General features: G+C 32.0%; 2 protein-coding genes across 8 annotated transcripts in view; both read right to left on the minus strand.

Annotated features, from left to right (window-relative positions):
• Window positions 1-1712: 1712 nt before the first annotated feature.
• On the minus strand, window positions 1713-64186 carry Dip-B (Dipeptidase B). Its single transcript, XM_035372911.2, has 15 exons — window positions 63869-64186; window positions 59031-59193; window positions 58860-58934; window positions 57524-57606; window positions 55089-55218; window positions 54120-54247; window positions 49973-50148; window positions 49337-49422; window positions 42716-42820; window positions 38524-38599; window positions 35245-35363; window positions 29016-29099; window positions 14568-14675; window positions 6072-6203; window positions 1713-1987 (listed from the first exon to the last, which is right to left on the minus strand). The coding sequence occupies exons 1-15, from the start codon at window positions 63901-63903 to the stop codon at window positions 1856-1858; spliced, it is 1632 nt and encodes a 543-aa protein (XP_035228802.1). The 5' UTR covers window positions 63904-64186; the 3' UTR covers window positions 1713-1855.
• Window positions 64187-94221: 30035 nt separating this feature from the next.
• Window positions 94222-144179, minus strand: part of LOC118181914 (voltage-gated potassium channel subunit beta-2-like) — a 262942-nt gene continuing 212984 nt past the window's right edge. For 4 of the 7 annotated variants that reach the window (XM_085818411.1, XM_085818409.1, XM_085818410.1 and 1 more), the window contains exons 10-16: window positions 144033-144119; window positions 127431-127516; window positions 118161-118281; window positions 115031-115131; window positions 106648-106786; window positions 98733-98821; window positions 94222-94956 (exon numbers count right to left, since the gene is read on the minus strand). In XM_085818411.1, coding sequence (XP_085674537.1) covers window positions 94870-94956; window positions 98733-98821; window positions 106648-106786; window positions 115031-115131; window positions 118161-118281; window positions 127431-127516; window positions 144033-144119 — 710 coding nt within the window. In that variant the 3' untranslated portion in view covers window positions 94222-94869. Of the gene's footprint in view, window positions 94957-98732; window positions 98822-99052; window positions 102615-106647; window positions 106787-115030; window positions 115132-118160; window positions 118282-127430; window positions 127517-144032; window positions 144120-144179 lie in introns of those variants that run through there. The other 3 variants (XR_015041653.1, XM_085818413.1, XM_085818414.1) reach the window with 3 other exon arrangements.

The raw sequence follows: 144179 nt of genomic DNA on the forward strand, positions 1-144179 counted from the left end.
AAATGTTTTATTTTAATGTCATTTTTTAAATATAATTTCATATATTACCATTACTTTAATGAAATGAATCAGTGTTTTAAAAAAATCGTTGAAAAATCTCCACATCTTGGAATTAAAAATTTTCTATATAGACTGATCTTAAAATCGCCAAAATATTGCTAAATTTAGAGCTGTTTAATAAAAGAATCCACATCCTCAAAAGTGAAAAGCTATTTAAGAGTTCTTCATTAGAAAAAATTAAATAGTTTTGATATGCTTTATGTTGCCTTCTTTCACTCTGAAACTCGATTATCCCACCATTTATATTAGAAATAGGAACAAATTATAACTCATGAACCCATTCAAAAGATAAGCATATTTATCAGTGAATTGCCAAAAATATTTCTCCAAAATGCTAATTCTAAAATGGCAGACTTAAAAACGGATATAAATTTCAGATGATTAAAATTAAGGACCTTCTGTGGATTTTGGCCAAAATTAAAGACTTAAGGATCAAAAATCGATTCTGAAAAATCTAAAAACTTGTAAGGACCGTACGAACCCTGTCCTGCACATGTGATACGTTATTTTCAATTAGTCTTACATGAGTCACTGACACAAGAATTTGAGCAGATTTTTAACATTTTCCAAGTAAATAAGCTATAAATAAATAAATAAATAAATAAATAAAAAGGTTTCACAATCTGAATGTTTATTATTAGTTATTTGAGTATACCAGGTGTATTATTTAGCTCCTTTCTGTATGCCATACACCTAAACACTGCATACATTTGCTATGGCAATAGTTGATTTAGGTAAAAGGTGATCTGTAAGGAGTTATCTCGTAGCTGGCAAATAAATTCAGTTTGCCAAATACAAATATTCATTCTCATAGTTGGCAGCAAAAGTGCTAACCACATTTTTAAAGCTATGTAATGAACATACATTACTATTTAATTTCAATTAAATTAAATGTAAAGCAATTAACAGAAGACTTGTGTTGTTGTAAGAAGTGAGTGTTGTAAGAAACAGTTTTGTATTAACATTAAATAAATAAATTTTCAAAACAGTGATGAATAGTTTTAAACATCTTGATAGTTGGTTTAATTTGCAATCACTTGAAAACTATCTGCTTAAACATCTTGATGAAGAATTATTTGAGGTGTTGCAATTGCAGATATTGCATCCTGGCAAAATAGAAATATTGCCAGAGAGAAATATCTGTTACAAGAAAATTGAAATAAATGCACAGCCCATGTCCTGAATAATTAATTCTCTATATAATGTTAAAATAACACAACAATTTTTTTTTCCTATCTTTTTGCCATTTTTAACTTACTAAGATTTTATAATTTATATCTTTAATTTCTGAGTGACTAATTTTTAAATTAAAAGGTCTACTGTAACTGTTAGCTTAAAAACTGCTTAAATGTTAAAACTAAAATAGCAAGAGCATATCACAATTTTATCTTTCATTTTTTTAAACCATCACAATTTTTTTTTTATTTTTTTTTTTATTTTTATTTTTATTTTTTTTTTTAAGAAAAGACATACTTTTCAATAGGATTTTGGTTTAATGGTGAAGGCAGCAATTCAAAGTACATTTTCATTTACAATTGTTTTACTGCCTCATACAGAAATAGAAGTATATTTTTTTACTCATCTAAACAGACAATGCAGTATGTGCAAAATAATCATTCAATAAATATAATTTTTAAAAAACTGAAACTAACTGCACTCATAAAATTTTTATTACTTATAAAGTACAGAGCAATAACAAAATACTCATTAAAAATTTAGAGCATTTTCATATATCATAGTTTTATTGACTTGTTACTTTCTGTCAATGAAAAGTTAAAAATACTTTTTTTTTTTTTCAAATTTCAGACAGAAAATGATGAGCTAGAGCTGGAATGGGAGCACCAGAAGGAATACCAGGAAAGGGTCCTGATGAAGCAGCAATATCAATGTGGCAGTATTTCAGAGGCTTCTCAGAATTTACATCATGCTAATAAAAAAATTTAAAAAAAAAATTTTAATAAGATTATGTAATTTTTTATATACATAATATCTAGTGCTTAAGCTGTAAATTCTTTATTAGATAGTAAGCTAATTAATAATATTAGATAATAATCTTGTAAGTCAACTTATTAAATAATACCAAGACTGAAAACCAAGACTGAAAGTCAAAAAATCCCATCTAAAATTTCTACAATTTTAATTTGTAAACTGAAGCAATAAATTGTAAAATGGCTCTTTACTGAGTCACAGCAAAATTACTGACGAATTTGATCTGTTTCACGTTTATAAAATTCGACTGAGCAATACAAAATAGTAAATTCTATCAATATGACATCCATAAGACCATATTTTCAAAATAAAAATATTTGTTCATTTTCAAAAAGATCAACAGTTAACCATTAAGATTTAAATTTATCAATAATCAAAGATGATATGTATTACTCATGTTGATAAAAACTCTTTTTATATGTATGCTTTTAATTTTCTTTTTGCAGTAAACATTTTAATAAAATTAAAATACATTTCCATCCATTTTCCACGAATATAAAATAACAACATAAACTGAGTACACAAAACCTTTCATCCAGTACCTCTACATATACTGCTAGTCATTAAAATTGCAGAATCATATTTATTTTACACCATAAAGGAGTGATGAAATGATAAAAATTTCACATCACTTTAAGATACAGAGCTTATCGAAAATAGCATCCACTTCTAGCAACAACAGCAGCTGTTATTAACTGGACACGAAATCAAAAACAGACATGAAGAAAACTGACACTAATACTGCAGTTCATGCAGCTTAAATTCTGTATCAAATTTCATCTATCATACTGCTTGGGAATGCTCTCATGCCAGTCTCTCTGCAACCACTGACCATATGTTTCCAGATGATAAGAGATCTGGAGAATGTATGTACCAAGGCAGAAGTCAACCACCTTGAGCATTAATGAAATCTAGGATGAAGCAATAGGCAGTCCTGCAATGTCCTGTTGAAAACGGCATGACGAAGACACCAAAGATGGCCACAAGTTTTAAATCCTCAGTAGCCTGATGGTATCTGTTCAAAGCATTACATATACGAACTAAATATTAATGTGATATGTACCTAATGGCACTTCATACCACTGATCTAGGTGCTGGACTAATATGATGATGAAGAATGTAAGCTTTTAATAAACTTATGCATTCACACATAGATATGACCATCAAGATGCTGTGGAGAGGAAACAGGGATTCATTAGAATAAACAATGTCACACTGCTGATGCATTCATATGTGACATTAAATGCACCACTGTAAGCACTGATTGCTGAGCTGTAGCATCAAAAGAAAGTGAAAAAATGGTTCACAATCCATAGCACAACAGACACTGTCATGCTGTACATGTAGTTCTAGTTGTCACGCAATCCACAGTTTCTTAATCCAAAGTATCTGATGTGATTATATGATTCTTAATTAAGATGCAGATAAGATGTATGTTGTCTTGGGTACTGTGATATCATACATCATTCTGCGTGACCATCCTAAACATAGCAACAGCAATCATTGGATCTTGAAAATAGTTACAGCAACTGTGCAGTATGATAATCTGCAGTCATAATTGGTTACAATTCTTTTGCAATCAACTTTGAAGACCTAGTATGATTCCCTTCTTCTTTCACAAGACAAAACACAACCTCTCCCCCTCCCCAAGAAAGCAATTTCTGAATAAAAAATCAGTATTTTAATCTGCCTTTTTGTTATTGTTTCTAGGTAACATTTCTCTTGCATACCACGGTAAGTTTACCAAGCACTTCCCTAATGGTATAGCAATTTTAATGACCATCATTATAAGATAACACACGTCTATATATACAGAGAGGCTTGGTGGTTTAATGGCTAGTGCTTCACGCAGCAGCACCACAGGTCCTGGGTTCGATACCCAAGCTGGACAAGGTTGACTCAGCATTTCATTCCTTGAATGGGTCCATAAAATGAATACCAAGTTCACTTGGGGACTAAGCACCAGGGGTCCTGCAACAAGCTGACCAGGTCATATTTCTTTCACATGACAACCTGTCCAGAGCCCTGAGGTGTATGAGCACCTCAAAGCCCACATTCAGGAAGCAGATATCAGGGTACTGCAGATCATGGCCTATCACAGGCTGTTGTGCCATTGAGTTTTATATGTAAGAAAAATAAAGAATATGTGAAAGATCAAATTAGCAACTTAAATTACCTTCTGTATTATATTATAAAAATAGTAACCTCTACTTGCATTGTGTCATTTCGAGATTAATCCACGTCATGTGATTCTTACGTAATTCTGATGATGTAAATGGAACTAAAATTCGAACAGCCAATAGCAATATTAACTATCTAATCAAAATGCATTGAGCACCAAAACTAACTCAGTCTGAATTAAGTTTTCGCCATGTTTCGCTTAGCTTGACTGCAGTCTGTTTGCTCCTTCTATCTTACATAAAATGTAAATTTTTTTGAATAGGCACAATTAATGTGCCAACTTGATTGTGGCCGCAACATGTTTGCTGAAACAGAAAAAGAAGATTTAATCAGCCTTCACCTCTAATTTCCTATTCATTATGGATCAACACTTCTACGCCATCAAAATTCCTGCTGGTCATTGCTTCCGAGTTTGATTTTATCACATACACTCACATATATAATATATAAATATGTAAGATATAAACTATGAAAGAAAATTAACAACTTTAATTTGGCAATAGGCCTTTTTATTCCCCACTTTAATTTGGCTGCCTACTTTTTCTGTCCTACAAGTAGAAATTGTCTTTTCAAAATTAATCTGTTTCATGCTTGCTGCTAATGTAATCCTGCTACTATGCCGGCAGTTCTTATCCAGTCAGATATCTCATGCTTCACTGATGCATGACCTTTTACTCTGCTTTCCTTCCTTGCGGCTAACACATATTACTGCTGTTTTCTGTGTATCATCCATTGTCTTAAGAGTTGCTAAGTTTTAAAAAACTATGGGATACATATTGCACCTATAAAGATCTGTTAATCAAATATTGTGTTTCTAGAATTTCTTTATCCAATAATGAAATTATATTTAATTTGGCTACTCTATCATTCCATCTATGTATAAAAATCTCTCCATTATTTCCAAGTAACATTTCATCTTTAACAGCTACCTCTCTAATAATACCATTACAATTTAAAAGTTGGACAGGATTCCTCAAGTACATGGGCACTTCCAATGGAAAGTTTAATGGAATTCATAAAAAAAATACAGTAATAAGAAGTGAAAAACAAAATTCTTCTCATCATACTGCTGCAGCTTTTAATAGTGCATCATGTAACCTACCAGTGTTGATTTAATGATTACCACTGCCTTGAAAGTCGTTAATTTTTGTTTAAAAAATGTGCTTCAGGTTTGTGTGTAATAAATTAATTTTCACGTTTGTCAATTAAAAAAAAAAAAAAAAAAACCTCAAAACTACAATTCCTAATTAAACTATTATGTATACATATTATTATGAAATGTCCAGCTGGGTTAAGATAGCTTCTCTACAAAGCGAGTTTGTGGTTGCCAGAAAATGGCAAGGAAAGACAGGGTTGCCACATCTGGCATGAAATCGCTCATTTGGCGACAAATTTGGTGATGTGCCATACACAAAGCGAGAATATTCTAGAACAAATTCTTAAAGGTTTACCCCAGAATGTTCTTGAAGGCAGGTCAAAAGCTATATAAATCCTGCTTGTATGTGGAGTAGGAGTGTATCGTGAAGAGTGTCTTGAGGATATTGAGTTCCAAGGGCGACTGACCAAGTCAAGAGCAGTATTTAGTGCTTTGTCATAAAGCTGACTTCACTGTTACAGCCTGATGGCTGTGTAGCTGATTGTTTCAGCATGTTTAAAATAGTCTTTTCAATGACTGTAACACGTCTTTAAAACTGTCCTGTGAAATACTGATGAATAAATTGTGTTTTGTTTCTTTTCAAGTGTTGTCATAAATCACTCTAAATCCACGAACTTGTAGAACACGACAATATATAAGATATGAATATGTATTTTTATATACCGTAACTGCTGAATTAGCTTACTTTATCTAAACCAGATGTCATGATTAGAAATGCAGCAGGACCTTGATGACCACGAGCTGTACGGGAAGAAGGACTATTATTGCATTGTAGAACATCTTCATACTCAGATTTTCCTTTGTGAAATTCATAATCCTGAAAAAGAGAAAACAAAAGACTTAAATAAATTAATCAATACACATACTGCAATCATTCACTGTAAAAAAAAAAAGAAGGTTTTAGAATTTTCTACCATTCTTAATTATTTTCAATAACTCTTACAATTATCACAAAAAATGAAAATATTCAAACACATTGGTATTATCACCATTTTGAAATTACTAACAAAGAGATATAAAACAGCTTATCAAACAACAAGTCCTTGCAATGAAAATGAAATTTAGCAATAGTACAGTTTCATACAAATAAATATTTCATACTGCAATTAAGGCACAATAACACGCCGAATAAGTACTAATTCAGAAGTCAAACAACAAAAATCAGCGTTAATTTTCAAAATTTTCACAGAACTAGTTTCGATGGTTTTACCGAACCACCATCCTCAGCTGCAAACCCGCAAAATCAATTTTGCGGGTTTGCAGCTGAGGATGGTGGTTCGGTAAAACCATCGAAACTAGTTCTGTGAAAATTTTGAAAATTAACGCTGATTTTTGTTGTTTGACTTCTGAATTGCATACTGCAGTTGCATATGAATGAAGAAAAACTATGGGAAACAGCATATGGAAAAATAATGTAGTTTAGGATTTAAAAAAATCTGTTAATAGCTTTATGACATTCCACAAGTAGAGATTATTACTTTTACAAAGTGGAGGGAAATCAGTGCAAAGATTATAACTACAATTAGCTGAATATTGCCTTAATTAAATTATTACAAAGGAATCTCTGGGTGAAACTGAACATCACCACATTTAATAAATTATTACAAACAAAAATTAGTTAAATTATGCATTTTTTGGCAAATAAATTATGAGTGATTTGACAATAAAATTTTACAAAGGAGACATAGGTGAAAAGTAAATTAGTAATTCACAGATTAAATTTACCAATAAAATTTGAATTTATTCTTTTCTCTGATATCTACTGAAAAAATTCAATGCATTTTGCCAGACAAAAACAATAGTATCTACGGTTCATGTAACTGAAAGTTCCAATTAGCAATATACATTGCTGGCCATTAAAATTGCAACACCAGGAAGGAATGATCTGATGAACGTCAAAATCTTATGAAAGGAAGAAGAGGTTGGGATATACAAATGATTAGTATTTCAGCATATTTAGACAATGCAGGAGGGAGAAACGACATCTGAAGCACTGCATAAAAGAAAAGTTGTGTAGTGGACTTCTGTTTCAGAAAGTGCTTTGTAAGGTTGGAGTTTGCTCAGAATATCATTGTGCCTCGAATAAGAAGAAATGCTTACCAGCAAGTTTCAAAATTCGATAGAGGCAAGGTTATTACCTATCGAAATTGTAGATTATCGTTCTGTAATATCGCCAGTCACACTGGTTGACATCCAAACACTGTCATGCAAATATGGAATCAATGGATTGCTGAGGGTCATACTGAACGGCATACAGGAGCTCCCATAAATAATGTCCTAGAGGACTGACATATTATGAGATCAACCCTGTAAAGCTGTACGACCACATCACAGACCATTAGTCAGGAAATGGGCATGTTTGCAGTATGCCCAGTATCAGCTTGTAAGGAGCGGCATTCAGTCTCATAAGGAGCATAAGGTATCAGCATTACTTTGGCTTCCTTTGGCAATGCAGCATGGAGAGAGGTGCCAACTCTGATGTGCCAAATGACAAAGTTGGGTACAGGAGTGGCAGAATATTGCCTTTTCAAACAAATTCCAGTTCTAGATGCAGTATTCTGATGGCCGTATACGTATCTGGAGTGTCCAAGGAGATTGCATATCGCTGCTTGCATTCGATATCGGCATAAGGGCCCTGCACCTGGTGTGATGGTTTGGGAAGCTATTGGGTACATGGCACACACATATCTAATTCAGATTGATAGTAATTTGAACACAGATGGGTACATTTCTGACATCTTATGTCCAGTGGTTGTACCCTATCTTCAAGGGCACCAAACACCATGTTCCAACAAGATAATGCAAGACCACATGTTGCACGTCGTGTTCTGACCTTCTTCAATACACAAGGTATTCAATTGCTGCCCTAGCCTGCATGGTCTCGAGATCTGTCACCCACTGAAAACATCAGGTCATGGGTTGCTAAGAGATTGGCCCCCTACCCCTCTCCAATTAATACAGTTGATAAAGTGTGGCATAGACTTAAAGCAGCATGAAATGAGTTGTCCACTTCTGCCATCCAAGCCCAGTTTGACTCCATGTCTAATGGGGTAAGGCCTGTTTTAGCTGTCAGGGGTGGCAGCTGTTTCTACTAATTTCAAACCCCCTGTAAACCTTCAAAATGCTTACAAATTTAATCATTTTGTCTTCATGTCATACTGTTTACATGCAATAAATACCTTTTTTGTATTTGCTTTTCTTCATGGTGTAGCAATTTTAATGGCCAGCAGTGTATTTTAAGATTAATATCATATTCCCCAAAATTGAAACAATTATTATCATAGACAAGCAGCTTTTATTTTATGGCTATTCCTTAAATTTGCTCTAAAAAAATCTTGCATTTAAATTGATATTAGGAATGTAAATATGATTTAAGTCATTAAATTTCTTCATGAATGAGTATGTCTAAAAATTTTGTTTATAACAATACAGAACTTTTTAATTTAATTTACTGAAACATAATGAATGCTTTATCAACAGAAGGTTTTATTCGGTAGTTAAGTTCCATTCTTTGAACTATTCTTATATTAAATTAATTACTGAAACAAATATGTTTCCTATGCAGCATTTTCTTGATGAATCATTTAGGGAAAATTTTGAAATTAAATACATATTTATTAAATCTTCTATTTGGAAAATAAATCCAGTAACACAATAATGGCATGCTTCATATGTCACCCTCTCCTCAGTGTCCACAATATTTGCATCATTTCTGAATACTATTTCATTGCAAATTGCAGTAAGTTTATTTATATTAACTTACTGCTGTAAAACTTACTGTAGTTAGTTTTCAGGAATAGAATTTATCCAGGGTTCGTACACATTTCTGCACACGAAAATTAAGTACTTTTAAGGACTTTTAAGGACCATTAATGAAAAAATTAAGGACCTATGAGCAAATGGAAACTGAATAAATTCAATTAAAAATATTATTCTATGCCTGAATTTCCCTTTTGTAATACCATCTTAAAAATAAAATAGATCCCCAAGTAGTATGCATTATTACTAGAATTAACTAACATAATTATTAATAGGTTTAAGAATAAAATAAATTTCATGCAGTTTATCAAATAGCATTAAATATTTTACACTTATAATAGTTGGACATGTTTAAAAAAAGATAAGTGACATTTACGTTTTACTAATAGTTAGCCTTAAGCTTTTTTTTTTTTTTTTTTTTTAATGTCTCATTTTGTCACATACTTGGTCAGTATAGAGGTTTAGCAAATAGTAGGGAGATTTTATGTCAAACGGCATAGGTTAAAATGAGAAGTGAGATCATAATCAGCATGATTCATAACAAAAGACTGAATGTTGTCAATAGAGAGACCTGCTGATTGGAAACAAACCTGAAAAGCCTGATATAGGCACAATTGGTAAGTGTTGAAAAGTTAGTCAAGCTCTGCTTAATGCAGTTAATTTCATAGCTTTATGTAGAGTTCTAGGGGTTGTAACCCAGTTAATATACGTACTTTAAGGTTCCAATAAGCCATTAAAGCACCAGAGGTGATAAGTTGTTTTATATACAAGTCTCAGTAGATGCAAAGAATAAGTTTTACTTGATGGTGTTGATGGTTATTTGATGGGTGATGGTTACTTGATGGGTCCTCCACACAAAGGATTTGGTGATAACTAAAACCCCAGTCGCCATTTAAAAGGGGGAGTATATAAGGTATTTCTCCCACCTTCTTGGTGACCCTTCGTGGTGTAGTGGTTTGCACACTGGTATCGGTATTCCAGAGGTTTGCGGTTCGATTCCCGGCGAAGACGTTGTTAATTTTCTAACGTTCCTGCTTTCAAAAATACTTAATGTCTCTACAAGCCTTCCCAAACATTTTGGCTAATTTATATCGATTTTCTTCTCTTTAATTATCGATCTTTTCTGACAATAATTAGAAATTTGTTTCTATGCAAACCAATGTTCTCGCTAGTTTCTGTGTGCTTTATCTCCTAACTTGTCAACCTCTCCACAATGTACCTATGAAGGTTTACTTCATCTGGTTAAAGTTAAATAGTCCCACCCCCGATAGACGTGAAGCAAATTATCACTGTATCTGAAAGTAACTACAATATAAGACAAAGAACTTAGAACATAAAGGCATGTTCTGATGCTAACAAAGTCAATTACAGCTCACGGTGACGTATTTAAACAAGAACAGTCAAATTCAAACTAAAAATGTGGACTAGTGGTCAAAGATAATACAATTTAATTTTAATTTAATCTGGCTCATATGAGGAAACAGAAATGGGAAATTATAGTAAAGGCTGAAATGATAAACAATTGGGTAGTTTACATAATAATAACTGCACATATCTTTGAAGAATAATTTTCTTTGTGTATTCGGTTTCTTTTTTCAACGTGTTTTTTTTTAATTTTAGAATTTTTGGATTTAATTAAGGATTTCTATTATTCTAAAAAACACTAAATGCGTTTAGAATGTACAGAAAAAGAGGCTAATTTTATTTCTTTACTAATATGAACATTCAGAAGAAATATGAAATATATATGGTAAAGGCCAGTTACAGAGCAGGTGTGGCAGAATTTTTAGAATTTAGTGACACACAGAACAACAAAATCTAGAAATGGCAAAACTTTTAGAATTTAGAGCAGGCATTGGAAGCAGAATTTAGATAGGCACTAGGCAGCAGAATTTAGGATACACAGAGATTGCATCAGGTGGGAAAATGCATAGCACCAACTCTGTGTACGATGCATTTAGACACATTAGATGAATCTTTTAAATTGTAAGTTTTCAATTTTTTATTAATAAAAAAATCTCTTTCTATAATGCCTGCCAAAGTGATAAGATTAGAAGCATTTTTGATATTTTCCATGCTTTCGTCTAGTGAAAAGTAGAGAAAATAAAGGGAAGATAAACATGTTAAGAAAAAAGATTCTGGTATCAGAAGTAAAACATTCAAATATTATGTTTCCATTGTTCTTCTAGACGTTCTCCAAAAAGTAAGAAATTCATCACAAACTTTCTGTAAAATGTATCCATTACATGTTGATACCATGGAGACATTTTTCATTTTGTCACATATTTCTCAAATCTTCTAGTATCGTGGGTCTATAAATCTTGGCTTCAAATCTTTCTAAACTTTCCATGCTGCAATGTCAAAAATACTAAAGAAAAATTATCCCAACCAATTCTGTAACAGCAAAAAGCCAGAAATAGTTATAAAAAAAAAAAAAAAAAAAAAAAAAAAGGGGGGGGGGAAGGAAAAAGTGTAAAATTAATTTTATAGAGAAAACTGATGCATATTCTGAGAATTTTGAATAATCTGAGACAATTACATGGGAAAAATGCTTACTATGAAAAATTTAAAAAGAAGACATTTTAATTAATTACATAGCTAATTTTGCTTTTACTAAGAGCGGTTTCGTAAATTATGCTTTATAGCTATATAACTTGTTTATTTTTCAGATTTAAAATATTGTATAACAAGCTGCCAAAATGAAACTTTAGAATATGACAGCGCAAAATAAAAATGTTTTATTTTAATGTTATTTTTTAAATATAATTCTAATATATTACCATTACTTTAATGAAATTTATAAATGTTATGATGTTTTAAAAAAATCATAAAAAAAAAATCTGAAAATTCTGAAAAGCTGAAAAATTCTCAGATCTCGGAATTAAAAATTTTCTATAGAAACTGATCTTAAAATTGCCAAAATGTTGACAAGTTGTCAAATTTAGAACCATTTAATAAAAGAAGAATTCATAACCCCAAAAGCGAAAAGTTGTTTATGAGCTCTTTATTAGAAAAAATGAATTTCGAAATGCTTATGTTTCACTTCTTGCTTAGAAACTCGAGTATCCCATCATTTATATTAGAAATAGAAACAAATTAAAACCCATGAACCCATTCAAAAGATAACCATATATACATCAGTGAATTGCCAAAAATATTCTTCCAAAATGCTAATTCACACTCAAAATAGCAGTCGTAAAAACAGAGAGAAATTTCAGATGATTAAAATTAAGGACCTTCTACTGATTTTGGCCAAAATTAAGAACTTTTAAGGACCAAAAATCGATTTTAAAAAATTTAAGGACTTTTAGGACCGTACGAACCCTGTTACCTTTGGTCTGGATCCATCAAGACTATAAAGGCAGAAAGAGGATAAAATTAAAACAAGATAATACCAAGCTTTGCCAAGACTTAAAGAAAATTATGTTTTTCAATGTATAAAAATGGAAGCATCTCAGCTGTAAAAATAGTTTAATTTTAAACACTGTTCTTATATAATGTATTCAAAATTGAATTAATAAGTGTTTTTAAAACCTATAATATTAAACAATTTTCCCTTCCACTGGCAAATGATAAATCAAATTTATAAAAGTGTAAGTATAATAAGTATTTCACTGTCAAATGATAAATCAAAGTAAAAAAAAAAAAAAAAAAAAAATGGGGGGAAGGACCTTTCTCACTATAGCATTAAGACTCTTTTCTTAAGATTGGGGCCCACCAGCGGCCGAGCGGTAAAGTCGCTGAACACTGGTAGTTCGGTCCGAGGTTCGAATCCCGTGAACGGGCTGGCTGCATGGGCATTTTAGTAGTTTTCCCCATGTGTAATGTGTATACGAGCCAGTTTCCCTTAGAAAGTCCTCCACGAAGGCATCCCTCCCCTTCGGCAGATAGCCCTCGAGGCTTTGCCATAATCACACACACACACTTTTCTTAAGATTACATATCTTATTTTAAGAAAATCTGCAATATTCAAAGAAATAAAGTAGCTACTTCCCTTAACACAAGAGTACACTTCAACACACAAGATTAACTTCAATACTTTTACAATTAAAAATAAATAATCATTATTATTTAAATATTTTTAACACATACTTTTGACACTTATGTTAAGATAAAAGAATGAATAATATATGATGATATTTAATAAAACACTGCTTACAAAAAGAAAATTCTGATTACGCCATACTAAAATTAATATTAATATATTAAACCTTAGAAATTAAAAATTAAGACAATTTGTTACAATTTTATTTTAAATAGAAAATGATGGATAGATAGATAATAATTCTTTTCTAATTGTGAAAATGATTTTAAACATGGAGTTTTTATTAGAGTTGAGCTGAATTTTGCATTTTCTTGAACTTGATTCCATATCAAGGTTTTCAAATCCTTCATACAAGAACAATAGAGGGGGGAAACTTGCATTTAATTTTTAAATGTTTCTGATTCAAGCAAAACCCGAAATCTGCATTTAATGCCAAACAAATTTAAGACTAGAGTTTTCTAACATACACCTATATTTATTACGAATATATAAACAAAATTCTAAAAATAAAATATATAATTAAAACTTTTGAATCTTGAGGTTCATTTTCGGAATGTAATTTGACAAAGAATATTTGAATAACAGTCCAAATTTTTGCATTCTTCTAGAAACTTCTAAAATCAAAGCAACTGTAAGGAAAGTAGGGACATTTAAAGAGTTAGAAAAGATAAACATTTTTAAGAATTCAGAAAAAGTACTAAGCACTTTCAAGGACAATCTTTATATACATGTATAATAATAAAGTAAAGGAAAGAGAAATATTCAGATTTTTTACTTAAAAAATTACCATTCCAACTTACTCTGTATCTACTTAATTTCATCTTATATGGAATATGGTGTCTTACATACTTAATTTTTGAGATTGCTGTTGAAGGTGATGTTTAATGAGTATAGTTAAGTATAGTTTAGAAAGTTTCCTTAAATTTCATGTCATTTGCTTGCTAAACCCTTATATAAAATGTAAACAAAATTTACCTTTCAAAGGTTTTCAGTTAAAATATTTTAAACATTTTAAAACTGGGATTTAAAAGATTAAATGATGAAAAATATGTGAAGATTTAATTTTTAATCAATTTGTTCTAGATTTGCAAGATTCAAACATTCTATTTCTAGTTTTTATAGCCATATTTATATTAAGAAATACAGTTTTCAATTTTAGAAACATTAATATATTTGTAGTTGATTAAAAATTTTAGTTTTAAAATAAAAAAATTTTATGACTGTATTAAAATAAAGGAAAATGCTTTTATTTTTAGAATATTTTCCACATTAAATAAACTATTCTAACTGTTACAGGTATTCAAAATTAAAATCTGGTGAACAAAGACTATTCAAAGCCCAAATTTTATGTTTAAATACTATAGCACAAAACAGTACCTCTCGTCGAAGAGGTGAAACTTCGAACATGTCTCCAACTTCTTCTCCAGCCTTCTGGATACTAGGGCCAACATCAGCGTCTTTTGCAGGTCCATTAGGCATGATAATCTAAAATTTTACAAAATTTTATTAAAGAATTTTGCATTACATAAAATGTTTTTTAAAAATATAAAAGAAACATTTAAAAAATTGAAATCTGGCTTCATATTCAAATTTCAGTTTTAAGCTAAACCAGTTATGGTAGACAACTAGTTCAAGAATTAATCCTAAAAAATTCAAGATACAAAGCATAAAAATCTTATATTTAAAATGAACTCCTCAAAACAGCAATACTGCAAGAGAGAAAAGATTAGGTTAGATTAACTAATTAAGGCACAGCAACTCAAGCGCTGTATGTCTATAGGGGAAAATGCCTTCATGGAGGATTTTCTTAAGGGAAACTAAGCTTTACTTACAGATAAATTTGGGATGTAAAAAATTTTAATTCAACCTAAATTAATAATACATGCTGAATTTTATAATTATTTAAAGAGGAAAAGACAATTATTCAAGATATAGCTGAGCCCCTTGACTTTTTCACAGCATCATTTGCGCATGAGGCTTGTAATAAATGTTTCCTATAAAAAAACCAGCATAATTTTTATTTTCCAAGACTCAAAGTCATGTAGTGAAAATAATAACATATGACTGTAGATGCTAACAATGCTAATTAAAATACAAGTATGTAAATAGGATAGCAAAATAGCAATTTGCATAGAATGACTTCCCTCATGACATCAGTCACTTTATTCTGATTATTACTATACTGAAGTATTTCATAATTAAATATTTCAAGAAGTATATTCATTAAAAAACAAAACGGCGTTTTGACTTCAAATCGCATTATGAAAAAATTTTTACAAAATTTAATAAATACTGCTTTAGATAAAATATTTTATTCCTATTTTACTTTCTATTAAAATACAATGCTAAGATTATTTTCAAAACTTCAGATGTAAAACTTTCTAAAACATAGCAGATATGGTATTTTGTTTTGGGCCATATTTACATTATAAATGAATCGTGTTTATAACAACTTTTACTACTTGCACATATCAAATCGTTATTATTCATGAATTAAGTAAAATTAATACACTTATATATCTCACATTAACAGTTTATTATTATTTATTTCAACTTTGCAAAATTTAACATTAGACTGTTGATGGTTTTGTCGAAAAGTTACAGGTTATACTGCATTTCAAGGGAACTGCACAGTTTCCTTTATACTGCGTAGAATTTTCTTAAATAACCAATGTCAACTGAAGGATGAATTTTTCTAATTTTAAATTTCAAATTGGCATGCTCCTCTTTATAATTTTACAACACATTCATTTTCATAATTTGCGTTTATTTTTGACCAAGAGATAACATGATCAATTCAATTCATGATCAATTCATCATATTATTCATAATGTTATCAATTAAAAGTAAAAAGTCAAGAGAATATCAAATGATTCAAGGCAAGTACAGTAGTGTCTTGCTTATCCAACATAAAGGAGCAAGTAGATGTCAGATAAAGAAAAATAATGGATCATAGCTAAGAAAGAAAATTTATAATAGTTTGATATTTAACAGGCTTAAGAAAAAGCCTGTTAAATATCAAACTATTATAAATTTTATATATTACGAGCTTAACAATCATGTTTTACAACAAAACAGGAAAAATCAATTGAAAAAAATTAACGTATAGCCACAGAACAGTCTGAAATTAAATACAATACATATAGTAGTACATCAAAAGTTCTGGATCTGTATGTACATGTCAGTTGTAGATTTACCATTTAGAAGATGGCAATGATCACTGCAAACAAGGCAGGAAATGATTCCAAATGCAATGACAGTAAATCGTTGGGAAGAGATTTGTATGCATGTACGTATATGCATGCTGTCTACTGTAGTGAACAAACTGTAGTAATTATTTAAAACGAAATTTAAATAAAATTAATTTTTTATTATTACTAAGGTTATTTTAAGTAGAAAAAATACAAACATTTTCGTTTAACTTCTCTAGATTATTTGTATGCAACAAAGGGTTAAAGAACTAGTCTGAAAATTTCACCATTCATCCATGCACTTTCCTTATTACTGTACTTTACAGGAACAGCACTTTTTGAAACTCTTTTAAAGGCTCCAGGATTTTGGGACTTTGTAATTATAAGGTTCATTTTGAGATTTACTGCAGCACTATTGTGTGCTAAAATTATCAGCCTTTCTTTATTATGCTTATAGACAGAAGTTGTCACTTCAGTTCTGGCTGTAAGACTCTTACTAAGTAACATTTTGTAATTAAAGTCTGACTTATCACCGTTAAGTATCTGACAATCTGTTAGGCTTTCAATTTAAATTTAGAAATAAAGCCTATTTCTTCAAAATTTGATGGTAGTTTTTCACCACAAACACTTAACTGAAGGATACCATAGTGTTTCTTTCATCAGTTGAACCAATCAGCACTTACTGTGGAATCTAGGTCCCTATCCTTCAAATCATTGCAAAAAATACAACAACTTTTACAGTAAAATTGACCCTGAAATATGCATACCTTTGTCCCTGAACTGTGTAAAACAAACATACAGAGCTCCATTCAGTTTTTCACTTTTTTATAGTCACATATTCTCACATATTTTCTTTTTTAATGCACATTCCATACCTCTTGATGAACACTATACTCCCATTTCTATTTGTTTCCTTTTCTATCTCCTACTATTATCTGTTTAACACCAAAATCATCAGCTACATTCTACACTGTCTCTACCTTGTCTCGTCTTTTGACTGCCTCAGGTTTTTGTTCAAATCATACAATAACTTTCTTTCTTTTCGTCTCCATTCTTTTTGTGCTTGTGTAAATTTCAACTTTTAAACAGTCACAGTGTAGATGGGCAAGCCCTGTGGTACAGTCGGAAGCAACATAACAAAGACTGCATTCACAACTTGCAGTTCTTGCTGCTGACTGATGCACTTTTTTTTGTGCATGTGTGCAATGGTTTGCCAGACTACTGTATATTAAAAATCTTTAGCTAATGAAAAAAAAAAAAAGTTTTCAGTTGAAAAAAACTGCATAATAAATTGTTACACAAAATTATATAAAGTGATCAAAATGAATTCATATAGATTCAGTTTTTAATTTTATAAGCTTGGGGCAAAAAGTAATAATGAAATGCTTCAAAGAGATGAAGCTCTGCCGGAAAAATAGGATTACGGAGGCAAGTCTATTTAACATTGAGTAAATGGGTATCTCACTAAATTGGCTCGATATTATCAAACTGGTGATGGTTTTGTCGACTAATTTTTGTCACCAAATTTGGCGAGAAATTGCTCAAAGTCATCCAACTTAGTGACCATTTTGCGACATTTTGGTCCAGTCCCTACATAACTATAATTGGTACTGTAATTGATATCTATATGTAACTAAACATATCTCACCGTCATATGCCTTCCAATAATATCAGAAATGTAGAGTACCAGAGATTTCCGATGAGGTGAGGAATTATATAAGACTGGGAGAGCATTAGTTTCTCATTTCAGAATCAAACAGTATGATTTGGATATCTCCGTGTGAGCTTTGGATTGTATTTAATGTTCATAGTAATTTGAAGGATAACTATTAATTGTACTCTGCAATACTGTGAAGAGCTGTATGATTATTTTTGTGGAAAGTTCTAGAACTGTGAAATGTTTCTTTTGATAAAATAAATTTTATCACACTATCATCAGTTCTGTGTCCATTCAATCTATTATGAACCCATAAACATGTAACACTATTTGGTGTCAGGAGCGGGGTTGAATGCCAGTGACAATAGCAATAGAGAAGCAATTAAAACAATTGTTGAAAACCTTCTGCATTTAAAGAAGTGATGAAAGAAGGCCAAGTATTCGTTACAGAAAAGATTAAAGCTGTTCAAGTAAAGATGGCAGCTGGCCAAGAACCCATTAAAGAAGAGATTAAAGCTCTTTAAGAAAATATGGAAGCAGTTCAATCTGTTAAAGAAAAGACGAGACCTTTTCAAGAAAAGATTGAAGCAGGTCAAGAAGAAATGAAAAGAGAGATCACTGCCATTATAGAAAACAAGTTCAAGGCGTGGAAGGCAGTACAGATATGGTTGAAAACATAAATGGAGTAACTGAAGGAAGAGTTCTGCTGCTGAACAGCAAATCAATGAAAGAGTTCCTTCTATCTAACAATTAGTTTCTGCTGCAGTTGCCAAAGAAGTTGACAGCTTCAAGAAATTCCTAATTACAGCCCGAAACAATTCTGATGCTTTTAAATTCTTAGCCATGTCTTCTCATCCCTCTCTACCCACATATGATGAAAAGACTTCCTGGCAAGTGTAAAGACTCAGATCTCGATAGTGGTGGATGTAAATGAATGTTGCAGCATGTACTCCAGTGACCTGCATTAAATGACCCAACAGTCCACCAGTCTCTGTGCCTTTAGAAAAGCCTAACATCGTAGTTACTGCAGAATGCACAACTAAGGAAGGATAAAGAGAGGAGTGTTGCCAAACATGTTAATCAAGAATTTCAAGATGTTTTATCTTTTATCCCACTCATCTTTTGACATACAACAAACCAGTTCGGTTCAGATTAGAACTGGTATGGATCATCCACCAATCAAGCAAAATCCAAGATGTCAACAGGACTAACAGGAAGAGGTAGGAAAACTTACAAATGACATGGAAGAAAGTGACGCTATCAAGCCTTCAAGTCCTTGGGCCTCTCCCATCATCATGGACAGAAAGAATGATGGTTTAACTAGATTTTATGCTGAATATCACCAGCTGAACAATATCATGAAGAAAGATAGCTTACCCTCTTCCCTGAACTGATGACATTCTGAACAGCCTTTCTGGAAGCAAGTGATTTTCAGCATTCAAGTTAAAGAGTGCATCTTGGCAGGTAGAGATACACACTGATGAGGGGAAAAAGAAGAGAGCATTTAGTACCAGACAAAAACATTGGCAGTTCAAGTTGATGTTATTTGGATTATATAATGCAGTGCCAACATTTGAACATCTCAGGGAGACCATGTTGTGAGGCCTTTCCTAAGAAGCCTGTCTGTCTGATATATACTTGAATTACATCATTATTAAAAGGAAGATAAGCATCAGGAGGAAGAAGAGAAAATATTAGAAAGGTACTTCAGAAATTGAAGGAATCCAAGTCCAGCAAAATGTAAAAATTGTTCAGATAGAAAGTGATTTACCTCAGACACATCATTTCTTCTGAAGGTGTGCATATGGATTCAGAAAAAATGTCAGCAGTGAAAGACTGGAGACACCCTGAAAATGTCCATCAGCTGAGAAGTTTCCAGCCACTTTGACCCTACTATATGAGATTTATGAAGGTCTTTTCTTCTATTGCAAGACTTCATCATAAGTCAACAAAGACCAAGCAAACATTCTAGTGGACAAAAGAGTGCGAGGATGAATTTAAGAAACTGAAGGAAGCTTTAATGTCTACGACAATCCTGATGTATCCTTAGACAAACCATTTATTTTTAACATGGATGCGAGTAACGAGAGTGTTGGTGCTGTTTTGTCTCAAGAAATAAATGGCCAAGAATGTGTCGTAGCATACTGGAGCAAGTGCATATCTAAAGCAGAGAGTAATTAATATGCATATGCTTTAAATTTGATTATTCTTTATCTAATGAAAAATAATGCAAATACTAGTTATGAAACATATTCATAGTATTAAAATTTATGAAATTTGTGTATTTAACATAAATTTCAGTATCAAAACTGAACAATTTAGGAACAATGATATTAGTGTAGCAACAGACCAAGTATCACGGCTACTAATCTTGAAATATGAAACACCAGGAGGCTTAACCACCAAAAAGTAGAAGTTTCTAGTATGTGCTGCATGGCAGCTTCATTTGAAAAAAATTAAAATTTGCTTTATAATGCATGAACTCAGTTTATACACCTATTTATACTATGACTGTGACATAAAATATATTAATTACATATTATAACTTATGTTCTTTGGCTAACTTCATTTTGCAATTTTTTTACACTTTTATGCTGAGAAAATTCCAAGTAGAGGAGGAAAGCTTATCAAAGTACTAATAACCATGGTAAAAATATGATTAATAATTAATGAATATATTGTCATATGGATAAACTTAGTAATGTATCATATTATTTGTAAGATAATTTCTCCCTCTTTATTGTATCCCTTCATTGTGTAATTGGAAGCATATTCGACTAGCAATCAGGTCTGGAGTTAATATCCCGATGAGGCCACTGCATATTTTTTATGTTGCCTACTAAAAAACTCTCTCTAAAAAATCACTTCTACTTCCCTAAAAAATAAAAAAAATCACTCTACAGTGGCGCAAACTAAAATGTGGTGGACAATTATCCATCATCACCAGGATTAAGCAACTAGGTCAAAAGTCCTCTAGTGCCTTCATGGTGTAATTAGAAGCATGTCTGGAGTTCGATTCCGGGTGAAGACACTGCATATTTTTCATGTTTCCTTTTGCAAAATGGACCTAATGATTTAACATATTGAATTAAATACAAAATATATTTACTATTTGGTTGAATCTCCATATAAAAATCTATAAATGTTCACACAGATTATGACAATTCAGATGAAATAAAATTTAATAGGGAAAATTATGCTGAAGATTACCAGGGATGAGGAAGTGAAATTTTTTACCATTTAAGCTTCATTAGTTTAAAAATGCAAATTTTATTTGCAGATTTTTATTGCTGAAATTTTTAATTTTACTGCTGAAAAACACTTTCATTAGTACATGCTAAAAATTAAAACCAAGAGATTTGATGAGACCTGGAGATGCGTCATAAAACTGAGAGAGGTGGCAGCTATGAAATATGCATACAAACTGAATAGAATGAAAATCTTTTGGCTTGTTTAAATATAGCAAATGTAAAGAATGAATCCCATTAATACAGCAACAAAATCAGCATTAACCATAAGCAATTTCTGATTACCATACATTTCCATTTTTAAAGATAAAATTCTAGGAGGAATTTTCTCCGAATTCTAGGAGGAAGTCTCCGAGAATAACCAAAAACAGTACCTGCAAATGTTGATTTTTAAAAATGTACGATTTTCATGGAACAGAAGCTAAAAAACTATTTAAAAGGAACAAGATGAATGTTTGGAATTAAAAAATTAGGTATTCTACAATACAATAATAAATCTGGGAAATGATTACTTAGAATATTTGATGTAAATACTGAGCCATTTAAGAAATTGAATTTCTTCCTTGAAATAGATGAAACTTCAGTATTTATCATGCACAAAAATTGTATTATACTCTGAACATACCAAAGGTGCAGAAACTGATGGTGATCCCAATTTTAACTGTTTTGTAGTCCAAAGAAATATGCAACTACGTGTGGAAATGAACAAACTAAGTCAAGATCATTTCATAGAAAATTGTTTTACGTACTCCACATCTTAAGTGTGATTCTGAGTGTTGAAAGTTACATATTTCTTCTTTGCCATAAAGGATAGAAATCATTTTTGCTGTGGAGTCAACAAAAGGACTAGCTACAGCAAAATGCAACTTCTATCATTTCAAATACATAGCATTCTATTCACATCTCCTGTGACGTCGTGGATGCTTCAGTATCAACACTGGTAGTGGTGATCCATCACTTTTATTCACACAACATAACACAGATACAACATTTAATTAATACATTTAAAAAACTACAGTAGATATCCGAGCTGGTGACACGATCAGAGACGTTAACGAAGATGGCACTCGTTATCACTCGACGAACAAAGTCTCCACACCTCAGCTCGCTGGCGGAGCTTCCCAGCACTCTCTCACAGACGTCTCATCTCTTTACGCATGCGTAATTCTCAGTTAAGTCGTTGCCATTCACAGTTCTTTAAAATATGAATTAAAAATGAATTATAGTCCTCGTAGTGTGATCTCTAGTCGAGAGCATCATAGATCTTTCTAGTAGAGAGTTCAGGAGCGTTCTTTACAGACTAACTCCTTCAGCCTCCAGATTTTGTTTTCCTCGGACACAGAGGAAACAAAACATTATTTGTGAGTTCCTACAGGATAAAATACAAGTTCAGGCAGGCGTTCGCTACAACCAAACACCTTCCGCCTCCAGTTTTTGTTTCTCCGGACACAGGAAAAGTAATCCTTCACAGTTCACAGTTTCTGGTTTCAATAGAGATTGTTCAACATTTTACCAGTTAATTTTAAACCACGTTGTTAGGCTCTCCACTTTCATAACCAGGCCATCATAAAAAGAACACATTTAAAAAAATACATATACAATATATGAAAAACCAACACAGAAATTTTGTCTTTATGAATAAAGCTAACAATTTACTATATAGTATGAATTTAAAAAAAATACAATATACATAATCAAATAACAAGACAATTTAAAAGAAATGATAACTAGTCTATTTAACTGGCATGTACAGAGTTTCTACTTAAGCAGTCTACATTTAAGTTATCACTTCCCTTTTTATGGTGTATCATAAAATTATAAGATTGCAAGGCTAAGGCCCAGCGTAATAATCGACCATTTCTACCTGCATTATTTTTTAGCCATACTAGGGGATTATGGTCCGTTTGAATGGAAAATTTAGTCTGCCCATCTATATACCCTTTCAATTTTTTTATTCCATACAGAATTGCGGCACCCTCTTTTTCAGTGGTGGAATATTTCCGCTCATTATCTACATTTTTTACTGAGATACAATATGGGATGTTCTTTCCCTTTATCATCCTTCTGGGCTAAAACAACACCATATCCTTGATCTGATGCGTCTGTCTGTAGTATGAATGGTTTAGAAAAATCGGGTGCATGTAGCACAGGCCTACTAGATAGCTTTTCTTTTAACGATTTGAATGACTCATTACATTCATTATTCCAAACAATTTTATCCCTTTTGTTATTCCCTTTTAACAAATCTGTCAAAGGTGCAGCTATAGCAGAAAACATAGGTATATATTGTCTGTAGTATCCAGCTAACCCTAAGAAAGCTCTAATCTCAGTTTTAGTTGTGGGAACAGGAAAGTTTTGAACCGCCTCGATTTTTAGTTCTGCTGGAGAACGTTTTCCTCGACCTACTATGTGACCGAGATATTGCACTTCTTCTTGTGCAAACTTGCACTTAGAGGGTTTAATAGTTAAATTGGCTTTTCTTATTCTTTCTAAAATTTCATGTAAATGTTGTAAATGTTCCTCCCACGTTTCAGAAAAAATAGCAATATCATCTAAATAAGGGGTAGCATATTTCTCACATCCACACAATATTTCGCTCATCATTTTACTAAAATAAGGAGCATTTTTAAGCCCAAATGGCATGCGCAAAGGCCTATGTACGCCAAAATTTGTAGCAAATGCAGCAATTTTCTGCATTTTAGGGGTCAGCGGAATTTGCCAATAACCTTTAGTTAAGTCTATCAAGGTGATAAATTTGGCTTGCTGCAACAGTTTCAACACGTTGCTCTATATTGGGGATCGGATAGAACTCAGTACGCGTTATTTCGTTTAGCTTTCTGTAATCAATACACGGCCTAGGATTCCTACCTGGTGCTTCAATAAGGATCATGGGTGAAGTATACTCAGAGGGTCCTGGTTCAATAATCTTGTATTTTAACATTTTTTCAATCTCGACTTTAAGAATTTCGTTCTGTTGATTTGTCATTCTATAAGGCTTATGCTGTACGCGTTTGTCACTGATTAGTTCGATATCATGTTCGACTAAATTTGTTTTCCCTGGAATATTCGAAAATATAGCAGAAAACTTTACCAACAACTTTCCCAACTGCAGGATTTGTTCATCACTAAGTCTTTCTTTAAGATTATCTTTTGCTATTATTTCATTAAAATCAAACACATTGGGGTCGGTTAACATATAAGGAAAATCCTCCTCTAATTCCGAGGGTTCAACTATCTCCTCGTTGTCAAAGAGCACCATATTCAAAAGTTCAAGTCTCTTATGATAAGGTTTTAACATATTGATGTGATACACTTTATTCCCTTCAAAACTAACTACATAGTTTGTTTCCGATAATCTTTTCTCTATTTTTCCCGGCCCTTTCCATTGAGGAGCGAGTTCATGGGGTTGGTTCACTGCTAATACTAATACAGAATCTCCTTGCTGGAATTCCCTTTTCACGGCATTTTTGTCATACCATTTCTTCCTTTTGTCTCTCACCTCTTCCATTTTCTCTGTAGCTAATTCTCTACTTTTCTTTAACCTATTGATTAATTCGAAAACATATTCTATTACGGTACCTTCTTTTCCCTGGGGATCTAACCATTTCTCATACAATAATGCGACAGGTGTCCTGAGGTTGGTCCCGTACACTAATTCAGCTGGACTAAATCCTGTACTATCATGCGTTACTGTTCGCAGAGCAAAGAGAGCGGCAGGTACTTGTATTTCCCAATTTGGGGCAGCTTCAATACACAGTACCTTTAAGACCCTTTTTATTGACATATGGAACCGTTCCACAGGATTGCTCTGGGGGTGGTAAACCGAACTTCTGGAAATTTTAATACCAAAACTCTTCAAAACTTCAATGGTTAAGCGACTCATAAAAGATTTCCCTTGATCAGTTTGAACCTCCCTTGGAAAGCCCATCTGACTAAATACCTGCAAGAGTGCACTTACAACAGATTTAGACGTTATATCCAGTACCGGGACGGCGTCAGGATATTTAGATGCTAAGCACATAACTGTAATAAGATATTTATTACCTTCAGTAGATGTAGGCATAGGCCCGCAAGCATCTACATTAACCTTACTAAAGACTTCCGATATCACAGGTACTATTACCAACAGTGCTTTCTTTTTGTCACTTGCTTTTCCTACATGTTGACAGGAGTCGCATGTTTTAACGAATTCCTCAATGTCTTTATAACAATTTGGCCAGGAAAAATGTCTTAATAACCGGTCTTTTGTTTTCAGAACTCCTAAGTGACCTGAAGTTCCTTCATGACAAATTGCTTTAATTTGCTCTCTGAGGTTTTCTGGGACAACAATTAAATATTCTTCTCCTCCTAACTTATTTACCTTCTTTTTACTAAAACCACATAACTTGTTTTACTTCCGTTTTTTACTAGTTCTAATAAAGGCGCAAGATTTTACTTTTTTGTTGTTCATCAATAAAAGTACTTGAGTCTATTTGAATCGCAGGACTTGTGGGGACACAAAGCTCGACTGGAGGCAATATCTCTCCATTTTCAGACCTCTCATGAGCATCGTCCTCCTCTTCCAATTCTAACTCATTCTGCTCAGAATTTTGATTCGTCTCACATAAATTTTCCGTTTCCTTAAATTGTCGTGCTTGAGATCGAGTAACGACCGCATTAACATTACCGACATACGACGAATAATTTTTCTCAGTTCCTCTGAGAAGAGCCGCTGTCTGGTTGCCTAATATATATCGCCCTTGATCTAAGTGGTCTCCTATAACAGCTGCTTTGGTGGTTACTGTACCCAAATCGCATTCAATATCTACTTCAGCAACAGGTAAACAAGTCATATGATCATTCAACAAATGTCGAACCCACACATGTTCCCCCTTCATTCTATCTCTGTCTACATATTTCTGACAAATAATATCTACCGTTGCTCCCGTATCTCTTAGAATAGGTACTTCAAAACCATTTACTCTTCCATTTAATGTATAGGGATCTAACAGATTCTTCTCTGATCTCCCACTTATCCGATACAAATCTGCCTTTTGAGTTTTTAATTTAGGGCACTGAGGACGTAAATAGTCAAAAGATCCACATTCATAGCACTGGAGTCTTTTTCTCCTATCAGAATTCAAGTCCGACTTTTTCCCAACATTGCGTGCGTCATCATCTTTTTTTAATTGTGTGCCTTGAGGGTTTTTTCTATTTTTGAAAACGTTACCAGTGAACTGAAAAACACCCATTTGTCTACCTGATATTTTCGTTTTCAGTTCACCCAATTTCATTTTCCCAACCATCGTCTTTTTCACATCTTCAAATTCCTCTGTTCCACCAACTGTTTTGGTGAAGTGATTGTGGCCTATTCATCTATAAAATGTTCCTTAAACTCATTAGGTGTGCGCCTTTTAATCTGATCTACCAACATTAAATCCTTGAGTTGCTCAAATGTTTCGATTTTTAATCCCTTGAGCCACCCATCTAAAATTGTTTTAATTTCGTGATAAAAATCGTACCACGTAGAATCCGGATTTTTCTGAGTCTTAACAAGAAGTTGCCGAAACTTCTCAGCACTTAACTTAAATCTTTTAAGTAGTAATTCTTTAATATGTTGGTTATCTCTAGCCTGTTCTTCAGGCTCCCTAGCAATTATATTATTTACCTCAAACGGAAGGACACCAATGAGATATGACACCCATTGATCCATGGGCAATTTTAAAACTTTAGCTTGCCTCTCAAAAAGTTCTAAGAATAAACTGATATCATCAATCTTTAAATTAAACTTGGGCATAAGTTTCTGAAAATTCTGATCAAATACGGTTTCAACTCCAGGTTTAGCAAATTCAGTGTTCTGTTTTGCTCATTCTAGTTCTAACTGTTGCTTTTCAATTTCTTTATTTTGTTGTAGTATCTGAAATTCCCTCTCCCTAGCTTCCTGTTCTAACTGTAGTTCTTTCGCTCTTGTTTGCTTCTCTAAGTTTTCCTTTTCTATCCTATCAGTCTATTTTTATTTCTTTCGTCTGTGACGTCGTGGATGCTTCAGTATCAACACTGGTAGTGGTGATCCATCATTTTTATTCACACAACATAACACAGATACAACATTTAATTAATACATTTAAAAAACTATAGTAGATATCCGAGCTGGTGACACGATCAGAGACGTTAACGAAGATGGCACTCGTCATCACTCGACGAACAAAGTCTCCACACCTCAGCTCGCTGGCGGAGCTTCCCAGCACTCTCTCACAGGTGTCTCAACAGAAGTCTCATCTCTTTACGCATGCGTAATTCTCAGTTAAGTCGTTGCCATTCACAGTTCTTTAAAATATGAATTAAAAATGAATTATAGTCCTCGTAGTGTGATCTCTAGTCGAGAGCATCATAGATCTTTCTAGTAGAGAGTTCAGGAGTTTCTTTACACTCCTAAACAATGATATTTTAAAAGCAAATCAGATCAACATAGAAATCCTCATGGGTTACTTGAAGAAATATTATACTCTGATGGAATATGAGCGACTTAAATTTGATAAAATAAGAAAGTCCATTGCTCTAATAGTTATGTCTGGGTATAAAAGCTATACTCAAAAATAACTACTACTATATGTATATAATTTCTGTATGTATTAGTCAGGTAATAAGGATTTTGGAAATATGTGTCAAATAGTCAGCATTTTAATTATCCACAATAATTCTTTAAAAATAAACAACTTTCATTCATAGCATGAATTTTTATTTGCAAGATATTACTCAGGAACTAGAGGAGTTCAATCTGCATGGCACCTTCACATTTCAAGATATGGACACTATTCCACAGCGCCTGCAGTTTTATGTTTCAGGAATCTTAACAATTTTAAAAGTTTGGAATGAGATGGAGATCCAATTCATTTTCTTTTGCAGGTGCCTAAAGTAAAAATCTTTAATTTTCCATAAAAAAAAAAAAAAAAAAAAAAAAAAAAAAAAAAATCTGAAATGTTTCAGATTTTAAATTATGTCCAAAGGGGTGTTTTTTAACATTTTGTGTGTTACCTTTCTTTATTAAATATCATGTTCCTTGCACTTAAATCATAAGATCCAGTGCAACAGCAATATCGCAAAATAGTTTTAAAACGAGCATATCTTTAGAATTTCCGATACAGAGACTCACGCGCTGGAGATAAAAATGTTTTTTCTGCACAACATTGCCATTGCTCGCTTTGAAATCCTTGAGCTGGTTAATCAAAAATTCGTCAAAGTTTTAAAAAATAGGAAATCGATCATAAAATCATAAAACAAATTTCAAATTTGGTCTTCCACATGCTCATATTCGTTGGAGGATTACGTTATTCAAAATTCGATGACTCTATGTACCGTTATTTTATGACAATGTGAGAAATATACATACATTTACGCAGATTTTCATTATTTAATTTCTTCAAATATAATGCAGGACTCTAACATTTTATGGCAACAGTTTGAAAAGTGAACCGACATTTATCCGTCCGACGCAAAATGCCAAAACGAAAGTAATAGTCCTTCGGGACTCAAGTCCCTTTGGACTAATTAAATTGCAAAAGGTATTAATTATTTATGAGATAATAACTGCTTATTTCCTGAAAAAAAAAATGCTAAACAGAAAGTGCAGTTCAATACCACACTTCCAAATCTTATAAAAATGCAATAATAGTAGAATAACTAACTTACTTTGAGAATAAAATGAGAAAATAATTCCTTTGTTCTGAAATAATATTAAAAAATAACTTACTGAATATCCATCACCAACAGTCAGGCAAGCATGACCAGTTAAAGTGGCTATGGTAAATAAGTATGGATTTTTTTCCTGTACAACCTGAAAATACAATTTTAAACTATCAATGGATATATTCACTGCATATTAACAACAAAAACGTTTGTTGAAAAATCATACTAAGTGCATGAAGTTTTCAATAATTAAAACTGAATTATTACGAGAAAGAGTTAGTATATTCTGTACAAAAGAAAGTGTGAAGTAATACCATCTAGAACAGCATAGTTCCTGTTGCAGTGCAGCCAGATTTAAAGCATATTTTGCTTTAATTTTGCCTGAGCTTGTTTTTTTTTTTTTTTTTTTTTTTTTTTTTTCAAAGACATAATAGACATAATAATCTGTCATTCTGAAACTATTATCACACTGATGATCTCTATCAAAGTGAAACCACCTTACCTGCCAAATTTCTCATGATCTGACTGCAGTATTTTCTCTTTTTAAGATCAGTCTACGGGTCACTTTCTTTAAGACATTCAAGCCATTTGAAATAACATGATGCCCAATGATGACCAATACCAAAAGAGGCAATCTATCGAAAGTTCTAGGAATCCCAGGGGCTTTGAAACAAGTCAGAGTCTGTTCACATGGATGACTACAGCTTCTTAAACAAATTTAACCATATTCTGATATATGACTTGATAAAAACAGCTACTTCCTGTCCTTGGAAGATAGATGACTTGGTGAGAATAACATTTCAAAGGTGATTCAGTAAATATTTTTTTATATTTCAAAAAGAACTGCCTTTCCAGTATTTTCCACGAACTTTTCAACATAAGAGTATGTGGATAGATATAAACTAAATATTTTATAAAAGAAAATTAATATTGTTTCTAGATTTTATCCAAATAAATTTCATACTAATTTAATTTCAGTTTGTCAACTTTACTGTCCCTCCCCAAAAAAAGCAATATCAATCTAAGTAATGGTGAAAAATTGCATTTATTTTTCAAATTTGCAACAGAAGAAATTATTTGACTTACTGGATATCAGGGTAGCACAAGTAGTCATTTTAATGCCACTTGTTTTTCCTTCAGTTGGTTTTATAAATGGCACTCATTTTCAGATTCCAGCAGAAAAAAGTTAATTTTCAGAAAGATCACAGTTATGCACTAGATACCTTAACAGAATTTTTATCTTTTTCTAACTGTAACCCCCCCCCAAAAAAAAAAAACTTAGTTGTTTGAGCAATGTTAATCATTTAGGAATTTTATAACATGTTTAACTGTTAATGAAACTATCTTTGCTTGGTTCCCATCATTGGCGGCTCGTCGCTAAAATTAATGAGGGTGCTGTTCCAAAAAAATTTAACCTATTTAACCTTTGTCTTAAAATTGTGTAAAAGGAAACAAACATGCATAAAAAGAAAATTTATTTTGAAACTTCATAAAATCTTACAAGAAAAAAATTAAACATTTCTTAATGACTTTAACCAAAATTGTTACAGTTTAATTTTTATCTATTCATTTAAAAATGAAATCCATTCTTCTTGTTTTAATTTGCAAGAAAAAATCAATAATTTTCTCCTTGATCTCTGGATAACAACTTTTGGAAATTTTTTGCTATTGAAAATAATGCAAGCGCATTTAGTGTTTCCAAATTCCTAGTGCTTCTTAGAAAAGTTTTCATTCTTTTCAATGTTGAAAAGCAGCGTTTTGCCTCTGATGTAGTCATGGGAACTCTCAAGAGAATTTTTATCAGTTTCGTAATTTCACTAAGAACACCACCTGGCTTATTTTCGAAGATAAATTCCAGTAGCTCAATTAATTTGCAGTATTCACGGATATCAGACCTACAATAGAATACTTTTAGTTCAGTTTTAAGTCTTTCTTTGTCAATCGTTCGATATGCTTCAGTGGTCAGTACTATTTCTTCTGAAGAATGTTCATTCCTAAAAGTAGCAAAGCATTTCTTGTTAAATAATTTAGCAGCTTCTAAGTGTTTAATGGAAGAATATGTGCATTATATCAATACATAGTATAAAATCACATATTTCCTTAGCTTCTGCCATCAGTGTCTTTGAAAAATAGTCTCAGTACTTTGAGTTTCTTAATTCTAAAACAGCAGCTTTGAAATTTGTTGTATATTCATTAACTTTAAACAGACTAATTTCTCTGGATTGCATTTAGTTGCATATTATTTCAACATGAGGCATAATCTGATAAAAAAGCGCTAACCAAAACTTGAAATTATCATCATTTAGATATTTTAAAATTCTTGTTGCTTTTGCAATAGTTTGATCTACATTTGATGTTGATTGAATTTCAGTAAGGCAATTTTTTAAAGATTGCAAATTTTCATGAACTCTATTTATGGTTCGTATGATGAAGTTCCACCTTGTGGAGGAATATGACAGGCGCGGAGTAAAAAGAAATCACGTTTCCAACAACATGCCAGAATTTTGGCACTGCAAGAGAGACAGTGCTCTTCTCTCTACCCGGTTCGCATATTGCTTTCTGTATACACATGCGCAGAATAGCAAAACACCACGCCACTAGAACTGTCAAGTGCGCAGTTCCAAACAAAAACTTTTGCACAGAGTGGGGAATGGCTACTGACATTAAGCTTAAGGATTATGTATTGTAAAAGTATAAAGAAAGAATTAAAGACTAAAAAGAACACTATATTAAATATCAAAAACAATAATAAGTGGAAATGGGGTGCTGCAGTTCCACAGTGCTTATTACGAGCCGCCACTGATTCCTGTTCAAAATTATGGACTTAATGTAAAAATTTTAGCTGCTTAAAAATTTGTGCTTTTTATAATCATTCTTTTTCTAGACCGAATACAATGGTTAATCACAGATTTCCAAATTATCACTTTTATACTGCCATTTCAGCAAGTAAACTGCAAAAATGTAGAAGAGAAACATAGATGAAAAGAAATAGCTTCCTTAAAAACACAAGGAATTTTATTGTATTATGACATTCACTGATATATGTTACACACATTAGTTCTTGTCTGTAATTTGCATCTAATTGGTGAGTGAGGCTTATTTGTGTCTTATTCGACATAAAACATTTACAGGAGCTTAGTTCTTTTAATGCGTTTGATAGCATATACTAACTCGTATATGAACTGCACCTGTTGTGACATAAATAGCTAACAAAGTTATGGATGTCTACCATTCCACTGCAGTCATTTGCTTGCAAAATATTTTTTTATTAAGACGTGCAGTGGTCTCAAACTGTCCATAAGCAGCATACACAATATAAAAATAGCTGACATGCAAGAAATGTTTTAACAAATTTTTAATAATTAACAAAACTTAAAAATTTTTAACAACAAAATAAAAAATATTTTAAAGAAAATTTTAATTTCACTTATTAAGTATTTTTCAAAACACAAATAATAATATTGAAAAGAAAAAAAATTACAACTTACATTTATTTTCTATCCAAAATCTGAATAAGTTTGATAATTGCTTATTGGTATTAATAGCTAAATAGTCAATTTTCAATCAAATCAATTTAGTCAATTTTTAAATAATTCAAATATATTAATAGCTAAATAGTCAATTTTCAGATTAAAATTGATTTAAAGTAGTTCTAACATGTTTATTCATTAGTAAATAACTCACTTTAATTTAAACTTAAAGAAGTTACAAAAACTTTAACTTTTCAGAGAAAAGTTTCCAAGTAGGGCAAAACATGAGAATAAATAATGATAACTTAAGTCTATTTATCTTATTTATTAAATTTGTCTTCGATGTATAAATAAAAATACATATATTTGTAGGTAAATAATTATAAACTTCAATTTCTTATGACAGCATGACACTTGATGGCATTTTGGTTTTGATAAAGTTTGTAGCCCTGAAGAGTAATTATTAGAAATTATCTTCATCATGGACTGAATGTGCTCAGTTGATCAATTGGACTTTTTCTTATTAATTTTCAATTGTGAAAAAAAGCTGTTCACATGTTGTTTTTGAATAAACAGATTATACTTAGTGCAAAAATTCTTAACTGATATATTTTTTGAAAAGCATGAATAAAAGTTGATTTTAAATTTTTAAATTAGATTTATATAATACTGTAAATTATAAACACTGTAAATTAGTTAGCTCTATTTATAGATTTTATGATGCATTATTCAAGTTACTTTTTAATGGTTTGAGACCACTGAAGTAGTGAACCATTACAGGGCAGTGATCAAATAACAAACTAACTTATCACACTTTTTAAAAAGGTGTTTGCAAGCTTTTATTTTAAATATTCTAAAACTTTCATTTATTAATTAAAAAAAATAAGAAGGCCATCTTCATCACATAGAATTAAGACTTTTTTTAGTGATTTTTTTAAACTTATTTGATTAAAATCGCTAAACTATGTTTGATATAGTACTGAATAATACCATTTTTATTTTTAATTCTTTCCATTCTAAATATGTTAAAAACATTCATAATCTCAGTTAAATGGTTTAAATTATCTTTCTTTTCTTTAGTTCAATTAGAATGTACCAGCAAACCTCCCACTAGCAAACTCATAAGTGAGATTTCTGTCTGCTGTCACGAAATGTACTAATCTCATACTTCTGAGATCCTGGGATTCAGAATTAAACTATTTTCAGGTAAAGAGCATTCTAAGACTGAGTTATGATTCATATAGTAAACAAAGAAAGACTATTATGCTTTAGAAGTGCTTTTCCATTTACAGGCTCAGTACTTTCCAAATACACATTGTAGCCCAGTTTCCATGACTTGCATATTCATATAACTTATTCAACAATTACTTAAAAAATGTGTTTTGAACTACAAGATGCATCTAAAAAATATGGTGAATGCTTCCATATGTTAAAAACCGCACTGGTTAGGACAAGATGCCTGTGCATACACATTGTGCCAGCAAGTGACCCCTATTGTGCAAATCAATGAAGTGAAGCAGTCGTGCATACTGCGACTAAGCTAATAGAGTCAGTGTGAGAACTTGTGTCATTGCAAAATGCAGCATGTTGTTTTAACATGAAGTTTTACTTCAAATTAGGAAAAACTGCAATGGAAACTCATGAAATGTTAATGCAAGTGTATGGTGTTGAAGCATTGAGTAAAAAGGGTACGTTTAATTGGTTTAAATGCTTAAAATGCTTTCAGAACAACCATCAACAAGCCCAATCCCAGATAACATCGAAGAAGTGCGGATGATCAATGGCTGTCTTTGAGAATGATGGCAGAAAAGTTTAAGATAAGCAGTGTGTACATACTATTGTTTATGAACATTTGAAAAAGCAGAAGATTTGTGCCCATTTGTACCGCACACCCTGACACACGAGCAGAAACAAACTCGGATGGAGCTGTAATTCTCTGCAGCACCCTTCTTATTCTCCAGATTTGGTGCTGTGACTTCTTTTTGTTCCTCTGCCTTCATGTAGCCCTGAAAGACTTAGTTGCACATATGTCCAACAACACATGACCACAATGCTTCCAGATATTGCACAGGAAGCATTTGCTGACAGTTTACAACAGCTTTACAACTGATGTCAGAAGTGTGCTAATGGTGATTACTTTGAAGGCCAGTAAAGGTATTTTGTTTGTGTCCTTTATTTTCTGAGACCATACACCGAACTTTTCAGACACACCTTGTATATTATTTTTCAATATTATTTAAACCAAATAAATTTTTATGCAAGAATTATTAACAAAAAGCTCAGTTTTACTTCATTTAAAGAACAAATGATCTGGATAACTGAAGTATTTATTTAATGATTAAAATATGGTAGTTTAGAACCCTGAAAAGCTTTTACAGAATGTGAAATTAGATCTCTTCTCTCCCTCCCTCTAAAAAAAAAAAAAAAAAAAAAAAAAAAAAGCCAAATAAGAAGGAGACAGGAAAAAAATTCTAAACATTCTACATTTATTTGGCTTTAATGCTACCTTGCCCCCCCCCAAAAAAAAAGCAGGGAGAGATAGGATTTAAAGGATGCCAAGAAGAAATTCTTAAAGTAGACTAATTTCTCAAAAAAGAAGATAAAGCTTTTGTTCCTTTTAAGATACACTAAAACACTCTTTTAATTCAAATTAACACCAAATAAAAGAACTTTCAGATAATAATTTATATGTTTTGTTAGAAGTAACCAGATTTTTAGGAAGACAAATTTTTATGCTACATTTCAAAATAATACAACACTGTTTTTACATTTTAAGAAGGCATTGAAATCAGTTTTTACTTTTAGTCAATAAAAAGTACACACCTTTTCTTTCATGTGGCACAGGACATCAGCCATAACCATTCTCCCCTCGGCATCTGTATTCCCAACTCGAACTCGTACTCCAGATCGTGCAGTTATCAGTTCATCAGACACATAACATTCTGCATAATAAGATTTAATCAATGGCATTTTAGTAATAACAGTTATCAAATTTTATTTAATCACTAATTTTACTTTTTTTATTGTCTGGATGTTTTACAAATTATTAATGGCTACATTTCTATTTAGTGTTTTAGTTTCCTATTTCCTATTAGTAGTGCATCTGCAGTAATACATTCTAAGATTAACAACAGTTCTTCCATAATACATTATTTGTTGGAACCATCAAACCAACTGGTTATATTATTGAAAATATCATTCAGTCTGCTTAGGTGGAGGTTTGCTCAAAACATAGACAGACTCTTAACTCCATAGGAGAGAACTCCTATGGAGAAATGGCTTCTCATAATGGCCTTTTGGTGGTGCACACTAATTTTTTGAACTATACTTTCAATGTTTGTTTACTTGTCCCTGATGAAGTAGAAAAAAATTGTTTCTGACTTTATTACATGTAAGATAGAGCAGACCTACAGAGTTGAGATTTCCTCACTGAAACTTAAGAAAAGCAAACTGGACTGAATATCAACAATTGACAGATTTTTATGATGAACTTCTTTACATCTGATATTACTAAAAGGATCATTGGGAATTTTACTGAAATCATAGTGTATGCACAAATGTGCATTCCTAGAGGACAAGTGAAAACTTTCCCATTTTGGATTGATGAAGTGCATTGCTTTAAAGAAAAACAAGATGGAACTTAATGCAGAGTAAAATCTATTAGACAAATATCTGACAGCACTGAGCTCTGTAAAAGACAAGCCACCCATAATCTGTTAACTGGGTATGACGAAATTTTTTGTCATGCTGGGAAGACTATTTCAATGGGTATGACGAAATTTTTCGTCATGCTGGGAAGACTATTTCAATGAGTATGACGAAATTTTTTGTAATGCTGGGAAGACTATTTCAATGGGCATGACGAAATTTTTCTTACATTTTTTTGCAATCTGTCACTTGACCATTATTCAAGAAAAATCGATCAATGGAAACACTTGTCCGCTCATAAATTGTGATAACATTCCTAATTTGCACAATTTAATTTCATTTTAGTCTGCATTTCAGTATTTTGCATATTAGTAATAACTTGTTGATTTGAGTAATTGTTAGTTTTTTATAAATATGGCTAAAAATTATTGTGAAGCAGAAAATATTTTCGAATTGTCTGAAAGTGATGATGAAATATTGCTCGGGATGCGATCGCCTTTCCCGTTTTTATCTCAATTTAGACTTACATTTGAAGGACCTGAAGAAAAGGATTGCCTTTATTTCGAGAAATTTATCAATGAGAATTTTGTAGAACTTATTGTGAAACAATCAAACGAATACGACGGACAGCTTTTTGAAAAAAAATACTTCCATAAAACCGCGTTCAAGATGACTCTCGTCAGTTGACACAGATGACCGAGATGAGAGTATTTATTTTTTTAATAATTTTGCAAGGAATAATAGGAAAACCTTCTTATCAGCTTTATTTCACAAAGCGAGAAAGTCTGGAGACTCCATTTTTTTATAAAATTATGTCAGAAAAAAAATTCCAACTGTTAGTAAAATTTTTAGATTTTAGTGATAACAATGCTTTCGATCTAAAAGTGTGCAACAAAAAAACCTACAAAATCGATTCCATTTTGAACTATTCGAGAAACAAATTCAAGGTGTTATACGTACCAGATAAGGAAATATCTGTAGATGAGTCTCTTTTGCTATGGAAAGGAAGACTGTCTTGGAAACAGTACATTCTATTGAAAAGAAGTCGATTTGGTGTTAAATTGTATAAGATATGTGAAAGTAAATCCGGATACATAAGTGATTTCCTTATATATACAGGTAAACAAGGCAGTATGGTTCGAACTATCCAGAAGAACAGGGACCAAATCGTATTGTTCTTGAATTGTGCCACGATTTGTTGGATAAGGGAAATATGCTATATCTCGATAATTGGTATACTAGTACTGATCTAGCTGAGAAGATGTGCAGAAGAAAAACCGATGTTGTAGGAACAATGCAAAAAAATTGAAAGGGAATAAATACCATCTGATATCAAAAATTGTGTTTTGAAAAAAGATGAACATATTGCTAGGTACAGAGACAAAATAATGATTATGAAGTGTAAAAACAAAAAGGATGTAATTATATTGAGTACTATCCACAACAATAAATTTGTAGAAATAGAAAAACGAAGGAAAACGATATCAAAACCGGAAGTTATCGCTGACTACAACAAAAATATGGGAAGAGTTGATCTTGCTGACGAACAAATGAAAACTTATGAAATCGCTAGAAAACCTAGTAAAAAAAGTATTACTATAAGATATAAAATAAACTGCTTCACGAATGACAGACTGCTCTTGACTCTCTTTTGGAAAATATACAACACATTACAATAGATCCCCAGGAATTGTAGCATCATTGGAAATGACCTAGAAGATGGCTTTATGGAGGCTGATTTTGACTTCCTCAACCACATAATTTTGTTACTCTAAACAGACTTATTAAATCAAGTATCAGTCTATATCAGCAAAACCTCTTTGAAGAACTGTCTGGTAAGAAGTCCACATGTTCCTTATTGAAAACATCCCTTCCACAGCTTTCTAGAGCTGTGGGTGTAACAAATTTTTGTTTCAGAATTGCCCATGGCCATTTGCAAAAACATTTCCCTCATAGATGCTCCCTGGGATTGGTAAACTCACCAATGTGTCTGTTAGGTAGCCAAGTGATATGACTAACGACCATCTCTATAACATGACTGACCTTATGACACTGTAGGCAATAATTCTACAGAAGAAGTTAACATTTTATTTCTCACAAGACTTTATTGGGCTGCCTGAATGACACAAATAGCTGAAAAGCTGAGGTCTGGCATAGCTTAAAAAAATTTTATGTACAAATTTGATGAATTTTTTAAGTGTTATGAATACTTGACAAAACATTCTCATAACAGGACTACAGTCATGCATATGGAATTTTAAGTGTAAAACTTAAAAACCAAATTTTATGAAGTAGTTTAAACTGTTCAACCTTTTGATTTTATCGCAGAATAATGAAAAGTTAACATCAATAATGAAGCATCATTTATAAAACAATTGTTTAATATTATATGCTTGTGACAGAAAATACATGGTTTTTTAACTTACATTAAAATAACTATATTTCATCACTTACCAGAACCCACACTATTTCGAACCATAGACATAGCACCAAGAACTTTTATGTTTTTTGGCTTCAGTGCTGCTAATGTCTAAAAAGTGTAAAATTTTAATAACTTCAGCTTAATCTTGATATCAAATATTCATCAATTAAATATTTTACTAGCTTTATAGGAATAAAACAATACTATAAACCGGAATGAATTATAATCCTTTTTAAGAAAGTATTTACTTAATAACATTAAAATATTAAAATTGAATAACAGTTTTACATTAAATAACAATTACTGCTATCAGAATTCAAAAAAATAATAGCATACCTTTTTGATGACATGAGACAAATAAAATATAAATTAAATTAAAGAATTTACGTAATTGCATGTAAAAAATATAGCACTAAAATAAAGAATTTTTAAAAATAAAAATTATCCACATTTTCAGAGACTTTATTTGAAAAACAAACTTTATATTAGAAAACATGATAAACAATATAATTTTTTAAAATCATAAGAAAGTTAAGAATAATTTTGAGAAGAAATAATGAATTTTCCATGAAACTTAATTTTTCCCTCTTTATAACATTTTCCCACTTATGTATTTAACCGACTTCAATCTTGTGCTTCATAAAAAGCTTTCAAAAGCACTGGTCTAGCGCAAAATGCAAATTAGCAATTTTCAAAAGCATAGTTGAATTTCAGTGACTGTAAATTGATGATGCTGATCAGTGGCGCCTCGTAATAAGCACTGTGGAACTGCAGCACCATCTATTTCCACTTATTATCATTTTTAATATTTAAAATAGTGTGCCCTTTAGTCTTTAATTCTTTCTTTATCCTTTTACAATACATAATCCTTAAGCTTAATGTCAGTAGCCCTCCCCCAGTTTGTGAAAAAGGTGCAAAAGTCTTTGTTTGGAACTGCGCGCTTCATAGTTCCAGCGACATGGTATTTGGCTGTTCTGCGCATGCGCACACAGAAAGCAGCACACCGAGCCAGGAAGAGAGAAAGCACTGTCGTTCTTGCAGTACGGAAATTCTGGCGTGTTGTTGGGAGCGTGATTTCTTTTTACTCCACGCCTGTCATATTCCTCCACAAGGTGGAACTTCATCATACGAACCATAAATAGAGTTCATGAAAATTTGCAATCTTTAAAAAATTGCCTTACTGAAATTCAATCAACATCAAATGTAGATCAAACTATTGCAAAAGCAACAAGAATTTTAAAATATCTAAATGATGATAATTTCAAGTTTTGGTTAGCGCTTTTTTATCAGATTATGCCTCATGTTGAAATAATATGCAACTAAATGCAATCCAGAGAAATTAGTCTGTTTAAAGTTAATGAATATACAACAAATTTCAAAGCTGCTGTTTTAGAATTAAGAAACTCAAAGTACTGAGACTATTTTTCAAAGACACTGATGGCAGAAGCTAAGGAAATATGTGATTTTATACTATGTATTGATATAATGCACATATTCTTCCATTAAACACTTAGCAGCTGCTAAATTGTTTAACAAGAAATGCTTTGCTAGTTTTAGGAATGAACATTCTTCAGAAGAAATAGTACTGACCACTGAAGCATATCCAATGATTGACAAAGAAAAGCTTGAAACTGAACTAAAAGTATTCTATTGTATGTCTGATATCCATGAATATTACAAATTAATTGAGCTACTGACATTTATCTTTGAAAATAATCTAGATGATGTTCTTAGTGAAATTACGAAACTGATAAAAATTCTCTTGAGAGTTCCCATGACTACATCAGAGGCAGAATGCTGCTTTTTAACATTGAAAAGAATGAAAACTTTTCTAAGAAGCAATAGGAATTCGGAAAGACTAAATGCGCTTGCATTGCTTTCAATAAAGAAAAATTTCCTCAGTTGTCATTCAGAGATCAAGGAGAAAATTATTGATCTTTTCGTGCAAATTAAAACAAGAAAAATTGATTTCCTTTTTAAATAAATATAGATTGAACTGTAACAGTTTGGGTTAAAGTAATTAAGAAATGTTTAATTTTTTCTCGTAAGCTTTCATGATGTTTAAAAATAAATTTTCTTTTTATACATGTTTGTTTCCTTTTACACAATTTTAAAACAAAGATTAAATTCTTTTGGAACAGCACCCCCACTAATTTTAGCTACGAGCTGCCACTGATGCTGATGGCAGTATGCAAATATCATACATTACAGCCAATCATGATCGACTATATGAACTATGCTAATTAAGTAATCATTGAAAATGCCAGTATTATGGAGGGTGTTGATATGTATTTATAATTTTCCTAGAACATTTTTTGATGATATTCATGTTTTTATGGTTGAAGGAAGACTAATGGCAAACAATGCAAAAGTAGGCCAGCAATCAGACATAGCTCTTTTCTTCGCTGTTGATAATACGATCATTTTTTTAATGTGGAAACAATTCCAAAATAATCAGATGTCCTTAGGCCTGTGTCTGGTCAACCAAGAGTTACCACCCCTCTTGAAGATCTGTATATTGTTATAGTAACCAAGTGGGATCAATGAGCAACCTCTGTAACTGTTACATCCATGGTTTTAACGTCACTGGTAAGACAATATCTGCTAGTACAATGCACCGAAAGCTTCACATGAAGGGTCTTTAAACCTGAGTGCTATGTATTTTGCGTTACCCTAACTGTCCAAACCAGAGGGGCAAGATTAAAGTGATGTCATCAACACCTCACTTGGACTACCTCATTTGGTGTAATGCCCTGGTCACAGATGAGTCCAAATTTATCCTGGAATCACATGTTAAAGCATAAAATGGTGTGGGAGAGAATGAGGTGCATGGAATAGGAGTCAGAATATAATCGAACATCATGCATTCAGAAGTAGCAGCATCATAGTGCAGGCTGGAATGGCTGTATGGTTTTGAGATGAAATTATATACCTCATTGTGAGAATGTGGTCTGAATGCCTGCTAGGCATTCAAACTGACCCTATTTCCAACTGACCTCACTGTAATACTATGCTACAGCAGCTAGCTCTGATTTCCTCCTTTCATTTAGATGATAATGCCATTACCATCAACCAAAGTTATTAACAAGTGAGAACATCTCTTGTATGGAGTGGCTGCCATATTCCTCCAAACTTTAATCCCACTGAAAATTACTGGAATGCCCTCGGGGTACTATTTCTGCACATTTATCTCCTCCCAGCATTACACAGTTGGGAACTGCCTTAATGGAAGAATGGACATAGCTAGCATCTGCCATGATCAATCAATCAGCTCATTGAAAGCATGGACAACTATTATAAAATTTATGTGAAGGTTTGGTTCAGTCATATACCTTATTAATGTAAGTTTTGTTTGCTTACCTTTAAAAAAAATTTTTTTTAATGATCCAAATGTAAACTCATCGTATAATATACAGAAATTAAATATTGCATTCCTCTTTGTACATATTAGCCATTTTTTTTCCATGTATAAACACATTTGCTACCATTATGCACAATTTGATGTTAATCAAAGCTTTAATTTTCCATTTATGTTGATTTTACCGTCACATGCTTAACTTTTGGAAACCAGTACATTCTGTTAGACTCTGATTTTGCTAGAAACTCTGTTTAGAAAGCTATGAATACAAACTTCCTGCAGTTAACCTTTTTTAATTTATTACTGTTTTGTTAGCCATATCCAGCTGTTCTTTCCCTCCATTTAACAGATGTTAATTTTTTTGATCTGCGATAAGAGAAATGAAGTGCTGAAAATTGTGGTGAAGAAACTGTCTGTTGCACCACAATTGTTTATTCATTAAATAAAAAAAGCCCCATACTGCATCTATTAATACAGACTATTTTTGATGACAGGATTCTGTCATTTTGAAAGAAATTCCCTGCTTGCTGTTTTGTAGAAGACAGGTCTCAGAATTTAACCTTTTTCTAAAATGCAAGGAAAATATACAACAGTAATAGTTAAATTTATATCCTTGTTCATAAAAATAAAAGGCAACTTATTCAGAATCAATTAGGATTACATCAAACAAATGTGCAGATATTATGAGTGAGTCGTTATGTCATGCTTACCCATAACTGGCATTACATCATATTGCTTCAACACTTTTGCAGTCAATGGGATAATATATAAATGCCACAATTTTAAATTTAACAAAAAATATTTTAAAAATTTTATCTGAAAATAAAATAAATTTAAAAATAACAAATGACAAAGGAATAACATACCTGGAAAAATCCCGCAACGGCAGCAGCGCCACATTTATCTCTATGCATACCTGCCATTACACCATTAGCTTTAATATCAGCACCTCCAGTATCATATGTAATGCCCTAGAATATAAATAATAATTTAATAATGTGTAAAAATTTGTTATCCAGGAATAATCATTAAACTTAATAAAAATCGATAAGTACAAATAACATACAATACAACTACACTAAGAAAACTACATAGAATCTAGCCAAATTTTCAGCATAAAGATCACTCTTCTAAGTGTGCATATATATATATACATATATATATATATTTTAACAAATATGTATATACGTGAAAAGCAAATTTAAAGTTAAAATAATTAAAAAATGTGTAAACATATAAAAGATATGGTATTTATAAAAAGTCAAGACAGGATTAATCTGGTGCAAGTTTTCCCCAATGGATTTTGAACTCTGCTGCTTCAAACTACCAGTGAATCATCAAATTTGTTTCTGGTGTGCGATTTAACGGCATATTCAAAAATTGCTTTGAAAATCCTCAAAAGTTCAAAAATCAAACATGTTTCGAAGAAATATGTTTAATGGTTTTTGCTCGCTTTGAATGTTCACAATGTTTATGCATTTCCAATCATCGCATAAAATGAAAATTTAACATCCAAAGTGCTTAGAAGGTCATCAACCTCATCAGTGAAATACGAAATGCCTAATACTATTTTGTGCTCCTTTGCATGTTCAGTGCTTTATTCAGCAAAATCTTCATATTCAAAGAATGCAATATGATCAATGTGTGTGTGTGTGATTATGGCAAAGCCTCGAGGGCTATCTGCCTATGGTGAGGGATGCCTTCGTGGAGGACTTTCTAAGGGAAACTGGCTTGCATACACATTACACATGGGGAAAAACATGAAAACGCCCATGCAGTCAGCCCATTCATGGGATTCGAACCTCGGACCGAACTACCAGTGTTCAGCGACTTTACCGCTCGGCTGCTGGTGGGCGGTGTAATATTATCAAAAGTCATCAAATGTGATAGATAGTGAAGTGGTAGTGATAGTTCCAAATTGAGTAAATTACGAATTAAAAAAACTTTGCATTTTTAAGTTATTGTTTTATGATTTATTGATGGTAATATTTTGCTTAAATCATTTTAAGATCAAAGTTAAAAATTCAAAAATTTTATAATTTATTTAAAATGTAGTTTTGTATTTCTGAATTGGGAAAATTATTGAATTTGACAAAAATTAGGTAAAGAATTTGACGTTTTTACTTAGGGAAGGCTTCTAATCCTAATAAGAATTTTGTACTATTGTTTAAGTTTCTATGAATTTATATTTTTTAATTTTTACTGTATGTTGAGAATGAATTATTGTTTGAAATTTTTGAGTTGCAGGTATTTCTTTAATGTTTTCAAGAATTTAATGTTGAAGGCTCTCACATTATGAAAAATTACCTTTTTTATTAAATTATGTATTTTTTTCATAAAATGGAGTGTGTTTTTAATTTTTACAATGAAATGACAGCAGTTCGAAAAGGCCAGTTGCCTCTATAGAAGGAACGGAGGCCTTTTCTACAGTAACTGCTAACTTGGCAAATCTTTTGGCCACTGGTGAAGAATAAACACCAGTTTGCTCAACTGATAAACCAATATGATGGATATGCTGGTATTTAGAGAAAGTTATGGAGTCTTCAAGTTTTGTAAAGAATAAGTAAATTTTAAATGTCTTAATAATAATGAAAAGTTTAAAATTTGTTGTGTTTATGAATGATGTGTTACAAAATTTTCATATTTTAAAATGCCTTCCTTAAAAAACATAATTATGAAAATTCTAACAAATAACATGAAAGTCAACATCTTAATTTGTATTATAATAGAAATATTTTCATCAACAAAAATTGGAAAGACTTTTATTTAAACTTTTATTTATTTTACTTTTATTTATTATTTTTACTTTTATTTATTTTAGACTTTTATTTTTATTTACTTTGTGAAAAAATTTGAACCGTGTGGAACTATTAAGAACTTTACAAAATTTCATTGGACATTTTTATTTCAGGACTCTAAAATATGCAATTGTTTTAAAAGAATACAGAGCTAAAATTATTTATTGAATTCAAAATTTTATGACTTCCAGTGAAATGTCAAAGTATCGGTCAAACTTTTATGACAATTTTTTGTTTAAAAGTTAATTTGTTTTGTATTTTCCAAATTATGTCTTTCACATTTTGCTGCTCTAAGGCTTTTTCTTCCACCCTGCTCACACAACCTTTCTTTTGAAGGGGGGATATGTGAAATATAACAAAATATGATAGCTGTTTCAAAAAAATAATTGGCGACCTCAAAATTAACATTCTAAATTTGGTAATCTGCCCCTAAATTCATCTCTTCTCACAGGTTCCAGTTTTTTCTATCTTACGTAACGTTTTAATGCAGATGCCTCTTGACCAATCAAATTAATTGTAAACCAAAACTCTGAACTGAAACTTTTCCGACTCCCACCCTTCTTCTTCTGAAGTTCTATTATATCCGTCCCTCTTTGGCATAAGCTCTCCTACTGGCAAGATGATTTTTATCCATGCTACTGCCGCTTACATTCTTAAAACAACGTCGTACTTCAAAATGCAACTTACTGTATTCAAATATAATTAGGAAACATCTTGACTGAAAAAAGGATGATTTGATATACGTAAAAAAAAATAAAGATAGTTATTTTTCAAGATACGTTGTGCTAAATTGCATCATCATGCTTTTCACTCTGCCACCTTCAAGCCACTATGGTCTTCTCGGTCATTTAAAGGTCTTCTCGGTTTTTTTAAAAATCATTAGATATATATATGCACACACATACACAAGGTCTGGCTAAAAAGTTTTAAGACTGATTGAATGTTAACTGTCTGAATAGTGCTATCTGTTTATAACAAATGGAACTGTAGTAAAAAAACACTTTGATTCTAGTCTGCTAATCACCTAAGATGAGTTGAGCAGCTAGTGTTTGTCATTTTCCAATGTATTTTTGTGGTTAGGTAGATTTTGAGATGTCAGAGATGACGTAAAAGATGACGAAAGAATGGGACATCCTGCCTCGCACAAGCCAAACTTACCGAATATCACAGCTGTTCATATTGCGTTAAGATCATGGGTTAATGATTAGGATGCTTGCAGAACATTTAAACATTGTTAAAGAAACTGTCCATACAATAACTGCTGATATTTTAAGAAAAAGAAAATTGTGTGCACATTTTGTTCTGTATTCATTAACTACAGAACGAAAAGGATGATCAAATAGTGGCTTGTAAGGTTTCGCAATAGACTTTTTAAAAATTTGTCACAGTGATGAATTGCCTGCAATTCAAAAATGATATTGCGGATTCCACCAATTGATATATAACTTTACAAGAGTTATAAGTAGAATAACTGGTTTAAAAAAAATATAGCACTTTTTTTTTAGCTTGGTCCTAAAACGTTTTAGCCAGACTGTATACATATCTGCTTGCTTATCTATATCTGCCACAGCTTCATATACACACACAACAACAACATGCACATACAGGTAATTGGATCTCAGTTTTTATACACTGTATCTCTTACATTTCTTAAAGATTCATTGCTTTCATTCCATTCTCACACCTAAATCATACAATATTTATTTTAGATTACTGTGTAACTAATTCAAGTGGGGAAGAAATATGCTAAGGATAATGGGTACTTCCTTGTAAAGTGGCTAATATTTGAAATTTGTACATTATAAATTTGGCAATTAAATTTGCCAACTAAGCAATGATAGTTATTTTAAGAAAGAAATATATTGGGCCATATAAAAAGTATCTGCATGTTTTTGGTACATTTTTGAACAAAAATATTCTTTATTGAAAATCAATTTTAATGAAGTACATATTCACCCTTATTATCTATAACCTTTTGCCACTTTTTGGGTAGTTTTATAATTTCATCAGTGCAGAACTGTGGTTTATCGTCGAAAAACTTGGCAAAGTGATTTTCAGCGTCAATCATTTCTGTACAATACAAGCAGTTATTACACTTCATTTTTGAAAATTTGTATGGAACTGATGGAAATGAGTCAATTTCTATTATTTTGTACTAAAGTATAATGAAAATAACCAAATGATTTTCCATCAACTGCATAATATATAGGATTTTCATTAAAAATAAGAGATTTAAGATTTAAAAAAATTATCAAAAAGTGCATTTATTAGCTGCAAGGCAGTCAACTTACTAAGCAACAATTACCACTCGGTTATTCAAATGATAACATTCTGGAAACTATTTATTCAGCAGGCCAAGCAAAAGATAAAAATCTTATGTTTTGCACAATGGAAAGTCATGTGGATGATAAATACATCATAATCTAACATAACAGTCCAAAAATTTTTGAGAGACTGTTAAAAATGTTTCTAATAGCAATCTTGTTTAAATTATTATTTTTTTTCCCTCTGCAAGCAAATGTTTTATATGGCACACATGTGCTCATTAATATATATGTATAAATATATATAGATATTAATGAGTTCATACACACAAGGCAGAATAAGATTCCATCAGAAATACGTTTTTTAAAATAGTATTATGAAAGAGTGCCAAAAAGTAACCTTTATACTTTTTTATTAATTAATTGCACATAAAAAAGATTGTAATCACATCCATAGCCATCACCCAATGTTATGCATGGTGAATATGAAAAATACAAAATTCAATCCAAATGCAAGGTCCCTGAATTTCTTTTGAATTACAGTAACTGTATACAGGTGTGTTTCTTTATTATACCTAAATGGAGCATACTGCCAAATTAAAATCTGATTTAAGTTTCTAATGGTTCCAAAGCAGAACACAACAGGATTCACCATTAATTATTAGTTTCCTGAATATGTTATGCTCCAGAAGTAGGCTTTTAAAGAACCTAAGCATCAAAATGTCAACTGACAGAGATGCATGGAAATATCTTTGCTTTATATGGTATTATATGATGACATCCTTAGCTGCTCACTTAATTCTTGGCTTAAAGTAGTGAATCTAATATTCCCAATGGATAACTATTCAATATAAAAAGTTCTTATTTTCAGCTTCATAACACTACAGAAATATTTTAAAAACAGCTGTATGACTTTCTTTTCAGTTCAAATGTAAGACATAGGTACCATCTTATGTAAAATCTTAAGGTATTGGAGTACACATTGAATAATGCGATACATCAAAATATGTCTGATTTTCAGTTTTCCATCCACCACTTTCTTATTTGCATTAAATTATTTAATTAAAATAAAGCCATATGGTGTATCTGCCTATCCATTATCCCATTGACTTAGAACATAGAAAAGATGAAATAAAGAAATCCAACATTCCCTATAACTCACCTCTGGGGAGGACTAATAAATTGTGAAAGTTTAATTGTAACCATTTCAAAAAGACACTTAAATAAAAAAATCCATGCCTTGCTTTTCTGCCTTTAAACTCAATTCCAATGACTTGGTAAGCTTTTGCTAAACACATTATTATTTGGAACAGTCCCATAAGACTTATTCCATTCCATTACAGGAATAACAAATATATAGTGCAATTAAAGTATAAAGCCACATACAGCGAACTTCATCAACGCATTAAACTTCCGGTGCTACTCATAAATCATAAAGCAACACAGTGTGCCCACTGGAAGAAATTTCTGGTCCTAAAGTGGAAGAAGAAATTTCCTGTCTAAAATTATAAAAACAGTCCTGTTATTTGTTATCGACTTGAATATCAATTCTGAAAATATGAATATGAATTCTGAAAAAATAATGTATTTTAGACATAAAAGCTGATATATTTTCACAGGTTTTAAACATATGAAAGTAAAACCCAGTTATGTAACTCAGTCACCCAATTATGGCATCTTGTCAACCATGAAAGCTGGCAATGACTAGCACTAAACATAAGCCAATCATTCTGGTGGAAGTTTTAAAAGAACTGATTATTCTGTATTTAGTTAGATAATCAAGAGATCTAAGTTATAGAATAATACACTTTTTCACTTTGCATTACCATTGTTTATCCAGTTTCAAATAAAGTCACACATAGTGCACGTTAACACACACCATTCTTGATGCCAAGATCCAATAGTTTTGTAAATACTTAACTATATGTCGTTTCATTTATGGTAGGTCCCAAATTTTATTCATGTGTATAATCCTTCTTCACGATACCTTTGGGTTTACATAAACAAGGTAAAGATCTTGTGACTGCATTATGAGATAACACTTATTCATTATTGACACCAAGTCACTCTACCTAGTGACAGTTTCCATTTGTTCTGAGTTGTAATCCTATAAACTTTATGATGAATTTATAAGTTTCTAATTTACTTTTTTTTTTTAAAGAGAAAGTTTCAAAATTTAAAAGTATTCGGATTACTTGGAATTTTCAATTAGTTAAATGATGCATAGTCAGGCTTTTAATGTATATTTTGTTCCAATTATTTATAAATGTATTAAGATTTTTCACTATCACTCATAATTTTGTAACAGAAGGAAATCATTTATGGATCATTAGATCGTCATATCTAATAATCTGGCAGGGAAGGATTAACAAGAAGTAACTAATGAAAAATAAAACAAGATAAAATAATTATTATCATCCATTACCTTTCCAACTAACACAAGTGTTTTATCATAAGATCCTTCTGGTTCATACGTCAAAAATATTACTCTAGCACGATGCCTCTCAACACCTAAATGTAAGAAAGTTTTTTAATATTCAGTTTTTAAAATTAAAATTTAATATATATTATATCTGTATGAATTGATTAAAACTTAAAAACAAAGTAGATGATCTTAGATGTTAAAAAATCTACTTATCCGCTTCTGAGAAAAAGAGACTTCTTTGTTAGAAGTTTCAAGAAGTTTATTATGAAGTTTCAGTAATTTCATAAAGCCATCATCAATGATCATAGATTTATACAGTAACAATTTATATTTTTTCCCCAAATTTGGAGTATACATTATATTTCTTTCCAAATAAAATGACAAGATTCAATATCAGCACAGCTGTATAAATCTTAAAAATACCAATTTAATCCTTTAAAAAAAAAAAAAAAAAAAAAAAAGTCTTATTATTAAATATTACACTCAGTCATAATTATGTCATTGCTGTTAGAGCAAATATTCAAGAAATTTCATAAATAAGTTATGAGAAAATTAAGCTCATGCAAAACATACATACTAACATTATTTTAAAAATATATTTCATTTAATAATTGTGAAGGTATGAAATGAAATTACCTCTTGCTGCACGATTAACAGCTGCTAAAAGTGGGTATTCCTTAGCAAGCTTTGCTTCATTTTCAATCACTTCCACCTGTATACTTGTACCAGCAAAAAGTTCTTTAACATATGTAGCAACATTTGGTGCTGCCATGCGTTCAGGATCTGAACCACCAATGTCACGGCATGCAATTCTAAACAGATTTATATATAAACCATTACAATATGAACATTTAACACAGGGATATGATCAAAATCATAGCCTTCAAATTCTATAGTGTTCTGGGATCCTTATCAGAGTTGGCACTAGTGAAAACTCTGCAAAGTTTTAAGGGAACCTGGCTCTTATACACGTTATACATGGGGAAAACTATGAAGGCCCATGCAGCCAGCCCATTCAGGGAATTTGAACCTCAGACCGAACTACCAGTACTCAGCCATTTTACCGCTTATTCGCTGGGGGGGGGCAGACGGATTTGGAAACGGTCAAAATGGATATATCTGTCGAAATATGATAACCAAAGTTTTTCGCAATTACGATACTTTCTTTACTTCGTACAAAGAAATAAAAAAGGGAAATTTTAATTTCATCTAAAAGCTTTGTTTTCAAACAACTACTACTTATACAATCGACTCATTTTATGTCGCAGGATTCAAGTATTAACAGTGCTTGAGAGCATTTTATAATGCCATTCATCACAATGTCGTATTCTGCAATAATTTGACATCAGATAAAAAATTAGCTATGCATGTACCTGAGGTACTTTCTCTGTATCTGTGAAAACCACTGTTATTTTTTGCTAAAGTCATCTGGATTTACTCTCTCTAAAATTAATTGAAATTGATTTCATGTTTTACAGATTTTTCTAATATTTGATCAATACAGTTTTTCTTTTCAATACAGCTTGTGATATGATAAGAACATCTCTTGCACTTTTTTTTTTTTTTCTTATGAGTAATGTTTGCGAGTGCTGTATTCTTATTGACCACATCTCTCTTTATTTGAAATTAACCAGCATGTTAATAGACAGCACTCTCATCCTTTGATAAAATCGACTTATGAACAAACAGTATGTCAAGTTCGCCAGCCTATAAGGAAAACAATATCTAGACTAGAAATCGCTTCCAAAAATGTAAATAAAAAATTTAACTGAAATTTAGCAAGTCATAAATTAGAAGTGAATTAAATTACATTTTGTTTTTGTTAAAATACACACACAAATAATTTTGCTTTGTAAAACAAAATATAATGTTAAGTTTTCCAGAAATGCCTAGCTATACTGCACTAAATTTTGTATTGCAGTTTTTAACTTTTGCTAGAAACATTTTAACCTATCAGTTATTGGATTAGAGAAGACATAATAATATAAATTTAATACATAATTTATATAAATTTAATATAAATTATGTATTAAATTTATATAATAACATTTATATAAATTTAATACACAATTTATATTATTTTTCTATTTAGATAAGTTCTAGAGTTCCTTTTATGTTAATTAACTAATTATAGTATGATTTAGACCTTTACTGTCATTTCTTCTTTCCATTTCCATGCCAGAATGCAAATTAGCTCGCATGTATTTAAGATGAGATCTTTAGATTATAAGACAGAGCGTGTTCTGCCTCTGGAGGCCACATTATCAGGTTGCTAGTTTAAATAAGATTTCTTATCTTTGACCTTCCATGGTAATCGTCAATATTGAATCTCCATGACGTTTCATTTAAAAAATTTTCTTAGACTTCGATGATGAGGAAATCACAAGTAAGAGAGGAAAGCTTTAACACATGAAAGTACGTTTAAAATAACAAAAAAATTTAATAATTAATGTACATATCATTTGTGGGGATAAACTTTATAATGTACCATATATTGAAGTAAAACAAAAAATTAAATACAAATACTGCTTAAATATTTGAATAAGATTTCATTATCATAAAATAATGTACATGAAAACTAATATTGAAATTAATGCGCATCAGAGTTATAAACTATTTCAATCTGACAAACGAAAAGAGTGAAAAACTATAAAAGAAATAGGAAACATGAATAAAAAGCAAGGAAGAGAAGAGATGATTTAATTTTTTTTTTAAATTTTACTCGAGATTAAACCATTATCGTAAGATTTATGTAAATAAATTAATTGCATAACCAAGCTTTAAAGCAAAAATTAGTGTAAAGTCTACAGTGCACAAGAAAAGTAGTAATTCCTACCCTCAGCCAACTCGCTCTTTTGTATTTACAAGTTGACACATGGCTACAATACAAAATTGTTTCCTAAAAGTGGGAGTTCTGGGACTTCAAGAGTCCTTCATTTTTGCTATCTTTCTGTCACATGCTGGCCTAAAAAAATTAAGGGCTTGTTCTCGCAATAAAGCCAAGCAACATTCTGGCCCCAGTAATCACTAATGGCTTAAAAGCTCTCCTCTAGAAGGTAATCAAAATAAGAGCATATAGCTTTTCTGCTCTGTATTCAGTTGAAGATTTGGTGTACGTAACACTAAATTCAGCTTTTTCATCTGCTTCCAAGGGCCCCATCACTGTGTCATAATTGAAAAATACTATTGAAGAATCCCAAGCAGCGCATCTGCACTTTCTCTAAACGAGTACAAAAAGAAACAAGCAGCGTGACAGCGCTTGTTTTATTTTATATTGAGAAATACCAAACAGCGTGATAGCACTTTGTTTATTTTACATTGATGTGTCCTTGATTTAAATCAAGTGCCCACATTATCAACATCAAGTGCACAGTCAGCTGTCCACAATATTCGAAATGTACTGGGTTTTCTTGACATAAAATCTCAACAGTGCGATCGCGCTGCTTGGGACTCAAACGGTTAAAAGACGATGAATTCTATTATACATATATAGTATTTATCAAAGAATCCGTCGTCTTTTAAGTTTAAATATATAAATCTTGTTCAGCAGGACATTCAAGGGCCCCTATGCGATGGCATTCTTTGCATTTATACCACTGTGCAAAGGCCCTGGTTCTTACCCATGTTAATTCACTGAAAAATAACAATAAATTTTCCAAAACATTTGCACAGTGTCTAAGTAGTGATCATAGAGTCATATGTCAAGATAACACAGAGTGACCCTGTTGGCACAGTAGTAGGGAAGCCAGCTGTGATAGCCATGCGCTCACATCTGAATTTGAGAGAAGGCACAGATGTTACCTAATGCACAGTGCCCTTGTGGCATAGAGGCATTTAAAATACTATCAAGCCAAAAGTTGTGTTGAGAGGTTAGTAGCAGGGGAAGAAAGATATCAGACCCTTGAACTTGACTTCCAGGGATTCTTAGTTTTTTTTTTTTTAATGCAGCTCAGAAAATTCTTACTGTCACTTTTAAGGTGTCAAGGCCTAAGCCAATGGCAGGCACAAACCTTGCTTCTTGGCAACAAAAGTGAGTTTCTAAAGAGGCATAAAAACAACAACTAGATAGCAAAGATACTGCAGTTAATAAGCCATTACTTTACATTCATATGCTTCTAGAAAGTAGATAATGGTAATCAAAGAACTGTAAATTTAAAAATCAGGAACTGAATTTAACTAACACTTGGTAATGAATCATTATGAAAAAGCAGTCATTATAACCCCAAATAAGTGCTCGGAGAAAGAAAAAAATTAGTTATTTAAATTATACGATAGGAAAATAATATTAAAGGGATAAAATTTTAACAGGATTTATATAAGTCATGATAAAAATATCTGAGGCCTGTAAGGCACAATAAATTCATAATATTAGATAACTTGCTGATGCCATTAAGGTAGCTGCCCCATTAATGATCCAAGTTAAAAATATGCTTCTGGTAGAAGTTTGTTGACAGATGCATTTTAAGAAGGGTATAATCAATATTGCCTTCATCATATCATCTTCTTAATAAAATGTCACGCGAATTGTTTAAAAATGATAGATTTTCTTGAATGCAGAAGACATCAGGAAATCTAATTATTAACAGATTACGAATTTTTGACAATTTTAATACAGTATAATTTAAAAGAATGATTAATAGAATCAACATTTTTAATTAAAAAAAACGATTTTAATGCAAATGAATTTTTAAAAAAATTATTTGAACCAGTATTTTTGAAATAAAACTTTTCACACCACAAACTATACTATTATGATAAGTTTTTATATAAAAATAATATTTACCTTCCCAGCTCCAAACCCACTGAAAATTGAAGTAACTTGCTAACTTCTGTATCTTTCCCTAAAGAGCTGTAACCAATCAAATCTACTTTGCTAACTTTTGCAGGAACATCTTCTCGTATTTCAAGAGGCTACAAACAGAATGAAATAACAAAGAAACTGAAAATAAGAAAAAATTACTTTTTTAATGCACAAACCATTTTTAATTTTTGTAAATAGAAGGGGAAAAAACAAAACTTCATTTACTTTGCCTCAAAATATTTATAACTACTGTCAACTTAATTTTTTACCTAAAAACAAATTTCATTTTGAAATTGTTAATTTTAAAAATGCTTGTACTCGAAACCCATATAACATTTTACAAAGATAAAATAAGTATCTCTTCACTCACTGCTCATATAATATGCACAAACTGAAAAAGTAATAAGAAGCAAAATTATAGCACAGAAGAATTATATTGCTGATTGTCATTTATAATGTTAACCAAAAATATAGATCAAAGGCTTTTTTTAAACAGAAGTTCAGTAAAATTTCTTGATTGAATTATTGTGAAATTTACAAAAAATATATCCTACTATTTCGTATTACAAATATACCTTAAAAACTGATAATTTTTCTTTCCTAGATTCGATTTATACAAACTAGATAAAATTACAGATGATTGCTTAAAAAATATCAGATATATTAAACAGGAATAACTTCCAAAATTGTTAATATTCAATCAAACTATTATCAACAAAGTAATAAGTAGAAAGCTATTATTTTATTAATTATAAGTATTAATTTATAATTGGAATCTGAATAACAAACTCATTAAAAACTTTAACAATTAAAAATTGTTCATATTTTATATTATGGTGATTCTTGGGCTTTTCCTCTTCCAAAACAATTACATAAGCCTACCTTACATGAAAATTTATACATACATAATAAAAACTTTGCATATAATTTTTTTATGCTACAAAAACTTACCACATATAAAGCTTCAGCAGCACCTAAAATAGATGCAAGATCACTGTACTTGTATTTTGGATTACTTAAATATTCTGGGTTTGAACTGAGCACAGCCAATATTGGACGTTTTCCACCTGCTTTTAAAATTCTGGAAGAAATATATATATATATATATATAAATTAACTGCAGTATATTTAAATTCACATACTTAAAATTTTCATAATTTGTAAACACATTACACAGAAACATTTCATTTAGAAACGAGAAAAATTTAAACAATATACAAATACAGCCTAAAAGACAATCTCAAAAACTCATCACTAGAAAAGAACTGTCCACTTAAGTTGACATAAATCTGTCTTTCTTCCACACAAAAGAGCATCATAATAGGTCACGACAAGAAGAAATGTAGGTTTTCTAATAATTTTCACAGTAAGTGGTTTTTAGCTGGCAGCTGAAACCCAGAAAAGGATTCAATTAAATGACTCATCTATTTCAAAGGTGATTTAGACATGAAAATAGCTCCTCTGAAATTTTATTCTTTAGTAGTGAAAACTAAAATCAAATTTTTTTTTTTTTTTTTTTTTTTTTTTTAAATAGTCAGACGCAACTTACCAAATAAGAATGCAAAGGAATATTGTATTCTTAACATAACTATCATTATACTTGTGCAAACCCAAAGAAAAGATTTTAGAAAAATTTTTAAAACATAAGGATCATCAAGAAAAGACTAGAAAATTCAGATTTTAATCACACAGAAGTGATTTTGTTAATGTTCAGATTTGTTCATGAATATGTTGTTTCAGAAACAGACGTAATCCCCCCCCCAAAAAAAAAATTATGGAATTTGTTAAGAGGCTGGGATTAAATGAATTTATGGGAAGCAGAAGCTGACTAGATTGCTTCAGACATCACTATAAGATGCATAACAATGATATATTGTTTTCAACTTGATATGTAGGTCTATTTCTATTATAGCCTATCACATTGGAAAGAAAATTCTCAAAGTAAAAACATAACATTAAAAAGAAAATGCCATCCTTATTTTTGATGAAATGGGAGACTATGCTAAAAACAATGGGTTTTGAAAGAAAATATTATAATGGTTGAAAAAAGAGCAAAGTATGAGTACTTGTTCATTTCTGAATCCAGCATAACTGGCACAGAAAAAAGAAAATCTTTTTTTATAGGCAAATCAAAATGTTGCATGAAAAATGTCATAAATTTATCTGCTGAATATGAGAATAATTCAAAAGCATAAATGATTAAAACAATTCTTAAACACTGGATAAAAAACACCCGAAAAGAAATTCTTCATAAAAATAGAAAAAATTAATTTTTCTTAATAACTGCATTTCCTATTCTTATATTGAAACTGGTTCAAAAAATTTATAAAGAACATGGATGCTGCTGGTGTTAAAAATCACAACGCTAGATTCTGCGTTGAAACCTCATTAAAAAAAATTAATAAAAAATTAAAAACTGACTTTCCTTTAACATTGAGGTAGAGGGAACAACTAATTTAGAAAATGAAGATCCAGAATCTGAACAATATGTGACAATTGATAATGATCTTGATACTGCAGGAATAAAGAATGAAGAAGAAATTTTAAGTATGACATTCTAAATGCACGAATTACCTTGATGAAAAACAGAATTTGGAAGATGAACTTCACATAATGAATATTCAAATTCAGAACCCATGACTACAAGGAAGACTTTAGTTTCATAGTTTACAAGCCATGAATATAAATAGACAATTTCTCTTTAAGTTGGTCCAGAAGCATATTTAAGGCATTATTCCTGAAATATTTAAGGAGCATTAAAGACTATACTTAGTGTAAAACAAAATTTAAACAACCTATGATTATGAATTTTTTAAATGTGTTAAAAACAATTTTCATTATAAACATGCATAAATGTTTAATCAAATAAATCAAAGTAAGTATTAATTTACAATTTAATTGGTTATGAACATAAAATAAATTTAAACAAAATAAAGTAAGAATAATTAGAAAATTACAATTTTATTCAATAAATGTAATTCTATAAATTAATTTTTTCCCCATAAGCAGATACTTGCTCAAACACTATTTGTCAGACATGGCCAAATCTATTGATCATTTAGCTGTCATCATCAACAACACTACCCAGAGTACATCACAGTGGATATATTGCCTCATGAAAAGGGAGAACCATGACTTATGAAAGAGTTAAACCCACGTCCTTGGTTTTGCTTTAGCAGTTAACTCTGACAACAAATGTAACTCTAAGCTGACTAAAAATATTTTCAATTCCTTAGTATTTTTTCTCTTCCCCCTTTCTTTTTTTTAACTTCTCTATATCTTCATAATTCCACACTCAGATATATTTCCTTACCCATGATGTACAGACTTACTGGGCTTTCACTGTACACAGATAATGATAAATAAAAAGCTGAAATCAGAAGTACCTTTTGATTCCTTTGACGGCAGCATCAGCAAATCGCCTTACATCATCGTAACTTCTGTCTAAAGGGCCAGTGGGACTATAAACCTTCAAAAAAAAAAAAAAAAAAAAAAAAAAAAAACAGATTAACAGATTAAAATATGTCACGAATTGGGTCACCCTGCAATAAATATGCAATATCCCGCAATATAAATGCTTTCAAATAATTTTTTGAAGTATTTATATACATTTTCAATTGCATTTAGAAATCTCTTACAATATCACAAAATTCAAAGAAACAAATCTGAAATATAAACTCAAATGAGAACAGGATAAATCTATAGGAAAGGATAGTACTAAGCATTTTGCCACTCAGTGCAATCTCTACAGGTCCTAAAATCTGCCACTTGGTATCTCTCTAAATTCAAAAAATTTTGTCATCCAAATTCTAAAAATCTTCTGGCCATCTTTTGCCACTTTGTGCAACCAGTGCAACTGCATCAGCCCTGTCTGTAGTAACATATTGTTAAAACTTGGATTATGCAGCTGTGATCATTTAAGGTAAATTTATAAGGTTTAATTTTATTGTTTTAAGTATGCTAGCTTATTAATTTTTTCTTATATTTATGAAATATTCATTTTCTTCAAAACTTGTAAATTAACATGAAAGAAAAAATGTGCAGAAATAAGAAACTACAGTACAGCAAAGTTAATATACAGCTTGTTGAACTTTGAATTAGGATTTAATTAGAGAGTTTTTGAAGCTACCAGCTACAAAAAAACAAATTTCATTCAATCTGCTTTCAAATCAGACAATAAGAATTGGTAAGCTTTCCGTCATTGTAACATCATCCTTCCGCAACTAGAAATAGTAATATTATCAGTTCTGTAATAAATCAGGTTTCTTAGCTTAACTAAGTGCATTTTCTAGATAATTACAAATAAAAATTTACATACATTTTACTGTATGTTTGAATTTGTTTAGTATTTACTCTGAAGTCTTCGCAGGGTGAAAACACACCACAGACAGTGAAAATATAGCTTGGTAGACAAAATAGGAGTGAAGTTACAGCTAAATGTTTACACATTGCCACAATTCCTAAACTATTACATGTAAACTATTTATAAGTGGTGAATGACAGAGGTGTGGACAATAAAAACAAAATGGCATTTAAAAGCATCACTCCATACACAGAAAAATATAGTTCCAATGCTTACTTGCATTTTGATAATTGTAAGATGAAGCAGTGAAACATAGCCTGTATGTTGCAGCTGTTAGCAAATAATGTATTAAATTTTATTTAATTTTAGTATATGTTTTAGAAAACAATTCAACTTTTATAAATATAAAAGCAACTCACCAACTTCTTTATATGTTCATAATTAGGGACATGAGGTACAATAAAATTTTCAACTTCTTCAAATACAGCATCAAACTAAAAGTAGATGAATAAATAAGTATGATTTAAATTCTCCTCCAAATAAAATCTATATAAGAATGATTTTAAAATTAGAGATGCAAAATAAACTACCTCTTTATGAATTTTCAAGTTATCTATGAAACCTTTCAAGAAGCTTGAATCAGGAAGTGTTACTTTAGAAACATCTGATGCCACAATTACAACAGAATCAAATTTGCTTGAGGCTTCTTTATCAAGTTCTGAAAGGCACGGAAGATATGCAGGATTTTGGGACCTAAAAGAATGTGAATTATTAATAAATTAAAAATCAAATATAGCAGTATCATATAATGTAATCATGGCTACTGTTATCATTTAGATGTTATTAAATAGCCAAAATCCTGGCCATTTGTACACAAATATGCAGGGAATTTGTGATTGACTAAAATCATTGAGTCATTTGAATGTGATTAAACTGTTAAAAAAATGAATTTGTTTTTACTAAAATAAAATCACTAAATGAGATAATTTTTTTATTTACATTAATCATGAGCAAATGAACTTGAAATAAATAGTGAAATCCACCATAACATAAAAATATGAATGCAATGAGATAGCAAGGAAAACTAATCTCACTGATGTCCTACATTCGCTGGAATCGTTCAATAATCTTTCAGTAAAAGATAAAAAAAAGGTAAATGAAGATGAAAATCAAAAATCTCAAACGAGCCTGGATCATCAGAAATTTTAAACTTGCATATAATGCTGGTGCTAGGCTTTTCGCCGCCCAGTGCAATCACTTTGATTTCTAGAATCTGTTGCCCAGTAATTCCCTAAATTTTATAAATTTTGCTGCCTTTAAATTCTGCCATCTGGTGTGGCTGCACCTGTTGCACATGCTCTGACACCAGCCCTGCTTACATAGATATTAATGTAAAAAATTAACAAGTAGCACTGCTGACAGAGGTATCTGACAAACACTTTCTGAAAGGGACCATGCACATTAAACAAGAAGCATATTGAAGATAAAGCTCAAAAAATTGATTAGGAATTCCTTACAAATGCTAAGAAGAGAATACTGAAATGCTCTCTAAATATTATAAATTATAATAGCATGATATTATTCGGATAATTCCCAGAAAAATTGTGAATATGTAGTGTTTATAAACAAACATTTATGTAATAACTGCAAAATGTAAAAATTTTTAAAACTATTTCTGATTAAAATTCTCCAAAAGTATATTCTAATATATGTCTCCTTAAAGTTAATTAAAGTATCAACATCACAATGACAATTTCCCATATTTTTTTTTTTTTTTTTTTTTTTTTTTTTCAGTTTGTTATAATCAAAATTCAATTGATAAATATGATCACTTTATACAGTCCTAAGTTTGACTTTCTTTACATATTATGCAATCATTTATCAAAAGTCTATGTACTTATATATCTTAAAATAATTTATTGCAACAGTTTTGATAAATCATGCATATCATAAAATTTTAGAAACTAGTTTTAATGACAAATGGAATTCAACTATAATGACAACAATATGAAATTATATAAATATTTCTCTTTTTTGATTTTATAATACAACTGAATATTAAATTTAAAAATACTAAGACTGAATTAGCTCATTAGGATAGTCTATTTTGGAAATTTGGAATAAAGGTTGATCTTTACAATATGGTAACCGGTAGTTTGGCGACATTTTGGAGGCGATAAAGGTTACTACCTGGGACTTTGGTAATAATGTGAGCAGTACTCAGTTCCGATTACGCATTATTTTGCGTGAGGGAAATGAGAGATCATGGGATATGTCGTGATATTAATGGACGAATTACGGTTCTTTAATCCGAAAAGGGGGGAAATCGGGAAAAAAAGTGGAGATTTTGTATTTAGCTTTATTCTGTGTTGTGTGAAACAGTGTTGTGTAATTTTTGGATCCCATGGCCCTAACTAAAGTGATTCAAAATGGGTATTTAGGCATTGTGATAATGAGAAGTTTGCTTTTTATTTAGCGGAGGAAGTATGGAGGAAAAATTCGCAGAAAAAATCTTTGAATAATTTTATTCAATGAATTAGAAAAGTGTATCCGCCACGTAATCAAGATTCTGAAGAAGATTAGGTAAGTTAGTATTTTTAATTATTTGAGGATATTATTTTTATGCATTGTTCTAAATGTAAGGTGGAAAGGAATTTGGTATTATTGGGAAAATTGTTATTAGCAATGATTTAGTTTAAAGTAATTAGGATTGTAAGATAATTTTTATTAATTTAATGTATGTGCTCATTTATATTTTAAGTAGTGTTTTTGAATTTAATTATATTTTAATGAAATGATAGTTATTTTGTGAATTTTATGTTTGTAGGAATTTGGTATACGTTTAAGTTGAAATAAACGTGCATGGAAACAATTTAAATATTTGATACTAAGTACTTGTAATACTTGCGGTATGAATTCGTTGGTGACGTGTATAATGTAATAGATGATTTAGAAGTTTTTGGATATTTTATTTATTTTATATGTGGAAATGTTCATATTTGTAAAGGGTAAATACTTTTTCGCGATCAGGTAATTTCATATATGTTCTTTTTACCGGGTTTAAAGATTGAGAAAATTGTCATGTATTTTCGTGAAATTTTTCTAATTTATGAGAAAAAAGCAGTGTACATGGATATAGTGAAAAGTGTGCGCAATGCCATTTTTGTGCAATTCTGGGATGTTCTTTTAAGTAAAAATAAGTCAACGTGTACATGGTTTAGTGATATTTTAATTAAATGATAGTTATTTTGTGAATTTTATGTTTGTAGGAATTTGGTATACATTTAAGTTGAAATAAACGTGCATGGAAATAATTTAAATATTTGATACTAAGTATTTGTAATGCTTGCGGTATGAATTCGTTGGTGACGTGTATAATGTAATAGATGATTTAGAGATAAAAGTTTTTGGATATTTTATTTATTTTATATGTGGAAATGTTCATATTTGTAAAGGGTAAATACTTTTTCGTGATGAGGTAATTTCATATATGTTCTTTTTACCGGGTTTAAAGATTGAGAAAATTCTCATGTATTTTCGTGAAATTTTTCTAATTTATGAGAAAAAAGCAGTGTACATGGATATAGTGAAGAGTGTGCGCAATGCCATTTTTGTGCAATTCTGGGATTTTTTTTAAGTAAAAATAAGTCGGCGTGTACATGGTTTATGTGTACATGGTTTATGTGTGTTATTTTGAAAAACGCATAAGGAGTATGGTATTGTGCACTTTTTCCCAATTTTGCAGTGAATATTTGTCATGATTAAGCAGTTTTGTTCGATAAAATTTCTAGCATAAGTGTAATTCGGCTAGTAGATTGTTGGAAGAAGTGTTCAGTAGATAAAAAGAAAAGAAACATGTCTTTACTTCGTAAAGACAAAATGGCGGCGGGAAAAAAAAAAATAGAGGGTTGCTGTAGGAGAGTTGGTTGCCAAATTTTCGCCAAAAAATCGCCAAGTTACCATAATGTAAAGATCAACCGGAATAAATATAGAATACAGATATTACAAGCAGAGAAAATTTGCATATATTTCAACTAACTGTACATATATTCTAGTTCATGTGTAGATTAGCTTCATAATATATATATATAAAATAATAGTAGGTAGAAACATTGCAGCGATAAGAAGGCCATACAAAAACACAGCCAACAATATTTATACTCCAACTTCAGTACTTCCTCAGATACAAACATATTATTAAAATTAAGCATGAAATAATGAAGTAAAAAATTTTCAGGAGATATTTGATTATTTAATATAACTTTACCATATTTAAAAAAATCCAGCATTTATATTTTCTTTCTATTACCTTGCATCTCGGTAAGTTTTTCTCAAACCTTAATATGATTATTAATTTAGAAGGTCAGACAACAAAAATCAGCATCATATTTGCAAATTTTCACAGGACTAGTTTTGATGGTTTTACCGAACTGAAGAACTGAACTATGATTTGCGCTTTGGCACCTAAGGATGATGGTTCAGTAAAACCATCAAAACTAGTCCTGTGAAAATTTACAAATATAAGGCTGATTTTTTGTTTGTTTTGTTTTACTTCTAAATTAATACCTGTTTGGCATGTTATTTTAATTTAATACAATTCTTTGGGATGGGGAAAGTCTTCAGTATTTATATATACTATCTGACACGTATATTTCCAACAGTATAGATATATTTTTATAAAATGTAAATGAAAATTTCCTTTCAATGGTCTACATATTCATACGAATCATTCACAGACAGACTGCGACACAAATTGTTGTTAAATTAATAATATTCAGAGAAACTGCTGCCTATCAGTCATCATCCATTATTTGAATTATTAGCAGAAAATATTCATCATGCAATAACACATTTGGCTTTCTAGACATTAAAGCACAAATTTCTTTTTTTTTTTTTAAAGTAAACTATATAAATCTCCTTAAACAAAAACAGAAGCTTCTTATTACTTACAAGTTGCCCCAGGATGTTCTTATTCTTATTTATGGGATTGAAACGCATTAAATTAGATGCTAAAAGATGTATAATTTCTCTCTGAAATACTAAAAGCAATAGCAGAGTTAAAAAAAATCGGTTCAGAGCTTTTAAGCATATTATTCTAATATAAACACCTTCTCATTTTAACTGGTGGTTAACTGCATTTTTTAATCCTATATTTAGCTGACTTCTAATATGAAAAGCCGAATTTTTGAATGAATTTACAAGCCGAATTTTTGAATAAATTTACAAGCTCGTATGTTTAGATCATGAAGAATTCCTGTACCACAAAAAATACAGCTGGATATTTAAATAAAACACAAAATTTATGAGCTACAATCCTTAATGTAAATACTGAATACACATGAAGGAAAACAGCTTATGATTTCTTATTTATTCAATATTCTTAAAATACACAAAACTCTATTTAAAAAACAAGAAATTCAGAATTTACCAGAAGGTAAAAGGAACCATAATACGAGAAGTCATCTCTGATGAAATTTCTTGAAATCAATTAAAGTACAACCACCAAACCGGCTTTTTAAATAAAAATTGCTTCCTTCCGCAGTTGACAACAGTAATCTCCGACTCGCCTCCTCAACCACGTGGATGGAACGGAAGTATACGATAAATAGACTTATCCAATCAGAATGTGACAAAGAAGTTGTTTCACTTTCGCCGCTCACAGTCGAGGTCGTACTGATCATCCCTTTGGGATTTGGGCATAGTGTGCGATTAGAGTACTCAACTCACTCCTTTGCAATTATCTTTCCAATTTCTAGATTACACAGCTTTGTTTCTTATCATTCTCTATAGGAAGTAAGATTATTGTGGTATGACGTTAATTAACAAAGTAGTATGAAGTACAAGAAACTAAGCAGACGTTTAGATAACATCCAACGACAAACAGCAGACATTTTGATAACAGCCGATGGCAGTCTGCCAATTCTTTTAAACACGGAAAAATTTCTAACTATTGTGAAACATAAAGTACATTGCTAAGAAATTCTTCCGCATCATCTAATAGGCATTGTGTATAATATGTAAATAAATTAACATCCAAATTAAGATTTAAAAGTACAATAAAAAAGAAAAGGATGACACTTTATTCACAATTCATTAAAAAATAATTTACTAATAATTGTGGATATCAATATAAGCTGGTAATGTGAAAATGAGAAATGGTAGTAGGATCCAGCAAATTGCGGATGAGCCATGTAATGCTGTAATGCAAGGATGTCAAACTCGCGGCCCACAACAAATATTTTTGCGGCTCGGCAAATAATAATATATAATAATAAAATAACATATCGACGAAGAAAAAAATGAAATGTTTACTGCTAAGTAATTAACGATAATTTATTCAGTGTTGTTAGATTACTCACAGCGAGCTGACACACACACTACTTAAATTACAAATGCGTGTGATACATCATGTTGAACTGCGGTGCTTAACCACCAGGGTGCCTGGGCGCCATAGCCCTACCCCTCATCGAATAACATGATACAAGTTTCGAATTATGTACGTAGCTTGCGTTCAGCTACCTTCGGCTTTTGGGAGACACGTGCACTCAGAACTTGTACGCATCCCCCCGATAGCCGAATGTGGCCAAACTCATGGTGTCAGTTTTCCAATCATAGTTTTGTACGATATATTGGTGCATGCATGTGCCTGCACTTTGCTTTATTATTAATTATTACTTAATTCATATTGTTACGGATTTCATAGTTATTTATTTATTTAGTTTTTTTTATTTAGAATTGTAATTAGATTTGCTTCATGTTGCCTTAGCAACGCAGACGATTTTTGAAAAGACAAATGAGTTGGAAGGTTAAAAATAGAACAGCGCGTGCATTTAATACCTAATAAATAAATATCCCGTAATTGCTGTTGCCATCCACAAAAATCCAGATATTTATAGATGTTTCCAGTATATTCGAGGAATTAATTATAAAGCTTATAAAAGCCAAGAACAAACAACTCATCTCAGTAGTAGCTGTAGTTCTAGCGAACTGTTTGTTTACTTAATGCTGTGATTGATTTGTAGCGATTTCGCTGTGAGATAGAATTAGTTTCTCTGTTTTGAATTGATTTTTGCTAAACGATTGACATTTTGTGATATTGTTAGAATATTTTTGAAGAAATATATCAGCATTTTGATTTATCTCTTGTGGAAAGAACAAATTTTTGTTAACTTTTTAACGTTAACCGTGCTTATTCAAGCCCTTTGTATTCAGTATGTCTATATCAAAACCAAGTGGTAGTAAAATTAAACGAAAAATCGCTGACGAACATAGAATATTCCAAGTAAAATGGGAATTAGAATATTTTTGCTGCGAAATAAAAGATAAAATAATCTGCTTGATATGTAATAATACTATTAATGTACCAAAGTTATATAATATTAAACGTCATTACGAACAACACAAATCGAAATATAACAATTGCGAAGGATTAATGAGAGAAGAAAAGTTGAAAGAGCTCAAGTTAGGAGTGAAAAAGCAACAGTCCATGTTTAGTAAAGTATTGCAAGAAAGTGAAGCGGCGGTACATGCAAGCTACGTCTTGTCCGAGTTGATAGCTAAACATTCGAAGCCTTTTACTGACGGTGATTTTATCAAGGAATGCCTAATGAAAGCTGGAGAAATTGTTTGTCCTGGAAATGTGAAGGCTTTTCAATCAATTTCATTGTCTGGAAATACAGTTGCGGAAAGAGTTACTGATTTACCCGCGAATTTAAGTGATCAGATCAAAGCAAAATCATCTAGTTTCGAAAGTTTCTCCATTGCCTGTGACGAGAGCACGGACATTAGTGGCAAAGCTCAATTAGCAGCATCTCTTCGTTCTTGTGACAAGAATTTTAACATTTTTGAGGAATTACTGGAACTAATACCGATGCCTGGTACTACCACAGGAGAAGATATATATATTTACTTGTGTTTTTGGACTTCTGCAGAAATACAATCTACCTTTGGCAAAATTAAATTCTGTAGCTACAGATGACGCTCCATCAATGACCGGGAAAAACAAGGGCTTCGTAGCATTACTAAGAAAAAAACTTAGTGAAATTCACGGTTCAAACATTCATCATATGCATTGTATTATACATCAAGAAGTTCTATGCACGAAAGTAATAAATATGGAGAATGTTTTGTCATATATAAAAAAAGTTATAAATTTTATAAGATCTCGAGGTTTAAATCAGCGTCAATTCACTGCTTTCTTAAGTGCGTTAGATAGTGAATATTCGGGTTTGTCCTACTATACCGAGGTGCGTTGGTTATCTTGCTGCAAGATTCTCAAACAATTCTGGGATTTGAAAGAAGAAATATGTCAGTTTTTAAAAACGAAAAATCAAGACGTAAGTTTGTTTTACGATCCAATATGGGTACAAGATTTATCTTTCTTGGTTGATATAACCAAACACTTAACCAATTTAAATTTATCGTTACAAGGAAAAGATCATATCATTACGAACATGTTTGACATAATTAAAGCATTCAAATGTCAACTAGTTCTTTGGGAAAAACAACTTAAAAATGAAGATTTGACGCACTTCCCGACGTGCAGTATGAACAAATCAAATTTAGATGATACTTGTTCGTATCAAAAATACGCAGAAAAAATTGCAAATTTAACAACTGAATTTGAAACGAGGTTTAATGATTTTAGTTCCCTCGAAGACAAATTTTTTTGTTTTCTTCGAATTTCTCAATAAGTATTGACTCAGTACCCAGCCATATGCAAATGGAGGTGATCCAGATTCAATGCAACTCAAATTTGAAAGCAAAATTCATTGAAGTGGGCGTGCCTGAATTTTACAAATATTTACCAGCCAGGTTTGAAAATACTCGAAAATTCGCATATGAAATTATTTACATGTTTGGTAGCACTTATCGGTGCGAGCAGTTATTTTCATTCATGAAAGATAATAAGTCTCCTATTAGAAACCGTATTAATGATGCTCACCTTGGGTCAGCGTTGAAAGTTATCACTGCAAACAAAATTTCTCCCGAAATAGGAAAGATAATAGCAGAGAAGAGATGTCAAGTATCAGGACGTAAACATTAAATTTTTCTTGTTCTTTTCTATATAAATATATAAATATATATGTTTATTATTTTATTATTCGAAAAAAGTCTACGTTTCTATAAATATTGATTTTTTTTTTTTTTTTTTCCCCGGCCCGCCTAAAGTTAAACCTTGTTTGTTTGGTCCAAGTGAACCTATGAGTTTGACATCTCTGCTGTAATGATTTAGTATTACAGTCAAAAGTCGTTAATCCGGACTTGTCGGGACTTCGGCGATTCCGGATTATCGATTTTTCCCTATTATAGATCATCAGTTTAAATCTGGTAAGATGGTATGTAGAAATTATGAAATTAAAAATGTGAAACCGTAATTTATGAAATAAAGAACAATTATGATATAAAGGGTATCAAAATTTACAAAAAAAAAAAAAATGCTTACTATTTATTTGTTTACTTTATTAAACATTTCTTTCAATGTAAGTTGTTTAAGTTGTTCATATTGTTACGGATTTCATAGTTATTTATTTATTTAGTTTTTTTTATTTAGAATTGTAATTAGATTTGCTTCATGTTGCCTTAGCAACGCAGACGATTTTTGAAAAGACAGATGAGTTGGAAGGTTAAAAATAGAACAGCGCGTGCATTTAATACCTAATAAATAAATATCCCGTAATTGCTGTTGCCATCCACAAAAATCCAGATATTTATAGATGTTTCCAGTATATTCGAGGAATTAATTATAAAGCTTATAAAAGCCAAGAACAAACAACTCATCTCAGTAGTAGCTGTAGTTCTAGCGAACTGTTTGTTTACTTAATGCTGTGATTGATTTGTAGCGATTTCGCTGTGAGATAGAATTAGTTTCTCTGTTTTGAATTGATTTTTGCTAAACGATTGACATTTTGTGATATTGTTAGAATATTTTTGAAGAAATATATCAGCATTTTGATTTATCTCTTGTGGAAAGAACAAATTTTTGTTAACTTTTTAACGTTAACCGTGCTTATTCAAGCCCTTTGTATTCAGTATGTCTATATCAAAACCAAGTGGTAGTAAAATTAAACGAAAAATCGCTGACGAACATAGAATATTCCAAGTGAAATGGGAATTAGAATAGTTTTGCTGCGAAATAAAAGATAAAATAATCTGCTTGATATGTAATAATATGATAGCTTGATATGTTGCTTCGTTTTATGTGATAATATTTTCTCTTTAATTCTATAAACAGACATAATTTCTTCTTCAGTTACAAAGTTCCGCTGTTGAAGTCCTATAATTGCTGTGTCGAGAATACCGACTAATTTGTCAATCGAAATTTTTTCGTTTTCAATAACCTCGTGTCACTTTCTTCACTATCGGAAGCGAATTATAATGACGAGGAATTTGATTTAAATCATATCAAAGACAGAGTACATCGAGATGAAATACTACATTTAGTAAGGAATTATAAGCCAAATAAAATAAAGACATCTACCCTGAAGATAAGGAGAGTGCTGACAGATCAACTTCCAATTCATTGCGCGCCGTGGCGTTTCCTTCCTTCCGCCGCAGAATGGGTAGATAAACAAAGGATTATGCCTTTATCCATTTTTGCAGCAATTCCACTTTTTGTTTAATGGACTTCGAAACATACTTTCGCTTTGTAGATCCTTTACATATTAGTAAATATATATCGGAAATTCTATTTGACATAATCGAAAGTTCAAGCTTACTTTTATAAAATTGCTCTAACAGTCTGCAAAAAATAATAAGCCGGATCCAATTCGAAGATTAAGGAACAACGCAATCTGCAACATTAACTGAATTAGATAATTTTAGCTTAGCTTATACTGTCCGTTATACATTAAACGCGCATGCGTAAACGTATTATGCGCATGATCACACGCATATTCACAGCCGTAAATTTCTTACGCGCATGCGTCAACGCGACGTCAACGCGACGCAGAAAGTTTGTAGCTTTGAGGTCCGGATTATAAATCATTCCGGATTATGGGTGTCCGAATTAACGACTTTTGACTGTATTATGTGGGGGGAAGGAGCAGCTCAAATTCTGCTGCTGCAATCTGTGATTTCTCGTTTTTGTGCTTTTTTATTTATGAAATAATGTCTTAGAAGAAGTCAAACATGTTCAAAAGCATTAACGAATTCTTGGAATAAAATTCTAGAAGTCTGCTACTAAAGTGAAAAACCAAAAGGTGTTTCTGAAAATCAAAAGAATTCACATTGTTCAGGTAGCACTGCAATTTGCAAAAGGCTCATGGACATTCCTGCCAAAAGAAGAACTGTCATGTAGAAGGAAATTATGCCCGGTGTAAAAAAAAATAAAAATAAAAAACATATATATGAGACTCTAATCACAAATATTTTTTTGCCTGGAGCTCAGGCATGTGTCAATCTCTTAAGAAAAGACTGAAATCTTTGACTTAAATTCAGATTAATTAACCATTATAGCTAATCCAAATGAAAGCTACAAAGTAAAAAAAAAAAATAATGGAATACAGACAACATTGCCACACACAAAAAAACCTAAAACAAAGACATTCAAGAGTGCGTCATATTTTTTGGTGCTCTTAGTAATTTTTCCTTTCACCCGGAGTAAAGGTTGCAGACGAGCGCTGACTTTGGACCAAGAACTGAAAAGATCAATGTTAGAATACGTTGACGAGTTTTAACAAGAAATCGATACACCTTCCGAAGGCATGGAATATATATCAGATCGGTTTGTAAATCTAGAAATCTGATTGAAACCTCGGAAACTAAACTTCCAAAGTTTGTGCAAAGTTTAATTGAAAATTACGATGAGCTTTCTGCAGATAGTATCCTTACAGAAATTCCACGACTAAAAAGATTTCTAAAAACCGCCAAAGTCCCAAAAGAATAGATTCTTAGACTTCGTATTGAATATAAACGTTTCGACATTGTTTCCAGTCTTCCTTTAGCATTAAAAGTTTTCTTAATGTGTTTCTGTTGCATCATATGAGAGAAGTTTTTCGAAACTCAAACTAATTAAGAATTACACTTATGTCCATAAATTAAGGATAATTCGGAGTCACTCTGAAATCGAACTCTAAAATAAATATATCACCTGTGAAATCAGAGGTCGAGAAAAGCTCTCATATCCCCTTTCCCAAGCTGACACGGGGGATTGAGATCAGGACGACAGTAGGGAAACGAGAAGCTTATTAATATCAGACTTATCTGCAAGTGGCAACAGGAAAAGAAAACTGGACGAAACGCCGTTTTGGACGAAAGCAGTACAGAAACAAATTTTCTTAGGTACTCTGATACTGTTTCTAGCATTCTCTGTATTCTCATTAGTGGCATTTTAACTATTTCATCTTTTTTCTTTGGTGTGCTGGAAAAAGAATGTCTTTGTTTTCATAACCTTTTGAAATAATATATACAGTCTCGCTCTTTTTGGTAGCATAAACTAACAACTGAAAAGACCGTATGAGGAATTATCCCAAGGTCTTGACAACAATAGACAAAGTCAGAAGAAGGGTGTACAGAACTCTTTATTCTATCACATTTAGTTGAACACACGGCCCCACTTGAGCTTACATAAAGCCAACGCTTCAGGCTTAACTCAAACAAGTAACGTTGAAATTAAAATAAAATGTAATATAACTGGCCTAATGGCTTACAGGATAAATTAACACGCAGCATGGCTGTGCCTCGTAGAAGCCGGCGGAAACAAGCCTAATCGCTAAAAGCACTCAACGCCACAGAATCAAATCGCTAGCAAGTGGCCTTCAAGTAGGTACAACAGTCTCTAAAATCACCTTCCGAAACCTTCTTTCTCCTTTAGCGCTTCTTTCTCCCTTAGCATTTCTTTCTCCCTTAATTTGAATGCACGCCCGTTATCTGATTAACATTTTGGTAGGTAAGCGTGGGTGTAAACAAGAATGAAAGAAAAGGTGCTTTAACTAAAAATTAACTGTTAGTCAAATAAATAAATCTTTACAAGTACTATACTGTTTATTCGCGATTTAAATTTTTATTAGATCTTGTTATGGAATTGTAATGAGATACATTCCGATGACCTCATTGATCACGTGAATTATGTATACTTTTTATAAACAAACAATGCAGATGACCTCAGAGATCACGTGACTTATGCACAGCTAATGCAAACAAGCAAGTCATTCTTCCTCTTCTTCTCTTGTGGAATGTATCTCATTCCAACCACAGCCCAAATGAGTGAGGTCTGGTATTTAATTTATTTTTTAACTATTCACCATTAATTTATTAAATATTTATTTACGTCTTTACATTCTATTGAATTTTAATTTTAATTATTTCATATTTCAATTATTATTTAGTTTCGTTATTTTTAGCCCAAATGAGCGTTAGCCCAGAAAGGCTATTAGTCTCAAAACGGGATTTTGCGTTGAATCACTTTTCAAGTTGTTGCCACCAAATTCATCGTCCTGTATTATAGTTAAAGAAATTAAATAATGAAGAATTTGCATGAACGTATAGATGTTTTTCGTATTGTGAAAAAACAACAGTAACTGTAGAGCCATCAAATTTTGAATAATGTAGCCTTCGCCCGAATATGAGCACCTGGAAGCCCGAATTTGGAATTTGTTTTATTGAGCACTTCATAATTTATAAAACTTCAACAAATTTTTGATTAACAAACTCAATGATTTCAAAGCAAGCAATGGCAAACTGTACGGAAAAAAACATTTTTATCTCCAGTGCGCCGAGAATGTTAATTTGTAATGTAAAAATTTAAAATATTTTTAGTCCAAAGGAACATTAGCCTAAATGCTCTCGAAACGTGCATGTGCATGTAAATGAAAAAAAAAAAAAAAAAAAATCCTTTGTAGTATAAAATCTGAAAGCTCTCAGATTTTTTTAGCTCAAAAGAGACACTAGTCCCGAATGGGTATTTTGCGTTGAATCACTAAAAACCACGTATCAATTTTCAAATTGTTGCCACCAAATATTATCGACCTGTATTATATTTAAGGAAATTAAATAATATAGAATCTGCATGAACGTATGTATGTTTCTCACGTTATGAAAAAAAAGTACCTAAAACCATCAAATTCTGAATAACGTAGTCCTCCATTCGAACATGGGCACCTGGAAGCCCGATTTTTGAATTTATTTTATTATCTATTTCATATTTTGTTAAACTTAACGAATTTTCTATTAAGAAACTCAACGATTTCAAAACGAATAACAGCAATTCTGTACGGAATAAAGCATTTGTATCTCCAGCGCTCGAGACAGTCTATCGGAAATTCTAAAGATTGCTGCTGAACTGTATACGGCGCAAGTGCGAAGAAAATAAATAATATAACAATGTTGATGAGATTCTTGATATCAATCGGTTATTCACAAGAAATCTGACTCAAAGCTGACAATAACAACAACAACACAAAAAAAGGGGGGTAGTAGGAGTGAGTGTAATGGCAGACTTGTAGACTGCGAGGTCAGCAAGAGAGTAAAAAAATCTAAAACGTCTCAAATTTTTTTCCTTTCTTTTATTTATTTATTTACTTTTCTTTTTTTGACGGTTTTTCTCATGGCTCTGGCACTTCTGATTTTAGAAATTAAGCTCTGTCTCCTGCACTAGGGGAGCGTGATATGCTGTTTAACTGCTGTACATCTTTCTGAATATCACTAAAGAACTATTTACTGTTGAAAGCAGTATTTATTTACGTAAATAAGTTGAAAAATAAGTTTCCCTTGTCGACTGTGGTCAGAGTTGTGTATGAAAGTCAAAAAATAGAATGAGACATTAAAGATATGAAATACCTTTATTTTCCACATACAGGGGTTGGACAAAAATATGGAAACACCTTTAAAAAAACATGTTTCTTTGCTTAATATGGTGTAGGAAACCCGTTGGCATCCAAAACAGCTTGCAATCTTCTCGGAATGAATAAATACAGTTCCTGTATGCTTGCCAAGGGAATATTATACCATTCTTCCTGCAAAACGGTAGCAAGTTCAGATAACGATGTTGGCGGTGAATAACGAGAACGCACTTTCCGTTCCAATGTAGAACCCAACGGTTCGATAATATTCAGGTCTGGTGTCTGTGGTGGCCAGGGGAGATGGGACAACGCATCCTCGTGCTCACAAAACCAGTCCTGGACAATGTGAGCTGTGTGAACAGGGGCTTTGTTGTTTTGGAAGACACCATCACCATCGGGGAACAAAGTTTGTACCATGGGATTAACTTGAACGGCCAAAATGTTCACATAAGTCATGTGCCCTGACACAGTTATCATGGGGCTAGCAGAGAACCACGATATGGCTGACCAAACCATAACAGAACCCCCGCCATGTTTCACTCTTGGCAACAAGCAGTCTGTATTATAGGCTTGAGATGGCGTTCTCCAGACGTAAACTCGGCCAGAAGTGGGAAACAATGTGAAAGAAGACTCGTCAGACCATATTACTCGCTTCCACTGCTCTATAGTCCAGGCTTTATGACTTAAACACCACCTTTTCCTGTTACGGGCATTAGCATCACTGATGAGTGGCTTCTCAATTGCAGCACGGCCAGCAATTCCCTGTTTATGAAGCTCCCTTCTAATTGTTTTGGTACTCACAGGGTTCGGTAACACAACATTCATTTCAGCAGTAACTTTTGCAGCTGTGGTCTTCTTATTTTTCGTCACAATTGCCCTTAATGATCGTTTGTCACGATCACTCAGGACACACTTTCGTCCGCGCTGTGATTTAGCAGATGATGTTTTTCCGCTTTTCAAATATGCGGAATAAATCGTGAATCTCGAAAAAGATCTTACTGTAGGTGCAGTGGTTATTGGTAAAATTGTAGAGACATTAGGTAATTTGGAAGTAGAAAAGATGAAAAATATTGTTACGAAATGTACAGGTGCGGTAAGATGCTTCCCCGCAAAGCAGATTAGGGTTGCCATAAAATAGCAAGGGAAGGCAGGGTTGCCACATTTGGCGATAAATCGCCCATTTGGCGACAATATTGGCGATATCCCATGGACGGATCGAGAACCTTCTGGAACGAATTCTTACCGGTTTAGCTCAGAATGTTCTCGAACACAAGCCGAAAACTATATAAACCCTGCTGGTCCGCAGTCAGGGAGAGAGAGAGTGCCTCATCGAGAGGGCGAGTCAGTGTGTATCTCGCATAGAGTGCGAGTTGGTGTCTCGTCTAGTGAGTCAATCCCTGCGGAGTCGATCGAATTGACAGCCGGGCAGCGAATGCCGAGTGGGTCGTCGAGGTCACCGAAGGAGTCGCGATTAGTGCGTCGTCGGGAGAGCATGTTGAGCTCCGGGAACGACTGAACCGAAGAGTCGGGAGCCGTGCTCTGAGTGTCGTCGAGTGCATCGCGAGTTGTAGCGTGGAGAGTCTCGAGAGTACGCGGAGTTCCGAGAACGACCGAGCAGAGTCGGGAGCTGTACTCTGGTGCTTTGCAGTGAAGCTGTCTTCACCGTGATAGCCTGATAACCTGAAGGCTGTGTCGCTGATCGTGTCAGTGGGTTTATAGTAGTTCATCGACGACTGTAAAACGTGTTTTGGAGCTGTCTTGACAATACTGGCAAATAAAGTGTGTTTCGATACTTCATCAAGTGTCGTCGTTATTCACTACAAATCCACACGAACCCCGTTCGAACGTGAAGAAGAAAATAACGTAACAACTGGTGTCAGAAGAAAAAAAAAAAAAAAAAAAAAAAAAAAAAAAAAACACAACAATATGTAACGCCTTCGCCAAGAATCGAACCGCGAACCTCTGGAATACTCGCCCAGCGGGCAGTGCATCACACCACGAAGGCATGCAAAGAAGGTGTGAGAAATACCTTATAACGTTAATACAATTTTCAGAGATTTGGAAAGCATTAAGACAAATTATTTTTATATAAATACTGCATAATTTGCTAAACTATACTTCTGGGAGGCAATACTTGTAGATCAATTTTTTCAAAGGTACATTCAAGTCTTCATAACATTACAGAAGGAATCTTTTCAGCCAATTTTATTTACTTTCGGAATGATGAAAAAACTAAATAAAATTTCATGTTCATGATAAATTCCAAAGTTTTTTTAAGCAACATAACTTTATTATAAATTATAATTTAAAAGTCTTGAACCTGAAAATCATCTTTTAATATCATTTAATCTGTTAGTTTATGAAGGAATATTTCTGTTCTTCATCAGTTCGTCTAAATTTAAATTCCAGGAACACATTAATATTTTAGCACTGATTAGAAAAGATATGAATGGTTTCTTCAGTGCAGATTTAGCCTCTATTTCCGTCCAGTTAATTTCGCAGAATTCGATGTGAGCTTTCACAAAATTGCTTCCATTATCGGAAAAAAATAACAGTCGGTCTATCTTTATCCGCTATACGTCTTCTCAGTGAGAGTCGTTCTTAAAGCTATTATTACCTCCTTACACACCGCACGTTATACGGAGTGAATAGGACTGTCCAGGCCTTTGTTTTCTCTCTGAAGAAAAGCAGTGGTCCTGGAGATCCACATCTTTGACTACGAATATTGTAACGTCTTTTACTCGGTCTTTTAGGCAAGAAAGCAGTTTTCAATTCTGGACGAGTCACGGTGAAACGTCTACGTCGAACATATTTCAAGATAATTTGTTGAATCGTGTTGCAACTTTGTAAAATTTAATTATTTTCTCGAAGATTATTCATTAATATTTCCACCCCTTGGATATCCAAGTTCTTTATGTTTATGTGATGAGCATATTCATAATTCTATGCTTCGATGACGAGATTATTGGTAATCGAAAATTTTTCTAATCTTTTCTACTGAGGATTTGTGTTCGTACTCTGATTAACTCCTTTTCATCAAATTCTATACGAAGATGTTTTATTCGCTGACCGTCAATTCCATCAGAAAATTCTTCTCGTTGAAAAGTTCTAAGTTAAGTTCGGCTGATTTCTTTTACAGTTCAGTACCATCTCAAAGCATGAAGACGGCTTAGATTTCAGATTAAAGCATAATCTAAAAATTACAGCAACTCTTCAAATAAGTTTTCCGCACGATGACATTTTATGGAAGATTTCTTCAGTTTCTACACTTCAAAGGAGTTTTCGTTACGCTTTTTCTCATTTCTTAAGTTATGTATTCCTGAATAGTATTTATATCATACTGTTTCCTAAATTATCCATTAAGATGATTACACGGTTACGTTAAAAATGGGATAAAATCCGCTATCGTAGATACTTCTTCTTTTTTAGGGAGGACACTTAAAAAACAGGACATTTGGAATAAATTCAAGAAACTAGTCTGGACACTTTAAATAGGCAAAATTGGACTGCTTCGAAAATCCGTAAATCTTAGTGTGCATCAGGCACGTCAAATTCTGTATCTCGAGTAGATTAAATAGTCATGAATGTATAGTAGAGTAGACAGCAAGAGGGGTAAAAACAATTCATTCTTAAACATGTGTTTAGAAAAAGAGGAAATGTATAAAGTGTTACCAATACTGTGACTTGGGGAAAAAATAAATAAAAGGAATAAAAGAAACCGCGGTAGTTAGATGTTACTTTCACAACGCCTGGTATTTGTTATTCTGCAACCAATTTTGAGATATACGGAGGCGTATTGCTTCCAATACCAAGTTTCAGAACAGAGGACGCATGAATGCCTGTTAAGCTGAATCTCTGTCTGAATTTATCCCTTTTCATTAATGAAAAAGGTTCTTTTTTGCACTGATACATACTACCGAAAATGGCAATTATGCGTGATGCAAATTTGCGGCTTTCTTGGAAACGTTCAGGCAAGTATTTGTAAAATTCGGGAGTAACCACTACATTGAATCTTTGCTCCAGATTTGTGTTGAGCTGGAATTTTCTGTTAACTGCATGTGAAAGTGGGCTGGAAACTTTCTCAGCTTCGAGTGAAAATGTATTTTTGTAGAGACCAAATCGAGGGTCTTTTAGTATCCAAGATTATATACTATACACTTCTATATTCGGCGGAATCGAAATTTTCATCAACAAATTTTCATTATATAATTTTTATCATTTTATCGGGAGGAACGGAAGGCTACAAAAACATGGGTTTAGGGATGCGTGTTTGACATGTTTAGCGTACACGAAAACATGGGTAAAACACTAGATGCTATTCCAAAAGCCGTTCAAACAGAGTATTTCCACTTAGGTCCATATGCATATCTTTTATTTTCAGCTGAAGGGTTCTAGAGTTATCGAGGTAGGATGAGAAAAAAGCAAGCTATAAAAAATATTTTATAGAGTATGCAGCTTTTGAAATCTCGTCCTGATTCCTTTGAATTCTTTATCTATTCAAAGAAATCAGGACTAAAAATACAGAAGAGTAAAAACTATTATTCTTCTGTATTTAATTGCATATGATGATTCAGAATCTCATTATTCTTAACCTGCCTCATCGATCCACATGATTAACCTCTGGAAAATAATGTTTCAGGCAAAAAATACACCGCACGAGGCGAACCGCCCCCTTCTAGCTACGCCACTGGCACCAAAATTTCCACACAGCGCAACTACAATCGTGTCATCCAATCCAATGAATAACATATTGCACTAGCTAAAGTGTATCAACACAATACCATCTAAAAATTAGACTAGAAGGACCTTTGAGACAGAGCTAGGCTTGAGGATTAGTTTTTGACTAAAAAGCATATAAACTAATTTTTGATATAGAAATCTGAATTCACTTTTATTCGACTATTTAGTAATTTTGTTAAGAGGGAATTTGTCATTCAGTTACTGAATATTTGCACTGTGATAGCTAATCTGCACACAGGGCCGGTGACAGAGCCATTTTTAGGTTAAATATGTCGCATTTAGCTCACATCAACGGTCCTTATCTTGAACAAGTGTTTGCTGGATGAGTTAATATTTACTTGAAAATGTTTGTTGATCGATACAGATCTTTTGTTTGACACGTTTTAGGGTTCAAATTACAACAAGCAAGTTCTCGAGTTCCATATTCTGGCCGCCTATACGGTATAGTGATCAGGGGAGCCTACTGCAGTACCGAAGAGCCTAGGTTAAAATCTAGAGAAGGCATGGTTGCATCTGTTCGTCCAGGTGCTTTCACGATAAAACGGTCACCACTTCTGACCTTAGGAGTAGCCAACGCTGAATAGGGATGCGCCCGCCAATGGATAAAAAAGAAGTTCCATACTCCAGTGTTTAGTAGTGTCAATTTCTATACCAGAAAAGTTAGATGCTATGTGGTTCATGAAACATATTCAACATTACCGTTTCTATAATTAGTGTGTTATCAGTCTCTGACTTGCGATTCCACCAATCTGCCTGAAATTCCTTTGGGATTTTTGTCAGAATATTTATGGGAATAACTTAACTTACAGCATATATTTTGAAAAGCCAGCTATTCCTTTTTTTTTTTAAATTTTTCATTATCGAGTGCATGAAGACAGAGTAATAGCTTTAAAGAGATATGTTTTGCCAAATCTTATACCTCATACATACACTCAGGAGGTGGATTAATTTCCCTGTTTAGAAAAAGTCTTCCCAGAAGTATTCCTTCCTTAGACAGATAGCACTCATGTGCTTTACCATCATCGATTTAAGAATAGCCTACTAATTTTTGTCAAAGTTTTTTTAGCTCAAATATTGGGATATTATTACCGGCATTTAAAGATGAGATGGATATAGAAGCTCTGTCGGGGTTTTTCCGAGTACATCTTGCAAGATTAGAAACATTAAAGAGTACTTGCTGTCATTAGACAAAACAGTAATATCCTCAACAGCAGTTTTTTCTTCTAATTTAAAATGAACAGACGCGATATAAAGCCGTACTTTCCAACTTTTCCTCATTCCTTCTTTACTTAGGATCTTATTGCATACGTGTAGGATAGTCATTAATTTGCGGCTGCAATTTTCCAATTTTTATTCTGACTTTTAGGTCAAAAGACTAAACGGGTTAGATATCGACGAAAGGTATCTTAAGCGTTCTTTGGTGCTTATGAATTTTCTCTAACATTTAAGGTTCCACTATAGTTTTTGAAGCAAAGGAGATTCCAGATGGTTCAATCGAAAAGTGATACTGAGCTAAGAGCATGTTTAATTTTTTTTTTACAAAAAAACAGAAGGAACTGAAAATGATTACTTTAGGGAATATTTGGGAAAACTAAATGAGCAAAATGGGTAGCTGGTGAACCGACAGCAAGATCACATGCATAAATAATCACGTACACTGATAAAAGAAAGTGAACTAGTCCATATTAAGACAACAGGTGTGATAATCGATCATTCAGGCAAATGCTATCCGTCTAAGGAAAGAGAGGTTCCCGCCGAGGATATTCTTACGAACATTTCACGTAACTCGTTAAAAATTGAACTCGGAAAGAAGCATTAGTATTTAGCCCCTTAATCTACAATTAGTGAAGGCCAGAAGTGAATATTACGTGGAATATTTGATACGCAATTAAGTCTGATGCAATAATTGTGGTAGACGCAAGTATTACAAAATGTTTATTTATACAAAACTCCAAAATACAAAATTAGTAATCTGTAACGATATGATATATTTCAAAGCATTCTGGTACATGTAACGGAACTTTACACTTTTTACACTCGTGTTCTATGTGGATTTTCTCATACTTGATCTGCATACTGATTCGTTTCGGTTACAATATTGTTCCAAAATATGTCATCAAATATTAGATTAAATATATCAAATTCTCCTCTACTTCCTCCTAATTGACATAAGGCTTCCTCTCTTATGCCAGGAGTCATCGTAGAGTCCCAGATTTTTGGACTATTTCTTATCTTTCCAAAGCCAGGACTCTAGTAGTTGATCGTCATCGGATGTATCATCAATAATTATTCGCCTATACTTTCTTCGAAAATTACATAATTCGTCATGTTTACGATTGCCCGGATTAGCGTGTTACACAAGTCGTGCAAATGTCCCGAACGCTGCGCGAGCCAACATCTTCGAATCTAAATCGTAGGTTAAGGGGTTAATGAGCTTAACAATCAACCAATAAGCACTTTTTTTTCAGATTGCAGATCTTAAGTTTAGGTTTAGGTGTTCTGAAATAGTCCAATGGTGTATAGTGAAAGGCAGAGCAATACAAAGGTTATCATTTGCAGTAAGAAAAGCTAACTCTTCATAGGTTCGACCATCGTTCTTTCTGCTGAGTATTTTTGAAATTATACTGAATTACCTGCTTTCATTAGGTCTTCAAGCATTGCAAAGCAGACAAAATGATAAGATTAGATTTGATCATCTGAATATGGCAAAGCGCACGAGGACTCTCTGATAGAAGGAAAAAATGCCTTCGAGGAGCACCTTCTAAGGGAAGCCGACTCATGTTCACGTTGAAATCACGAAAACTAACATGCAGCCAGTCCATTCAACTATAATCGGAGTGCCAGTATTCAGCGATCTTTAACTTCTCAGTCATTAATACACAAGCGATGAATATTATTTAGATTTTTCGTGGAAATGCGAACGTGAGTGAATGGCGATTACGAGAAATTACTCTGATAATAACCACTATGATTTTATGGAATTATATTATCACGCATTTTAGTTTGACGGAGGAAATTCCTTAAGCTAACCATTTCCTGCATTTATCGGATTTTATTCGTATATAACTGCAATAAACAATTTATAAGACGAGATATTTACTCTGCTTCTAATCGAATGATTCATGATGTGAAGAATATTGAAAAAAGTGCATTCTCATTGAAAATGTCGCTTGATTCCATTTTGTTGGTATTTTTAGACTTATTAGAACTAGATGCAATGCACTTATAGAGGGCGTTTACACATTTTTTTTTTAATGATTTCAGGATTGTTTAATCAATGCTTAAAATGTAAAGTATTTAATGTAAAGCAAGTAATATTTTTCTAAATGTTCAGTCTGACAGCCTTTTTTCCGGACTATAAGTCTCCATCATGATTTTCATGATAGAAGGGCTTTTCGCAAAATTCCGGGGGGGGGTATTGACTTCTATTCTTCTTCCACTACTTTCCAGTGTCCATCAATCGTAGTAGGTTTGTGTTTAGAGAGAGCTTTTTTTCAAAAGACCAAAGGCACATAGGCGAAACGTACCATCCATAGGCGAAACGTCAGGGGGACTTCGCAGGAATATGTTGAAATGGCATATATGCAATATCTGTTCAGTCTTAATTTTTTTTCAAGAAATTCAATGGTACTTTTCAAAATATGACTTTTGCTTTATTGAATGATTATGAAGTGAATATTGATGAAGTTTCATTCTTTCAGTAATTCTTTCAGGATAAAGTTACTGGGATAAAGAAATGATTATGAAGTGAATATTGATGAAGTTTCATTCTTTCAGTAATTCTTTCAGGATAAAGTTACTGGGATAAAGAAATGGAATTTCTTCTTTAAATATCGGACATAAAAATTTCTCTTGATAACATGTTGAGTTGTTTTTAACATTTTCCCTTATTCTTCTTATTTTTATTTTCTCATTGTAAGAAAATGGAGAGAATAGAGAACACACAGTCTCCTCCAACATCCTTAAAAGACAACTGTATGGAGATGCAATTCTGAAAAGCATAATATTTTGTGGTTGAATGAAGCTTTACACCTTTCAAAGAGATTTAATCATTGGTAATTGACTATTGTCGCAAGATTCGTTTTTTTTTTTTTTTTTTCTTTTTCCATGTGCCATTTTCTGGGACTCCTGGATTCTGAGTTCTTCATTGATGACAACGCTGCATCTTATAGTACAGTGGCCATCATTGAGCTGTTGGAGAATGACTATATTCTTCACACAGAGTTGCATGCACATGGATTGCCTTGGGTTTGAATATAATTGAACAACGTTTTGAGGAAACTATTGGTTAGTACGCCCCAACCTCCAACTAGGGTAGCTGTGATCGACGTTACAAGAGAAACAGATATGATGCTCTGAAAGCTCATTCGGGATAGCACCTTAGGTGGTGCAATCAATGAGGCAGAATTTAGACGTGACAACATTTTTTTTTGGTACGTAAGCCGGCTCTGGAGCTCACTAGCGATCTCTTATTAAGGATGAATAGATGCGGCACATCCTATATGTACTCAAAGATAATTTTGCCTTTTTCTTGTCAGCCGCTTGCCACATGAACCTTTCGGTCTTCTGCAGTACCATGTTCGGAACCCATTTTTCGATAAATGTTCTTTTCCATTGGAACTGCAATCTAAAAGATTCCAGATTTTCCAGTTTTGGTACACTACGATTTTACATGTGGAAAATCTATCCCACATTTAAACCAGTTCACAACTGAAACTTACAGTTAAAGGAAGCACATATTATTATTACAAAAAGATGCTTCATATGAACTGCAATTTTATATTTTCAGAAATGCTTATTTATTCTATCTATTGCAAAGCAGCATGTTCCCCCTTCCCTCACAGTGCTATTACAATAAAAAAAATATGAAATACAATGCCTGTTTAAAAGTCCACTCTATTGTAGCAGTAAGGCTTAAATAAAAATTAATGTTAAAAATATTAGAAAAACATTCATCTCTAGTTGCATTACCACATTAATATGAAATAATAAACATGCAGTGTAGACAGAAATATTTTTGTTAAGCATTAAAAGATATTGGTAGTACATACAGATTTTTACATCATGGATATCTAGATATAGGGTATTTATAAGTTAAAGGATTATTAACTTAATCTAATTTTATTCCTTCAAATTATGGTTTTTTTGTAACAGAAGACGCAAAATAAAGACACATTCAATGTAACTGAAACATTTATTTGATTATATATATATGTATATATAAAGTATTGCAAAAACGTTTTTTCAGAAACCAGTGCTTCAGGAAAATTATACATTAATCAAATTTTCACAAGTGCCATGAGTTAGGAAAGGTTATTCAACAAGAACAAAAAAATAAGCCCCTCAAATCTCAGCAGAACGGAGACAGAAGCACATGTTTTGTCCAGTGCTGAGGGAAATAGTTCTTTGTGCCATCATTGGCAGTTATTTCACTTTGGCACCACTTATGCTGACCAACTACATAGAAAATTACAATCTGCCATACCTAACACACAACTTTTCTCATTTTTTAATTTGTCATATCTCTTGAAAGACTTTAAACATTCTCAATGCATTTTTTTTTTCTTATATGAACTATATGACATATATAAATTAAAATACAGTTAGGTGAAATCAAGAAAACATCAAAACTTGATTTTAAAAATGATTTGAAAACAAAATGAATTTTCGAAAAAAGCATTTAAGCATTAAAAATTATTATACTGCAATTTAATGCAAGAAATGCTTAGCAACACTTCCATAAAATACTATACTTTAATCCAATTAAATATTTACTTTGAATACAAAATATATACTATAGTAGATGCATATAGAGAAATATCTGCAAGCATCCATAACAACACAATAAAGTTCTTCATAAAAAAAGGAGACAAGATGATGTTAAGTATGAAACATTATTACTTGGCTGCTTAGGAGATAAATGACAATTATGACAGTATAAAGGAATGAATACTATTGGTTATATATGGTAGATTGAATATTCTTTAGTGGTCCACATCTGGAATAACAGATCTTAGCATGCATGATATCTGATGTATGTACAGCCTAAAAGCTAAATAGAATATGGATCGGCAAGTAACTTTGTATATTACAAAGAGGAAATCTAATGCCTAGAGAAAAGGCAAAAACTGCTCTATATACAATTTTTTAAACAGATGGCAACAAAACAAAAAGACATTGGCATTTCTTTTTGAACATTATATGAAAAACATGATCTTGTTTTCTTTGTGCACTAGCATTTTAAATGCAGAATGGGCAACACAGTTTCACTCTAGATAAGGTAAATTAAATAAACTTCAGGAAAAATACAAGAACATATAATACATCTTCAAATTTTATATATTTATTCATAACTATAAAGAATAATATAAAGAACAGCATGGTCCCATAAAATAAAAAAAAACTTAACAAAGTGCATGCAAAAATATAAATGCTTTTCTAAAATTTATTAATTTTTATTCTTTTTGAATTAAAAACTTTCTTATATGTTTTGTTTACCTGGAATAATAACACATTTTTTAAAAGTTATTCTAATAATTAATTTATAAGAATAAGGAAAACCAACTTTTTATTTCATATTGCATTATGATAAAAGAATTAGCAAAATAAATTTTATTATTTTAAAATAAAATATAAATTACTAATGCTTTTTTAAGGAAGACTAAAATCCAAAGTAAATCATGAAGTGGAAAAGAAATTGATATATTTCAAAAAGAAACATTTTAAATCATTATTAGAATAATCTATAGTTTGACAAAACTTATTTAATTTACCTTATCATCATGTATAACATTAGAAAGGTTATAAAGGCCAGTTGTAAATCACAAGGATAGTCTCAGGTCTAAAGACTATAATTGCTGTATTGTAAACATTAAATGAGCCAAAAATTCCAAATTTTAGTAAATTAGTTCTCATATGAATAAAGGTTTTAATTAAAATGTTAAAAAGTAATTTGATAAATGATAAAATATTCTTGGACAATGGAGCATTATTTTTATCACAATGTTCTATTTTATGAAAAAAATAATGCTAAGGCCATTAGTACAGAAATCCTTTTTTGAGCTGTTATGCTATGTTTGCCATTAATGAGAAATACTACATTTAGGAAAGATAACACTTCTTATAAAAATCGAGAACATGAGCATAAGAATAACAAATTAAAGTACTGGGACATTCCATATTCTCCTTTACAGAAATACAAAGAATAATTTTTGACTCATTCATATCTATCTCTTCCTATCACATGATAAATAATATATATCCTTCCCATTTTGAAAAGATTAACTCATTAATTTTTGCCCTAGAGCAAAGAAAGGAAAGTTTCATTATTTAGTTTTGCAGCTCATAAGAACATATGAGAATGTTCAAAATCAAGAAATTATAAACCAATATTAAAATTTAGCAAACAGACTAAGATATTATATACAGTAAAGTATCTATAGAAGTCAGTACAAAAACTTCAATTCATAAACCCTCTTCCAAGAAGCTTTGGAAGGGGGTTGCTTATTGCTTTGTTAGTCATTTAGACATAGAGCTGGAAAAATATGAGAAGAGATATATTTCTCCAGAAAGTATAAAGTACACAGTTTTGTAAAGATGAGTTCAATTTTGAAGAAAAGACATACATGTTAAATTTCTGTAAAAAGAATGTACAAATATAGTGAAGCAATTACCATGCCTACAACAAAAATACCAAAAAAGTATCCTTTTTTTAAAATATTGATTTATAAAATTTATGCAGAAATAAAGAAAACACACAACACATATTTATACCAAATGCCTCTATGAGCTTAAATTGCCAGGAAAAACTTTAAAGCAACAAATGCTAATTCATACCTTTCCTTTAATTAAGACATGAAAAATGTATTCAAAAATTTTAACCATTGCATCATTATTCTACCATGCAGGTATCATCCACATACCTTGGCAAGTATTTCTATTACGCAAAACAAAAAAATCTTTCATTTTTATCCCATGTCAGTCAGTTCTCAGATTGTTGCCATTCAATAAACCATAACACTTTTAACTTATTTTTCAAATTTAATGAATCTGCAAGTGCTTAACAAAGTGAATGATTTAAGAGTATTCAACCCATTTCTTAATACTATAAACCATTTATTTTTAATATTAAATTTGACTGATAAAATTTAAAATATATTTAATTTACCACACATCCAGCTGGTAATTAAGAATATTTAGTGCATTACTGTAATTATCAAGATATTTTTTAGTGCAATATATTACATACTTTACAAAAAAAATCATTTCATTTTGTAATTAAATTAATTTACTTAGTTATTTTCACCTCTTTTGCTTAACACAGAATAATTTAGATTTTACTTTAATTTGTTTATTAACCTTTTGAAGACGGGATGGCCATTATAGTGGCCATAGAGTCCTCTGTTTGAAATGATGGGGTTGTCCACTTTAGTGACCATGTCATATAAAGATACAACAGAAATAATTATTGTAAGCACTTATAAAGACACACAGTTTTGCAGTGTAGTTTAAAATTCAATCCAAAATTTTATAAAAACGAAAGTATCATCCTATAATATAAAGAATGGCATTTTCTTCAACGGAGATTTACACATTTCCCAGTAGTCTCAATCTGGAACAACTGTAATATGAAGTTTTCCCTCAGTGACGAAAAGCATCTTGAAGTCTGGTCACTAATCCCTACACTTCCCTTCCTTTTGAGACATAGATGCACCCCTCTGAGAATCCTTTAAACTACACACAAGAAACTTTGTTGCAAATAGGAGGTGATTTCTTAGAGGGGAGAAAGCATTCGGTTCAAGATTCCCCGTCCTTTCAAGGCTTTTACTGCTACCAAAGCCCCCTCCTCAAAAGGTTAATTAGTTTCAACCTTTCTTTGTAAGTTTGAAGGTTATCTTTTATATAGAAACCATCATATTTTCATATAATAATAGATTCAACTGATAATTATAAAATTATTATGATTATCGAGCTGATAATCATTATGTTTATTACGACAGACACAAATACATATATACACACATACACATTAATCAAATTATAATGCATTTAAATTAATTTCACAGTAAATAAACCCAATCTCCAACCCTACACCAAGCAAAAATCAAACTTCTTCCCATCAGATTCTACACAGCATAACAACTCAGATTATTAGTATGATTTTTATTGCTTGTTTATATCAGAAATTATAATTTTACTAACAAATATTGTATATTCCTTCTTTACAAATGATCAAACAATATAGAATTCTAATCTTATTAGCCAGAAAATCACCTACTCTATTTCTGCTCAATAAGTTAATTTTGTAATTAATGGTGCAACAGATAATGAATCATATTAAATAGTACAGTTGAAAATAAATCATCAGATTCTAAATAAAAACTATCCTTGTTAAAGAAAAAAATGTACCAATTATTAAGAATATTTCAAAAAACAGATTTCATGCTTTCAGCTTTCAGTAATAAACTCCCAATATGAAGAATCTCTTGAAATATCATATAATGTTTCGTTAGAATGATACAGCAAGGAAACAGTGATTCTGGCAATTGTGCCATATACAATACACTAAAATTTAAAAATACCATCAACGAAGTTCATGAAATTCATGTAGAAAGAATGTTCAAACAAAGTGCAGTGAGGCAAGACAAAATGAACAATAAATGATCAATTGTCTTCCATTATAATTGAAATATGTACAATTTATACACTTGAAGATTTAACAGTTGATTTATAAAATTTACAAACAAACAAAGAGCAGAAAGAACACCACATATTTACATGAAACATTTCATGTGCTTAAATTTATGTTCAGAAAAGGAGTTCCACAAATGCAGAAAAGCCTCAAAACAATACATTTTGATTTACATTGCATAGCATGAACACATACCAAAATTTGCAATCCTTGTACTTTGCATACGTAGATATTTATGCAAATTCAAAGAATAGAGCAGTTCAAATAAGTCAAATATTAGTGCATTTTTAAAAACTTGCATAATTCTAGTAAAAATATCATAGCTGAAATAATACTGTCATATTAATTTATCACAATATTAAAGTCATATTAATTATTAAATATATTTTATAACCTTTATATAACATTTTACTTTTGGATCTAGTTTTTACAACGTTATTAATATTAATCTACAGTTTTGACTTGTATAAATATGCTGCATTTTTATAACTGAATATGCTCAATATTAAGTAAGATATGAGCAATTTAAGCTCTTTAAATGATACCTAATTTAGATACATATTCTCAAGAATAAATAAATGTTTCACATATAATATTAAAACTGATCATCCTTCTACTTCGTAAAACAAAAATAAACATTGTATAATATACAGTTCACATTTGCAGCTTTGAGAATAGATAATATATTCACTTTGAAAGACATGGTAGTCAGATTTTTGATTATAGAAAATGGGTACAATTTAAATTTTAAAATAAAATACCAAAGTACTGGAGTAAGAAATTAAAAATAAATAAATAAATGAATGAAAGTAACAGTAATTTTCATGTTACCAACAGTTGCATATATGCAATAGACAGCATGAAGGCACTTAAATCTTGGGCAACTAAAGTAAAGATACTCATTCACTCAAAATTCTCAAAAATATGTTATGTGGTCGGATTTATTGCCAGCTGTTATATGGAGACAAGAAAATCAGTATCTTTTCAAATGCTAGTAATTTCGGAGTTATTAAATCCACAACAGTAATTAATCTGGATATTAACATATATGTAGGTTATGGTTCCCCAAATTATTAGTAACTTATTTTCTGATATTGAACAGAAGCATACATACAGACTTCAGAAGAAACATATCCTCTTTTACAAGGAAGTGAAAAAGACAAAATAATTTATTTATGGTACATCTCAAAATTTATACTTTCCCAATCAAAAATCACATATTAATAATTTATTATTAGAAGTCTTTTAAAGAGAAATTAACTTTATGTAGTAGATTAAATGGCTTTTGGAGTATACACACATTTTATTTTTAATACTTTATATGACATATTGCTTTAACTCAGATGTCAGTAATCAATGGTACATATGCAAGGATGAGACATGGGGCAGTTTTTGAAGTTGCATGCTGAATCAATTAAAATGCAATAATTATGATATCATAAAATTAGATTTCTAATTAAATATAAGCATATGGTTAATTTAACAAGATGGTCATCCCAAATATCAACCTTAAGTTAGTGTTGGTTCCATATAAAATTTCATCAATTTGAAAAATTTAGTCAGACAATGAGATTCCTCTTCTTCAAGCAACAAAAATGTTCTGAGTGAGTTGCTCCTTGAAGAAGTTGTCTGGCTCTCATGAAATCCTGCAGATGAAAAATTAAATACATTTTTCTATAATGACACCTACAAGTACTTTCCAAATGTTAAAGCTCATTCACATCGATTTATTGTCAATAGAAATGAGTTTCATAATGTACCGAATTGCTCAAAACAGAGTTAGTTCCCTACATAAAGTATTAACCTTCTAATTGTCTTATTTTCTTACCTCAGTAAACTCAGTTTAGTGAATCATTCTACTAAATAATTTTATTTCACTCTTTTTGAGCAGACACATGTTAAAAAAAATTTTGAAATGGAAGACACTTGAATTCACATTATGAGCATTATAAATAATAAAATTAAAAAACTGCAGGAAACTATAAATTCTTGGAAAATTCATGTGTTATCCTTAGCTATTGGACATCCCTAACTGAAACAATCTGTTTGAAGAAAGCTGTATTTGCTCTAACAGGCAACCTACACATGTGAACATATTTTCTCACACATGAAAAATATGTGTATGCAGAAAACTTTGAGAAGCTGAAAATGACAAATGCATACCTGTTGCTGAACAATTAGTTAAGAATCAGCAACAACAAGGATCCATTAGTTTACTAATGACTGAAATATCAATAATAATAAAGAAATACACAAATAAAATTTTTAATACCTTGTTTTATATTTGATTTATTTAATTATTTTGTTCTTCAGACTACTTAAGTTACAAGAAACTGCCGAATAAAATACTTCAATTTTAACAGGCGTGAAGCATAAAGTACGTGGAGGAAAACAAGTTTTTTTTTTTTTTTTTTTTTTTTTTAAGCTAATGTAATAAGATCCAAATCAAAAACAAAAGTAATGCAAGGATTTTAAAACAATTTATTTAAAACAAGAACTTAAATTTTGAAAAACATATTTTACTATTTATTTTCTTTTATACTAAAATGTTGAATGATTAATAATAAATAGAACAGTTACATAATTTATTGGGAACGTAACAGAACAGATCAAATTAATGAGTATCAGAAGTTGCTGTAAATAAAAATAAATTAAGTAATTTTGCAACAATTACTCACTCACAACACTGTTAAAAAAGTCTCCACCCCTGCTTTAATAACTTTTTATGCAAGTTATTTATTGTTTGTAATAACATGATTACATTTTATTTAATACTTTCATCATAAATTTCAATAGTAATAAATGAAAAGAGGAGGAAAAACAGGGATTATTTAGCTATTTAATTAGTTAAGAGACTACATGAAAGCTTATTTAATTAGTCAAGAGACTACATGAAAGCTTATTTAATTAGTTAAGAGACTACATGAAAGCTACATGAAAGCTTAAGAGACTACATGAAAGTTTAAGAGACTACATGAAAGCTTAGCTTAGAAGAAAAGCTTAGAAAGTGCATGTGATCTTTAAAATTTACATTATACAAAAAATAATGTCTAAAATTCAGAATTATATGAAAATGTACTAGAAGACTTTTTGAAACACTTGAAATAACAAAGAAACAGAAATGAGGAATTTTATATTCTGCTTCAAAAAATATCTAGCAAATAAAATTATGCAAATATGATGCCAGGAATGCTAAATTACAAGATAGAAAATCTGAAATCAAAGAAAAATGAATAGAGTAATAATAAAAGAATCTCTGAAGGTACTAATTAAGTTTAGGAAGAAAATGATTAAATTAACATATTTGCACAGCACAGCTTTTAAAACAGTATATGCAAGAATAGCAAGAATAAGACAGAATCAAGAAATGATTATTCTAAAGAAATTTTAAAAGATGTTATTTTAATCTAATGAGACAAGCTCACATATATTGCATATTGTATTCAAATAAAGGAAAAATACAGACTAGTAACAAAATTTGAGATATTTGGAAAACACAGAGTTAAGTTTAAGGCACACATTCATATTAACTGATAAATCCCTACTAGACTGACTATCAAAAACATAGTTTCTGAAAAATCTTATAACAGATTTCGAAAAGGAAGATACTTTTATTGTTGGCAGAAATTTTGGCAAAATATGTGATTTATTTTGAAATGAACAGAAATTTAAAAAAATGATAAAAGTATTTCAACGTCTAATGGTTAAGTAATTTATTGAAAGACGAAGGAAGTGGCACTGATGTATCTGGCAAAAGATAAATTTTATAAATGAGTTTATAATGAATTAAGATATAAGTAATCATTTAAAATACATCAGTTTCTATAAATAGATTTATTTTATAAAAATTTCTATTCTGGCTTTGACATATTTTTGTTCCTGAAATCCATTATGAATTATCAAATCGGTCTTAAAAAGAATTAGCACTTGATAATGCAAGTGATTTTCAGCAGATGCTAAAATGGTTTTCTTCTTTCTCTTAAATATTTACAAAGAAGCCAAATTTTATCACACTCAACTTGATAAAGTTTTAAATAACGTATCTTTCAAAATACATAAAAGAAAATGAAAGAATTCTATTTTTTAATATGACTATAAAATCCTAAATATAACAAAAGTTATACTACAATTTTAAAACAGCAATAATTAACAATATGTAACTAAATCAATGAAGCAATTCTGGGCTAATAACTTTCAAATGTAGCAAAAATACCTGCTTCAGAAACTAAGATATTTCATACACAATATTTGCAATATAATTACAGGCTACTAATGCTTTTAGATGACCTACGACTACAATTATTTTTAATTTTGCAGAAAATATCAAACTTATGAGACTGTATGATGCATTATAATAAATATGACTTAATAAGGCTACTAATGGAAAGTAAACTGTTAAAAATAGGGGTACATTTATCTTTTGCACTCAAAAGACAATATGGGAACCATTATAACCCACATATATGTAAACCTAAAACAATCACTTGCATTAAAAATGACTAGAAGAAATTCTAATTTTACAGCCACCTAGGCACTGAAATGATATAAAAGAGAATTTTACATTCTCAAGCGCTCATAAAACATTTGTAGAGTGTTCCATTGCAAAGTACCACAGATGTTCCACCTAAATTGTAATAACAGGAAATTTGTAGATTGTCAAATAAATAAACTTATGTTATACACTTGAAACACAGTTCATAACTGTTTAGATAATTCAAGGGCTTCGGAGTTATGTTTAAATTTTAATCATTTGAAATATAGTTCAAAAGTGCTTGAATAATTTACTTAAAATTCTTAACAGATTATAAAACACAATAAAATTATAAGCCATAACGTTACATTATATCTAAATAGACACATCAGTTAAGTAAAACTATTTTTTCTTTAATTGGGAACAAATGTGGAACTTTAAACGAACACTGACTGTGATGGCTAAGCACCAAGAAAGTAAAGGAACAGGTTTCGAATTCTGTTCATGAAAAAATCCTACAAATTTCAGAACTATCTGTATAACTGCTATGCAATCCATAATCTAATGGAGTCAAAAGTTCCCTTTTACAATATTGATTTCTATGAAGCCTACAGTAAATTTATTTAAAATGCTGACTTTGCAAAAACATCTAAATCACTGTCTTTAGATAAGAATTTACACAACTAAAATACTAATTAAAGACCTAGATCTTCTAAAATATTGGAGTGAGTAAAATTGAGTAGTAGTCTAATCTCATGCTCAAAAATCTAAAGGCAAAGATTATTATATATGCACTTGAGTATGTATTAGTTAAGAACTAAGATTAGAGTAGTTATTCTTGTTAAGCAGCAATGTATACATAAGTAAATATATATGTATATCATCATGTTATTGGACAAATTCTGGAAGAGACCGGTTTCACTGTGGACATTTGGAAAGGCGGTGCTTTAAAAAAACTTTAATGCAAAATTTATTTCAACCATTTACATTTCAGAAATCTAGTCTAACCGATTAAAATTTGAGTTTTAAATCTCTTATTAATCAAGTTAAAAAAATAAAACTTTCCCATTCGGTAATATAACTTGCGTGCTGTACAAAATGTATAATACTAGAAATACTGTAAAAAACCATGGAATATTTTAAAAAGGATTTTTTTTTAACAGTGAAATAAACTTCAGAAAAATAAAAATGCAAAGATTCTGAATGGAATTAAAACTTTATAACTCACACTTTTTCAAAACACATAACTGAAATGTTTCTTTCAATTTACAGTTAATTAATAAACATAAATCAAAACTGAGATTCAAATTATCAAGAAGTGAATTTTCCTATGTATAAATAAGCTTAACTGGAAGTTTATAGACAGTAACAACAAATGTAATTACAATGAGGACATATATAATTACATTAGAATATTTATAACTCAGGAATACTTCAGGATCAGGAATACTTTAAAAAATAAATGTTAATAATATATTCTTAAGTAATGTACTATAACTACAAACTGCACCCCTTTCTGAGAATAAGTGGTATAATAAGAGATCAACATGGAAGTTTACATAAATTTTTGGAAGGGATTAGAATAAACATATGCCATTTAAAATTTTGCTACTTTTTGGCAATGACTTATTATTTGAAGATTTTCATAGGAACGAACTGCATTTTGGTCATAATGCACAGTGAATCAACTTAAAACATTTTTCTCTTTGCTCACTGTTATGCTGAAGCTGCTAAAAGAAAGAGTTTATTTTATCAATAACAAATTATTAAAAAATGGATTGATTAAAAAGAAAGCTTTAAAAGAAAACAAAGATATGAAAAACCTCTTTTATTATACACAAGTATTTAACCCAAAGACCACAAAACATGCATTATAAAATTAATAATAAATTTTTAAAACTTCCTCAAATGTTTACAATACATAACCTACAAAGCAATTTACAGTAACAAAATCAAAGTTTTTAGGTAAAATGTAAAAATGCAACTTCCTTCACCACAAAAGTATATCCTTATATATATATATATATATATATATATAAGGATATACTTTTGTGGTATATCCTTATATATATATATATATATATATATATATATATATATATATATATATATATATATATATATATATATATATATATAAAGGCAGTACTACAACTACGTTCTACAAGAAATAAGAATAAATTGGGAAACTTCCCAGAACATATTTGAGTAACTACATGAATTGTATCCATCGTACCATTGAAAAAACTCATTATGAAATAAGACATTAGCGATATGAAAAGTAATATACAAAATCATTAAGCATGAAAACAAATATAAGAAAAGAAACAAACAAACAAACAAACAAAAAAAAAAAAAAAAAAAAAAAACTCTTTTCCAAAATCTGGAAATGTTTTCACCTGAGATATTATTTTAGACAACCTGAGAAAAATTTAGAATTTTAAAATACTGAATGAAAAGCTTTCTCAAAGCACCGCCAGTTTCCTATCAAAGGGAGAAAAGTTTGTGGCTGGGTTGCCAGTGACACTAAATCATTCAAATGCATCTCACTGAATAACACAGTTGCTGAGTAAGTTACCAAAAAACCCTCGGTTGGACTCATCAACAACAGATTTGCTACCATCGATACCACTATCCTCCCTGATAGCATCAAGACGAGTACATCTTTCATCAGCTTCCATACTTGAGGCAACTCCTACTGTCTGGGGACTCTTTGGTACTGCCAAAGAATCCTTTTGAAGCAGCAGTCACCTTTGCATAGGCATACGAATAGGCTTGTTTTCCAGAATTTTCTCAATTTCATTTAGCAGACCTGTATTCAATCTTGGCAGCAACTATGATTAGATATAAATGCCATATAAAACATTAATAAATAAGAAACAACATATCAGTTTTTTAAAAAAAATATTTCAGAATTAATTAAACATTTACTCGACTGATTTTTTTTTGACAGTGCTCAGTAAATTATATGAGGTACCCAAATTAATGCAAAATTTAGAATTTTTTGTTAATTGACACAAACTATCTACATCAAGATACTATTCAATTTAGTCTTCATTACGAAATGACATATTTATGGCATCATTAAATCCACCTCAAGAATCCTCTTTAGAAACATTTTATATGCGTATAATGGTCTTCTACAGCATAGGTCATTTTCAATGCTGATTCCCCCCTTTTTTTAAATTCATCTCTGCACATTGCTTTTGCCTCAAAAATTTTTCATCTATCTGAACATATTGCTCTTGTTAATAACATTATCTCTTACACATTCTATAGCCTTTCATGGATATGCCAGAAAGACTGTAACTACCTCTTATAAAACAATTATTTACTAGCAATGAAGAAATGAATTCACCCATATCAAGATCAGGTGTGAGAAAATAGTTGCAATGTAGTTCACAAATAAGAAATTATTACAATGAGCAACCCAGTGTCCAGAGATATAGCTGAATACCTCTGTCTTCAGAGGGTTTATAAATATATAGGCCAAGTTGAGGATTGAGTTGAGGATTGGCTTTAGGGTCGGCAACTCTACCTCATAAAGACATCAATTATCCCAAAGTTTAAGAAATATGGATGGCTTATGGTGACACATGAATTATACAAAGTAATACTGTCAAACACATTAAAATCAACAACAAGAAATTTGCTGGACTTTGAAACCAATAGCAAAATGAGTCAAAGGTCTAGAATTTAATGGTAGACTGTACCAATAATTTAATATTATTCAATTCACTAATTCGATGGGAGAGGTCTTTGGACAAACTGAGAGCAGAATGGAGTAGTATTTTTAGAAAGGTCATGCTTCATTTTGGGCTATTGTGTCAATAACGAAGATGAAATGAATTATTACACACATGTGCAAAAAAGAACAGTTACTGCAGCAACATGGGAAGAGTGGGTAATAATGCAAAAGTTAACATTGACCATTGCACTACTTTCAGTGTGGCTCTCATACTTTCTTCTTCATTAAAAAAAAAATTCCATGGAAGGTCAGTCATATTTATAAAAATTATTTCATCAAATAAACGTAATTTTAAAATATTTAGTTTTGTTTTGCAGTTACTTTATAAAAAATTTCCTGGGCCTTACGCCATCCTCATGATAATTGCTAACTGATTTTAAAAAATGCTGCAAAAAGTTTAAACAGAATGAATTATTTCATTCTCATTATTTTATAATTAAAAATGCATGAAATAAAATAACGTAATTCAAATTCCATATTTAAATTAAACATTTTGTTTAAAAAAATTATAGACTCACAGTAAATTATGATAAATCCACCTAGAACAATTTCAAAAATTGATTTAAATAACATAATACTAATATAAATCATATATAAAGCCTAATTTTTTTCTTAATGACTTGAAAAATTTTGGATATTTTTTAAAACTATCCCATTTGAAAACTTAACTCATGACAGAGTAAGCAATAATGAAGCTTTTCTTGTTATTTTCTTAGTTGTCCCAGCAGTTTCCTAAATCATACTCCACTCAAAGACTAAAAACTAGAAATAACAGTGGTGGCATTTTACTGATGCATATATAAATATCCAGTGAACGAATGACAACAACTTATACACCCCTCATAAATGAGTAAGTATAAACTATCCAGAATAGTATAGAATTAATCAATGCTTTCAGGAAGAAAAAAAATTTGATTTTTTTTCTTTTTAATTTTTATTATGTTGTTTTGTTAAATGCATAGTAAGTGAAATTTAAAATTTAATTAAATATATTTAATTTTCTTAATAAAAAATTTTCATTTTGCTAAAAAAATTCTGTCTCATTAACCTTTTTAGATGATGTGTTCGACCTGCATGCAGTTTGAGTTTGAGAACACTGCCCTAGAGAATATGTCCCTGATTGCATATTAATGGAGCATTACAGATCTTATTATACCTATTTGCATCTCTGCAGTATGATAGCAATTTACAGGTTACTAGAGAGGTCAGATGGCTAAAGCCACAAAATACAGTTAATTTGTCCTGGATTCTTTGCCCTGTGTTTGAATGAGCTGGCTGAACAAAATTTTCATGATCTTCATCACGTGTGACTTCAATGGATAACTTTAACTGACTGTGTAATAAACTGATTGTCATGGATAAATATCATATTTAAAAAATAATTCTTCCTCCATTGATATTACCTTTATGCATATGTTATGTTATGTATTGTACTTATAAGTACATGCTATGTTACTGAATTGTCTTTATGTATACATTATGTTTTATTATTAATCTTCCACTGATATTATCTTTATAATCTTTATATTTGGTTTAGCATAAAGATTGAAAACAAATATACAATGGAAATTCTGATCATTAATGCCTCACTTTAAAAATAAATTACCTGGAAAAAGAGTCTCAGCTGATGAATAGTATTACGAGTTATGAACATTCAAGATACCAACATATGATTTTGAGAGATGTTTTGAGATGTGTGTACCACATAATTAAAACTCAGCGTCTCCTGAAAATACCCTTTTAGTATTTTCCATTATGCAACTCTCATTAACAAAGCCTGGCCAGTAACTGATCTGCAGGAATTTCACCCAAAAAAAATTATGGCCAAATTGGGTAGCAGGCCTCGACTTATGATTTTTTGTCATCTACGATATATGTCTCTGGCAAAAATATAGGTCAGAAAGTTAACAATGAAGATGTGGAGATTTTTCCTAAAGGACTATAAAATTGAGCTCAACAAGAAACTACTAACTTAAGTAGCAATAAAACGTGACTGTGAAAAGTTGTCTCCTTATGATAAAGAAAGAAAAATTTTCCTAGTTCTCCAATCCACAACATTTCTGCAAAATTGGGTAATATGCTGGTTTCTAAGCTACAGCACAAACATTTTTTAATGAGAATATTATATCTATTTATCATTTTAGAAGCATTTTAAAACATAGGTAACAAATCACTTTGTACAAATTTTGAGTAAAACACAGGCCCTGTGAAAAAGGGGAAAAAAAATTAAAGAATGCTTTATGGAAGGGAATTTTGCACCTGAAAAATAACATCTTCCTCATAATTTTTCCACTTATGCCCTCCATCTTTTTGATACTATCTTTTTTGTTTTACATTTGACGATTTCCACCAAATTTGGGTTATGGACTTGTGATTAATGTATTGTAAAGTTTAATAATAATAATAAAAAAAACTTGTAGTTCAGGAACAAAAGAATCTAAAAACTCCTTCAGTTTACAAACATTTCAGTTGATGAACTGCCTTTAGGAATGAAATTTGTGAATTGAGGTTTCACTGAACTCATTTTTAATGTTTATATATACATTTTAAATATAATGTATATACATTTTAAATTCACCTGAATACAATCTATAAATGTTATTTCCGATACTTATAAAAGATCACCTGACTTCTGATTTACCTGACTTGGGCTCCACAGAATCCAGTTAATTTGGATTCTAATATGTATTGCCAGTCTGAGACTGAATCTTAATATAAAAATTTCCTCATATATTTTACATATGAGTAATGCTCTATTAATACTTTTATTTTTCCTTCTGTATGTTAGCACAAAATGGAAAAACAAATTTTCATATTTCACAGAATAAGCTATATTGAATATTTGTCTTCATATTCTTTTACCTGGAGGGCATTAAGATGTTCATACAGTTGCTCTGGAGTAGATGCTCCAACTAACACACAATGAACATTTTCATTTTTCAGGCACCATGCTAAGAATAAACATAAATTTATGCATGAGAAGATATTGATTTTTGCTTAAATATTACTTCTAAAAATGTTGTTTATTTCACTGTGGTAAAAAATATAATTTTAAAATTAATATTTACTTGAGAAGTCAGATTAAAAAAGAAAAAGTTGATGTGAACAGCTTTTGTAGTAAATATTTAAGAATAGTCATAACTACAAATTTTTAAATAATTCTTTTGAACATTACATTGAAATACACGTACAAAGATTTTCTTTTAATTTCCCATATGAATACATAAGTTGCTATGGTACTCCACTCATTTACAATTTACAGAGATAACAAAAAAGAACACTAGGCTTACAAAAACAAGTTGCCTTTTGCTGTGTGTAAATGTGCTGTTTAATACACTGAAACAAATTGTAACAATAACACACAATAACTTTTGGAAAATGCACTGGCTTTGCTTCACACAAATGGGGATTTTTGGAACCCCAAAATTGCAACTTTTGTTTATGAATCCATTCAGGTGGAAGTGTGCTTCATGTGTGAACCAGATACACCCAACATCAAACCTTCATTATTAATCATTATGATAATCTGGTGGTTGGGCTCCATCTTGCATAAACCAGTTGGTTCCTGGTCTATTCTCTAATGTTAGCTGCGTAGCGAGAAATTGTTTCGAAATTGCAATGCAATTCTTGCATGAAAAAAGGGCCGATAATGCGTCTGCTGCTTACCACAGCCTAAACAATAACTTTGAGAGAATGTAGTGGTTTCACTTCATGCAAATGGAGATTTTCGAACCCCCAAAATTGTAATTTTTTGTTTATTTATGAATCCATTCAGGTGGCAGCTAGATACACCCAACATCAAACCTTCATTATCAATCATTATGAGAATCTGGTTTGTGAAGTAATCTCTTTGTCATACAGCTCGTATGGGTATGGCCTACTGACTGGATTTTGAATGGAAACATGTTGAGTGTGTTTCTCAGTATTTTCTGTGTGCTGAAATGCTTCAAACCTGCTGCTATTCTTTGGATGGATTTCCTTGGATTTTGCTGAATAATTTCAGACACAGTGGCTACATTTTCAGAAGTAACTACAATTTGCTGCAACAAACATTTCCTACCAGATCATTGACCATGCTGCTTGTCTGCTGAAATCTGGTGAAGAGCTTGTGAGTGGTTTTCACATTGGGTCTTTTGGGAACATTAAATCCTGTTTGAAAATTATGCCTTATTGCCACAGGATTATATTCTAACTTGTGATATTTCAGAACCAGAAACACACATTGTTCAATCGAATACATGGTTTCACCTCTTCCTTTAGTAAGCTAATTTCCTTTCATATTTAAATGGTGGAATTGATTGCTATCTTTTGGAGTGCTATTTATATGCACTATGTATTTTCATTACAATGCCATTTGTAGGCAGTTTTTGTAACTATTATTCTGAAACTTTTGCATAACATTCTTACAGCTTTCATAATAAAGATAACGCTTGTTTCAGTCATCTATTGTTCTTTGTTTTCAAGATTTTTAATTTTGTAATCAGGGACTCCTTTGCTGGACATCCTATATATATAAATAATATAATGTGGTAAGAGTAGTGTGTCATCAGGAAAGCTTGGTGTTGCCACTCTGCATAAGTATCAGAAAGTTATGTTTCAAATTTAACCATAAATAAACTCACGAATTTAAAAGAAATGTGCTCCTATGGCTCAAATTAAAATATGTTTATTCTCCATTTCAAAGCACTTCAGATTTCTGAAATAGGTGGCAGCAATAATGAACTCTTCTCATGGAACACAGAAATGGAGTTCCCTGCAGTATGACCATAAATACAGGAGCCAATGTTACCATTATCTGAAAAGATTTTGGTTCAACAATTGGATGGTAAACTCCTCTGGATGCCACCATGTGCAACCCTTTAGACTGTGTCTGTTGATAAAATTGAAATCGATGAAAAGTTGAACATTAACATTATGTCTAGAGGCCTACAAGTGGGTGAGCGGTAAAGACGCTGAACACTGGTAGTTCGGTCCGAGGTTCGAATCCCGCGAACGGGCTGGTTGCATGGGTGTTTTCATGGTTTTCCCCATGTGTAACATGTATACGAGTCAGTTTCCCTTAGAAAGTCCTCCATGAAAGCATCCCTCCCTTTAGGCAGATAGCCCTCGTGTGCTTTGTCATAATTTAATAAACCCCAAACTATGTCTAGAAGTGCTGATTACCATCCCACAGCATGTGTGTCAAATATTACACACCCTTGCATATTCAAATTAGATATTCTAAGGAAATACAACATTTTCTTGGATTTTAAAAATAACGAACTGCATTCTCATTCTGAAGACATAACCCTCTTCAGAATTAAAGATAAAGGAGCTAAATATGTTCACCAAGCTTAAGACAATATCACAATACTAGCAAGAACAGAATTTTGCTTACTGGATCCATAGCTGAAAATAGAAATTTCCAGTATGGTATAAAAGAAGATTCTATCAACTGCAAAGCCCAGAAGGGGTACAGGTAACCTTGACACTCATCAGCCTATCGAAGACTGTCATTTTAGTGAGAGTTGCGAACATAATTGATAAGGCGAAGTGGTTGCAGCATGTACTCCAGTGACCTGTGTTAAACAAACCAGTAGTATACCAATCTTGGTGTATAATATTGGCGTTATTGTAGAATGACAACTAAGCGATGAAGAGATGTGTGCTGCAGAATGTGCCATTCAAGAACTTCAAGATGTTTCCTCCCACTCAGCTTCTGACGTAGGTCAAACCAGTTTGCCACAGCATACAATTTATATATGGGGAATCATGCACCAATCACACAATCACTGGTTAAACAAGATCAGAAAGAAAGATAGCTTCTCTCTTCTTAGAACTGATAACATGCTAGACACTCTTTCTGGAAGAAAGTGGTTTCCAGTGCTTGATTTAAAGGATGGATACTGGCAGATAGAGTGTTGAAACTCTCCCTAACCGCCGTGTGATTTGCGCATGCGCCCAGCAAAAAATTAAAGCAGAACTATGAACTCCAGAACTCATGATGGACGTTTGAGTGAAACATGTAATCCTTCTCTTCTGTGTTATATATATATTTTAGGTTAGTGATGTGATTTGTAAATTAAATATCTCATTATCTTAGAAGCCTCTGTTTTTGCTGACTAGTGCCTTTGATATGTGTAATTAATAAAAATATTCCTGGAAATATGCCTTTGGAATGAGAAAGAAGATCGACTAAAAGGTAAGCTCTTTTATCTTTATTTTCTAAGAATGATTATGTTGTTAATCATAACATGAACATACAGATACACCCTGACAATCAAGAAAAGATGGCATTTACTACCAATCAAGGACTTAGGCAGTTCAAACTGATATCATTTGGGTTATAAAATGCACTGGTTACATTTGAATGCCTCATAGAGATTGTGTTGAAAGATTTTTCCTCTGATGCCTGTCGGATACACTTAGAAAACATCATCATCATGGGTAATTTTTTGAAAAACATTTAGAAAATATTAGGAAGTTGCTTCAGAAATTGAAGGAAGACAATTTAAAGTTAAATCTTACCAAACATAAACTATTCAAACAGGAAACGATTTACCTTGGATACTGGACATGCCACCTCTGCTGAAGATGTGCGTATGGATCCAAAAATGTGTTAGCAGTTAAAGACTGGAGGCATTCTAAAAATGTCCATTAGCTGAGAAGTTTCCTGGGACTTTGCACCCACTATAGAAGATCTGTGAACCACTTTTCTTCCATCACAAATCCCAGTCATGAGCTGACACAGAGCCAGAAAAAGTTCTTGTGGACAAAACAAAAACAATATGAGGATGCATTTAACAAACTCAAGGAAGCAAAGAACACCTACAACAATCCTGACATATTTTTCAGCTCGACAAAACATTTATTCTTGACTTGCAGGAGAGCAATCAGAGTGTCGGTGCTGCTTTGTCCCAAGAAATAAACAGAAAAGAAAGTGTTGTGGCATACTGGAGCAAGTGTCTATCTAAAATGGAGAGGAATTACTGTGTCACGTGAAAAGAGTTGCTCACCATAGTCAAAGCTGTAGCACATTTCAACCATTATCCCAATGACAGAAAATTTTGGTTCTGCACAGATTGAGTATTGTTGACATAGCTCTTAACTTTCAAGAATCCTGAAGACCAAATAGCCAGTTGGATACAGAGACACCATGAAATATCCACCATTGGAAAGGCCATCATATGGAAATGCCACTGTACTGTCCAGAAGACCCTGCTCAGAAAGCTGCTTGACCCAGTTGTATGTCAAGTTAGAAATTCAATGTTTTCTGACCCAAACCCATGGACTGACAAGTCAGGAAAGATGAGTTGGGAGATGATATTAAACTCTTCACTGGCATAATCGAATCTTCAAATAAGAAACCTACCTAGCAAGACATTTTGATCTATAGTCCTACAACGAAGCAATATTGAGCTTTCTAGGACTTATTCCATATTTGAAATGGCATCTTGTACCAGAAGTTTGAGTCAGATGAAGGAAAAACATTCTGATGGCAAGTGATACTTCCAAGATCCCAGGTCCCTGACTTCCTTAAAGAACTAGATACAGTCCGACAGAAAGCAACCTTGGAGTAATGAACACTCTGCATAGGTTCAAGAGTTTTCTACTGGAGTCATTTAAGAACTGACTTGTAAAAGTGGTGCCAGTCTTGCAATTCCAGTGCAGATTCGAAAAAAACAATGAAATGCAGCCAAGGAAAGCTGCAACATTACAGTGTAGGAGTGACTTTTGAACGTATCGTCTTTGACATCTAGTGACTTTTGCCCTGAACTGCTGGTAGCAACAAATACATCCTCATTTCCATTGGTTACTTCTCAAAGTGGCCTGAAGCATATCCTATTCCTAATCAAGAGGCTGTCACGGTAGTGAAGGTAATGATAGAGCATTCGATTTCCAGGTTTGGTGCCAGGTTTGATTTCCAGATCAAATCAGGGAAGGAATTATGCCAGCTGTAATTAAAGAACTCTGCAAACTACTTGGCATAAGCAAAACCCAAACCACAGCTTTACATCCACAGTCAGATAGCTCTGCAGAGAGTTTTAATCGAACCATTCCTAACAACCTCTCGCTGATGGTTTTCAGAATCCAACAGAACTGGGACCAGAAGTTACCTTTGTTCTTACTGGCCTATCGCAGTGCTGTTAATGAGACTACTGGGTATTTCGTTTCTCAGATGGTCTTCAGTTGTGACTTTCTGCCTTGTGATCTGTTAATTGGTTGCTCTCCGGATGTGTCTTCATCGCTTGAGGAGTACATTCAAGATTTCAAGGCATGGTTTGAAGCAATGCACAATTTTGTTTGAGAGTGAGTTAACTTGGTGGAGAAGATGAAGATGGAGGAGACCCAATATGAAACAAGAGGATATTGATTCAATGAAAGTGACAAGGTGTGGTTTTGGAATCTAATTCGACAGAAAAGACTTTCTCTTAAGCTACAATCACCCTGGGACGGTCTTTGCACAGTCTTAAACAGGCTAAATGGTGTTGTAGTCCAACTGTAAGTCATCAAATTCTAAGCCTAAAGTCATTCATTACAACAGGTTAGTACCATACTATGTATATAGTGCATATTACATACATAGTTTTGCACAAGGGAAAAAGGATCCCTTTTCAATTGGAATTATCCTTTTAATAATGCATAAAAAATATTTTTATCAGCATAGATCCCATGAAAGCATTTTATTCTTAAAATTATGCTACATATATATTAAACTGCTGGCCATAAAAAAAAAAAAAAAAAAAACACAATGAAGGAAGCATCCAAACAGCATGAAACTTGCATCATGTATACACCATGATTGAATAAGCAAATGATTATGATTTAAGGACATACACACATCATGGGCAATTGCAATGCTCTTTACAATCCATATATAAAGGAAGGAAGTATTGCCATTTTGAATAATGTCAACTGTTCTCTTGTGAGATTTTTTGCGTGTGCAGCTTTAGTAGAAAACATGAGCATCATTCAAGCATGTTTCTGAGTTTGACTGAGGCAGAATTGTTGCATACACAGATTGTGGATTATCCTTCTGGAAAATCAGTCATTATTTTGGTCACAGCCATGCAACAGTCCCACAAATATGGAGCCAATGGATGCAGGAGGGAATGCCTGATAAACAGGATAAACTGCAACCGCCTTATCATACCATTCCAGGCGATGACAGGCATATTGTGCACATGATGGAGCGCTCTGTCATATTTGCAACTGTATCACAACAAATGCACTCTACAGAACATTCGGTATCTGCATGAACAACGCAATGTTGTTTACAGTATAATGGACTATCCATTAAGCTTCCATTGCTTTGGTTACCTTAAACTTTAAACAACAGGCATTTCCACTGGTGCACTGAACAGGGGAGATGAACATCCGAATGGGATACAATTATCTTTTTGGACAAATCATGCTTCTGCCTGCAATACCACAATGGTCAGAGTTTGGAGACAGCATGAAAAATGTCTGGTCAAAGTATTATACATCATCATATTGGTTGTGCACTAACTGTTATAGTGTGGGGTGTTAATGGATTCCACTCACACACACTGCTAGTACGCATTATTAGTACACTTAGCCAACACTATATCTTTGAGATTTTGCAGCTTATTCTCCTTCTTTACCTTCAGGGCTTGCTTGTGGCCACATATCAACAAGACAATGCGTGATCACACACTTTATGCAACGTTTAAGCTTTCTTCTAAGCCCAACATATTGTACTGTTACTCTGGCCTGCCTGTTCTCCAGATCTATCGTCCATCAAACATGTCTGGTCAATGACTGGAGAACGCCTAACCCAGTATGCTGCACCTGCAGGTACACCAGATGGACTATGCCTACATATAAATGCAGCATGGGCTGCCATTTCTCAACCAACACATCAAAAGCCTCTTTCACTCAATGCTGTAGTGTATGCTGTGCTATTAACAAACACAGAGACAAGACACATTACTGATCTTCTTGTCTTTCTCACCTCAAAGAAAACTGTATCTCAAATAAATTAACATTGATAGTATGTGTAACCTCTGAAATAAATTTGGCTTTGATATCTCTTATCCACCTCCATGCTGCATTTTAAATGACCAGCAGTGTATTTACATGTTCTTTTCAAACACAAATTTTCTAACTATTATCAAGACTAGTACGAGTCCCCATACACTTCACGAAGCTGCCGATAGATTTCTATCGGTTTACAGTTTTTTGCAGTCAGAAACCTTATTACTGAGCGCACCTCGCGGGATTTTCAATTAACGCAGACATTTCAAACCGTCACAGTATCTGAACGGAGCACAGCACGAACCTCTCACTAGCACGGCTAGATGCAGACTGAGCTGCGCAACGCTCTGACCCCAAGATGGCCGCGCTAGCCCCGCCCCTAGCGGACACAGACGGAAACGTAATCTACTTCCTGGATGGCCCTCGTACAAGTCTTGAAAATTAAAAGTAACTGCTAAATTTTATATCCCTCTTAATACACAATAAATATAAATAAAATATATTATGTAAATCTTTGTGGATAGCACTTTTTTTAGTACCTATTTAAGGTTATTACATAGACAGAATTGAACAGAAAAAAGTTAAGATAACCCCTTTTTTTGTTATTTTGATACAATCCTCTAACTATCCTTAAATATCGTTTAGTTCTTTCTTTCACAAAAAGGTGTGAGATTTCAAACTAACATAATTCATAATTTTTTCATGATCAGTATTAATTCTTGTGTATTCTTTGAATTTATGATATAATGCATGCATAATTAGAAAAGAACAGAAGGGGAAGAAAAGAAATCCTCTTTACCAATGGTCAATTGTGTTGAAGTGCAACCAACTTTCTCTGCAAGTAAAGAAAGTTCCTGCAGTTTTGATTGTTGCCCTGAACTTTTGATAGGGCTTCTTCCTTCTTCGGGACAAGATTTCTCCTGTACCATAGTAAAATTCTAAAAAATTATGAGCAAGAATTACACTATATTCATTAAAAGCATCCACACTGCTTTTTTTTAATTCAAAATAAAGTAATATGAAATATATATCAAAATAACCATACATTTAAATACTACAACTCTATGTAATACAATTATTTCAATAACATTATAGCATATACTGAAAAGTTATTAAGAACCAGTTCTTCTATTATCTATATAATTTGGCTGTTATTCAAAACTTTAAATTAAAAATTAAAAATATTGAACATTTAAAAAAATTAAATTCTATTTGTGATAAATTTTGCATAAAATCTTGGTAAGAAATGTACTAGTCGTGCATAATTTACCAACATGGTAAAAACATAAATAAAGTTAGCTATATAGCTATTGTATGTGAATTGAAGAGTCTGAAAGAATTGTCAGGTTTCAAAGTCCTTAATTTTCAATGTTTCCCCAACAAAAGCCCACTGGACGAAAGTGCATGCGACAAAAGCCCACAATCTCTCGCCTACTGTGATAATTGCCCACACCAATGAAAGCACACACTAATAAAAGGCCGCACTGATGAAACCCCACATAATCAAAAGGACACATGGCTTTTATCACAATAAAATATATTTATAATTGTAATTATAGTACATGGAGTATTCAGATCTGAATTTTAATATCTCAAAAACTTTTACCATGTTAGTATATTTTACCATTACTTTATTTGTTTATTTTACTAGGTACCAAACACTTTCTGCTTTCTGATTGACTAGCTATAATGTTTCAATGATAAATCTAAAAATGTATTTTATTAATAGCAGAAGTACCCAATGCCAGTTACATTAGATTGAGAATAATGTATCTAACAACAGAGAGAACCATAACCACGGTAATCCTTCTCTAGTTATGATGCAAAAACTACAATTCATAGTCATAGACTAGCGGAAGTACCCGATGCCAGTTAAATTAGATTGAGAGTAATGTATCCAACAACAGAGAAAACCATACCACTGTAATCCTTCTCTAATAACGATGCAAAAAGTATGATTCGTAGTCATACATTTTATACATTCATAGTCATACATGATGCGATATGGAACCCACATAAAAATTTTCGATAGAAAAATAAACTAATTCTCTCTCATTATATTAGCAACAATAGCACACAGTTTTTAATGATTTTGGTCTTTCTAATCAATTGGTTGAAAAAGCTCAAGGTCCATCCAATATTTCACCTATACTCAAATTTAGTCAATTAAATACGGCAAAAAATTGATCAGAAATGAATAACGCGAACACACAAACAGACATTCTTCTTTATATGTACAGATTTTTCTAAAACTTAAATTTTTTTTATTAACAAACTCTATGATTTGAAAGCGAGCAGTAGCAACCCTTTTCGAAGTAAAGCATTTTTATCTCCAACGAGAGAGACTGTTGCCACTCGGAAAAATGAGTGCCCTCAGAGTTTTAAATTAATATTTCGGCTGCTTAAAGTCGTACAAAGATGGGAACAGTCGAAATAGCTTCCCACAAATTTTTGGAATCGGCAACAATGTATCTAATGTTTGGCAATGCTATTTTTATTTCATCGTAAAACTTAGAAATTTTTCATTAACAAACTCTAGGATTTGAAAGCGAGCAATGACAACAACTTTCAAAATAAAGCAGATTTTCATCCCCAGCTTGCGAGACTGTTGCCATTCGGAAAAAGGAGGGCGAAAATTATTGTTCTTCCGAGTTTTTAATTAATATCTAAATCTTGGAGAAAAGTGGACCTTGACCTTTTCCAGGACCCAGAAAACAATTGTAGAAAGTTTAGTGACGGTGGCTATAGTAGTGACCGAGTTATTAGAGGACAAACAAACATACTTTCTTCTTTATGAATATAGATTTTGGTAAGTGTATGTGAAAATGAAAAACATCATTGCGAAGCTCCTCACATGCTATTTTGACAAAATCCCATTTAAAAAGAGCACACATTTTCAGGAAATCCAAAAGTTAAGACTTTCCAAAGATCCAAAGGTTAAGACTCTGAAATTTTTTCAAATAATAATAATTATGATTAAAAATGAAATTTCAAGTGAAGTTAATTCATGTAAAATAGAAGTAGAAAAATTTATCTAAATTATCTGAAACCTTGCTTTTAATTCATTATTAAAGCAATATTTCTGATAGCTTATACAAATGTTTTCCTAATCAGAATAGAATAGGGTACTTTTATCTCTTTTGTTGAAATAAAAGTTCAGCTTTAATTTTCCATATTAAATTCATTACATACAAAATTTTCTGAGCTGTTAAATAATTTATAAATTATTCTCTATACATGATAAAAATTTACATGCATTTTAAAGTCCTTATAATTTTGCAAAATTAAAAGAAGCAGTGTGGCCACCTCCTTTTGTCGGACTTAACGAGGCACACTTCCCTTTCTTGCGTGAATATAATAACAAAGTTACACATAGATTTATTATGTTTTTAAATATATTAATTTTATTTTGATTGGCTCTGTTTTGCCACCCCAAATAAAATCTCTTCTGTTGCTTTAATTTATTGTTCAATTATTTGTTATTAATTTAATTAATATTTTTATGAATTTGTTTGTATAACTGGAAAAAAAAAAGGAAAAAATATTAATTTCAATGTATCATATACATTGCTGTGGGTTTTTGTCAGTGCGAGTTTTGATCAGCGTGGGCTTATATCAGTATGTGCTTTCATCAATGTGGACTTTTAACAATGTGTGCTTTCAGCAGTGTGGATATTTGTCACATGAGCAATTATCAGAGTGGGTTTTTTTTTCTGTGGGCTTTTATTGCATGTGCTTTAGTCAAGTAGGCTTTTGTCTGGTCACCATTTTCAATATGTGCATTTTGTAATATATAAAATATTTAGGTTATATTAAACTACAGTCAGATGTTTCAAAATGTTAATAGAAATATGAATGACAGATTTAAAAAGCAGAAATTCTTGATGCTCATAACAGGCTTAAATACACTTAAAATAACAGAACTGTGGAAATGATAAATAGAATTAAAAACAAATATAAAATATATTTTCGTCATTTTTAGAATAAATTCATCATGGTGGAAAACAGAAGCTTATGACAGACTGAAGCTCTTTAAAAATGCATTAAAAATATGAGAATATTTTAAATAAAAATTATAAAAGTTTTTACATAGAGTTAAAAGATTTAATAAGTTTTAATAATAGAAAACAATACAGTTTAGAAGAAGAAATAAAATAACAGAACTATATTTTAAATAATTAAACTGTATTTTAACCAAAAATATAATCTATAAATTAATTTAACGTAGAATGCATATAAATTTAATTAATTAAACAATAAGTGAATTTCTTTTAATATTTGAATTTTTATTTTTCTACATTTTAGATGAATGAAAATATAAATTGTTTTTTTATGTCGAATTCGGCACATACATGCACTATTTATGCAAGTTTCAGAAATCTTTCTTGTGACTTAATTAATTTTAATTTGAAAAATGATCTTTCACCACTTGAAAAACAACATGCAAAGTCAGTCATATTCTTAGTGCAATAGACAAGTCACAAAAGATTAATTGCTAGATGTAAAAACTGCAGAATGTTAAAAGGACTTTAAGTTTTAAATTTATTTTTATATATATTTTTAAAAAATGTTAGATTTTTTCCTCCAAACTGTAACAGTATTTGTACAAATTTTCTTAATCAGTTTCTGATAAATTGTATAGGGAACTAAAATTACTATAGTGAAATTTTACTGATTAAAAACATTCATTAAAGGATATCCATGGAATATCTAAAAATGTAAAAAACACAATAATTGTAAATTTGTTTTCAGGCATTTGCTGCAACTTAAACTGACATGTCTTGTCTTTATCAGATTTTAACTGCAGATTTAATTCTAATTCCCCATCTACATCTTTGCTAAACTGTTTAGCATTTTTAAGCATATTACGGTAATTAGAATCTGATCTGTATTTTAATAAAAATTTCCCTTCATGGATTCTAAAGCAAGTTCAATATTTATTTAATAGTTTTATTTTGAAGCTTTTTGCTAGTAGAATTTATTCTGTTAAGAATATAGTGCCAAATTATGATAGAGAAATAAATTCAATAATTTTAAATTTTAATCCAAAGACTGCATGCTCCCTATTATACTGCTTTATAAAAAATGATCTTGTTCATTATTTCACAAAATGCATTGTAAATTTCTCACAACTAACATCTTTGAATTTGCTCTTTAAAATTGAAATTTGCTTTTTAAAATTGGATTCAAAGAATTGCTTTACTCTTTGGTGAAGAAGTGAAATATGAATATCTGGTTAAAAATATGAATGGTATGTTCTTAAATTGGAAACAGCAAAAAGAAATAAATTGACAGTTCTGTGAAATACAGAAAGGAAATAAAACTCAATTGGTTTTTAAATCCAAATGAGTTCTTAAACTGGTAGAGTTCGTAGAGACATTAAGGTATTTTTTGGAAGCAGGCCAGATGAAAAATTAGCAACGCCTTCGCCGGGAATCAAACCACGGACTTCTGGAATGCTGGCCCAGCATGCAGAGCACCACACCATGCAGGCACGCTAGGAAGGCAGGAGAAATACCTTATAAAGTGAGTTCATACTAGTTCTCAAACTGGAAACAGCAAAAGAAATAAAATGACAGTTCTGTGAAATTCAAAAAGGAAATAAAACTCAGCATCGGAAGATATACGCTTTTCGATGAAATGGAAGAATATTAGGGGATTTAACAGTGGTTTAAGTTTTGAAGGTCAGAAGCTGAAAAATCCTTGACGGTATAGTAGTACGAGTCTTCTGTTACAGATCTTGCTCTCTATCAGTGCAAGAATTTTTTTTGATAACGAGTAAATTTTAAAGGATTGTAATAGTATTCTTTGATTTCAGTTTTGATTTAAGAACAGAATAGAATTTTTTATTGATTCATTTCTAAATGAAATCAATTTGAACAACATTAAAGGTATTGCCACCTAAATGAGTTTTTCACTATGACAGTCCAATTTTTCATATAGTCTGCTAGCTACTGTTTTGATGGTATGACTGGATAGTTTTTCAGATTTCTGCCAGAAATTTAATCACATAGCTATATTCAAGTTAAAATTAATTTACTATTAGGTTTTATATTAGTGTACATAATATTCATTAATAAATGAAATGAAAGATTTGAACATTAATTAGTCATTTTATTTACATTGTTACTCATCATACACCAGAAATTACATAAAAGCCTGATTAATTGAAAGCCATCTTAATAGTAATGGTGCGAGAAAACAGAATTAACTCACAACCATGTCCAACATTTTCTTCCTAGAAACCATGAATGTAGATTTATTTGTCAGTAAACTATGAAATAAATATTTTCAGGAGATACTTTTAAATGTCTTTGACAGAGTCTTTCAATTTGAACTTGCTTTATATTAAAAATGCTAGACCTAGCAAGATACTTAATCAGAAACAGCAAAGGCTCTCATTATGTTTTAATATATTTTATACATCCTACATGAACTGAGAAATTTGTTAGAACTGAATCACCAAAAGTTGACTATACCGAACTCCTGATTATATGTATGTGAATTATCTCTTGCAGTCTATTCACGTATTGTCACACGGAAATTTCTCTGATTTGTCCTGGGGGGGGCAACAGATTTGATTTTATGGAAGAAATGCACAGTTACGGTGAAGCTTGCAATGAACTGAGTTTAAAGCAAATTTGTAGCTACTTGCACTATGATAAAACAGGAACAGTCTGCTGACATTGAAGTAAAGATATCGAACACCTAAAGTTACTTCTGGTGTTCATGAGTTTTAAAATATAAATGAAGGTAACAGAAGAAATACAGATGAAAAAATAAATAAATAAATAAATAAATAAAGACTACAGAACATTATAAAATTATGGTGATCTAGTAGCAAAGACTCAGATGAAACCAACAAAGCAATAAAGATGAAACAACAAGAGTAAGACACTAAAATTTGCATGTAAATTCTTAGACTGCAAGGATGAATAAACCGAAACTTAATGCCATCATAGTTTTGCACAGAGCTGTTATATTGATTTGACATGATTCTAAAGAAAGGAATAAAATAGTTGTACACTGTCTGCCTACAGATCTTTCCCACCCCTAAATGTTGCTGTCTGGTCTCACTGCAAGGCCTCTAATACCCGTAAATTTTATTACTAATTTTGTTCTAAAAGTTATTTTACATTAAATATTTGCATTAATCCTCTGAGTGGCACACATTTTTGAATCTGACATAAAAACTTGTATTTAAACTGCATTTATTAGCTAAATTTGTAGATTTACTTATATTAACCTTATTTTCATAATCTTATTTCATCTCTAGTGATATTCATAAACTTACATTCATTAAGACGACATTTACATTATTATAGAAAGTAAGAAAGTAAAATATTTAATTTATAAGCTAATACAGTCAAAAGTCTTTAATCCGGACGTCCATAATCCAGACCTCAAAGCTACAAACTTTCTGCACATGCGTAAATGCATAATGCGTCTACGCATGCGCGTAATATCTTTACATATGCGCAGATGCGTTTACACATGCGCATAATACATTTACACATGCACATTTAATGCATAATGGACGGTATAAGCTAAGCTAAAATTATCTAATTATATATTTCAGTTAATGTTGCAGATTGCGTTGTTCCTTAATCTTCGAATTGGATCCGGCTTGTTATTTTTTGCAGACTGTTAGAGCAATTTTATGAAAGTAAGCTTGAACTTTCGATTATGTCAAAAAGAATTTCCGATTCTGGAGCTGCCAAAGGATCTACAAAATGAAAGCATGTTTCGATGTCCATCAAACAAAAAGTGGAATTGCTGCAAAAAAATGGATAAAGGCATATCCTTTCTCTAACCATTCCGAAATCTGTTTATTATATTCACACTGCTCTGTGTGTGTGGGGGGGGGACGTCGCGGCACGCAATGAACTGGAAGTTGATCTGTCAGCACTATCCTTACCTTCAGGGCAGATGTTTTTATTTCATTCAGCTTATAATTCCTTACTAAATGTAGTATTTCATCTCAATGTACTCCGTCTTTGATATGATTTAAATCAAATTCTTTGTCATTATAAATATCACAAATACACATCAAATAGTTTTCTGGTTGCAATTTTCTAATTTCGACTATGTGTAATGTATGTTTTACACATGCGCACGTTGAAAGAAATGTTTAATAAAGTAAACAAATAAATATTAAGCTTTTTTTTTGTAAATTTTGATACCCTTTAGATCATAATTGCTCTTTATTTCATAAATTACGGTTTCATATTTTTAATTTTATTATTTCTGCATGCCATCGTACCAGATTTAAACTGATGATCTATAATCCGGAATTGCCGAAGACCCAATGAGTCCGGATTAAAGGCTTTTGACTGTATACACTAAATGGCAGAAAATCTCATGACCAGTTTAAGCCGGTCATGCCAGTCAAAGGGTTAAATGCAATGTCTATCAGTATTTGTTTATATACTAATAATTTTAAACAAAAATTCAGGTGATTGACTACTGTCGGAGAAGAGTCTGGAGTGCACACCTGTAGTGCATGCTTCCTCTGCCCCTGCCTTCACTGGTTGCTGAATAGCTTAACAGAAGTCATATCAATATTTTATACTGATTAGTCAGAAAATTTATTACTGAAAACATTAAAAAATAATTATGCTCAGTATTGTTAGTAACATTTAATGTATTTAACATTTAAATTAAGGAAAATTTCAACTTTAGACTGACATTGGTTTCATACCCAATCTATATATTTTAATAGAAACCATGAGGGCTTCTTTAAGGAACAGAAATTTATGGTCAAATTAAATGTGAGGAATATTGTCACACTTAAATAATTTTAAGACCCAATAAAAATAAAATGGATATCTATTGATTACAAAAGATTTGGGAAGGGTTTAGTGACATTCTTGATTAACTAGTTTCAGAAATTTTCTTGATTTAAAACATGAAAAACTATCCACAGAGGAAGATAAATTAACAACTATACACAAATTCACAATACTATGAAACACAAAACAAATATACCAGACTCACAACAAGACAAATACATATTAATTTACGACAATAAGCAAATATGTAAACAAATACTTAAATAATGACAAACACTTATTTACAACAGCATAAACAATTAGATGTAGTTTTAATTTTTGTCAACAGAAAATCACTGAAAAATAATTCTTAACTAAAAATAAAATTGATTTAATTTCTTTAATACCAACCCTGACCTTGATAGACCCCCTAGATAAAAGATGGACTCCCTCATCAAATTTTCCTGTGTACATTCCAAATGCTTGAGGTGACCACGTCATAGTTCCAATACCTTAGAGATAACAAGTACAAAATAAATACATGCACATATTCACCTAGCAAAAATATGACACATTTAGTAAAAAAAAAAAAAAAAAAAAAAAAAAAAAAAAAATACAATTCTATATTTTGTGCAATACTTCACTTAGCAGATGAATTTTTTAATACTGACCAAGAAAGACTGAACATGCAATGCATTAACAAAAGAAGGTAAGTTTCCATTATATAGAAAGTGACTATTTTTCAAAATCTCTCTTTACCAGCATCTCTAAAAGTGATCAGTTTACTTCAGAGAATATCTGTATCTTGTATCTGTAAAAGATGGATGTAGTGTTGTTGTTGTTGTTGCTTATGCTCACTTATTTGACGTAGTCAGCCCAAGCCCACGAAATTCCTCGTGGCAAGGAGCAGATTATAGCTGCCATTGGCAACAGCCTTGAGCATCTAACAGGTGATAGTGCGATTTGGCTCAGTTCCACCCCCAATTTTGATGGACAGCACCCCAGGGGGATGGGTTCCAGGGTTTCCCACCCTCTCCCCTTCCACCAAACCACACAAGAGGTCTTTCAATTTGCCGCATATTTAGAGTGCCGCCATGCAGCACCAACACTTTACATTTATAAAAATCCATGCTTTCTCCGTGATTTGAATTCGGGCCCTTCGGCACGGCAGTTAACGATCCTAACTACTATCCCGGTTGGGCTGCGGATGTAGCGTAGTTACGGGAAATGGAATAATACATTATGCTGTTTGGAATTAGCAATAAATGCGTTGCTTTCTTTATTGGACATAAAATGACTTCTTTTGAAACTTGAACTTATGAAAATGTTAAAATCATGAGTAAGATGTTACTCGCTAATAATTTTCTTTAAAGATGCAAAATTGGAGTTTGCCTGTAAATTTGAATTTCAACAACAATATTATAAAAATTTGTCTTCAGATAACATTAAAAAGTTATGCAAAAGCAATCACGTGCCTTGTCAGTATTACAGATAAGCCATAAATGAACTTTGAAACCTTAAAGTAGAATTTCCTGAAAAATCCTGTATAAATGGTCCAGGATGAACATTACCTTTTGATCTGATTATCTTTGAATGATAGATAGGCTTTCATTAGGTCCAAACTGAAATAGTGCTAGATTTAGTTCAGGTTGTCTACATTTCATTGTATGGATTTATATTTTCAAAAAATTTGGATCCAAAACTAGCTGCAGTCTTAATGAAATCTATACATTTCATCTTTTCAGGAACAATTAAATAGAAAAGAATTTTTTCCTCCCAGATTCTCCATCAGTTGCAATGATTTGAAATTTTGCTTACTTAGATGTTTATGAGTGTATGCCTCATGAGTCTTACTGACGTATATGGATTAGGCAACAAAATCTGGCAGCATTTCTAACCTGGTCATCAGTGAATAAAAAGTATTGATGGCATTCATGGATCAAGCACAATCTTCTTAGATATTCTAAAATCATTCAAAGCATTAAAAAATAACTGAACACTTCTAAAAGAAAGAAGTGTTATCATCATACTTGTTTTAGCAATCCGTCTCAATGTTTAATAAACTCTGATTTTCAAGTATTGCTCTTTTTTAATCTTTTGACATATCTACAATAGATATTGTTCCTTCTGTTGCTGCAATATTTTGCACAAATATTACCTCATTGAATTCCCTGCACTGCATGAATATTGCATCTGAGATCCGCTTGTAATACAAAGAAAACTTCTATTTTATATGATACAGTTAATTACGAGTTACAAATGACTAGTCCTTGATCTATGAGACTAGCCCAGAACATTACAAATTACCGTATGCAACAACAACAAAGAAAACTACATATTCAAAATTTTCAGGTGGTATCATACAACTAACATGCTTGAAGGGGGAAAAATATGTGTTGCACAGCTATAACCAATGCTAATTATTTGTTTCCAACATAAGTTAAAACTAAAACCATAAAAAGTGATAAAAACAATCCTTTTGCAACATATTAAAAATATTTTAGACCTTGTTAAAAAATAGGAAAGTAAATTTTATCATACTGAAGCCTGCATTAACCAGCTGAAGATACAGCCATACTATACTATGAGATGAGAATAAAGAGTTCTAGTAAATACGCTACAACATTCTTAAAAATAGCTTAAAATATATTTCAAGGGAATCAAAAGAGAAAATAAATTAGTTCCATCAGTTTCAATAATGATAGACTCAATGAAGCACATCAACTATAGAACCATAATTATGTGAATAATAGCCAAATGTAATTACAAACACAGAGGGAAAAATAGAATAAAATATAGAACTTTCCAACTGAAATAACATAGGCAGTATGCTATGCTTTAATATTCTGTTTTGGATTTATGATTTAAGGTAAATAATTAAAAGTCTTTTAAATGCTAGATAGAAGATCATTAAAAATATCATCTTATATGAAAAATTGTGAGTATAAAAGGGAAAAAAAAAAAAAAAAAAAAAAAAAAAAAGAAACACCTTTTAATGATTATTTTATAATATTAAAGATTAATATCCTGAAATAATTCACAAAATAAAAATAAGTCAAATGAAGTTTTTTGAATCTGCATTAATATTAAAATTAAAAAATAAAGCATTTATAGTTAATTATGATTAATTAACACCATTAATACAGTCTGCAAAAATAAAAAAGCTTATAAATGAATTTTTTTATACATAACATTTCAATCATAAAATATTTCTTACAAACTGCAGTATTATGATGGCATACCAATTCTTTTACTTAAAACTCAGAACAAAACAAAATAACAATTATTAAAAAAAAAAAAAAAAAAAAAAAAAAAAAAAAAAAAAAAAAAAACTTTACATGCAAAAACAAGAGAAACAGGGGGGGGGAACTAAACCAAATTTCTCATTAAACAAATTACATTTTAGATTACCTAGCATTAAAACAAAAATATGGAGCTAGTATTTAGTACATATTCAACTCAATTATACTTTTCACAACAAAGTTCTGCACTTATAACGTACAGTGAAAAATTAAAATATAAAGTCATATCAAAACAATACCTATTTTGTGAAATAACTCAGGCAAATGAATTTCTACTTTTTCTCTCTGAAACATATGATACTCTGTTTGCTCAACGAGAGGTGGAATGAGGTTAAATTGGCGAGCCACTGTGTATGCTTCCTGAAATCAAGAACATTGCATAAATAATAAATACAAATATAGGTTAATGAATAGAGCTGAGTTAAACTTCTATTATGGTATAGTGCTGCTTCTAAGTCATAAACATTAAACTGCATTTAAAGCTAACAAAAGGCAACAATAAATATTTTACTATTTCAATGGCGCTATATAAAATGCAGTTTTATATCAATGGTACTTTATGCATATTTTAAATAATGAAAATATTTCATGAACACTCCTACAATTTGCTAAAAATATCTTATCAATATCTGATCACTTAGTGCAACTAGTACACAGGCTGTTCACACATTTTTTAGACGATGTATATTGTATTCACAAAACTAAATTACATAAAATTCTTGTGTTTTAAATGTTTTATTTGTCATCCCTTATTATGAACTATCTTTCGACACTGCAATTTCCAGGATAATAATGCCTTTGAAGTGGCAGAAGAGATATTCTACCCCATTCCTCCCGAACAGCTTTCCAGAGTCCCATTAAGGTTTTGGGACAATGTTTGGATAATGCAGTTTTTAAAAGTCCGAAAGCACAAAACTCCATAGGTGACACATCGGGAGATTTAGTAGGGATATCAGTGAAGGGTATGATCTTGATACCAGTTTTTTGTTCCATTTCTTGTAGGAAATTTACAGTGGATTTTGATGTGTGACTGCTAGCTTTGTCCTGATGGAGTCTCACAGATTGATAGCACTGTGGGTAAAGCGATGGTATTTCGCTTTACCCACAGAAAAATTGTCGATAAAATATGTTCCTGATAGTATTTGGAGTTAATCTTGACATTTTTTTGCACTCTCTTTATTTTTAACTTGCCATTATAAGAAAAACAAGCAACAATCATGAATCCCTTAGAAAAACTTTCTTTCGATTCTTTGAACCATGTACTTAAATTTTTTTCTCCCCTTTTATGATAATAAACGGCTCTTGTTTTGTTACAATCATTTAAATACACCCATGCTTCATCTATTGTGACAATTGTTTTCCATTTTTCTTTGGATAAGTGTTTCTCATATAGAATTCCGCAGCGTCTCCTGCATTGAGCAATATGCTTTGGAAGAAGACGATGCACATTGCGTTTTTTCGCTTTCTTAAGATTTAAATCAACGTTTACCATTTTGTTTACAGTGGACACCAAGCATTTTAATGATTTTGCAACTGTCCTTTGACTAGGGGGATTTTCTTTTAACATTAAACAACGTACCTTTGCAATAGTCGAAGATGTCCGTTTTTTCCTTGGATACTTGTTTGGAATTTTTGTCCCACTTGAGGCTACAATTTCATGTTTTTTTCCTTTTTTGTTGATGATATTATCAATCGACGCTTTAGATATCACAAAACCATGACTCTCACATCGTTTTTGGATAACGGAGAATGCATATTTCTCTTCGGAAAGAGCGTAAACGTAGCCTTCGAACCACTGCTTTGTTAAATTCACCATTTTGAATAAAAACAAAACTTTCAAGCAACAGATGATAATTTTGACTTTTAAAAACATAGTACAATTGCAATTACTTCTTTTGCAGCAAACGATTTTTTATTACCGCTTACCAAAATCGTCTAAAAAATGTGCGAACAGCCTCTGTATTAGCCTTGTGTTGCAAGGCTTAAGGGGATATGCAGAAGGAGTTCCATGTGCAAATGCAATTTGCCATTTTTTACAAATCATCAACATTTCACTTATGTTTCCAACAAACTCTTTTTAATGAGGTTTTCTCAGAAAAAATGCAGCAAACCCTGAATTCTGACTAAACATAATGGAATACATTGCAGAAGATACTGATCTGTCAACAACAATCTGTCTGGGAAGCAGAGTATGAAAAAAATACAAATGGAAAGATGCCTGTATATCAAAGAAGATGAAGTCTATACCTGCTAATTACAGCAATAGAATTTATTTGTATTTTCCTATTTATATAAGTTTACATATTTTTCCCCTTCAAATATATGTAACTTCAAGTTGTAGAGATATTAGGATTTTTTTTGAAGCAGGCAAAATTATTAAAAAGGCAAAAAAAATTAGCGACGCCTTCGCTGGGAATTGAAACCGTGGACCTTTGGAATACCAGAACATCGTGCAGACCACCACCCCACGAAGGCATGCCCAAAAGGCGAGATAAATACCTTATATACTACCCCCCCCCTTTTAAAGGGTGACTTGGGGTTTTAGGGGACCCAATCGCCAAATTCTGGGTGAGGAGAATCATCATCCACAACCATTTTAGTTCGGGCGCCACTGTAGAGACATTAGGATTTTTTTCAATGGGGGGGGGAATAAACTTCATTGTCTCTACAGTGGCAAGATGAAAGTGAAGCAGGCAAGAAGAAAAATTAGCAACGCCTTCGCCGGGAATCGAACCACAGACCTCTGGAATACGTACCCAGCCTGCAGACCACCACACCAAGAAGGCGGGAGAAATATCTTATAAAGTATTTTCCTGTTTCCCCTTCAGATGTATTTTAATTCGGGTTGAGCTTTATTAGAGATATTCTGTAACATCAACAAAGTCTTTTTATTTATTAAAGGCAAACCTTTGTGTTACATTATTACTGACACTGATTTCTGAAAATTCAGAATTTTATATTTTTCTATTATAAATTATGAAGTAAATTAATAACATATTAATAAAATTCCATCACTTCTCAGATTTCATTCGCCCACTCGATTAATTTTCTACTAAAGTTGTCTTTAAACATGTAAACTAAAATAATAAAAAATTAGTAGTGTTTTTTTATTAACATTGAGATGTGATTTTAGCATAAAATAAAATTAAAAAAAAATTCAAGTGGTTACAGCTTTTAATTTCTCCTACTTTATATACTATTTATACACTACACTTTTCTTCTATTTTATATACTATAATTTGAAAGGGCAGTCACCATTTCTGAATGGCACTAATCTCAGTAAAAGAAAAATCAGTTGTCAAAAGTTCAATTCAAACAAGAGAAATTCCTACCTGGTTCTTCTGATCTTCTCACGAAAGTAAGTAATTGAACCAGATTAAATGCTAATCCTTTATTTGGCACAATACATAGGGAGATTTACACGATTCTACAGCGATACACTATACTTACGTGCTACATCAAAACACTAACTCTAATCAGTTTATAGCATACTAGCGAAATCAATAGTCTAAAGATCGCAAAAGAGTTCTAGATTTGCAGCATCTTCCTGAGCTGAAATTTGTCAGGAGATGGAACGTTTCTCAAGTATTGGTTGAGGATTCCAAAGGACATTAGAGTTGCACACCTCTCCTAATGAGAATTTTGTTCGGAATTCTCATGGTGCATGCGCGGATACAGCCATCACATCCAGGATGCAATTCTATCACAATGCCTATTTGCCATAAAAGCCTAGGTTCATCATCATCACTTACCAAAATCATAGATTTTTCTCAAAGTTCTGTGAGCCAGTTGATTGATTATTATTGATCAGCTGACCTAAGCCCAAGAAGATAAGATGATTTCCCTCTCTTCGACGTTCAATTAAGTAAATCTCCTCGGTATTTTTTCATTTTCAAAAATTGGCGTTGAGGTAGGAATCCCTTTATCTGCTTGAGGAAGAGTCAATAACTATCATGCAATCAAGAAATATTCAGATGTTAAGCGGTTCTGTTCATCTGCATCACTGAAACATAAGTAGAGTTGATAACTGTCTCCGTTATCAATATAACTGATGTCCTTCCTACGATTTTCAGAGACATCATAACTGACCTCAGAAAAACATCCCCCAAAATTGTGCTACCAGGCAGCCCTTTTGATGATAAATTTCCATCTGAAAGATAACTTCCCAAATAATTTTGCACTTCTTCTCATCAGCAGCTTGGTTTGCCTTATGGAATGTCCTCAAATTATCACTGTAGATTACACTGCAAATGCTTCTCCTTCCAACAAATTTTTGAGAAGCTTGTAAAAATGCCAGAGTGGTCAAGTCAGAGTCAATTCCACATGTACTGCTCTGATTATGGCTCAAGTGAAGAGAGTACATAAGTCTTCTTCATACTTAAACATATAATTCTCCTACAGAGTCCAATCCAGTCATTTCTAAAGGATATGCTTCTGATAGTCTGTTAGCTGACAATTGTGCAAGAATCTGAGCCACTGGCTTTGCAAAAATTTCTGGCATAAAATTTATTTATATATAACACTCTCAATTCTTTGTCTGGTTCTTAAAATTCATGTTTTCTCCCTAGGATTGGCCAGTGTTTCTGCTATCACTCAAGCTTTCTCTTTCATGTTATCAGACCAGTAATAAGTATTTGGCAACAAAACTGGATGTGCTTCTTGTGAAATATTAGCATATTGAAGATGTCTTTTGATGAAAATTATTCCTCTTTTATTTAGAATATCGCTAAATGGCCTAATGACTGAATGTGTTAGCAACAGTCTTCTTGTGGTTAAAGCCAAATATTCTTCAGGAAAATAGTCCACCTGTGTCTTTTTGATCCATTATGTTCATCCAGCTGAAGTTCAGTTCCTGTAAAAAAAGTAATAGATTCTTCTGTTTCAAACTCAGATAAATTGGAAATTTCATTATTTGGCTGCGGCCAATAGTTTTCATCTTTCCTTATTCAAGGTGGTTCATTCCGCTTGTCTTTCAGAGCAATTATGTCCATTGTAAGAGTCTCATTTTCTGGAAACTATTGAATGACCTTTGAGTGTGAAATCTGAGAGGAAATATTTATGTGACCTTGTTTGAACTCTTTTGAGTATGTATAAAGTGCAGGAGATCCTGAGTTTTGAATTTTTAATATTTTCAATTAAGTTTTTTATAGGTGTTTAATCAATTAACCTCTAGTTTTTTTAAACCCTTAATTTACAAAATGTCTGCAAAAAATCAAAAGATAGCTTGAAAAAGGTGTACAATTTCACTTGAAACTAAAAAACATTTGGACCAACTAAACAAAGAAGAAAAATTATCAGTTGTTGCAAAGACAGAGAACTTGAACAAGACTACTATTAAAAAAAAAAAAAAAAAAAAAAGAATGAAGAAAAAATAAGAGCATATGCATCAATAGTATCTTTAGGTGCTAAACGAAGTTTCTGTTCGGTAAATATAAATATTACGAAAACTGAGAAAGCACTTTCAGTATGGATTGTGTAAATGAGAGAGTAGGAACATAATCGAATAAAAAACAATACAAGCATTTACAAGAAGGCCAGCAAACTACCACAAACCAACAATTGCAATCATTTTGTGCAAGTAAAAGTCAGAAAGAAAGTTTTTAAAGCAGGGTAAACCAAGGAGAAAGTGCTTCTGCAGATTGACTACTTGTCAATTTCCAACAGAATGTAGAAAATTGTTAAAGATGAATGTTATGCACCGGACCAAATTTTTAATGCCGATGAGGTTGGTTTAAACTGGAAAAGAACTGCAATCTTCTACATGTATTAGAAAAAAAAAAAAAAAAAAAAAAAAAAAAAAAAAACAGAACTCTTATACCTGGATTCAAAATGGCTAAGGAAAGGATCATTCTTCTCTTACGCAGTAATGCATGAGGAGATTGTTGTACGAAATCATTATTTATAAACAAATCAATGAATCCTAATTAAAAAACTTAGATAAAAGTAGCTACAAGTTTATTGGTAAGCCAACAATAGAGCTTGAATGACTTCCATCTATGTTTGCAGATTGGTTCCGCAACTGTTTTGTGCCTTATGTAGAAAGATATTTAAAAAACAAAAAATTGAGTTTCGTAGTATTACTACCACTAGACAATGCCCCTGGACATCGAGAGAAGTGAAAACATTCAAACATAAAGATAATATTTCTACCACCAAATACTATATCACTAATCCAGCCACTAGATCAAGGTGTAATATCAAATATATTTAAGGCATATTACATATGAATGCCTTTTCAGTGTATTTTGGACAATTTAGAAGCTGCAGATAATGACACTTACCCAAGTTTAGAAAGAATTTTCAATCTTGAATTGCATTAAATACTGTATCTTCACCTATAAATGATCTTAAAGCTTTGAATGCACGTTAGAAAGCTCTTTTACAGGATATGGTTTATGAAGACTCCAATATTCCACACAAGCACACAATAAATCAAATAACTAATGTTGCATGTTCGCTATGTGTTGATGAACTATTTTTAGAAAAAAAAACATTGGATGAAGAAGATCTTGTAAGGCTTCTAGAAGAATCCAATTAAAATTCAGTGACTAAAGAGGATAAAGAAAATTATGAATATGTACCTAACCAAAATTTTTCTGTTGATGATGTATAATAAATATGCATTACATTTGGCAAACAAACTGGAGATGATCTTAACAAAAACAGATCCTTGCAAGGTATGGAAATCAACGTTTGCAGCAAAACTCAAGAACTGTATTAAGCCACATGAAAAGTATTTAAGAGAAATTGCAACACAGGAATGAAATATCATGCAGTACTGTTAGATATTAAGATGAAGACGTACCAAGCGACTTGGTATTTGGCCTCTTTACAAGAAAATATACTAGAACTTTCTAGTTTTGACTTAGAACTCACAATCTTTTCATGGCCTTCCTGGCTTGTCAAAATACCAGCTTCAAGCATTTCTAAATCACTTATAATGCTTTGTATGGTAGAATCTAGTTGGCAGATCTGATTAGCTTTCTCTTCTAACTGAAATTCTAAATTACACAAATCATTATCACTGATCTTGGCCCCCTTTAACCTTTTGAGCCTGGGGCTTTGGTAGCAGTAAAAGCTATCAAAGGACGGGGAATATTGAACCGAATGCTTTCCCCCCTTTAAGAAATCACCTCCTATTTGCAACAAAGATTCTTTTGTGTACTTTAATGGATTCTCAGAGGGGTGCATCTATGTCGCAAAAGGAAGACCTTTGAAAGAGATAAGTGGTTAAAACCCTACGGACGTCAAATTTGACTTTTCACCCTGGAAAATGGAGGAAAAAGACATGGGAAAGTGGACAACCCCGTCTTTTCAAAGAGAGGACTCTATGGCCACTATAATGGCCATCCCGTCTTCAAAAGATTAATGTAGCACTTATTTTATTCATAATTTTAGTTAACGAAGTTTGATTAGTTTTTCTTACTCTTTAACCTTCCAGCATGCATGCTTGGCAATTTTACATGAGCCCGCGCGCGTCGTACATTTTACGACATCCATTATTTTATCGTTTTTCACAATGACAGAAATGAGTGAATATTGATAATAAATCCATTAAGAAATAAAATACTAATCTTATTATTGCAAAATACAAATGATATCACATTCAAATATAAGTAAATTATTTTTAAGTTTTTATGTTAGTGAGATGGAAATGCAATGATGCATTTCATTATAGAAAATTTTACATTTATTATTTAATAATTATATTTTAAAATCGAAGCTAATTTTAATATTCATCAAAAGCAAGTATAGACAATAAAAAGGAAAACTCCTTGGTAAGAAAAAAAGTAAGTTTAGCATTACTTACTTCTGAAAGGAAATTTACTTCTTGCTGGTTACAAAAACACACTTTAAACTAACTTTAATATTTTTATTTATTTCTAAAAAATATAAATAAAAGAAAATAAGGAATAGAAATAGCTATTGTTTTCCCATCCAAAGGTTTCCTTGTCTTCCTTTTCTTCATCAGATAATTATTGAAGAACGCGAGCAAAATCAGCTGGTTGCACATGTTTTTTTGCCATGAAAACCGATATAAAATTTACAGAGACAAATGTATTCAAGTTAAAATAATACACGGCAATTAATAACACAAAATTACAAAATATTTGAAAAAAAATATTTTCCGAATTTTTACCCACGGCCACACGCGTGTCGTAACTTTTACGAAAAAGCTGCCATGTAGCACAAAAGCCCAGTTAAAAAAAAAAAAAAAAAAAAAAAAAAAACCAGTCATATGACTTTTTGTTGGCACATTCCATGATGTGGGGAAGGGAGAAAGGAGGAAAAGAAATGACCTTCAGACGTCTCAGCTTCGATATGCTACGTCTCAGCTATGAAAAATGTGCATTAAAAACTTAATTTGTCGTAAATTTTGCGCATATGCGTGGGCTGGAAGGTTAATTCATTAGGTTGTGCCATTTTCAATTACAATTAATCTCCTGATTTTGTCACTATAAAATGAAAATCAGCTGTCAAAAGTTCAATTCAAATAAGAGAAATTTTTACCTAGTTCTTAAGAGTCTTCTGATTTTTTCAAGAAAGTAAGTAATCAAACCTGAGTAAACATTAATCCTTTATTTGGCACAATAACTAGGGAGTCATTTATGATTCTGTGATGCTACACTACACTTACTTGCTACATCAGAACATTAACTCTAGTCAGTCTATAACTGATGACATAGCAAGAGGGAACATTTGTCCCTGGGTGCTATATCTAGAGGGCACCAAATTTACATTACAAAATTTTAGAATGAAGTTTTTTCATTCTTGGCAAACAGGAGTGGGCACAAGATCTTCAGTTGTCTTCGGACACTGAAACCCTAGCTACAGCTCTGTTTAGCATACTGTTGCATCTATAGACCAAAGATCGCAAAAGAATTTCTAGATTCACAACACTTAGAATTTATGAATAAGTAAGTAAATACATTCAGCTTTGTTAAAATATTTCCAAATTTTAGAAATGTGAAATACATCACTGAAAGGCAAAACGAAAAACCTACTGTTTATCATATTAAGTTTCCCTTGAATTTGCTCTCCTTCTTCGTTCACAGTTTTTTTTTTTTTTTTAATTAACAATTTTAGGATTCAGTGCTTTAGTAAACTTAATGTTTTTAATAATTCAGTCGTAATATATTAATGATACTTAGAGATGCACAAGTTTCTGGGCAGGGGGAACCTACTTAGCTTACAATTATAATAAGCATCAATGATAAGAAGTAATAACAAATGATATTAATGTGAAAAATAAAAAAGTTATCATGCAAAACAATGGACAATCCCTCAACTAATGGTGAAAATTAAGAATTGTGATTCAACTTCTATTACAATAACTGAACATAAATCTACTGAAAAGTGGCAATAAGAAGCTTAGAAGCAGAACATGAAGTTTGTTTACAGTAGCAGTACTTTAACTATGAAGTTTGTCAATATGCTTACACTGGGAAAAAATACAAAATAAAAATTAATTTATTGAATTTTTAATCAGAAATATAAATGAAAAATACCATTATTTCCATGGCTGTCCATCGAGACGTACCCCAATACATAGCCATACCTTGATTAATACAGTGGGTAAAGGCACGAACAACCTCTACAAAGATAATTAAAAAAATACATAAAAAATTAAGCACAAAATGTTGATAAGCAAATTAAATGTTTTGGAGTTAAGCACATCAATCCATTTCCATACTTTGATAAATAATACACCATCAGAATTTGATACATTAAAAAGATGATGAGAATAAGTAATAAAAATAAATAAATCTGCAATAATAATAATAATAAAAAAACACCCACTTTTCACAGTATAATAAAGTTGAAAGAATCCAAAATAATTAATAATTTGCTACTAATATATTAAATCATATCAGTAAGAAATTATTAATTATCTATTAATCTAAATTAATACATCTTTCCTCAAAGGGAATATGGATAAATAATAAATGATTTTCATGTTCAAAGAAGGTAACACAAGCAGCAAGGAAGAAACTTTCAGCTGTTCTTAATGTAATTTGGAATGTAGAATTTAAAAAGTGGCATTAAACATTATGCATTTCCTTACACTTATCTCTATGAACATGATTTTTTATATGCCAAGTATGTTACTAGTAGTTGTTTACTTGAATTACAATACATAAATTAATTATAAAAATGTTTTAATGAGCAACATATAGTAAATAAGGAATCAAGGGGAAATTTTACCATTAATTTCATTATAAATTATAATTTTTTAAACACTTTTCAACTTTTTATTGATTTACAAAATGAAGCAATTCTTTGGCATAACAGGTATGCTGTTATAACAGATTATAACTGGCATAACAGGTATGCTTTGGCATAACAAGTATCCTGTTCGGCATAACTGGTAACAGGATGCTTTAGCCAAACCTTACTTATCCAAGAAAGTTATGAAGATATGAAATTGGTTATTATGAAAACATAATACATCTTGGATGGATAATATGCAGATATTAAAGCATTATGTATGCTTTCACACATGTTATGATATCCTACTATGTGAATTCATCAAATATGCTACAGAAGAAGAATCAGACCAAAGTGGTCAGATTACCTCCAAAAGGTAAAGTAAGAAAGAATTAAATCTGGGAATTTAGGAAGCCATGGCATGAGTTCACCATGTCTTATCAATCTTCCACAGAAGTACTGGTTTAAATGTATTCCCGCAGAGATTTAATGAGGATTGCTCTATTTTATTGGAAAAGAATCCTATTATGAGGGATAGCATAATCCTCGATTATATTACAGTCAAAAGTCATTAATCTGGACGTCCATAATCCGGAATGATCTATAATCTGGACCTCAAAGCTACAAACTTTCTGTGCATACATAAACGCATAATGCGTTTACGCATGCACATAATATGTTTACGCATGTGCGTTTAATGTATAATGGACGGTATAAGCTAAACTAAAACTATCTAATTATCTATTTAAGTTAATGTTGCAGATTGCATTGTTCCTTAATCTTCGAATTGGATTCGGTTTATTTTTTTTTTGCAGACTGTTAGAGCAATTTTATAAAAGAAAGCTTAAACTTTCAATTATGTCAAAAAGAATTTCTGATTCTGAAGCTGCCAAAGGGTCTATAAAGCGAAAGCATGTTTCGATGTCCATCAAACAAAAAGTGGAAATGCTGCAAAAAATGGATAAAGGCATATCCTTTGTTTCTCTAACCATTCCGAAATCTGTTTATCGATTTCACGCTGCTCTGCGGGGGAAGGTTGCGGCGCGCAATGAATTGGAAGTTGATCTGTCAGCACTATCCTTAACTTCAGGGCAGATGTTTTTATTTTATTCGGCTTATAATTCCTTACTAAATGTAGTATTTCATCTCGATGTACTCCGTCTTTGATATGATTTAAATCAAATTCCTCATCATTATAAATATCATGAATACACATCAAATAGTTTTCTGGTTGCAATCTATAATCTTACTATAATATACTACTAATAATATACTGATGATCTCTAATCGGGAAAAACCGATAATCCGGAATCGCAGAATTCCCGATGACTGGAGATTAAAGACTTTTGACTGTATTAAAATTTTGCAAATAAGTGTAAATGATGTTAGCAAAATTATATATGAAATTGTAATATCTTTTATATAATGTAACATGAAATGCTCAAAAGAGTCGAAGCTCTGCTGGAAAAAATAAGATTACAGGGGCATGTCTATTTGATATCACCCGTGACTTATATTGTTAGTAGTGTTTCAAAGCCATGGTTTATATTGTTACAAGTGAATCAGTGGGTAATAGCTAATTCCTCACATACATTTTCTAATGAAATATATACATTAAGATGGGTCGAAAAAGCCCTTTTTTAAAATTTTTGTAATGGTATACCCTGAAAAAATTGCCTGTTGCCCACCTAAGAAAAATGAAAAAAATTTTTTTGCAATAAAATTATATCTTCTATAATAATATATAGTAATTATATCAAGCATCACACTCAGTTTTGAAAAATGTTGAAATTTTCATGTTTTTCGTCAATGTTTTAATTATCAAACTCACTATTAATGTGAATTTTGGGCATAAGGAACATGAAAAAAGTTTAAAATCTGTGACCTCAAGCTATTTACTGTTTTTGCAAAATGCTCAAAAAACAATTTTTTTGTAAAAAAAGCAATATTTCGTAATTTTTGCTACAAACCTATTTAAATGGTGGTTATAATTGTCAAATATTATAAAACTACACTGTGCAATTGTAAATATTGTAAATATTATGTAACTATGCATGTGTTAATTGATTCAGACAATTCTCACGCCATTGACAAAAGCAAAATAAGAGAAAAAACTCATAATAGAAATGATTTGTAGAATCCATTTATTAAGGAAACACTACATGATCTGTAATTTGATAGAAGAAAAGATGACACAATGGTAATTAAAAAAATAATTCAAAGTATTTTCAAGGAATTCAAGAAGAGGGCTATTATTTCATAAACCATAAACAAGAATTAAAATATATCGGCCATGCTTCTCCCTCTACAGAACATGTTAAAGATATAGCTTCTACCATAATTTCCAATTGACTATAAATGAGATTCCTTTTGAAAAATTTGATGTGATAGACAGTAACAGAATTGCATTTGATATTGGTTTGAAAATGGTATTATCCAACTGATCAAACTGCCTATTGGAAAACCACTGCAGTGGGGTATATGTATCCTACACTTCAATGGACTGCTGTTCCACCACATTTCATCCCTTGCATGATTGTTACCACAGGGCCAAAATCCTTCAGTGGACTGACTGGAAAAAATCCACTAGTAATGAAAAACTTCCACCGGGTTCGTTTTGAACTTGTTGAATTCAAGTCTAAAAAAATGTGCTCAGTGAGAATCAGTTTTACTTACTTGATATTTCTGCTGCCATAAAATAAGTTACAGTTTTAGAAAATTTAGCAGCTCATGATTCTGGTTCACTTTCACATTCAAGAAAACAGCAAATCGATTTCTTAGACATTATGTGAGCCTGAAAAAAACATATTGATGAAATTAGGCAGCTCATACATATTATTGTGAATTGTTACACGTTTCTCTAGTTCAAAATCGAAACCAGCAAATTTCACAGAGGGTCCAAAAACAGTTTTTGAAACCATCAGAACATCAAAATATCTAACTTAAAATTGACAGGAAGTTATGAATCCAGAAACAACCGAATTTGTTCTTTCTTTCCCAGTAATTCATTTTTTCTTCGCTCACACCCAAAATCTGATTCTTGCCATGATTGTGGATGAAAGTATACATATCAGAGAACCAGGGCTGCGTCAATTGTTGAAAGCTTTATCACTTTCCAAGGGGAAAACTATTGAAAATGTTTTATGCCAAAAGTCAACTTCGAAGCAACAGACTATGTCAACACAATTTGGTGTGGTATTTGCAATATCTCCCCTTCTCTGCTATTAAGGAGCATCACAGATGAGGACATCTGAGGTGCACTCTTTCGAATAACAAAATTAAAAATGATAAATATATTCAGCATTTGTTTACTAAAAATAAAATAGTGTAAAATCATCAGAAATTGCAAAATATTGCTATTTTTGCAAAATGTATTTTTTGAACATATAATAAATAATTTGAAACTACAGGTTCAAACTAATCTTCTTTTGTATTCCTGATACCTCAAAATTCACATTAGGAAAAACATCATTTCGGTAGTAATGAGTATAGCAGTTATAAAAAATTGGCAAAACACAGCAAAATTTCAAAACTCTGAGCGCGATACGTAAATGGAAGATATATTTTTTTATGAAAAATTATGACTTCATTTTGCATAGATGATAGGAAACTTTTCCAGGGTACTGTGATAAAAATATAAGAAAAAGTATTTTTTCAACTCATTCTAATGACACTTACTCTCTAACTCGCTCTAATTACCTTTTCTTCCGTCCCCCCCCCATTATTCAGTTTAACAAGTTGTGTGTGTATGCCACTTAAGAAAAGAATTCACACAAACTGCAATTAAATTGCATATGATTGAGAAGGGGGATACTAAATTTTTTTCAAATTCAACATACCCCAAAATCAAACACTCAAAATATTTTTAAATTCATTTAAAATATTATATTAAGCAACACTGTTCAATTTATTTCCTTTCAAAATAAAAGAAAATTTTATTTACTCAAAATTTATGAACAGAAAATACAACTAATTCTTAAAAAGTATTCAAGTTTGAAATGCATGAGCCTCTTATATGAAGTTTTTTTTTTTCTTTTTTTAAATATATTACGAATTTTTCAGAAATTTAAAACAAAAATCTAGCACAAAAACTAGTAGCTCATAAACATAAAAAAATTAGGTATATCGTGAATATATAAAATGTGCATTGACAACAGCCTATTTTATAAATTACAGCTAGAAAATAAACACAGGTCTGTTATGAAAAGTAAGGTTAGGTTATTTGACTATGGCAAAGCATGTTAGAGCTATCTGCCTATGGTAAAGGAAGCATTCACAGATATATTTAAGGGAAAGTGACTCATCTTCACATTACACATACGAAAAACCATAATAACTATCCATGCAGCTAGTCTGTTCGCATGGGATTGAACTTAGAGCACAGTACCAGTATTCAGCAGACTTATTCACTTTGGCCCGGGTTAAGCATTAAAAGTTGATTCACCAAGATACAGTTAAAAGTCTTTAATCCGGACTTGTCAAGACTTCGGCAATTCCGGATTATCAGTTTTTCCGGATTATAGATCAGATCATCAATTTAAATTTGATAAGATGGCATGCAGAAATTATAAAATAAAAAATATGAAACCGTAATTTATGAAATAAAGAGCAATTATGATCTAAAGGGTATAAAAATTTACAAAAAAAGCTTAATATTTATTTTTTTACTTTATTAAACATTTCTTTCAACTCGTGCATACGTAAAACATACATTACACATAGTCGAAATTAGAAAATTGCAACCAGAAAACTATTTGATGTGTATTCGTGATATTTATAATGACAAGGAATTTGATTTAAATCATATCAAAGATGGAGTACATCGAGATGAAATACTACATTTAGTAAGGAATTATAAGACAAATAAAATAAAAACATCTGCCCTGAAGATGAGGACAGTGCTGACAGATCAACTTCCAGTTCATTGTGTGCCGCGACGTCCCCCCCCCCACCGGCAGAGCAGCGTGAAATTGATAAACAGATTTCGGAATGGTTAGAGAAACAAAGGATTTGCTTTATCCATTTTTTGCAGCAATTCCACTTTTTGTTTGATGGACATCGAAACATGCTTTCACTTTGTAGATCCTTGGAAATTCTTTTTGAAATAACAAGTTCAAGCTTACGTTTTATAGAATTGCTCTAACAGTCTGCAAAAAATAATAAGCTGGATACAATTAGAAGATTAAGGAAAAATGCAATCTGCAACATTAACTGAAATAGGTAATTAGATAATTTTAGCTTAGCTTATACCGTCCGTTATACATTAAACGTGCATGCATAAACGTATTACGCGCATACATAAAGGTATTATGCACATGCGAAAACGTATTGCGCAGAAAGTTTGTAGCTTTGAGGTCCAGATTATAGATCATTCCGGATTATGGACATCTGGATAAAAGACTTTTGACTGTATAAGTATACAGAAAGGAGTAGATTTCACATAGTCTTACCACAGATATGTAAATAAGATAAAATTTACTCGTGCAAAGTTGAAAGCAGTTCAAACTTTTCAAATGCAATTCCCTAGCCACTTTTTGCAGCTAGTATTGTGGTAAGCTGAGGATTTGTGAGTATCTGTTTAACCCTTTGCGGCAAAGTGTGTCTGTCCGCTCCGGACACACCTAAAAATTTCCTTCTGTACGCACAGAAAAATTGAAAGAAAAAGGATTTATAAGGTTACTATAGGTTACTCTGAACCTTCTTTATTTATAGTAGAAGGCAGCTCAACTCAAACCAGTCCCAATATTTTACCCATGTTTTTAAGACCCTCATTTTTCAAAGAAATCTTTCAGATTTTTTTTTAGGGTATAAAAGGAATTGTTTGAAAAAAATTTCTATGTTTTTTTTTGCCTGTATGCTGATCTCCTAATTCTATATTAGTTTTAAATTTTTACCTTGAAATCTTGCCTAAAATCAAACGGCGAACCCTAGGTGTGCCCAGATCGGGCTCACTGATAATCTAGGACAATTGAGAGTCTATATTCTTTGTTTTTTCGCATCTCATAGGTCAGTTCCTTGACAACAATGCTCGTTTCCGTACTCTTTTCGAAGCTCAATTCAATCAGTGGGCCACTTTGGGCATACCCACAGAATTAAAACGATAAGTGCTATGTTCACAAAATTATACTTGTGTACTCCTCTAGGCCTAATTAGACTGCCTACCTTTTTTTGCATAGTTTTTGCGAGTGGACGTGTGAAAGATGAGCTCCTGCAACATCTCAAGTATTTAATGGAAGTTTTGATTCCATGGTAATAATTGTAGTATCATCCGAAGTGTTTGTCAAGTGCTATTATTTCGTGCAATCATTGGTTCAATATCTTATTTATAGCCGGAGATATTGGACTTTTAATTTGATTTGCACTGTGTGTGTGTCTCCAACTTTATCCAAATGCTGAAGGATGTATTTTTAGTGAAGTGCTGTGATCATCATCACATTTGTTAAAGGATTTTGCAAATTCCAGCAGGCATCCGCCTTCATTCAAAATACCATCAGATAGCGGGTGTTTTTTGGCCTCTTCCAATGCAAGTTTTATGTAAGTGTGTTTTGTGATAGTGTAGTAATAGTGTTTTTTGTAAAAGCTACTTTTGCGCCATTTTCCTGGATTGATTCTTCAATAACTTCGGTATGTTCAAGAATATCGGCTTCATTCTCACCTGCAAAGGTAGGCCTTTGAATTTCCTTTAGTTTGATGTACTATACTTGATAGTAGAGTCAATAGCCTCAGAGTTATTTTTTCATTCATTCCTTCTTCTTAAACTTCATGTTTCCCCCTGCCTAATTCCGTAGCGTCGGTCCTGCCTCCCCTCCCCACTTAAGTAGCGGAGCAGGGGTTGTCCGTGACCTCCGGGAATCAAGAATTCTCCAGTTGGCTGTGGCTCCCCTCTTTTACAGACCTTGAACTTCTTCCTGATTCAAGCATGCGCTAGCGTTACAGCATTAACCTGCAAGTCTTCTAAGTAACTAAGTACCACGCAGAATTGTTTTTATAGTTTGGCAGTTAGACTTTCTGCAAACAGTGTTAATCTTTCTATTTCTATTACAGTAGCATATTAGCTATATAAATATATATATCTGCATTTTTTTATATATATATGCATGCTGTATGTGTAGGTTTTAAACCCTTATGTGAAATAATGTAATTGCCATCAATATTTTTTATTCATTCTCTACGTATTACTTCCACATAACTGGTACTATGATGACAGTATTTTTATATATTATTGAACATAACTAAGTTTTTTATGCATATATGCTATTGTATTTTTCGCTGTGAGAAAAATTTTGATGTCCCATCTTACAACATGGAAGATATTTTCTAAGTTAGTGATTAAAAACTAACTTTAGCAAAATTACCCTAAGCCCTCTATTTTTTTTTTATTTTTTTGCTTTTTTTTTTTAAATTTAAATTAAAAAAAAATGTCTTTCTAAAAAAGTTCTTAATTTTTTAAAAAATGTTTTTTAATATTTGACTTTTTTATATTCTTCATATTTATTTTATTTTCATTATTTTTTATTATATATATTACAAATCTTTAAAAAAAAAAGTCTCCAAACACTATGCTATACGCAAGCACCTTAATTGATCCTCTTCATCTTCTATTCTATTAAACTTCAGCATCCCGTCACTAATTGTTTCTGCACTTTAAGCATTTAAATTTGTTTTCATTAGATTTATTTTCACTTAATTTCTTATTTCTCTCTATCAGTTTCGGCGCCCACTAACCACATTTTTCAGACTTCCTATTAGTTTTTTCTGTCCGTAGACAGCAAACATATTATTAACACTAATTCAAGCCTCTGATCCCCCCCTTTTAGTCACTTTTAACAGCCTTTAATACAATTTATTTTTCTGATAGCTTGCCTTTATATTAACCTAGAGTTTCTTAATAAACTCCATCCAATTTTATTTAATTTTCCATTTTTTCTATCACTCATCCCATCTCCTTCAAACACCTCGTATTTTGCACCACCTTATAATTCATTTTTATTTCTCTCATATCTCCTCTTCTTATTAACCTAGAGCAATCTAGAAACCTCCATCTATCGCCTTATAATATCTTTCATCTGACCCCACACTCGACTCCAAATAACCTCCGTCAGCTAACCCCTTTTAAATTTTTTTCCTGCTAGTCTCTTTTTTTCAAACTATAAGCCTTCCAACAAACTCCCTTTCCCTTCTTTCAATTTAAACTTTCCTCTGACATCACACTCAACTCTCTCTGACTCCCCTTCTTTTCAATCTCATATTTACCGTGGTTTAAATTATCCTGTTCTTCTCTTTTAATTGATGTAGAGCCTCCAAACAAACTTTCTTTTAGTAACACCTTCCCACTGAATTAATTTAATTTTCTCTGCCCCCCCTTAATCTTGGCCCCTTTTAGCTAATCTGTTTTAAGACTTTGGAATAATTCTCGCAGCTCAGAAATCTAAGCTCTGCAGTTATTTAACTCTATTATTATAATTTTCAACCATTTTCATCTTACACACTTGTGCGTACTGACTCACCTACTGAACAGCTAGTTTTATCTGATGAAAAATGAAAGATACATGCACTGCAAAATCTGAAATTTGCCTAGACTTGGCAACACTTATTTCGTCAAATTCAACCACCCATGAGGAGAAAGTGCATTTAATCTTTAAAGAGTGCAGAAATATTGTAACATCAAAAAAGAGGAATAAGTTTCTTCTACCAACGGAAGATCATGAGCATATAGTTAAGGCTCTTGCTGCTCTTCAGACTCTTGCTTTGCAAGGCCCTGAATATAGAACACCGCCACCATCAGTTGAAGCAGCTGTAAATACAGATTTTTTACTTTATCCGATGTCTGGAACAGCTAACACAAACAATCTGCCACCAAAGCACATGCCCAAATCCTTTGCAGACGTATTACGGCGACCAAAGAAACCAAGTTTAGTCATTCAGCCTCGTGGTGAAGTCTCTGCAGAAGAGCTAAGAAACCAACTTAATTCAAAGGTTCCAATAGCGCAGCTAGGTGTGGCAGTGGATAAAATTACATCCACTAGAAGGGGCGGAATAGAAGTACACTGCAAAACAGCGGAAGATGTTCTCAGACTTGAAGAGCGATTTCAGCAAGCCAAAGTTTCAGCTGACATCAAGAAACCAGCAAGGCGGAAACCACGCTGCATCATCCATGATGTCGCGGAATGCATTAAGCCAGAAGAAATCATTGATGAACTCTGTGCAATTACAAGAATGCCGAGAAGCTCCTATAAACCTCCTTTTCCGCCTCAAGGAAAGGTGGAATGCCCGAGTCAAGTGGGTCATTGAATGTGACTGCATCAGCTTCGCAGCAGCACTTAGAGTACAAAAAGTATACACGGGATGGACAGCGCATGGTATTAAAGAATACCTCGGTATCGTGCGGTGTTTCAGATGCCAGCTATACGGCCACACCCAAGAAGTCTGTCAGAGTAAAAGAAATTACTGTGGGTACTGTGGGGGAAATCATGCAACAAGAGAGTGCATAGCCAATAGTGCAGAATGTATCAACTGTGGAGAGGCCAATCACAAATACGGCACCCATCACAACTACAGGCACCCAGCATACCATCCAAACTGCCCTGAATTCCAGCGAGCATTCGTTACGTTCGCAGTATTACAGAGTACTAAGGCAGTAACAGGGAAACGTACAGTTGTCACAGAGCTCAATTCCTTGGCAATCCAGAAGACTGACACGTACTCAGGCAACAGAGCATCAGATAAGAATCTTGAACGTATATCTCAGGAACCCACATCTTCCATAACTCACGAAAGCAATTTCCCTTTTATGCCAATAAATACAAACATCTTCGAGCATGATGAGATTAAGATACTCCAGATAAATTTACAAAGAGCCAGAGCCGCATCGGCCCAGCTGGTGCAACAAGCGATGGAAGCGGAAGTAGACTTTATTCTTGCTCAGGAGCCGTATCTGCAAGCAAACAATGTAGCTGGCCTCCCTCTAATGTGGACCATCATCTAATCACATGATGGAGAAGGCCCAAGGGTAGCTACTATTTGCTGTAATCAAAAATGGGCACCCACTATCATCAAAGCTACCAGAGATGCAGTAACAATGGCGATTGAGGCAAAAAATCTTAGAATACTAGTTACTAACATCTACATCCCTCCCATGGCAGACATTTCTGAATCACTAGATCTACAACAAAGAATTCTGGCTGATTACCCCAACGAACAGCACCTTCTTGCGGGGGACTTTAATGCGCATTCTGAAACCTGGGGATATCCACATACGGATCTGAGAGAACGTGCAGTAGAAGACTTTGTGGCAAGTAATGATCTATCCATTCATAATGAGCTTGAATGCCTGCCTACGTTTGAAACCGTTAATGGCAAAGGGTGGCCAGATTTAATGCTCTCATCTGCAGCCCTGACCCCAAAGATAAAAAATTGGACAGTTGAGGATTCCATTACAAACTCAGATCATAGGTACATTACCTACAGCATAAACCAACAGCATGAAAGGCTAGTAATGAAGCGCTATAAGCTTACCAGAAGTAAAACTACTCAATTTTTTAGGAAAGCACGTCAAATCCTAAATAGATTATTAATGGAGCTGCCAAACACCCTAACGGTCAAAGACGCGGAAGAATTGACCAATAATTTGATCAGTGACCTCCAAATTATCTGTGACAGCACCTTTGCGCTGAAAACCCCCAAAATGCTATACGCTGTAAACTGGTGGACCAGGGACCTTAGAACACAGCGTAGCCATACCAGAGCTATGCGCAGACGCATGAAAGCAGAAAGAGATCAGGAAGCTAGGCAATTACTATCCATAGAATATAATAAAGCGCAGGCAAAGTATAAAAAGGCCATATTACAGGCCAAACTTGAAAGCTGGAAAAAATTTTGCACTGATCATAGAGACACCTATGGGATTCTGCACCAAATAGCCAGCGAAAAAGTTTTTAAACCGACTCTACATCACACCTTTTATGGTCATGCCTATGGAGAGTCAGGTATTATGGAAGCAACCATAAGAAGAATCCTAGATGCGGTTTTTCCCTCAGATGAGGATGACACATCAGACTTGCAATTGCATTCGGCGTTCTCACTTATATCAGGCACTCCAAATGATGTACCTTATACTGATACAGAAGTAAATGCAATTATGCGAAATCTGCCAAAGAAGAAAGCTCCAGGTCCCGATTCTTTAGATTACGATATCATTAGAGCGGTGCACAGAGCGAATCCGAAATTTCTTGTCACCTACTTCAATAAGCTCCTCTCTCTGCAATATTTTCCTAAGTCCTTTAAGATCGGGCAAGTAGTCCTATTTCAGAAATCCGGAAAAGACAAAGAAGATCCTTCTTCCTTTCGCCCCATCCGTCTTCTTTCGGCTTTAGGCAAAATTTATGAAAAGCTGACAATACTCAGGATCAAGCATCATTTAACTTTGTCTGGCCACATCTCAGAGGTGCAGTTTGGCTTCAGGGAGAACCGTTCCACTCTTAACGCTCTTGACATTGTTAAAGATGAAGTTCAAAAGACCAAAGAAGATAACCAGCATGCGGCCGTCCTCAGCCTTGACTTACAGAGTGCGTTTGACTCCCTGTGGTGGCCTGCCATCATTGAAGCTTTACATGCGGCCAGCGTGCCTAATAATCTACTACAAGTAATTAAAAGCTATCTCAGCGACCGCACTTTTACCGTGGTCTATAATGGCGGCATAGTGAAGAAAAAGCAAATACGAGGCTGTCCACAGGGGTCATGCACTGGACCAGATCTCTGGAATGTCACTTTTAACTCCATACTGAATGCGCGTTGGCCGTCACATATAAAGACAGTAGCCTTTGCAAATGATGCCACTTTCATCGTTCGAGGCCATAGCAGGGACGAATTGGAGAAAAACTGCAACGAGGTTATCTCACTCTTTGAAAACCTCTGCACTGAAAAACACTTTAAAATAACACAGGAAAAATCTAAATACATTATATTTCACAAGCCTAAACAAACCATCATAAGGAACCCGTGCACCAAGCTAAGAGGAGTGACGGTCAAGAGGGTCAAGAAGATAAAACTCCTTGGCCTCATCTTGGATGAAAACCTCACTTGGATTCCTCACTTGCAAGCCCAAAGGGTCAAAGCCACAAGAATAGTAACTAGAATTAAAAATATGCAGGGCAAAGATTGGGGATTACGACCCCATTTCTTCAAGACTATTTACAAGACAGTAGTAAAAAAATAGTTTTGTATGGGGCAGCTATTTGGGCCCTACCCATGACTGCGAGGAAATTGAATTTACTTAATAGCATTCAACGACCTTTCGTCCTTGCTATCACGAAAACATACAGGACAACGGCCACAGCAGTGGCAGCGGTTCTAGCTGGACTTACTCCTCTGCCAATAGCCGCATTACAAGAGGCAACTGTCTCTACTGTCATGCTTCTTAGGAAGTCAGCCTCATTTAGGGGAACTACATTTGTACCATCAGACTTTGAGAACAAAAATTCTCAGCTCAAAATTCATCCCGCTAGTTATGGGTTGGGCATTTGTGCCCATATCTCTATGCCTCAGGATTTACGGGTAAGAGACACAGGCGGTGCAAATACCATCAGCATATTCACTGATGGCTCAAAAATCAACGAAGAGGCAGGCTGCGCTTTTATTTCTCATTATCATGATAAAGTCTTAGAAACTTGGAAAGGATACATTGGACTTAATAGATCGGTATTCCAAGCTGAAGCAGTAGCATTGCGCCAGGCTATAACAGCAGCTATGAAGTTTGTTGACCGAGAAGTTTGCATTTTCTCAGATAGTCAGTCGGCAATCTTTGCTCTTCATGATCCATTCCATCCATCACCGATCATAGCAGATATATAATGCCTGCTCAAAGAAAATGCGCATGACTGCAACATCCAGATTTTATGGATTAAAGCACACGCGGGCCACAGAGGCAACGAGGATGCAGACACTCTTGCAAAGGAAGCTTCAAAGAATATCAGTGCGCAAGATGTCCAGATCCCGCTTCCCAAATCTTATCTGAAGCGAGTCTGTCGCATTAAATCGCAGCAACAATGGCAAGAGGAATGGGACTCTATATCGCAAGGCCGTAGAACCCATGACTTTGTCCATAGAGTTTCTCACGATCGACTCATCTCAGCCCCTTTTCTTTCCCGTTTCATTACAGGCCACGGACCATTTCCCCAATATTTCTATCAAAGGGGAATATCAACAACTGATCATTATGTCTGTAATGAAGTAGGTACATCTGATCATTATGTTACATCTTGCCCTCTGACGGAAGAATGGCACATGAGGCTTCCTGATACTGACATTGCTTATAAACGCTTCTTCATTGAGCAGCCGGTCTATCTCAAGCTCAAAAGCATTATGAAAAAACTTGAAGCACTAGGACTAGAATGATGCAGCCCACAATAACAGACTTAAATTTCGCAGAGATTCAAAGCATCAATGCAAACTGGTTTCCAGTGGCCTCTGCAAGAAGCCCATCTTGAGTCAGCACGCAGAGTAAGGGCTGTGAACACGAAAAACAAATGTAAATATGATTTAATATTATCCAAATGTAAATATTTCAAGTATGTATATTTGTAATGAGCATATTAATGCATGGGTGCAATATTGTAAGCATGTGCCTTTCATAAATAGAATATTGTGCAGCGTATTGTGAATAATGTATCATACAGCAACACTGTGTATAGTACCTTGGTAAAATGCATAAGTGCTCGTAGCATGCAGAGCTATGCTTTGAACCGCAGGAAGCATAATAATTATAACTGTAGTACTACAACTTAATGTATTCAAGAGCACAAGAATGTAAATATTATAGTAGTAATTATTATAGTAGTTATATGTATGTAAATATTTTTGCATTCTGTAAATTTTAGTGTATTGAGTGATTTATATATAGCAATGTGTTAATGTGCATATTATGAAATGTATAGTGCATGGTAAATATGGTATTTAATGTATCTAGCACATGTAATTTTTTACCTGCAATTAACTCAATCTGTAATTTTTTCCCTCAATGTGTATTTCTAACAGTGTTTTTTTATAAGCTTTTTGTATTAAGAATTATGTTGTATATAACAAAGAGTTACTACCACTGCCTATATTATTTAATCAAGAGTAATGTTCAATGTAATATGTAGCCACTACACACAGTGCATTAAGTATGGAAATGAGTTTTGTAAGGTGTCCTAAATATAGTGCAGTGTTCAATGTAATATGTATTATAAAACTTTTAGTGTATTGAGTGTTTTATATATAGCAGTGTGTTAAGGTGCAATGTAACCAGTAGAATGTTTAATTACAAAGTTATTTTTGGTATGTTTTAAGAATACAGCAAAATTTATGCCACAGTTAACTTTTAACATGCTATTTAATCAAAAGTAATATGGGCTGTACTGTGTTCTTAAATCTGTATTTTGTATATTATAAGTACAGCACAAAGTAAACAAAGAGGATTTCTGTGTGCAAAATGTGTAAATTGTTTGTAATGTGCAATCTTGCTCTTTATTTAAGAGCTCTTATTTTATTTATATGTTGTATCAAGTTATTTATTTAAGTCTGTCTTATATAATGAAGTTATGTACTATATAATCCAGTTATGTCAGTTTTAAACAATTACATTGTTCAGAATCTATGTTGAATTGTCAAGAATAATGTTCAGCGTAATATGTTGCAAAGAATATATAGTGTATTAAGTGTAGCATTGAGTTGTAAATGTGCCTTAAGTACAGTGCAATGATCAACGCAATGCATATTATGAAATGTATATTGTAGCAAGTATATGTAGCAATATGTTAGCATGCGATGTAGCCAGGAAATGTTTAATTTCGCACGCAGAAAAATCTATACTTTGCCCTTGTTTTGTTTTCGGAGTGTAGCTTCAGATAGTTGCGGGATCCGGACGATACCTGACTAGTCTATGTAAGTCGTCCGGGTGTCCGGACCTGCTCTCACCTGTGTCACCTGCCTACCTTTTTTTTTTTTAAATTTTTAAATCAAAACTCCGACTTTAAGAGGTAGCATGCTGGAAAGGGTTAAAAGATTGCATGATATTGCTCATTTCTGCTTGAACAATTTGTGAATTTAGAAACTGGTGTATTGCAATAAATATGATCTGCTGTGATTATTGGTTAATTTTAACAGTGTTTAATATAATTCTATAAGTCTCAAATAACACAATAAATCTCACACAAAGTACCTCTAGGTACAGTGGAAGTATTCATAAGAAGTAAAGAAAAGACATAAAATAAAAATTAAGTCTCTGCATTTCAGAATATTTAATGCAACGATATTTCTAGAAATTATTTAAAAATGTGAATGTAATATTGCATATCTTAAAAACTTTGTGACGATTCATTAGTGTACAGGTCAGACCAGTGCAGGATTTATATATAAGCTACACAAGCTATAGCTTAGCCCCCCCAAATTAAAATATAGTATAAACATAGTATTAAAATTTAGTATAACAGACTTATAAAGGGCAGCATATTTCAAATAGCTTAGGGCCTTATCAAGTTTAAATGCAGCTCTGGGTTGGACTATTGTAAAATAATCATATTAACTGCATTCACTATGCAGCTACAATCATCTACCTTATTGCTATTGGTTTATTATTAAATTATAAATCTTTATAAATTTAATTAAAAATTTAGTTCATTTTACATCATGAATGGAACATAAATGCATATAATATGCAAAAGACATGTTAATCGACAGTTTACATCATTAGAAAGGTTTCTATTTAACAGAAGATGCAAATAAGAGTTTTTGAAGTAATAAATACAAGTATATTTGCACCTGTGCAGTATGTTCTAATTTTGCATAATTCAAGAATCATCTATACAGACTTTTGAAAATTTTTTTAAATATATTTTAAAGTTTCCAAATTAGGTTAAATTTCATACCTTCCATTGGACACATGGGATCAGCTTTATTTACAAAAATTATGTCAACATAACTCAGTTGTAGCCTTTCTAATGAACTCTGTAAACCTGGAACACAAAAATTTGGTGACAAAAAATATCAATGAGAATTTTCCTGAGAACCTGATT

This window comes from Stegodyphus dumicola, chromosome 6, assembly GCF_044657685.1.
Source record: "Stegodyphus dumicola isolate Sdum_Otavi_A_Nest chromosome 6, ASM4465768v1".
NCBI lineage: Eukaryota > Metazoa > Arthropoda > Arachnida > Araneae > Eresidae > Stegodyphus > Stegodyphus dumicola.

Coding starts and splice junctions, on each gene's coding strand:
- Dip-B (XM_035372911.2), bottom strand. CDS start 63,903: ATGACTTCTCGTATTATGGTTCCTTTTACCTTCTG. Junction 50,149..54,119: donor GTGGGTTTGGAGCTGGGAAG/GTAAATATTATT, acceptor AAATCTGTTTAG/AATTGCATGCCGTGACATTG. Junction 14,676..29,015: donor CTGTTGGTGATGGATATTCA/GTAAGTTATTTT, acceptor GTAAAATTTTAG/ATTATCATGCCTAATGGACC.